At 40.2% G+C, this 138,697-nt stretch overlaps 13 protein-coding genes and 2 long non-coding RNA genes across 43 annotated transcripts in view; 6 read left to right on the top strand and 9 right to left on the bottom strand.

The window, feature by feature from the left end:
• Positions 1-947, top strand: part of pycard (PYD and CARD domain containing) — a 1,659-nt gene extending 712 nt beyond the window's left edge. The window contains exons 3-4 of the mRNA XM_011618200.2: positions 105-137; positions 477-947. Of these exons, the coding sequence (XP_011616502.1) occupies positions 105-137; positions 477-739 (296 nt within the window). The 3' untranslated portion in view covers positions 740-947. The remainder of the gene's footprint in view (positions 1-104; positions 138-476) is intronic.
• Positions 948-2,021: 1,074 nt separating this feature from the next.
• Positions 2,022-16,547, bottom strand: LOC101076002 (beta-1,4-galactosyltransferase 3). Of its 4 annotated transcripts, none has more exons than XM_029838409.1 (8): positions 16,367-16,547; positions 9,448-9,848; positions 8,299-8,498; positions 7,147-7,352; positions 5,502-5,689; positions 5,294-5,416; positions 4,901-5,005; positions 2,022-4,217 (listed from the first exon to the last, which is right to left on the bottom strand). In XM_029838409.1, the coding sequence occupies exons 3-8, from the start codon at positions 8,462-8,464 to the stop codon at positions 3,986-3,988; spliced, it is 1,020 nt and encodes a 339-aa protein (XP_029694269.1). In that variant the 5' UTR covers positions 8,465-8,498; positions 9,448-9,848; positions 16,367-16,547; the 3' UTR covers positions 2,022-3,985. The 4 variants fall into 4 exon arrangements, with proteins under 4 accessions (XP_029694269.1, XP_003977161.2, XP_029694268.1 ...); XM_003977112.3 differs by having other exon boundaries at positions 7,147-7,382; positions 8,197-8,498; positions 16,367-16,545; XM_029838408.1 differs by lacking the exon at positions 16,367-16,547 and adding an exon at positions 15,812-16,237 and having other exon boundaries at positions 7,147-7,382; positions 8,197-8,498.
• A 1,769-nt stretch (positions 16,548-18,316) lies between these two features.
• Positions 18,317-30,672, bottom strand: psmc4 (proteasome 26S subunit, ATPase 4). Of its 2 annotated transcripts, none has more exons than XM_003977097.3 (11): positions 30,522-30,672; positions 29,951-30,049; positions 29,040-29,226; positions 28,515-28,661; positions 22,278-22,387; positions 21,523-21,616; positions 21,036-21,203; positions 20,633-20,709; positions 19,974-20,142; positions 18,868-18,923; positions 18,317-18,754 (listed from the first exon to the last, which is right to left on the bottom strand). In XM_003977097.3, exons 1-11 carry the CDS (start codon positions 30,552-30,554, stop codon positions 18,641-18,643), a joined length of 1,254 nt encoding a protein of 417 aa, XP_003977146.1. In that variant the 5' UTR covers positions 30,555-30,672; the 3' UTR covers positions 18,317-18,640. The 2 variants fall into 2 exon arrangements, with proteins under 2 accessions (XP_003977146.1, XP_011616501.1); XM_011618199.2 differs by having other exon boundaries at positions 30,494-30,559.
• Positions 30,673-43,682: 13,010 nt separating this feature from the next.
• themis2 (thymocyte selection associated family member 2) lies at positions 43,683-47,341 on the top strand. 2 transcript variants are annotated; one of them, XM_011618198.2, is made up of 6 exons: positions 43,683-43,825; positions 44,137-44,277; positions 44,350-44,769; positions 45,356-46,524; positions 46,783-46,882; positions 47,005-47,341. In XM_011618198.2, exons 1-6 carry the CDS (start codon positions 43,723-43,725, stop codon positions 47,079-47,081), a joined length of 2,010 nt encoding a protein of 669 aa, XP_011616500.1. In that variant the 5' UTR covers positions 43,683-43,722; the 3' UTR covers positions 47,082-47,341. The 2 variants fall into 2 exon arrangements, with proteins under 2 accessions (XP_011616500.1, XP_011616499.1); XM_011618197.2 differs by having other exon boundaries at positions 46,765-46,882.
• Positions 47,342-47,773: 432 nt separating this feature from the next.
• rpa2 (replication protein A2) lies at positions 47,774-50,817 on the bottom strand. The gene is made up of 9 exons (XM_003977096.3): positions 50,656-50,817; positions 50,361-50,452; positions 50,093-50,194; positions 49,867-49,980; positions 49,370-49,444; positions 49,037-49,153; positions 48,663-48,791; positions 48,255-48,349; positions 47,774-48,075 (listed from the first exon to the last, which is right to left on the bottom strand). Exons 1-9 carry the CDS (start codon positions 50,681-50,683, stop codon positions 47,988-47,990), a joined length of 840 nt encoding a protein of 279 aa, XP_003977145.2. The 5' UTR covers positions 50,684-50,817; the 3' UTR covers positions 47,774-47,987.
• Positions 50,818-50,933: 116 nt separating this feature from the next.
• On the top strand, positions 50,934-53,258 carry smpdl3b (sphingomyelin phosphodiesterase acid like 3B). 2 transcript variants are annotated; one of them, XM_003977110.3, is made up of 8 exons: positions 50,934-51,159; positions 51,242-51,455; positions 51,591-51,688; positions 51,796-51,939; positions 52,021-52,190; positions 52,323-52,503; positions 52,628-52,761; positions 52,860-53,258. In XM_003977110.3, exons 1-8 carry the CDS (start codon positions 51,099-51,101, stop codon positions 53,217-53,219), a joined length of 1,362 nt encoding a protein of 453 aa, XP_003977159.1. In that variant the 5' UTR covers positions 50,934-51,098; the 3' UTR covers positions 53,220-53,258. The 2 variants fall into 2 exon arrangements, with proteins under 2 accessions (XP_003977159.1, XP_029694633.1); XM_029838773.1 differs by having other exon boundaries at positions 52,857-53,258.
• An 89-nt stretch (positions 53,259-53,347) lies between these two features.
• Positions 53,348-58,995, bottom strand: mecr (mitochondrial trans-2-enoyl-CoA reductase). The gene is made up of 10 exons (XM_011618196.2): positions 58,685-58,995; positions 56,134-56,231; positions 55,902-56,033; positions 55,659-55,802; positions 55,309-55,411; positions 55,125-55,227; positions 54,970-55,043; positions 54,827-54,887; positions 54,679-54,751; positions 53,348-54,613 (listed from the first exon to the last, which is right to left on the bottom strand). Exons 1-10 carry the CDS (start codon positions 58,867-58,869, stop codon positions 54,450-54,452), a joined length of 1,137 nt encoding a protein of 378 aa, XP_011616498.1. The 5' UTR covers positions 58,870-58,995; the 3' UTR covers positions 53,348-54,449.
• A 7,450-nt stretch (positions 58,996-66,445) lies between these two features.
• On the bottom strand, positions 66,446-74,746 carry lin28aa (lin-28 homolog Aa). Its single transcript, XM_011618233.2, has 4 exons — positions 74,607-74,746; positions 74,046-74,218; positions 71,060-71,244; positions 66,446-69,321 (listed from the first exon to the last, which is right to left on the bottom strand). The coding sequence occupies exons 1-4, from the start codon at positions 74,635-74,637 to the stop codon at positions 69,102-69,104; spliced, it is 609 nt and encodes a 202-aa protein (XP_011616535.1). The 5' UTR covers positions 74,638-74,746; the 3' UTR covers positions 66,446-69,101.
• A 1,295-nt stretch (positions 74,747-76,041) lies between these two features.
• On the top strand, positions 76,042-82,510 carry LOC115250478 (glycoprotein endo-alpha-1,2-mannosidase-like). 3 transcript variants are annotated; one of them, XM_029839138.1, is made up of 3 exons: positions 76,042-76,426; positions 78,408-78,567; positions 82,437-82,510. In XM_029839138.1, the coding sequence occupies exons 1-3, from the start codon at positions 76,331-76,333 to the stop codon at positions 82,445-82,447; spliced, it is 267 nt and encodes an 88-aa protein (XP_029694998.1). In that variant the 5' UTR covers positions 76,042-76,330; the 3' UTR covers positions 82,448-82,510. The 3 variants fall into 3 exon arrangements, 1 of the variants encoding a protein (XP_029694998.1); XR_003889034.1 differs by lacking the exon at positions 82,437-82,510 and having other exon boundaries at positions 76,042-77,222; positions 78,408-80,621; XR_003889033.1 differs by lacking the exon at positions 82,437-82,510 and having other exon boundaries at positions 76,042-77,357; positions 78,408-80,621.
• A 213-nt stretch (positions 82,511-82,723) lies between these two features.
• yrdc (yrdC N(6)-threonylcarbamoyltransferase domain containing) lies at positions 82,724-89,331 on the bottom strand. Of its 2 annotated transcripts, XM_011618195.2 has the most exons (6): positions 89,080-89,328; positions 84,731-84,941; positions 84,347-84,461; positions 84,154-84,273; positions 83,923-84,053; positions 82,724-83,176 (listed from the first exon to the last, which is right to left on the bottom strand). In XM_011618195.2, the coding sequence occupies exons 1-6, from the start codon at positions 89,246-89,248 to the stop codon at positions 83,110-83,112; spliced, it is 813 nt and encodes a 270-aa protein (XP_011616497.1). In that variant the 5' UTR covers positions 89,249-89,328; the 3' UTR covers positions 82,724-83,109. The 2 variants fall into 2 exon arrangements, with proteins under 2 accessions (XP_011616497.1, XP_029694997.1); XM_029839137.1 differs by lacking the exon at positions 82,724-83,176 and having other exon boundaries at positions 83,945-84,084; positions 89,080-89,331.
• A 6,147-nt stretch (positions 89,332-95,478) lies between these two features.
• On the top strand, positions 95,479-96,264 carry LOC105418522 (uncharacterized). The gene is made up of 5 exons (XR_965704.2): positions 95,479-95,627; positions 95,720-95,772; positions 95,851-95,912; positions 95,982-96,074; positions 96,147-96,264. It is a non-coding gene; the product is annotated as an uncharacterized lncRNA (long non-coding RNA).
• mtf1 (metal-regulatory transcription factor 1) lies at positions 96,262-106,313 on the bottom strand. 9 transcript variants are annotated; one of them, XM_029838175.1, is made up of 14 exons: positions 106,095-106,313; positions 104,613-105,144; positions 102,761-102,999; positions 101,250-101,381; positions 101,064-101,137; positions 100,601-100,734; positions 100,442-100,519; positions 100,197-100,299; positions 100,020-100,130; positions 99,490-99,944; positions 99,333-99,399; positions 99,204-99,258; positions 98,885-99,154; positions 96,262-98,746 (listed from the first exon to the last, which is right to left on the bottom strand). In XM_029838175.1, exons 2-14 carry the CDS (start codon positions 105,081-105,083, stop codon positions 98,584-98,586), a joined length of 2,352 nt encoding a protein of 783 aa, XP_029694035.1. In that variant the 5' UTR covers positions 105,084-105,144; positions 106,095-106,313; the 3' UTR covers positions 96,262-98,583.
• A 100-nt stretch (positions 106,314-106,413) lies between these two features.
• On the bottom strand, positions 106,414-121,728 carry inpp5b (inositol polyphosphate-5-phosphatase B). Of its 5 annotated transcripts, XM_011618232.2 has the most exons (23): positions 121,273-121,728; positions 120,614-120,693; positions 120,328-120,425; positions 120,184-120,213; positions 119,980-120,090; positions 119,175-119,318; positions 114,933-115,023; positions 114,126-114,296; positions 113,608-113,709; positions 113,267-113,381; positions 112,230-112,346; positions 110,015-110,202; positions 109,818-109,929; positions 109,609-109,718; positions 109,177-109,312; positions 108,900-109,010; positions 108,625-108,790; positions 108,258-108,493; positions 107,691-107,798; positions 107,506-107,590; positions 107,211-107,338; positions 107,005-107,116; positions 106,414-106,797 (listed from the first exon to the last, which is right to left on the bottom strand). In XM_011618232.2, exons 1-23 carry the CDS (start codon positions 121,327-121,329, stop codon positions 106,670-106,672), a joined length of 2,736 nt encoding a protein of 911 aa, XP_011616534.2. In that variant the 5' UTR covers positions 121,330-121,728; the 3' UTR covers positions 106,414-106,669. The 5 variants fall into 5 exon arrangements, with proteins under 5 accessions (XP_011616534.2, XP_029694259.1, XP_029694260.1 ...); XM_029838399.1 differs by lacking the exons at positions 120,614-120,693; positions 121,273-121,728 and having other exon boundaries at positions 119,980-120,112; positions 120,328-120,347; XM_029838400.1 differs by lacking the exons at positions 120,184-120,213; positions 120,328-120,425; positions 120,614-120,693; positions 121,273-121,728 and having other exon boundaries at positions 119,442-120,099.
• Positions 121,729-127,301: 5,573 nt separating this feature from the next.
• On the top strand, positions 127,302-129,085 carry LOC105418520 (uncharacterized). The gene is made up of 3 exons (XR_003888971.1): positions 127,302-128,204; positions 128,329-128,366; positions 128,479-129,085. It is a non-coding gene; the product is annotated as an uncharacterized lncRNA (long non-coding RNA).
• Positions 129,086-130,346: 1,261 nt separating this feature from the next.
• LOC105418519 (cell wall protein DAN4) overlaps positions 130,347-138,697 on the bottom strand; it is a 9,591-nt gene continuing 1,240 nt past the window's right edge. The window contains exons 1-11 of one of the 8 annotated variants that reach the window (XM_029839421.1): positions 135,612-138,697; positions 134,867-134,989; positions 134,435-134,527; positions 133,238-133,873; positions 132,984-133,085; positions 132,825-132,901; positions 132,641-132,736; positions 132,303-132,459; positions 132,120-132,187; positions 131,840-131,935; positions 130,347-131,290 (exon numbers count right to left, since the gene is read on the bottom strand). The exon at positions 135,612-138,697 is cut by the window's right edge and continues 1,240 nt beyond it. In XM_029839421.1, the coding sequence (XP_029695281.1) occupies positions 131,048-131,290; positions 131,840-131,935; positions 132,120-132,187; positions 132,303-132,459; positions 132,641-132,736; positions 132,825-132,901; positions 132,984-133,085; positions 133,238-133,873; positions 134,435-134,471 (1,512 nt within the window). In that variant the 5' untranslated portion in view covers positions 134,472-134,527; positions 134,867-134,989; positions 135,612-138,697 and the 3' untranslated portion in view covers positions 130,347-131,047. Of the gene's footprint in view, positions 131,291-131,839; positions 131,936-132,119; positions 132,188-132,302; positions 132,460-132,640; positions 132,737-132,824; positions 132,902-132,983; positions 133,086-133,237; positions 133,874-134,434; positions 134,528-134,866 lie in introns of all 8 variants that reach the window. The other 7 variants (XM_029839422.1, XM_011618193.2, XM_029839425.1 and 4 more) reach the window with 7 other exon arrangements.

Genomic DNA, 138,697 nt, shown 5'->3' with positions numbered 1-138,697 from the left:
AATGAGAAAATAAAGAAGAGCATAAAAACCAGGCAAAACATTTAGTTTTGTGTGCGGGGAATAGTTAAACTAACCCAGATTAACCAACTTTAATTTTGTTTTAGCTGGAAGACCTTCAGCATCAGTTAAAGTGGACGGTAAGTATGTCTCAAAGCAATAAAAAAATCATCTCCACCAGGTTACTTTTTTCAGGCAGTTTAGCACCTTTATATCATGTGTAACACATAATTCATCCCCTTCAGAAAGTTTTATGTAGTGTTTTTGAACTGTCATCTACTATGAAAAGATCAAAAATAAGAATTATTTTTATAAATACAATTATTAGTAATTTTCTATCCAGGTTCATGATAAAACTTGCTAAATAACTCAAACACAACAGCTCAGGGAAGTGTAGAAACCAGCAATCCTATATCTCTGAACTTTACATTTAGGTAATTGGATTATTAAATATTTACTGTGTGTCTTTTTTTCCCCAGATGAGCACTTTGTGGATAAATATCGTTGTGCTCTGATCAACAGGGTGAGCAACATTGCTCCGATTTTAGATGAGCTTCTAAACAAGAAGGTCATAGACCAAGAGACTTATGAAAGAATCAGAGGTCTGCCAACATGTCAAGAGAAGATCAGGGAGCTCTACTGCAGTGGCCTGAAAGGTGGAAAAGCCTGCAAAGATGCCTTCTTAAAAAGTCTTGAAAAAAATGAGCGATTTCTCATTGATCACCTCAGGACAAACCAGTAAATGTCTAGTGCCTATTTGAAGCCAAATGTTTTTATACCAAAAGTGGACCAATAATGTTTTATCGAAGTAGAGCTAAGAATTTAACCTCCATAATATACATTAGGTGATCTCATGTTTTCATCAGATTCAGTTGCATACTTAAATCAAGTTTTTTGTGATTCAGCCTTAAAAGGCCTCTCAGCTTTAAATTAAATAATAGGTAAATTAATATGTGTTGTATGTTTCATTCATTTTAATCAGCAATATTAGATTCATTGTGAAAATACACAGCCTGTCAAAAAAATCCACTAATATTTTGTTGGTCTAACTTTAGCCTTGGTTATGGTACACATTTGCTATTTTTTGCCAAGATCCTGTATTGATGATGGTAAAGTCAGACCACCGCGCAAAGCCTTCCATCCAAAAGATTCTCAGTGGGGTTAAGGTCTGGACTCTGATGGCCAATCCATGTCTGAATATGACCTCTTGTGCTTCCTGAACTGCTCTTTTACAGTTCAAATCTACTAGATCACAGCATTGTCATCTTGGAATGTGCCTGAGCCATTAGGGAAGGAGAAAAAAATGCTTATAAGGATTAACCTGGTCATTCAGTATATTCAGGTTGTCCCCTGACCTCATCTTTTGGGTCCCAAATCTAGACCTGACCATCTCCAACAAACTCAGATAACAGACTTGTAAGGTAGGTGCATCATTTCACCCACTTTGCTTTTTACCACCTCTATCACACTAGAGGCCAAGCTTTAAGGTCCTTCACAAATTGAAGCCCTTTTTCTGATTTGTGTGTGTGTGTGTGTAGATATTTTTAGCTTTACTTTCAAAATATAGCCACAAGATCCACTGTTCACCACATGGTTAGTTTGTGGCTCTCGTCCCCTTTTGAGATGAGACTAATCACTGGTAGTGTGCAAATTTTGTTTTATAATTAAAATGATGGTAGTTAAAAGGTGGGTGACGGTGATGAGTCTAATGAAGCTATCAAGACATATTTAATAACGTCATTCTGACTGCAGTGTTAGGATCTTCTGATTTTTGGTATGTGGTGCAAAGCAAGGGCTAGAAAGGTGGGGTGTGATTAGTTTTGCATTGAAGAACCTGACCTCAATGCCACCAAATACTTTTAATTTCACTGTAGATTATGGCCTCCTGGTCCATGATTACCCCCAAATGTGTGCCCCTTTGTTCTGTAAATTTCCAGTGAAAGTCTCCAAAGGATTCTGGAAAACTTTTAAAAAGAGCAACAGTCACAACAGCAAAGTCAGAAAGAACAATCAGAAAATGACAATTATTTTTGCATACTTTTTAATGAATTTAAGGCCACTCTGGCAGGAAAGCTCACAAACTTCCCATACTTGCTTCGTTATTACCCTGTGGTGAGTGTTGAGTTCATTCCCATTAGAAATGATTTAAAGCGAAAACACAAGGTGACACGTATCTGAAATATAATTATTGTAACTACCAGAATATAATTCTCTATGCCACTGCTTCCTCATTTGCTGATAGCCTCTCCAACACCTAGTCTCAATAAAAGATGCCATTAGTGGTAAAATGCTGCTATTATGTGTATAAGGCTTTAGGGGCTGAAAATGCAATCTCATGTAAACCCTACCAAAAACCATTTTTATATGAAAATCAAAGGCAAACACTCTCAAAGATAATCTTGGCAAGCATACAGGTAACAGAAAGATAAAAGTTTTCATAACAGCACTTCTATAATTAAACTGGTTATCATGAAAACCTGGTGGTTTAACATGTTTAGAACCCCAGTGTTTATAAAATATTTACAAAATGGATCTCACACCAATAATAAATTTCTTTAATGTTTATATCCCTAATTCACTATGTCAAAATTATGTTAAAGGCTGTGCTGGCTAACCAGTGTGTGAGAAACATTCGTTCATAATTTAAACCTGATGTATTCTAACATTGTCACCTTGGAATAGGACCATATAATAAAGCAAGAGGAGAAATATCGGTAGAAAAAAACATGTAAATAGAAACGAGGAGCTTTAAGTGGAATTATACTGTGTATACAGTAGTGATAGAAGAAAAATAATCTATTATCAACTTATTTAGTGCAGTCATCTTAGGTTCCAGCCTGCCACAAAAGACAAGTCAATGCATAAAGGATGTGTTTCTGTGTGTAAAAACAAACAAATCTGAGTGTACAGAGGGGGACGACACACATGCAGTACATGGGCACTAGTTGAAAGATATGGCATCAACACAGTCACAATGCAACGATTGATATGACATGTTCAACTGACTGCTCTCCAAGCCAGGTTAGTCTCAACTTGTCCTAAAAACTCCAATAAAGTTAAGTAGTAGACAAAGGTAAATTTGGCCGACTTTAGGTTGGTACCAATTACTAATATTCTGCTGAAGTGTTCCGAGACGCTGCAAATCATTTCCCAATAATGTGAATAAATACAAAATGGGCCACAGGTGAATAACAAAAAAATACAGTATATGAATGTGTTCTGAATGAAGTGTAAATTCAAATGCATATGATGTAAAGTTTTAGTTTGATAATTATGTTTTTTTATTGTAAAAATCTCTTGTATTTAAAACAATATTGTTTTTTTAAGATGATGAGGTCCTAATTTGCGTCTACTTGAACCTACAGCAGCACAAAATGGTCAACCTAAACAAGAACTTGCAATTAATTTTCTCTGTCACAAGACTCAAAGCACCAGCTACTAAATGTTGCATGTGTGCCAGCTTGTAAGATCACCATTTCTGTGAAGGAGCAATTATATTAATGGAACATGTTTTAAAATGACTAAAGCAGAAATATCAACAAAAAATTACATCCTCCAAATGACATCATTGTAAACTTCACACACGGAAAATCTTCACTTCAGTGTTCATTTAGAATTAAAAAATAACTGTTGAAACACTCTTTTGGGACGTCATGACTGTGGACACCAAAACCTCTAAATAATGTAACCCAATATAGGTCACAATATTAAAAAATTAAATTCTAAGGCATCACAAGGTTTACCAGCGACAACAGCGCTGTAGATATATAAACTCAAGAGTCCGACTTCTCCAGCTCCATCCATGGAAGAATATTTGTTGATATCACAGGAATCAAGGCGGAGCAACTTTACCACAGGCTCAAGGAATTCAGCTCTGCTGTCAGAAGCTTCAATAAACAAGCTGAACCACAGTGTACACAGGCTGATCCTAAAAACAAATTTAATCTAGCAAAAAATCCACATCATTCAAAAGGGAAGGACCAGTGGACTACTCTCGGCTGTCGTCTTTGAGCTTGGCTGAGGTTTTCATCGCAACATGCATATTTGCTGCAGGTTTTTCAGGAGCAGGTACTGTAGCTGGATGTAGCCCTGCCTCTGTGCCAATGTCAACAGTAATGTTAGTGTAAAGCGGTAGGTATTCCCGGGAGATTGTCTTGTATTCAAGGGTGTTCATTCCATCCAACTTCCAGGTTTGACGCGTTTTTGCAAGCATGTTGAACCTTTAAGAGAGAACATACATTTATTCCTTTATGGTCAGGCATACTCATTGTTTCCTTGGTGGATAAATAACCCAAACCAACCCTAGTTTTGTCTTCCTATTTACACAATATGGACAACAAAAAAAGCTTCGAGAGATTGTAGACCTCCTCCATGTAGGTCATTTCCCCACATATTGTGACTTAAACTCTTACTATCGTACATATACAGCACTAATGGAAGGTTTTATAACATAGAAAATTCCTTTACAATCTAAGCCAAGGGGCTTTAGGAGATCCAATATCCCTCAGAAAATCTCTAAAATGTAATCAGGTGTTTCTTGGCTGATCATCAACAATTCCTGAAACTTTCATTTAAATCACATGACTGTCTTGGCAGCGGTAATAACATTTTTGTACTTTGTGTAAAAACCTGTATACCGTCTTCCACAACAATAGCCTTTCCTTTGAGAACTAACTGGCAGACCCTACCTATCACTCTCATAACAAGTACTCTATACAGACTAACCTTTTGTATCAAAAAGACAAAATACAGAAAGTTATGTGAACATATTGTTTCTTAAACTGCTTTTGAACAAAAAGCTCAATTTTACAGCCAACTAACAAAGCAAACGGCATTAGGTTCACCAATCACTAAAACCAACACATTCTTGTCTGAATTCAAGTTCAGGTGCATTTGGGTGTACCTTTTTGGATTCACATCATTGCCTTTATCCAGTTTGTGTTTAATCATCTTGTAACGGCCGATTTTCAATGATGGTCGTGTGATGTACATTCCTGCCAGAGACACTCTGAATAGATGAGAAGCAAATATCAGTCCTGTTGAAATGGCCAAGTTCTCTTGTAAAAGTAGTCATTAATAAAGTCTATACATTGACTGGTAATAACATATGCCTTTAACATATTTACTGACAATGTGATTATATGAGGGATGTTCATGGGGTCAGTTAAACGACAATATTTTTAATTGGAATAGAGGAATGCTGTTTAACACAGAATCAAAGTGTCGTGTTCAGATTATTTTTCGCAGTTTGCTTAAGGTTTGTTATCCTTTACAAATTAGACGAGGATATTCTCACCTGACTCCAATATCATCATCCTCACCTCCCCAACCCCAGTAGTTGTTAGGAAAGCCATTCATTTTCAGATAATGTGTTGGTGTAAGAGCCGAAACACCTCCAAAATACATCTTGTATGGAAGTCTGAACAAAAAAGCAACATGTTTCAGAAAATCTTGTTTTGAGGTTGGTCTGTTAGATGTCTTCAATTCACTAATGTAGGACATACTTGTATCCAAACTTGTCTATGCCAATGGCTGCATGCTTAGGGTTGGAGTCACAGATATAGGTGTTTCGGTCATCCTCTGGAATGAGGTCAACATCATGAAAAAAGAGGCAGTCCCAGTCTTCTTCCCTCATTGCCTCTCGAAACCCTGCATTCATCAGCTTGGCCCTGTTAAATGTGTAGTTTCCAGCCTGAAGAATGAAAACACAGAAGAATCTTGTGATCTCTCTCCATCCTCCATACTCATGTTGGAAGAAATCATTCTTCTACCTCCAATGACATGACAGACAGTGATGATGTTATTTCTTGTGTAGTCTCCCCCCCCGTATCAATCTACAGGTATCGCTGCCTTTATAGCTGTATGCTGACCCACTCTACTCTTATACCAGCACTTTGTTATAATTAATGTATTTCTCTAATCTCTGCCTTTTTCTCTACCCAGCTGGCCATCAGCAGGAGGGTCCCCCTACATGAGCCCAGTCATGCTCAAGGTTTCTTCCTGTTAAAGTGGAGTTTTTCCTTGCCACTGTTGCTTGTTGGGGGTCAGGCCCTGGGATTCTGTAAAACGCCTAGAAACAATTTTGATTGTAACAGACGCTATATAAACAAGGAAATGATTGATTTATTGACAGACAAATTATATATACACACCCACACACTGTAATTTCCGGTGTAGCCACTACTTTTTTCCACCAGGTGTTGAACCATGTGGCCTATATAGCAACGTAGCTTATTTATATATTTTTTCCCCACTGACAAGCTTCATGCCGCCATGGTATACACACAAACATGTTTTGACTTGAATATAAAAGAAATCTAAAGCCCATTTATGATCACAGATACAAGATCTGCCATGTACTGTAAAATAATGAAAAATACATTAATATAACCATGGTTATTGATATCAAAGGATTATCATGCAACTCCAGATGTCCGGCGACCATCTAACGAGGCCCTATCTCATGTTAGAAACAGAGATAGAACCTATAATCACATAGTAATTGTGAATGAGTTGAATAAAGTTTGACTTATCTGACTTATATTTTGCTTACCGTGCCTTATGATTCGGTTAGGGAATTAAAATAGACCCGTTCATTAATATTGCACCCTATAACCCGAAAATACTGTAATCACTCCTCTACTAGACTGCACGCTCATTAAAGAATACAATAAAGACCCAACAACCCATAACAATGTTACCATAACAAAAACCTATAGACTACAATGCAACAGCTCTTAATTAAAACAATATATAAAAGTGTGTTCTCAAACCTCAAAAATATATTTTATAGATTCAGCTGTCGGAACTAGCTCCACGGGGAGTGTTCATTGTGAAAGCAAGATGTCTTCTTATATAATTGTTTTTTGATCTAAAGAAATTGCTTGATTTGGATATATAACAAAGCACATGTTCAAACCTTTTTCTATAGCAAGTACATTTCTGTTCTATTTTTAGGATAATTGTTGGGTTAGTGTGTCATGGAGAAATTCCTCAGTTTCAATAAGTCATTTGCTCAAAACAATTCAAGAAAGGAAATTTCTCAGACTCAATACTGTGTTATAATAATGACAGACGTAACTGTATGTTACTTGAATAATTTAACATTTTCTGTTAATGCTGATGGTGAGTTTGGTTGTTTTTTATTACCTGTTGAATGATATAAATGCCATATTGGAGCTGTTGTCGCTGGAGAAAAGGATGCAGGTAGTATAGCAGAAACTTGAAATGATGTTCTCTGTGTCTGTGGGGGATGACAATAGCTGTTCGGTGTCTGGCCTCACAGTCAGGTGGTCTGTAACGTCCACCACGCACCACCAGTGGATTCTTCCTCTGAACCTCTTTTAGAGTGAGGCCTGAAGGACAGGTGACATGTATCGGCCCACCTGCGAACACAAAGTTGTGAGTACTTATTGCTGTGAGTTGTGAGTACTTATGATGCTTCAAACAATCTCACTATTGCACTACTCGTTACAACACCGAATCTTTCAGGCCAAAAAAATTACATTTGAGAAAGGACCGTCTGTGCCAGATTAATTCAGATTTCTGAAGTTCATTCAACTTAAGTAGAAGACAGCAAATAAATTAAACTTGAAACTATCTTTGTTTTCTTTTAAAAGTATGTGCAAAGGAATAACTACTACTTCTCTTTAATTCCTAAATTATCCTATAGATTGACCTTTACTCTCAATTGGTATCCTAAAGGAGCTTCTGAGCTCTGAGTGACCACATCTTGTTTTCCATTCTTTCCAGAGACAAAGCAATGCTGGAGAGACAAACAGGCTTGATGATTCACTTGTCTTCAAGGTTAGCTTTTTCTCTTTGCGATAGTGAGAGACAGACGGGCTCGTACCGGACATGGTTGACGCTAACCAATGACCTTCCATTTTTCTTATAAACTTCTCAGTACGAATGTCTCATTGGATTGACGCTGGCATTGCATATTTCAACTGTTGCTGTGTTGATGTCACATATCCTAATCACTAAACTTCATTTCAGTTGTTCCACAACAGTATGTCTCTAATGTTGTAATTTAAGGGGCACCAACAAACATGAAAGCAACCAAGTCAAATGAGGAAGCACAATTAATGTTAACAGCAAAATCAAATATAATTTTAGTGAAATATTACTCATAGTCAAAGTAAATAGCGACAATTTTAAAATGGAATCTTATCACTCACAAGGGAATAGAAAACTCACTTATTAAAGGAGATGTCTTGGGACAGTAAGGCATGTCATCTCCATGGCTTGGAGATTTGGATAGATGCGAGAGGTCTGCATAAACGTCCCCTCCAGGGATACCTGGTATTGTGTCATTTCGGCCTAACAAAATGTCCGGCTTGCGGAAGATGCGGATGAAGTAAGAAACCCTCTTCTGGTACCCGTCTCGGGAGAGCAGTGCCATCACAACCAGCTGAATGCCCAGAAACATGAATAGGTAGCGCCATTTGGAATGGATGCTGACCATGATGATGATGATGTTGGTGGTGGCCCTGTTTTCTCTGGCAACGGAGGTATGAAGATGGCAATGCAAAAAACAAAACAAAAAACACTTTCATGTAAAAGTACCTGCCAGTACCTTATCAATAATGAGTATACAAGTTAAAACCAATGAAAAATAAAATCCAGGAGGTGATGGCTCTTCTAATAGATTTGGACTGGAACACCAAATATGAGTTTTGTTGAGAGTTGATGCAAATTATCTACCTGTTGTAATGGAAATTTAGAGCAAAAGAAAGGAAAAGAAATGGAAATTAGGAAGGGTGTGGTGGAGATTGGGTGAGCACATGAGCCTGTCTGGCACCTCATGCATTCACAGGAAACAAAGGCGCCCTAGTGTTTAATGGAGACCTGCGTCGAACAACTGGAGAGGGGGGGATGTCTTCAGCTATTCAACTTCTGGCATCAGCCAGATAGGTGCAAGCACATGCTGTGTAGGAGACCTGCATCGAATGACTGGGGTGGGGGATGTTCTCAGCCATTCAACTTCTGGCGCCAGCCAGATAGGTGCGAGCACATGCTGTGCAGGCGCCCTGTATCCGCGCCTTGGAGGTGGGCCTTCAGCTATATAAGATCAGAACTGTGTACGCATAGGCAGAGATCTCTCTGCCAGGTATCCTGACCGACTGACTGAATAAACCATCTCCTACGCAGTAACTTACTCATCGTTTACTTCTCAAAACGGCTAAATTACACAACAGTGTCACAGGTAATAAAGATATTCAGAGCAAAATGTGTAAAAATTATTGTATTTCTAATAGGTCAAAGTTAAGCAAAGTTGGTCGCTTTGTTCACTTTTCTTTTTCATTACAGTCCGCATTCCCGCTGCACAGTGATTAGGTAAAGCCATTTCCACATCATGTGGTTTCACCCTCATTCAATTCCATCCATTGCATCATGAAAATCATTCTCCTCCAGTAAGAATAAAAAGGCTCAGTCAGTGTCTCTCACCCTCACACTCTCTCTCTTGCTTGTCCTCCCTTTGTGAGCTTTATGCTGCCTTCTGTTCAGCCTCATAGTCTGGAACAATAACAGCTGCCATGACAAAGGGGAATATAAGTGGCCGCATGTACCCTACACTCTACAGAGGGTTTGATGTTGGATGCAACCCTCACTGCCTGACTGGCTCTCTAAACAGTGAGGGAGGAGCAGTCACAGGGTTGTCGAACATGTATGTTGTGGTGACTGTTTACTTTTTGGGGAAGGGATATAATTGGACACTCGAGCTTCAAGAATGGACAGTATATATGAAGGAAAAGTGACAAAAGGAGGAGACAGTGATTAATCCCACTGCTTCTAATGAGGAACTCTGACGTGTCAGATGATTGAGGGTTGATCACTCCAGCATGACTCTGAAGAGAAAACACAGAAAAAAGAGGAAAGTTATAATTGGGTTGCAAAAACAATTCACCAATGAATCATAGTGACTCAGCTCCAGATCAACAGACATCTAACAAACTCTTGGTCAGTGAACTGTAGCACCAAGATATTTCATGCTCTGCTTGACACCTATGTGTACTTCTTCCAGCTGCTTGAACGGAGGGAAGACTGATTGCACTCATTTACCTTGGTCTCTATATAAATGTCCATAGATGGATATATTCTAAAGATTGACCTTTGCAGGCTGTGGTTGATACTACAGTAGGGAAACATAACTGCACGACCTGGTACTGTGACACCAGATCCATTGCTCATTCTGCTGGATCACAGTCTCAAAGCATTGTCATGTAATACAACTTCATATTACTTTGTACAAAGAAAGTCATCTTGTGTAAATTATGCACGGTAATTGAATGTCAAGTGCAGTTCAATCTCAATGCACATGTAAATGTTGACTAGCATAGTCAATCACTGTACATCATTTCAGTTGTCAAAAAAAATGTAAATCATTTGCAACTTGAGAACAGTTTTTACCATTCAATTTATATAACCAAGATGAACTTGTAAAATGATTACTTTTATTGTTTTTCCAACATGTTTCCTTTCATTTCATTTATATTGTATAGGTTTTATTTTAAAAGCTTGTTACCTATTATTTGAAAAGCCACTATGAGCACCATGTTAACTGGGCTCACACATATACATCTGGTTTATGGAGGATCCAGCAATTTGCCAAGCAACTTTAAAAAAAAAAAAAAATCCCCATTTCAGGTTTTGCAATTATCCCTGGACTGGGAAATATTGAGCTTTTTAAAGACAAATAAGCATAGTCGTGGGTGCCATGTATCTACAAATAATACTTGGCCAATGGCCATGGTAGGTTACTACCTGTTTATAAAGCTCCTGCTTCCAGGTCAGTGAAATATAAGCACTTGTGGAGATTACATAGGCCAGCTCACCACCCAGATGCTCTGGTAAATCAACGTACACTGAGCTATATGGGGGTGGTAGTCCAGCTACCTTCAGACTACTCGGCCAATGTTAGTGGAGCAAACTACCTCAGAATTTCTGTTGCCTTGTTCGTATGTGAACAGAAGTATGGTCCATGCTTCACAGACCGTTATCCTTTCAAAGCTAAAATCTTTCCGTGGTAGGGTTGGCGAGATTACAGCGCAACATGGCCAACCATTTCCCATCTCTCTTTTGAATGAGTCTATTATCAAGTTTCAGTGATTTTGGAATAAGTAAAATTGAAATTGAAAACAAAAATAGACCGCAAGAAAAGATATAAGCTTTGTTCAACCTCTGTTTCTGAGAACAGCTGCCCCCACACCATCTTCTTACACCTTCAACAGATACTTCAGCCCAAGAAAATTTAACTACTTCCGCAATTCTGTCTTTTTGTTATCGGTTATGCCTGGGGACTGGGCTAGCTACTCCAAAACGTTAATCTGGTTAGTCTGGAACAAACACACCCAGTTACTTACTGAAATTTTGAAGCATTTCAAATCGTTTGACTAGCATGTACAAATGCTGCCTTCGTTGTGCAATATGGGCCATCTTATTCTTCAAAATAATAGCGGGCATTGATTCTGTGAACAATTGCTATTATTTTAGAAACAATTATGGAGCATTGATAATGCGCATTATGCATGACTTTCAAAGCCAATATGAAGATTTTAGGCCTTATTCACTTTTTTTGCATATACTATACTACAGGTGTAGTTCACAATACGTAGGTAAATGAGCTGCTTATTTTCTTAGAAATGTTTGAGCTTACAGCTTAAATATACATCTTTTGGTTAATAAGAATCTCTTTCTCAATAATGGTACACATAATATACCGTAATTTCCGGACTATAAGCCGCTACTTTTTTCCTACACTTTAAACACTGCGGCTTATTCTACGGTGTGGCTTATTTATGTATTCTTTCTATTGGCCGCTAGGGGCGCCCGAGCAGAAAAGGTAAGAGAGACAGGTGGAATATATGTGTCGAGGAAGACGCAAGTTTAACGTAACTTTGCGCTTTGTGTATGAATAAAATTAGCGTAAACAGACCCTCATCATGGAAAATGCAAGAAGAAATTTTACCGGTATGTTTTTTTAACCAGCCCTGTTGGTGCTGTGCTACCGTGTTGTTGTTATGTTATGTTACTGCCGCGTCTGAGTGACTTTTATCAGTATGTTTTTTTTTTTTAAATCAGCCGTTAGTGCTGTGCTACCGTGTTGCTGTTACGTTACTGCCGAGTCTGAGTGACTTTTATCGGTATGTTTTTTTTTTTTTTAATCAGCCCTGTTAGTGCTGTGTTACTGCCGTATTGCTGCTGTGTTACTGCCGCGTCACAGGCACTGTTTGAAAAGAAAAGCAAAGGTAGTGTAGTGTGTTGGGGAGGGTCAGTGTGGGAATTTCCCAGCATGCTTTGTGGCAGTGTGTCTGTGGGTTAAGGTTGGTGTTAACCCTGTTTTTGTTCGTTGTAAATGTTATCTTTTGCAACTTTCAATGTTAGTGTTCTATTTATTGAGTTCTGGTTGTTGATGTATTTAATTACTGTTTTAATTACTGTTTGCACCTGCACACCATAAGCCAGGTTATGTGTGTGATTGAAGACCTCCCTTCGTTGACGTGTCTTCAGTTCACTGTTTAATAAAGTAGCTGGCAGAAGTCTGCGTCTGAGTTCTTCCATGACCTATGTTTCAATGCGGCTTATAGACAGGTGCGGCTTGTATAACTACAAAATTGAAATTTTCTTTCTAAAATTAGATTATGCAGCTTTTAATCAGGTGCGCTCTATAGTCCGTAATCTTTTTTACAAGTAAGGTCCCACAACAGACAGGAAGAAGTTGCCTAAACCAGGTGTACTGTAAAAAGACAGACCATAACTCCCATCTTAAGAAGTCTCCATAGTCAGCAGCAAACATGCAAATAACCCACATTTCCTCTGCACAAACTAATTTCTATGTTATCCAAGCGAATTCGAGGTCCAGCTGGTTCATATCAAATTAGCTATGTAGAGCAGTAATGTGGTGTTTCTCTTTTTAACTGGAATTCAAAACTGAAAATTGACTACAAGTGCTGGTGCTTTCTTCTAGGTTATGTTGACCACAAACTCTAGGTAAAACATGAACATATAAACAGGTAGTATTTATAACACAAATAGTAAAATGGCTAAGCACTGTATCTTAACAGCTGCATCTTCTACTGCTCTTAGAACATTGAGAAAAAACTAAATTAAAAACAGTTTGGAAGATAAAGTGAATCATTTTCCTTAGGAAGTCTGGGAAAAAAATCCCATACTACAGATGCCATTTTGTAGTCTGCCAGTTATTACATTGGTAAATCACAGGACAAAAACAGCACTTGATTTAAAAAAGAAATAAAAAATCCTTCTCACTTCATTGAGATCACTCTACTGACAAAACAGGCAGAGCAGAGAATTTAAAAAATGCTCCTAACATATAGTATTTAATATCAGAGCCATTTAAAATGTTGAATTTACTGGGTTGATGTCATAGATCCTAGTTATCAGGCCAGTAATTACTGGTCCAGTAAATATCATGCACCTCTGAACAAACCTATTTTCTGAATAAGCTACTATAATTTGTAACATGTTTTGAGAAAATATGCATCCACAATGCTGGCCACTATGGAAAAATCAGCCTGAACCTGACCGGTACACATCCCTTTAGTTGTTCCCTCAAGGGCCAAACAATTGCTGAGAAGCAGGGAAAAAATACACAGCAATCAATTACTCACAGTCTATCCTTTCTTTGTGCCTCTGATTTGTTCACTACATTAAAATGTATGTCTTCATCTTCAAGCAATCCACGAGGGACACTGAGCTTCAAACACAGGACTGGTAACCCCCTACCCTCCATGGTGACTGAAACTCACAACAAACCTGGAGGAACACATTTACTCAAGAAAGCAGAGACATGACAGCTGTCATCAAACTACTTTTAGTCATTGAACTAGACAATTTTACAAATCTCAAATTAACAATATTAACAATTTATTTAGTCATATCAACTGCAAAAAAAAAAGTAAAAATACAATTTTCACTGCGAGTTTCCTCATGCAAATTTACATTTGTGTAGACTATGCAATACACTGAGCTCATATACTGAGTTATTTTATATCCAAATTCTGATATAAGATAACGCTGACCCAAAAGAGTCACTGGAGTTCATGTTGTAGCATAAAGGACTTATATGTCTGAGTGTATAACAAATTGTTTCAAGTCATATAGTAGCGCAAGTGGTAATAAACTTAACTATTTGGGTGATACTGAAGTATCACCACAGGCTATCAAAAGTAAACACAGTGGAAAATGGTAGCATATCACCTGCTTCATAATAGCCAATGTTGATAAGAAGTTAACTTTTAAGCTTCTTTACAGGAGAGAAAAACCTCATCAGTCTAAGACATAAAACAAATATTGATTTTGCAGAACAAGAACCAAATGAGATAATTTTCTCTCACACAGCCCTGGCTTGAGAGTTTGACACATCAGCCGGGCAGAACCTTTTTTGCCTGGAGTCTGACAACTGTTGTGTCATTGGTCAGAAACACAGAGTTTGCAGTTAATGCAGAAAGCCAAAAAATTCCTATTTGCTGAGGCAAAACACTGAATGGAGACATGCGTCTGAATTCACAGCAACTGAATTGTAAAGCAGGACAGCACCACGTTGTTTTAAGATGAATCAATCATTTGTATTATTAAAAATGTAATACATGATTGAGAATGCAATCCATAAAGCTGATGGACAGGGACTGTAGAAAAATAATGCTTCCTGCATTAAAAACAAAGGCTAGCTTGCTACTTGGGAAAACATTTTCCCACTGAACCATCTGAGGTTCATCCATCATCAGGTTCCAAGGTTACTTAAAAAAAAAAAAAAAAAAAATACAGTACAAAATGTATACAAATATGTCAGCAGTGTGGAATTTGCAGTATATTTATTACATAAAATTTACTAATCACATTAAAGCAATTTAACTATAGTTGTGGCAATTATTTCTGTCTCATGTTGTTTCAGTTTGTCCTGAACTTTGAACTTACTTTTGGCCAGTTTTGAATGTCTGGTCATTGATAACCAACCTTTTCATCTACTTTTAGGACAAACATTTTCAACCGATGGCAAAAAGGGCATGGGAAGACCTTTTCATACTCAGTAAACAGAACACAAGTGTGTACAGTAAATTACCATTAACCTATTTGAGTGGGTGAGCAATAGGTTAACGTTTAAACTCAGGAAGAAGTGAACAGCCCCAAAAATCCTGATTTATTAAAGCCTATTTGTGATGGGTTTATAAAACAACTTGCATAATAAAACAATTTTAAAAAAAAATCAACATTAAAAATGACACATGGTCTTACAACTTACCTTTACAACCTATAGGTTGTAAAGATGGGTTGTGTATACTGCTACTTTGTACCACCCTGCTGTTGTGTAACACTATAATACAACACTAATACAACTATAGAACTCCAACATGAACACAAAATGTTAGAATTCAAGCCCAATCAAAGCCCATCATTATAAACCAAACTGAACCATTCTGTGTGACAAAAATAGTAATATTTTGCAATTATGAGCTTTGGAAACTTCAACGTCTCAACCTCAAGGAAACACTTCAAAAACAAGACTTGAATTCTGAAAATCTGTTTCTCTCCAGCATTTGGCCCCATTACCCAAGTAAACATTCAAACAGTGGGACCCTCGGAGGGGGAGGGGAGCATAATGTAGACCTCTTTGTTTGGTTTACACGGAAAATATACCGGTACTAATAATATAACCGAAACCAACGGTTTCAAGTCATTAACATGATCAAACGTGTAGATTTAACTAATTACAACTCCCTCCTATCATCGGCTCTGGCTGACTCAAGCCTCTCAAAAGGCTGATGGTTAAGAAAATACAGGTAATTCCTACCTAAGCGCTCAATATCACCGACCCAAACGTCTTGTGTTGTTCTGTCGCTACCTAATATACGTTAAAGTTCAGAGGAAATCGTGCACGTGGTTCCTTAAGCGTCAAAAGTTGGCCAAGCGAAGTCATTGTTGCTCAAATAAAGTTACCTAATTTGGTCATCAGTCAATAACAAAACAAACCTTCCGTATTTTAGCTACCGCAGAGCTAATTTGGTTTATTGTAAATCGTAGTAATGCGACTTGTGTACCGTTGTAAATGTGTCAATTCCTACTTTTAAACGGTGTCATCCCATTTAGTACCGTTAACTCTTTTTCCTGTCCGGAAATACTCATATGCGCTTAACATAACAAACATTCGACAAAGATTACACTTTTAAAACCCAGTAAAAGGAAACAAGACTCCGTTTTTAACCGACTCCAAAAACGCAACCAGCTGTTTTAAGTAAATGAGCCCAGCCGAGCCAGCCGCTGCGGATCACTGCTGGCTAACTAGCTAGCAGTGGCACACTGCGTTAATGTCGATGTCGAGACCCGTAAATTACGGAGTAGATCTTACCGCCGGGACCACACCATATCCTGGACTCGTTTGTTGGCTTCTGCCTTGAGATTCCACAGCAATATCTCGGGTGCTGCTAGGTTTTCGTGGCGGTATGAAGTTGATGCCGTTGGGGTGTTGCGGGAGTGTTACTCTCTCTGGGTGAGAGAAGGGACGAGTGTCGTAGTTCCCCCTCCCATTTTACCTCCACCACAAATGAAAACTCAAACACACGGTTATATGCAACGGATGCAGAAACTTACCAATATCCCATACAATCCGAATGTATTTTAATCAAATCCCAGCAATAAGCAACAGGAAACCCCTTTGAAAAAACATTCCATTCAGGATATAACAACTTGGTAAAAAATAAATTATGCAACATATTTACACAATCTCCGTTATCTGTATGCCAACAGAAATGCGTTGTTCATCATTTTATTGTAGTTATGGTCTTTGATCAATAAATCTTTATTCATATAGCGTCTTTTACAATCAAAATTGTTTCTAGGCACTTTACAGAATCCCACCAGGGCCTAACCCCAGACAAGCAACAGTGGCAAGGAAAAACTCCCCTTTAACAGGAAGAAACCTTGAGCAGGACCAGGCTCATGTAGGGGGACCCTCCTGCTGATGGCTGGCTGGGTAAAGTTAGAGGAGAAGGGGGGAGGACAGGTAGAGGATAGAATAGGTAGGAGAGGAGAGGAGAGGAGAGGAGAGGAGAGGAGAGGAGAGGAGAGGAGAGGAGAGGAGAGGAGAGGAGAGTGGGTTGGCGGGGTTGGAGGTCAGTATGCAGCTCTGAAGGCGGCGATACCTGTAGATGAATAGGGGGGGGGGCAGAAAAACTACACAAGAAATAACATCATTAGTCTACTTGATGAGGAGAGGAGAGGAGAGGAGAGGAGAGGAGAGGAGAGGAGAGGAGAGGAGAGGAGAGGAGAGGAGAGGAGAGGAGAGGAGAGGAGAGGAACCATGACCCACTGGGGTGACAGAGGCCTGTCAGGTGATCATGTTTCTGGACCCCGGCAGCCTCGGCCTATAGCAGCATAGCCAAGATGTTAACCTAATGATTAGACGACCCCCTAAGTATGATAATTTGTCTGTCTATGATAGTAACTTGAACTACAGAATTAGTAACAATAAGCTTTTTCAAAGAGGTAGGTTTTAAGTCTGATCTTTAAAGTAGCGATGGAGTCAGCCTCCCATACCTGGACAGGGAGCTGGTTCCATAGCAGGGGGGCCTGGTAGCTAAATGCTCGGCCCCCCATTCTACTAGAAACTCTAGGAACCACAAGTAGACCAGCATTCTGAGAACGGAGCGGTCTATTGGGCTGATAAGGTATCACTAGCTCCTCCAGGTAGGATGGAGCTAGGCTTCTGAGGACCTTGTAGGTCAGAAGAAGGATTTTAAAAATTATTCTAAATTTAACGGGCAGCCAATGAAGAGACGCCATTACAGGAGTAATGTGATCTCTTTTGTCAATACCTGTCAGAACTCTAGCTGCAGCATTTTGGATCAGCTGGAGGCTTCTTAAAGAGTTGTTTGGACACCCTGATAATAAAGAATTACAATAGTCCAGCCTGGAAGTAACAAATGCATGGACTAACTTTTCAGCATCATGCCGCATCAGTAGTTTCCTGATCCTTGTGATGTTCCTCAGGTGAAAAAAAGAGACTTCTAGAGACTGTTTCATCAACACAACAGTTCCAGGGAAATCTCAGTGAACCTGTTTGCCGTGAGAACAATAACTCCTGCACCAGTTTGATGTAAGCCACAAATAATAGTACCACTAAATTATTTTAAGCGCTAAACAGAAACACTCAGGTATATCTGAACACACTTCATTGAATCAGCTCTCACACTATCATTACCTGCAGGAAACTACTGTACATATTGCACTTAAAATAAAATTGTTTTAGAAAGAAACATTGAATAAAATTACACTATAAATTCAGGAATGACAAGCAGAATTTGTTTTAATGGAAAAGATATTTAATGGTTTTTAAAGTTATGTCTTAAGTGAGTACATAGATTCAAAAGATGTCTCAACACAACAGTCAGATCTATTTTTATTAACCAGAATTGCTGTAAAAAAACAAACAAAACCAGATAAGCACTGGGTAGTGGAGCTTCTCAAGGGTGGCCATTGTGCTGCAGTGATAAAATTAAAAACAACTTTTCCAAAGTTTTACAACAACTTATGCATGTCAAAATCTGAAGATCTGAGAGACCATTTTAATAGACACACATAAATCAGTGACAAAATTGTGCATCTAGACATCTTTTCTTGTAATTTACTTGTAGAATTCATGCTCTTGCTCATCTTTTTTGATGACAGTCTTGTAAGCTTTTTCAAAGTCTTTTGCCAAGACAATGTATCTATTTTCACGTACTGCCAACATTCCAGCCTGGGGAAAAAAAACAACAGATAAAATCATTAACATGCATTAAAAATAGTTCTTTCCTTTCCTATTTCTCTATGTGAAGATAGCATAAAATCTACATTACACATTCATCTTACCTCCTGACAGATGGAATTAATGTCAGCTCCAGAGATCTTGTCTGGTCTAGCTACATCTGTGTATCAATTAAGGATGACTGACCATTTGAGAAACGCAGAAAGAGCTTCTTTCATAGCAATGTGAAAACACCCATCTACAAAGTAATGTCAATTAAAAAGTATATGGTAACAAAACAATAGGGTGTGAAACAATTAAATATTCAGCCCCTTTAAAGTGACAGAAGTCAGCAGCAGTGTCAGCCAAATTCCACTGGATGTGGATCCCTTGTGGCTCTGCTGATACGTCTTCATTCAATGTGTGTGCTTCCAACACTGTCACCAAATTAAAAAAAAAAAAACCAAAATAAAAAAACACCGCTTTTATTTATGCCCGATTCAGTGCAAGGTGCATGAATGTGGGATCGTGATCTTGTGAGATCCTCATTCCTGCTGTCTGGCAGGGCCACAGTGCGTCACAGACGGAGCTGGACGGTATTGATGGATGGTGGGGCACGGGGTGAAGCTCTTATGCAGCCAGAGGAATTCCACGGTCACAGTTAATGAAATGGAGATGACTTGACAGCAGTTGCAACAGTGACACTAAAAAGCATCAAGCACCTCAGAGAAAAAGAGAATCAAAAGCTATAAGTCAGGAGACGGCAACAAAAGACTAGATAAGATAACCCACCCACAGGGTGCATTTAAATCCATCAGTAAGAAAGGGAACAGAGTATGGTGCTACTTCTTAAGGTTGCTGACAGTAAGCTGTCCTCAACGCAGAGACTGGGCAAGAAGATGCAGATAAGGGAGGCCATGAAGACACCCACAACCACTGTTTCAGGGGCTCAGAAGGAAGAGACCATGCATACAACTGCTGCCTGGGTCCTTCAGTCAAAACTGCACAACATGGGGAAAATAAAAACACTAGTCTCCAGGGTGAAGCCATTGAGAATTTGTGGCTTAACTGTTCACACCCGATCCTAAATCAGCCTAAGAGTTCATAGATGAAAGGCTGTGATTCAAGCCAAAGGTACCTGAAAGGGGTTAATATTTACAGGACATCTTTTTACTTGATTACAACAATACAAACAACAATTCAAAACCTAGTCATTGAAACACAAGGATACAATCCTCCAAATCAACCTCCTCAGAGAGGTTCATTTTACTGGTGATGGTGGAGAAAATAAGACGTTTCTGTCTGCGGTCTGGCAGGGGGAATTCGATCTTTCTGTCCAAACGACCAGGACGTAGCAGTGCAGGGTCCAAAGTATCAGCTCTGTTCGTGGCCATGATCACCTGAAGAAAGTGTCAGGTGATTTATTTTAGGTGTGGTAGTAAACCATAATGATACTGTGATATGAAATGATTTATCGCACCACGTGTACCATCTACTTGTTATTCAGAGGATCAATAAGTACCTAGTGTTAATCAGAAGGAATCATCTTGAGTTAATACCAAATCAGCCACTGAAGCTATGATTTACAAAATAATCCATTTATTACTGAAGTTCTTTGAGCTCAAATGGATTTAGAATTACTGCATCACAAATCCACAAAAACCCTATATTGCAAAATAGGGCTAAAACAAAGCTGTAGGTATTAAATAAATACATAGCTACCCAGTTTAAACACCCATTGCATTGCAGTATTTGTTAGCCTTAACTTCAATTAGCAGTTGATTGCAGATGTAGACTGTAGATGTGTTATACAAATGCCAAAAGTGGTGCCATTCATGACACATGGAGTCAAAAGAAAGGAAAGTTCTTACAGAACCTGAAATATCTTACCTTGACATTAACATTTTGATCGAAACCATCCATTTGATTGAGCAGTTCAAGTAGGATTCTTTGCACCTCCCTATCAGCTGCCAAAAAAAGGCCACAATCATTTAACACAATAGTACTGTTTTATAAAGAAATAGAACTATACATTATTACAATAAGAATAACAATTTACATCAACATGTTAAGGTAAATAGAACAGAATATGTAAATGTTACTAGGTCACAGCACACCCCTGCTAAAATCTTTTTTTTTCTTTAAATGTTTCTGTGCAAATTATGGGTTACCTTAAAGGATAAAAAGTTCTGTAATCAATTATCTTGGTGTCACAAAAACTTGTTATTGTAACAGGGGTGTGTAGACTTTTCCATATAAACTGTAATTAATTATGTTGGTCTGATGTTTATACCTCCAGTCTGTGCATCGAAACGCTTAGTGGCGATGGCATCAATCTCATCAATAAATATAATTGCCGGTGCGTTTTCCTTCGCCAACCGAAAGACATCACGGACCATACGAGGACCTTCACCCAAATATTTCTGAACAAATTCAGAACCCACAACTCGGATGAAAGCCGCTGGGAAGACATGATGCAACATTAATACATACATACATACATACCTACATATATATACCTACACACACACACACACACACATATATATATACATATATATACACATATATATATATATACACACACACACACATATATATATATATACACACACACACACACACACACATATATATATATATATATATATAGGAAATTATAGAAGATAAATCCCAGCAATTCATTTAGCAACAGTATAAAAGCAAAAATGAAAGGGCAGAATATTTCATAGAATACACCTAAGTATATGATGGGATTCTGTGTGATGTCCATGACCAACCTGTGGTGTGATGAGCCACAGCTTTGGCCAGCATAGTTTTTCCACAACCTGGAGGTCCATACATAAGAACACCTCGGGGTGGATCAATGCCAATCTAGAGAAGAGAAAACATTAACAAAGAACAAAAGTCTACAATGTAGAAAAGATCTGCATATTTATAACATAATTTGCAACAGCTGTTTTCTTTATTTTAGACTGCAAAGCTCACGGAGGCTTGAGAATTTTAAAGATACACTGCCTAGCCCAAAAAAGTTGCCATCAAAAACAAGGTCACACACTCATGTTTCCTTGGACCACCTTTAGTTGTGATTATAGCACAGTTGCTGTGGCATTATCTTGATAAGCTTCTGCAACGTTGCAAGACATTCATCCAGTGTTGCATTCATATTTCACCAAGATCTTGTAGTGATGATGGGAAAGTCAGCCCACTGTGCAAAACCTTCTCACAGATTCTCAATGGGTTTATGCCGGCCAATCCATGTGAGCTAATGAACCAATTTCACAGTTTGAGAAAAAGAACCCTGGCTTTTTCATCTAGGAACATGCCTGTACTATCAGAGCAGACAAAATCCAATGACAGAATAATGTGGTCATTCAGTATATTCAGGTAGTCAGCTGACCTCATTCTTTGGACACATGATGTTGCTGAACCTAGACCTGACCAACCGCAGCAACACCACAGGATTGTAAAGTGGGCACAAAGTAGGACTTTGCTTTGGTCAGGCAGTGCATTTCTTAGCATCCATATGTCTCACCTGTTTGTAGAGCTCAAAGTGTGTAAGAGGTAGCTCTACAGCTTCTCTGACTTCCTGCTTCTGGATGTCCATACCACCAATGTCAGCATACATCACATCTGGTTTTTGATCTGAGAAAAAGGAAAAAACAAAGGTTGTTTTATATTTAGGGCCAAATACAGATATATGGAAATATGTTTAACCTGATCTCATTACATCTTCCAAAGCTAGAGGTAAATTACATTTACCGTAATTTCTGGACTACAGAGCGCACCTGATTAAAAGCCGCATAATCTAATTTTAGAAAGAAAATCAATTTTGTACTTATACAAGCCGCAACCCACGTAGTAATATGAAAAATTAGATCGAAAACATTCAGTACCGGTAGATGTTTTTATTACCGTAAGAGACGAGTCACTGATGAGTGACAGACAGGTAAGAAACAACAGCCACTCTTTTTACTTGTATGTTTATACAGAGACATTAAATCCAATTTTCATCACGTCAGGATTTTTTAACTCTTCTTTTAATTTAATCCGCTTAGCAACATAAATATATTGTACCAGTAAATGCTTTTTCCCCCCCCTAACGCTGTCTGTAATGTAGCTACCTTGAAATATACGTTTGTATCAGCTCCACACAAATTACATTGTTCATTGTTTGAGTAAAAAAGCATAAACAATCTAAAACTCCCTGATGGCCCACCTCTAAAATCTTCTATTTTCATCGCGGTGGCAATTACTTTTGCCTTCCGTCTGATTTGTACAGCGGAAACATTGCGGCCGCCTGCTCTCTGTGTGTTGACCCAGTCTTCCAGAACGTTTTCAAGCTCGGGCCACCTGCAATGTTTACGTCTAAAAGCTTTTTGTCGTCTTTTTGCTTTGGATCAGGTCTTCAGGTGGGCGTCTCCACCTTCTCGCCATTGATCCACCTTCTCACCACCGTAATGTTTGCCAAGATTATGCACGGCAGCTCGATTTCCTTCTTCAACCACCAGAGTGATCGCTTTTAACTTAAAAGCCGCATCATATGCTTTTCTTCTAGTATTTTCCATGTTGATGAGGGTTAGTAAAAATGACTGATTCACAATAGTTGTGATAGTGTGCCACAAAAAAAGAAAAAAGAAAACATAAATAAGCCGCACCGTAGAATAAGCCGTGTAGAAAAAAAGTAGCGGCTTATAGTCCGGAAATTACGGTAATGTAGTTATAGACACTTTTATTTGCAGGACAAAAAGAACTAATGGGGGAACATTTTTACCAAATTTACTAAAACTAGGCATTCCAACATGACGCATAACACAGCAGCCGCTGCCTGCTGTTACACATTTTTGAAAAGCTCTTTTTCTTCTTGTCACATCCAAATTGTTCCCTATTGGGCTGAGATTCCAGATTGAGTTACAAACAGTGCGGCAATTGTGATTTACCGTGGATACTTCTAAATTATGGAACAGTTTACCTGTTCCATAATTTAATTCCATAAATTGCCTGGAAAGACTGTCTATTAGTTTATAAAAAGGCTCTCCGTAAGGCTAGAACAGCTTATTTTTCTTTATTGGAGGAAAATAAGAGCAACCCCAGGTTTCTTTTCAGCACTGTGGCCAAATTAACTAAGAGTCAGTGTTTTAGATCCGCGTATCCCTTCTTCCCTTAGTGGTGAAGACTTCATGACCTTCTTCACTGATAAAGTTCTAGCTATCAGAGAGAAAGCTAACCAGGCCATCCCTACAACTGGACCATCACCAGATGTGCTGACTGTGGGAACATACAGGTTCTCCAACGAGCCCTTAAACTCCTTCACCCCTATGTATTTTTCTGAGGCGTCTTTGCTAATTCAGAAATCCAAGACGTGTCTTTTAGATCCCATCCCAACACACCTGTTGAAGGATGTTTTACCATTGACAGGCTGCTCTATCCTGGACCAGATCAATGGTTCTTTAGTGTCAGGTTATGTACCCCGGTCCTACAAGGTGGCAGTGATTAAGCCGTTGCTTAAAAAACCATGGATCCTGACGTATTAGCAAATTATAGGCCAATATCCAACCTTCCTTTTATCTCTAAAGTTCTTGAGAAGGTGGTGGTGACTCAGTTACTGGAGCACCTGCAGAGGAACAGCCTGTTTGAGATGTTTCAGTCAGGCTTTAGAGCTCATCACAGCACAGAAACGGCACTTCTTAAAGTTACCAATGATCTTCTCATAGCTTCAGATCATGGACTGGTCTCTATGCTGGTTCTGCTGGACCTCAGTGCTGCTTTTGATACAGTTGATCACAGCATCCTGTTACATAGACTGGAACATGTGATTGGGATTAAAGGGACAGCACTAGACTGGTTTAGGTCATATTTATCTGACAGATACCAGTTTGCTCATGTCAATGGTGTTCCCTCCTTATACAGTAGGGTTAGCCATGGAGTTCCTTAAGGTTCTGTACTTAGACCAATCCTCTTCACCTTGTACATGCTTCCCTTAGGGAACATTATTCGGCAGCATGGGATAAATTTTCATTGTTATGCTGATGACACCCAGCTTTATTTATCCATGAAACCAGAGGAGACAGAAGTTAGTGAAGCTTCAGGCCTGTCTTAAAGACATAAAGTCCTGGATGTCTTCAAATTTCCTCCTCCTTAACTCAGGAAAAACTGAGGTCATGGTGTTTGGTAGGAAAAACTGAGGTCATGGTGTTTGGTCCTGAACCTCTCAGGGATAGATTAGATCATATGATCACTCTAGATGGTATATCATTAACATCTAGTCTCTCTGTGAGGAATCTAGGAGTAACTTTTGATCAAAATCTCTCCTTCAACTCACACATTAAATTACTCTCTAGAAGTGCCTTTTTTCACCTGAGGAACATCACAAAGATCAGGAAGCTACTGACACGGCATGATGCTGAAAAGTTAATTCAGGCTTTTGTTACTTCCAAGCTGGACTATTGTAATTCTTTATTATTAGGGTGTCCAAACAACTCTTTAAGAAGCCTCCAGTTGATCCAAAATGCTGCAGCCAGAGTTCTGACAGGTATTGACAAAAGAGATCACATAACTCCTGTAATGGCGTCGCTTCATTGGCTGCCCGTTAAATTTAGAATTATTTTTAAAACCCTTCTTTTGACCTACAAGGTCCTCAGAGGCCTAGCTCCATCCTACCTGGAGGAGGTAGTGATACCTTATCAGCCGAATAGACCGCTCCGCTCTCAGAATGCTGGTCTACTTGTGGTTCCCAGAGTTTCTAGGAGTAGAATGGGGGGCCGAGCATTTAGCTACCAGGCCCCCCTGCTATGGAACCAGCTCCCTGTCCAGGTACGGGAGGCTGACTCCATCGCTACTTTTAAGATCAAACTTAAAACCTACCTCTTTGAAAAAGCTTATTGTTGTTAATTCTGTAGTTCCAGTTACTATCATAGACAGACAAATTATCATACTTAGGGGGTTGTCTAATCGTTAGGTCACATCTTAGCTACGCTGTTATAGGCCAAGGCTGCCGGGGTCCGGAAACATGATCACCTGACATACCTCTGTCACCCCACTGGGTCATGGTTTCCTCTCCTCTCCTTTCCTCCTCCTCATCAAGCAGACTAGTTATGATGATTTCTGTGTAGTTTTTCTGCGTCTCCCCTCTCTATTTATTTACAGGTATCGCCGCCTTCGGAGCTGCATGACGACCTCCACCCCCGCTGACCCATTGTATAGTGTATTTTTGCGTGTGTTTCTGTGCTCTGTGCTCTGTGCTCTCCTCTCCTCTCCTCTCCTCTCCTCTCCTCTCCTCTCCTCTCCTCTCCTCTCCTCTCCTCTCCTCTCCTCTCCTCTCTCTTTACCCAGCCAGCCATCAGCAGGAGGGTCCCCCTACATGAGCCTGGTCCTGCTCAAGGTTTCTTCCTGTTAAAGGGGAGTTTTTTCTTGCCACTGTTGCTTGTCTGGGGTTAGGCCCTGGGATTCTGGAAAGCGCCTTGAAACAATTTTGATTGTATAAGACGCTATATAAATAAAGATTGATTTGATTTGACCTCTGAAATAACATATGGTTTAGCTGAGTGCATACTAAATAAAAAATGTAAGTAAAATATGACATAATATTGATCCTTACATGTGGCATTTTAAACATGGCAACATGCATAGAGTACCGTATTTTCACGACCATAAGGCGCACCTAAAAGCCTAGAATTTTCTAAAAAATCGACGGTGCGCCTTTTAGCCCGGAGCGCCTTTTGTATGGATTACGGTAATCGCGGCTAACGTAGTCAGTGGGCGTGGCCGAAGTAACAGCAGTAAGAGCGATAAATAGGAGTTCCAGTCGGGTCCCAAACCATTTCTGTCTGTAAAGACCCCAAAATGGCTCCTTCCAAGAGACACGCTTACGACGCAGAGTTCAAACTGAAGGCTATCAGTCACGCGGTCGAACATGGAAATAGAGCAGCGGCAAGAGAATTCAACGTTAACGAGTCAATGGTGCGGAAGTGGAGGAAGCAACAGGACGACCTGCGCCAGGTAAAGAAAACTCAACGGAGCTTCCGGGGAAACAAAGCGAGATGGCCACAGTTGGAGGACAAACTCGAACAGTGGGTTGTTGAACAGAGAGCAGCAAGTAGAAGTGTCTCTACAGTCACTATTCGAATGAAGGCAACAGCGCTAGCAGACGAACTGAAGATAAGTGATTTTAGAGGCGGTCCTTCTTGGTGCTTTCGGTTTATGAAAAGACGTCACCTCTCCATCCGCACACGAACGAGTGTTTCGCAGCAACTGCCCGACGACTACCAAGAAAAGCTGGCCACTTTCCGCACATACTGCAGAAACAACATCGCTGGAAAAAAGATCCGACCAGAACACATCATCAACATGGACGAGGTTCCGCTCACCTTTGATATTCCTGTTAACCGCACTGTGGACAAAACGGGAGCACATACGGTAAATGTTCGCACCACAGGGAATGAGAAAGCATCCTTCACCGTAGTTCTCGCCTGCCAGGCTAATGGACAGAAACTTCCACCCATGGTTATTTTCAAAAGGAAGACTGTGCCAAAAGAAAACTTTCCAGCCGGCGTAACCATCAAAGCTAACTCAAAGGGATGGATGGATGAAGAAAAGATGAGTGAGTGGCTGAGAGAAATTTACGTCAAGAGACCGGGTGGCTTTTTTTCACACAGCTCCGTCCCTATTGATCTGCGACTCCATGCGCGCCCATATCACCGATGGTGTAAAAAAACAAGTTAAGCACACTAATTCAGTTCTTGCCGTCATTCCGGGTGGATTAACAAAGGAACTGCAGCCGCTAGACATTGGTGTCAACAGGGCATTCAAAGCTAGACTGAGAACTGCGTGGGAGCGGTGGATGACAGAAGGCGAACACACGTTCACCAAGACGGGGAGACAGCGCCGAGCGTCGTACGCCACTATCTGCCAGTGGATCGTAAACGCCTGGGCTGATATATCAGTCTCAACCGTGGTCCGAGCTTTCAGGAAGGCAGGGATTGTCACGGAAATCCCAGACAACACCAGCGACACCGACCCTGATGACGACTTTGGCGAGACGGAGCCGGCCATGTTGGACGCCGTATTAGCACAGCTGTTCAATTCGGACACCGAGGAAGAAGAATTCGAGGGATTCCTGGATGAGGAATGAACTGATAAAGTGAGCATTAAGTGTTGCTTTTGTGTGCGTGTTTACAACTGAACAAGGTTGGTCATACTGTGAATATGTACATTACCATTTGAACAACGTTGTTGCTATTGTTATTGTATTGCTATTGTTATATTGCTATTGCTATCGCTTTGCACTACCGGTACTTCGAGAGTTCGAGTTACCGTATATTGTTTGCACTAACGTTTGATTTACCCCAACGGTACTACCTCATAGAAATGTTGCACTAAATCGAAGATTTATTAAACTCCACACTGCCTGTTATAACTCGCTGTTATTAAACGAACTGTGTTACGCGAAAACACTATGTCACTCGGGAAAAATAATAAAACAGCTGTTTATTCATTTTGGGAGTGAATAGAGTTGTGAGAACGCCGGTTTGTATTCTATTAATAAAGTTTGACTGACTTATCTGGCTGTTTTATTGACATTCCTTTTAGCACAGCTCGAGCTAGTGAACGCGTCATGAAACCACAGGTGCTACGCAGTTTCTATGCTATGCGCCTTATAACACGGCGCGCCCTGTGTATGAAAATATTTCTAAAATAGGCTGTTAATTGAAGGTGCGCCCTATAATACGGCGCGCCTTATGGTTGTGAAAATACGGTAATGCTGAGTGTTTACCTGATGTCAGCATCATAATGCTGCTGTCAGCTTCAGGAGGGAGCACATCCACGAGGGCATTGCTGTGCTTATGCAAAGCAACTGAGGCATTGGGCTTCAACAGCTCTCTGTCAATGGTGCTCAGAATACGTACATAGTAGTTGGATCCTAGGAAGACAAATTTATTAAATAAAAAGACAAAACCACAACCGAGCAGATTACATATTCAAAGCAGCTTTGAACTAAATAACACAAATGCAGAAGCATCTGTTATCACATTTAAGTCGAATCATGCCTTGTTAACATCATGCAAATTAGGTCTGGTCTTGCAATTATTCAAACATGAATAGGGATAAGCCACGATGATGTTTACCATAATTGTCACAGGGATCTGTTATTAATAATAAATTAAATGTATACAAATTTTACATTAGGACATATTGAACTAAAACTAAACTAAACTAAACTAAAACTTTATGAGACTCAATCGATACAACAAAATAATAGTTAAGTTGGGTTTTAAATCAATTTAATTGCCCGTAATACCTGTTGTGGAGCCAACAATTGCTGTGTTCTGGTCAACGGCCTCCAGGAACTGGCCAATAACAAGGGGGATACTCTGAATCCTTTTAACCTCTTCCTGAGCATGGAGGAACTCCTTCTTTAGGTTCTTTTGTTCATCTTTAATGTACTCCTCCTGAACCTCCAGGAACTCTAATTCTTGTTGCAGCTTCTAAAAACCCAACAAGGGATGAAATATTCACAATGAATAAATGTGATATTTTCAGCAAAGAAAAAAATGTTTTTCCCCACTCACAATATCTTCTTGACATACTATCCAGACAAAAAGGGTTTCTTTTCTAGTGTCTGAGAACTATTGTGCGATTGGTAAGAATTTTGCAGTGGACCTGGTTATTAAAGAGAAAAGAACCTCTGAGAAAAGAGGTAGGCTGAACATAGTACAAGTGAGGAGCATGTGGATGAATGTTCTCAGCCATTCCGATTAAAAAAAAAATCTTACTTTAAACAATTCAACAGTTCAATTGCCTTAAGCAAAAATGAGAAGCAGGTGTTAGTGTTCAATATACAGCTTGGGGCAGGTGTTCGGCACTCAATTTCTAGGGAAGTTTGACCTGGCCAATACGAACTTTGTCCTTGTGACTTCATGAAAATCAAAAAAAAGGTGCGTTTTAGGTTTGTAGTAGATCAGTGCGGGTGAGTTATGGGCTATATTAATTTGGTAAACTCTTAAACAATAATGACAGAATAAAGATTGTGTAAGATGGGTTGAACTAACCTCATAACAATTAACAGAGTCCACATATTAGTAAATTCCTTTAACTGGGCAGATAAAAAGTCAATAGTCTTTGTGGGAATTTTTATGTTACTCAAAATAAAATATTATAAGTCTTCTTGAGCAATTTTTAGTAACATAATTGTAGATTAAGGCATCAGACCTTGTATCTGCTGTAAAGGTCTTCAACATCTTCAGGCTCTGGAGCAAGGAAGGCCAGACCGGCATGAGGTTTGCATGTAATTATAGCTGGCATGTCGTCCTTTAATATTTAATAGAACACAAAGACATCAATAAAATGTATGTATTTAACAATACAAAATACAAGTATTATTTTGTATGCTGTATGGAACAACACGGAACATTAGCTCCCCAATCAGCTTAACACACGATGACTTTTGCCTTAACGACGAAAATAAATTATAAGAACAGTTAATTGTTAACACCGTTGCAAAAACTCAGTAACATAAATATTGATTAAAAACTAAAACAAAAACAAAAAAACAGTGGCGTTCTACAATGCTAACCGTAGCAGCTAACTTGCATGACATAGCATTGAATCGAGAATGAATAAGCAGGTTTAGCTAAGGTGAAGCAGAGCGAACCTACGAAGAAATTGTAAATATAACGACCAACATTGACAGGAAACGGCGCTCTACATGTAGTTACAGAAAGCTATACATGAAATCAAATGTTCTTAACGTACATTAGGATACAATGCCAGATAGCCTTACCGGACTCTTTTCAACAGCCAGAATATCCTCCATGTTGAAATGTCTACAAATGACGTAACAACGTTTGGCGTATGTAAATGGTTTTATGGGTAATGTAGTTCATTCATTTCTTGATTTTTATTTTTCTTTATATTTCTTTATTTATTTTACGGTCCTTGTGTCATTTTTAATAATATATTTAAGTGAGTCCGATCCGTGTAGGAATTAGAATTCAAATTGCGTTATTTTATTCATATCATGCAACACAATTTGGCGAACCAAACTGTGTTGTTCCTTTTTCCTACTTGAACAAGGAAATTGAACAAGAAAGTGGAGTGCTGGAGGTGGTTTTGCTACAGCAGTCAATTATGGTCACACGTTGAGAGACCTAGACAAGGGTCATTGTTTGACCATGAAATATACGTATACTGCCAACCAATGTTCCATCTAAACTGCGCGCTTGCGCAATCGCGCACTGCTTGCACATACTCAGCGCACAAGAAAAACTATGCAGCGCACAAAATAAAATTCAACAGAAACGTATCAATTAATATCTAATTTTAGAACCGATATGATCCAGTAATATTGTTTTCTGTACCATTTCGCAACGTAACTCAATGAGCGACAGGTGTCCGGCCAATAATCCGATACAGTTCACTTATGCTACGCAGCCAATCAGCATTGACAGTGTTTGCGTATGTGCCCTGCCTTTACTCGCCGTGCACGTTAGCTAGCTAACAACAGTGCAGCGGAGTTAAGAGACGCAAATGCTAATCCCTTATCATGGCGAAACGAACGGGCAGAGACACATCCACTCATCAAGTCAAAGTAAAAAAGAAATGCGGTTCTTTTAAGATGGAATGGCTGTCGGAGTATGTGCAAATAGAAGAACAAGCAGTGAAACTGAGTGACTCTTCATATGGTTAAAGCATGACTCTCACATATAACATAGTACACATCTCATGAACAACAAGATTTTTGTCTATTTTGGTTTTGAACAAGCGTGACACTGGTGTGTGGCCACAGCGTACCCATCTGATGTTGCTCACAGTGGTCCTCAGTGTGCTCAGGGAACTTGTGTGTCTGCTCAGACACACGAATAATTAGAGGGAACATTGCTGCCAACCAATGCAAAATATAAGTATGCAATTTGTTTCATTAAAAGACAAGAGAATTACATGAGACCTGATACCTTTGCAAGCCAGTTAAACCATAATAATCTGAATAGGCCTTAATAATCCCTTTAACAGGAAGAAACCTTTTTTTGTGTTTAGTGTTTTATTCCTAAAAAAAAAAGAGTATTTCTGAAGAGTAATTTCATGATAGTCAGAGTTCTGGACAGGAAATTAGATTTTAAGCATCGTCAAGGCTCTAACCAGTCTGAAGAGGAGCCGCCTCAGACATTCATCCAGGTTTATAAAATGCTGGTGAGATAGATTATATGAAATAAATTAACTTTTCTTGGGGGCTCCCCAATTTTATCCAGGCTATATGCGAGATCACCTTAAATGTTTTGAAGGGAAACGTCACCTTATCAACCGCTCAATACAGAAAATTAGAAGCTTGAAAGGAAAATCATTGTTACTGCCTGCTCTTCTGCTCTCATGCCGAGGTGGAAAATTCCACTCACTATGCCATGCCCCCTCTTCCACACCCATCTGATTTGTCTTTGCCATTTTCACCTGTTGCTCCTTCCTAGGCTGTATATAAGACATGGCATTGCATTCCTGCTTTGCCAGATTGTTATTGCTCAATCCCTGACTCTCCAGCACTTTCTTCATTTGGATTTACTGGTTTTGACCCTGCCTGCCTTGGACTTAGAATCAATCTCCAAGTGTTGGATTGCAATACCTCTCGTGTGTCACTGCTAATCCGCGTGTTCTTTGAATGAAGACTTCAAGAAGAAAAATGCCAATTTCAAAATGTATTTAGCAATAGAACCAATTCAAGATACAAATATTACAGAGCTCTGGGCCAGTTCATAACCCTACAATAACAAAATCAATTGCCAGGGCATGAAGTCTGACAACCTTGACCCAATCTTTTATAGAAACACAAATGTAAATTATTGATGCTAATTCAGTCCAATCCAGTCCTTCTTCTTGGATGACCTCGTCTTCTTCTTCCAGTCCCATTGGATGCTGACACAGTCCTTGTTCTCCGGTGTTTCCCAAATGGCCAGTTCAAAGTTCACCTTATTGCAGAGGAACTTATCAACACCAGTAAACTATGCTGTCACGTTTTATGATGGGGGTTCAACACTTTCCGTCTGAGTGTCTCCTGCTAATTACAACTACGTAAACAACAATTGTGTCAAGGAAGAGTCAACTGACCTTTATTACACTTACTAAAGATTCGACCATTCCTAACTTCTAAAGTACACCTAAGAGAAAACAGAAGCATATGGTACAACACATGATAACAAGATAAACACAAATTCTCTTCACAAGATAGAAACATAACAGGAGTATACAATGATCATGACTATGTTGGGCAGGGGTTGTTTGAAACTCATCTCCAATCTGGAAACTGGAGACAGAGCGGTTCAATATCCTCTTTGGGGTAAAGACAAACAGTGATGCCTATGCTCAGAGGTAGATCTTTCAGATGTCTTCCTGTGGTGATGAACATGTAAAACTCTTTGACACAAATTCTCTTTAAACTGAGGCTGGAGAACTGTGGACAGCACTTGTCTGCCATTATGATGTAGAGCTCACAGCTCTGGTGGAAGTTGAAAAGTACCAGGTTCTGCCACCCTGTGAAGGTTTCATGATTCACCACACTCAAAACAATGAATTTTGCCATTGTTCCCAAAAAGAGATTTTTGTCCTTAGCAAAGCCACATCGTGTTCCAATCACCCTCCTCCAGAAGCAGAAATGTCAGGCTGGTACTCTACCTGGAGGCACAGACTGGTTTTGATCCCATCTCAGGATCTGGCATAATGACTACATGGGGCTGAAAAGAAAAGAGATGCTAAAATGCATGTTGCAGGCCTGGGCAGACAGCTACCATCACCAAGGCCTTACCACTACATGGGTGGGCCTTGAGAAAAGCAAATGTTATTGGATTAAATATTAATACCTGTCCATGGCATAGCCAAGAGAACAGACCATCAAAGCGACTCGAAGGAGCAGCATGGAACTATATCCCACCCCCTATATGAACTGCAATTGACACCAAACCACCTGGATTGAGGCCTTCGCTCAGGGAAATTGTGGAATCGTAAAGGGGGATGGAAAACTAGAGTAAGGAATACTATGAAACTTACAAATTATTTACCATGCGGCATAAAATGATGTGGAAGAGAAGTGGATTTAGATAGTTTCCCATTTGTGTACGAACCCCTAAAGGAGATCCCTTTGTATTAGGCCTGTGTACAATCAATCAATCTTTATTTATATAGCGTCTTATACAATCAAAATTGTTTCAAGGCGCTTTCCAGAATCCCAGGGCCTGACCCCAGACAAGCAACAGTGGCAAGGAAAAACTCCCCTTTAACAGGAAGAAACCTTGAGCAGGACCAGGCTCATGTAGGGGGACCCTCCTGCTGATGGCCAGCTGGGTAAAGAGAGAGGAGAAGGGGGAGGACAGGTAGAGGATAGGTAGGAGAGGAGAGGAGAGGGGTAGAGGAGAGGAGAAGTAGAGTGAAGGGGAGGTAGAGGAGAGGAGAAGGCGAAGGAGGAGGAGAGGAAAAGGAGAGGGAGAGGAGAGGGAGAGGAGAGGCACAGAGCACAGAAACACACACAAAAAATATGATATACAATCACTTCAGCGGGGCTGGAGGTCATTATGCAGCTCCGAGGGCGGCGATACCTGTAAATAAATAGAAGGGGGGGGGGGGAAGCAGAAAAACTACACAAGAATCAGCATAACTAGTCTGCTTGATGAGGAGAGGAAAGGAGAGGAGAGGAGAGGAAACCATGACCCAGTGGAGTGACAGAGGCCTTTCAGGTGATCATGTTTCCGGACCCCGGCAGCCTTGGCCTATAACAGCATAACTAAGATGTGAACTAACGATTAGACGACCCCCTAAGTGTGATAATTTGTCTGTCTATGACAGTAACTGGAACTACTGCATTAGTAACAATAAGCTTTTTCAAAGAGGTAGGTTTTGAGTCTGATCTTAAAAGTAGCGATGGAGTCAGCCTCCCGTACCTGGACAGGGAGCTGGTTGCATAGCAGGGGGGCCTGGTAGCTAAATGCCCGGCCCCCCATTCTACTCCTGGAAACTCTGGGAACCACAAGTAGACCAGCATTCTGAGAGCGGAGCGGTCTATTGGGCTGATAAGGTATCACTAGCTCCTCCAGGTAGGATGGAGCTAGGCCTCTGAGGACCTTGTAGGTCAAAAGAAGGGTTTTAAAAATTATTCTAAATTTAACGGGCAGCCAATGAAGCAACGCCAGTACAGGAGTTATGTGATCTTTTGTCAATACCTGTCAGAACTCTGGCTGCAGCATTTTGGATCAACTGGAGGCTTCTTAAAGAGGAGTTTGGACACCCTGATAATAAAGAGTTACAGTAGTCCAGCCTGGAAGTAACAAATGCATGGACTAACTTTTCAGCATTATGCCGCGTCAGCAGTTTCCTAATCTTTGTGATGTTCCTCAGGTGAAAAGCCCTCTATCTACAACAAAGTAGATAGAGGGCTGGCTATGAATGGTTTGGGCCTAATAGAATCTATGACAAACCTGCCACTCACCAGAACAACATGGATGCAATGTAGAACTGATGAGAATGCCTATGATTACTGTTGGCATGAAAAAGCCAGTGTTCTGCTCCAGAATGGAGTGGCCAAAATGATATAGAAGACTGTCAAGATTAAAACACCTGTGGTTAATGAGGGGGTCATCATCTATGCCTTGTTGTAAATTGGGGTACCACAATGCAGTTTATGATTTTAAAAGGCATGTCAAAGAAAAAATCAGCAGAGCCCCTCCTTGGGAGGAAGGATAAGACTCAAGATACATAAAGTAACTGTTTTGGTCGGGTTGTTTTCTGTTTGTGGGCAGGTTTTTGTTTCACTGATTGCTGTATTTTCTGGCATGCTTCAATGAAAGCTAAACCTTTAGCAGATGAAAAATCAAGAAGCCTCCTTAGGCTGGTATCTCCTGTTCACCAGGGTCAGAGCATTCTGTCAGCCCTGGAAAAATCATTAATCCTAAGCACTAGAACATCATTACGGTCTATTAATCGGTTCCTCCCCACCCCCCCAACTAGTCTCCTTGACTGGATTTCAGTTTGCACATATCCTGGGCACACCCTTCCTGCCCTGCCAACTCCCTACTTCCGGTCTGCATTTTGGGATCCAAACAAAAACTAAACTTATCAGCCTCTATTTGCCTTCCTTGCTAGGGAACATGTACATTGTCCAAGCTAACTGTTGCCTCCCTGCAGAAAGACACCTTAGGTCAATGAAGAATGAGTCATAATGGCAGTGATGTGCCTCCGAAGGTCTTCCTCACTAAGGAAGCCTACTGAAGTGCAGTAAAGGATTGTGCTAGATCCGTCATCTATGGAGAGCCCTTGGAAGCTGCTGGTGTGACCGCTGTCATTGCCACAGCTTTAGATTTTAGTATGCATTTAATATTCTACTCTACAAGGCAAGGCAAGCTTGTAGCTCAGTCTCAAGAGGAACTGGACTGAGAAGCAGAGGTTTCTTGGTTCAAGCCCTGGTATGAACAAAACATGTCCCCCTATTCCCAGAGCACAGGAAATGAACCGAACCCCCAAATACTCACATAGGCCCCTGCGATGAGCTATGTAACTAGGACAGGCTCGAGCACTATTGACTGATAAAGCAGTCAAGAAAATGCAATGGAACATAAAAATAGAGATACATTGGAATAAAGCAAATAAAATAACAAGAAAAAAAGGGCTGATTTAAAAGAATCTAGCGTTAGAGCAGTCCTCAAGGAGTTTGTTCCACACAAGCACGCCTTCCAATGAGGAAGCAGGGCCTGGGGACCTGGGGATAGGCTCTCATATCTCCGGGGCTGAAGTTGCCGAGGTAGTCAAAAAACTCCTCGGTGGCAAGGCCCCGGGGGTGGATGAGATCCGCCCAGAGTTCCTTAAGGCTCTGGATGTTGTAGGGCTGTCGTGGCTGACTCGACATTGCGTGGACATCGGGGGCGGTGCCCCTGGATTGGCAGACCGGGGTTGTAGTCCCTCTTTTTAAGAAGGGGGACCGAAGGGTGTGTTCCAACTATAGGGGGATCACACTCCTCAGCCTCCCTGGTAAGGTCTATTCAGGGGTACTGGAGAGGAGGGTCCGCCAGATAGTCGAACCTCGGATTCAGGAGGAGCAATGTGGTTTTCGTCCTGGGCGTGGAACAGTGGACCAGCTCTACACCCTCAGCAGGGTCTTCGAGGGTGCATGGGAGTTTGCCCAACCAGTCCATATGTGTTTTGTGGACTTTGAGAAAGCATTCGACCGTGTTCCTCGGGGGGTCCTGTGGGGGGTTCTCCGAGAGTATAGGGTGTTGGGCCCGCTGATATGGGCCGTCCGCTCCCTGTACGATCAGTGTCAGAGTTTGGTCCGCAGTGCTGGCAGTAAGTCGAACTTGTTTCCAGTGAGGGTTGGTCTCCGCCAGGGCTGCCCTTTGTCACCGATTCTGTTCATAATTTTTATGGACAGAATTTCTAGGTGCAGTCATGGTGTTGAGGGGGTCCAGTTTGGTGACCTCAGGATCGGGTCTCTGCTTTTTGCAGATAATGTGGTCCTGTTGGCGTCATCAGCCTGTGACCTCCAACGATCACTGGATCGGTTCGCCGCCGCATGTGAAGCGGCTGGGATGAAAATCAGCACCTCCAAATCCGAGGCCATGGTTCTCAACCGGAAAAAGATGGAGTGCCTTCTCCGGGTCAAGGAGGAGATCCTGCCCCAAGTGGAGGAGTTCAATGGGTACAAGCGGCCAGATCATGGGTACAAGCGGCCGAAATGAGCTTCCTCCGTAGGGTGGCTGGGCTCTCCCTTAGAGATAGGGTGAGAAGCTCTGCCATCCGGGAGGAGCTCGGAGTAGAGCCGCTGCTCCTCCGCGTTGAGAGGAGCCAGATGAGGTGCCTTGGGCACCTAGTCAGGATGCCCCTTGGGCGCCTCCCTGGTGAGGTGTTCAGGGCACGTCCCTCCGGTAGGAGACCCCCGGGAAGACCCAGGACACGTTGGAGAGACTATGTCTCTCGACTGGCCTGGGGATCCCCCCGGATGAGCTGGAAGAAGTAGCTGGGGAGAGGGAAGTCTGGGCTTCTCTTCTTAGGCTGCTGCCCCCTTGACCCGACCCCAGATAAGCAGTAGAGGATGGATGGATGGATAGGTTACTTAGTATTTTACAACATAATTTTGCTATCTCCTGGCTGCAATGTTGACCCAACGTGTGCATTTTGTAGACATGAAGAACACCACAAAACAATAACACAATCCCAGACCAGCCACGAGACCACAAACCCTGTTCAATAACCCCAGGATGCCCATTGTTCCGGTTTGCCTGAGGTCAGCCACACTGGTAGGTTAGGAAGTGTGTATGCGTAATGTTAATAATACGGACCATGTGTGCACCCATGGTCTTCCTAGCGTTAGAGCAGATCTGGAAGGGAAAAAGGGGTTGACCAGATTCTTCTTATAGCTTCAGATCATGGACTGGTCTCTATGCTGGTTCTGCTGGATCTCAGTGCTGCTTTTGATACAGTTGATCACAGTTACAGAGACTGGAACATGTGATTGGGATTAAAGGGACAGCACTAGACTGGTTTAGATCATATTTATCTGATAGATACCAGTTTGCTCATGTCCATGGTGTTCCCTCCTCATACAGTAGGGTTAGCCATGGAGTTTCTCAAGGTTCTGTACTTGGACCAATCCTCTTCACCTTGTACATGCTTCCCTTAGGGAACATTATTCGGCAGCATGGGATAAATTTTCATTGTTATGCTGATGACACTCAGCTTTATTTATCCATGAAACCAGAGGAGACAGAGAAGTTAGTGAAGCTCCAGACCTGTCTTAAAGAAATAAAGTCCTGGATGTCTTCAAATTTCCTCTTCCTCAACCCGGGAAAAACTGAGGTCATGGTGTTTGGTCCTGAACCTCTCAGGGATAGATTAGATCACATGATCACTCTAGATGGTATATCATTAACATCTAGTCTCTCTGTGAGGAATCTAGGAGTAACTTTTGATCAAAATCTCTCCTTCAACTCACACATTAAATTACTCTCTCGAAGTGCCTTTTTTCACCTGAGGAACATCACAAAGATTAGGAAGCTACTGACGCGGCATGATGCTGAAAAGTTAATTCAGGCTTTTGTTACTTCCAGGCTGGACTATTGTAATTCTTTATTATCAGGGTGTCCAAACAACTCTTTAAGAAGCCTCCAGTTGATCCAAAATGTTGCAGCCAGAGTTCTGACAGGTATTGACAAAAGAGATCACATAACTCCTGTAATGGCGTCGCTTCATTGGCTGCCCGTTAAATTTAGAATTATTTTTAAAACCCTTCTTTTGACCTACAAGGTCCTCAGAGGCCTAGCTCCAACCTACCTGGAGGAGCTAGTGATACCTTATCAGCCCAATAGACCGCTCCGCTCTCAGAATGCTGGTCTACTTGTGGTTCCCAGAGTTTCTAGGAGTAGAATGGGGGGCCGAGCATTTAGCTATCAGGCCCCCCTGCTATGGAACCAGCTCCCTGTCCAGGTATGGGAGGCTGACTCCATCGCTACTTTTAAGATCAGACTTAAAACCTACCTCTTTGAAAAAGCTTATTGTTACTAATTCTGTAGTTCCAGTTACTATCATAGATAGACAAATTGCCATACTTAGAGGGTCGTCTAATCGTTAGGTCACATCTTAGCTATGCTGCTATAGGCCAAGGCTGCCGGGGTCCAGAAACATGATTACCTGACAGGCCTCTGTCACCCCACTGGGTCATGGTTTCCTCTCCTCTCCTCTCCTCCTCCTCATCAAGCAGACTAGTTATGCTGATTCCTGTGTAGTTTTTCTGCTCCCCCCCCCCTATTCATTTACAGGTATCGCCGCCTTCGGAGCTGCTTGATGACCTCCGGCCCCGCTGACCCGCTGTATAGTGTATTTTTGTGTGTGTTTCTGTGCTCTGTGCCTCTCCTCTCCTCTCCTCTCCTCTCCTCTCCTCTCCTCTCCTCTCCTCTCCTCTCCTCTCCTCTCCTCTCCTCTCCTCTCTCCTTCTCCTCTCCTCTTCCTCCTTCTCCTCTCTCTTTACCCAGCCGGCCATCAGCAGGAGGGTCCCCCTACATGAGCCTGGTCTTGCTCAAGGTTTCTTCCTGTTAAAGGGGAGTTTTTCCTTGCCACTGTTGCTTGTCTGGGATTAGGTCCTGGGATTCTGGAAAGCGCCTTGAAACAATTTTGATTGTAAAAGACGCTATATAAATAAAGACTGATTTGATTTGAGAATGGGAGAAGAATGAGAAAGGACAGGTAGATGAGAGAACAGGCATAGATCATGCAAGTACATTAATTATAACAAGCTATTAGTAGAAGAGTTGAATGCATCAGAGGTCAGCACAGCTATGAAGTCAGTGATACCTGTGGATACAGAGAGAGTGTGTGTGTGGGGGCGGGGGGGCAGAAAAACTACATAAGAAAATGTGTTCATGACATTTCTGAATGGGTGATAGAAGCCCGTCAGGTGATCATATTTCTGTAGCCATGTGTCTTCTAGGGATGTTTTACAAAACTGTTTCTGGTTGGTTGTCTTGTCTCCCAGTGGGCATTCCTCGTTACATACACTGCATTACTTTTTGTCTTGGTATTTTGTCCTTGGGTGGACAAGCTTCTGCCTCAGGGTGTTGGAGGGCTTGAGATGCACAGGGATGTCATGTTTGCTGAAAATCCTCCTGAGCTTCTCAGAAAGCCCTGCAACATATGGAATGACAATGTTGTTCCATTTCTTGGCCAGTTCTTCTGTCTCCTCGGCGTTTTCTAGAGGATTTGAGGGAGGACCAGCCAGGGTAGCGGTAGGTTTTAGGTGTTCTTAAAAAGGACTTGTTTGTATAGAATTGGGCATCATTATATGCGGATAAAGACGATAATGATAAGGCATACAACAAATTCTTGCAAATTTTTAAAAAGTCATGACAAAAACTGTCCACTTAAAATTCTCTAGAAAACCAAAGTATGATTATAAACAGTGAATTGCAATTTATTTATGGAGAGAAAATCACTAAGATCATCGAAAACCAAGTCAACCACCCAAAAGATTTTGCCGTTAATATGGAGATCAATAACATGGAGGAGTCAGTGAATAAATTTAATTCTATTTTTGTGAATGTTGAACTAATCCTAGCTAAGAATCTCAGCTCCAGCAACAGCACCCAACGTAACTAAAACTCAGAAATAAATCCTAATTCAATTTATATTAAATAGTTAAGGAGGAAGAAATTATTAATTAATTGTCCAGAGCTAAAAAGTGAGATATCCAAAATGCTTAAATTACATTTTCAATCTTTTTTACCGGCAAGAAAATAGCAGTCATTCCATTATACAAAATTGCAGATAAACACTAAACTTCAAAGATTACAGACCTATTTCAAGGATTACTGTGACCTTTCGGTTTTTTCCAGGACCTCAAAGCAGGCAAAAACGCAGTGGGACAATATCCAAAAAGCGAGTCTTTATTAAAAGATCAATTTGGCAGTCGACTTGGACCGCAGGGAAGCACTCGTCCAGTCTTCCGGGGCGCACAGAGAGCTCCAGCGCGGAGCCAACACGGGAGTCAGGTCCTGCGCGTTCGCCAGTCCAGCAGGGCAGCGTGGAGACCTCGAACGAGCAGGGAGAAGCGTTTAATCGAGTTTTTAAAAAAAAAAAACAATGATGAGGAAACAGGAGTCAGATTTACCATTCAGATACGATAACTCGCCGACGCTGGTAGACAGGCGCCCCGACCTTAAATAGGTGGGACCCTGGATCCCAACAATTAGTGCCTAGTCCAAAACTATTCCTATACATCAATGATACAGGCAAGATGTCTGTGTAGATTCTCTTCCATCCAGGTCATAGTTATCCAAGGTAAGATTTCTGTGCCAACTGGCCTCTTTTTTCCCCAAAATAATGAGTCCAGTTGACAAGGCATCACACTTATTAGAATTCCTATTTGCAGATGACACAAATATCCTAGGGTGTGGTGAGAATTTAAAACAACTTTTGAAGAAAATCACACGAGAAATTAATTAAATGCAATCTTGTACTGATATCCAATTGAAAAAAAATGCTGGAAATCATATTCATGCTAAACTATCCAAAAGTAGTTTTGTCATATCCAAAGCAGAACACTTTCTAAACTATAGATCACTCCACACCCTTGACTGTTCATTATTATTAACCTTCTATTGCATAGCGGTGTGGGGTAACACATACATCAGTTCTTTACAAATGTTCTTCATTCTAATGAAATAAGCCTCATTTTATCTCGTCTCATCTCCTTAACTACTTTATTATTAACCTTCTATTGCATAGCGGTGTGGGGTAACACATACATCAGTTCTTTACAAATGTTCTTCATTCTAATGAAATAAGCCTCATTTTATCTCGTCTCATCTCCTTAACTACTTTATCCCTTTCAGGGTCACGGCGAGGGTACACAATGGGCAAAGGTAGGGTCCACCCCTGGATAAGTCACCGGTTCATCACACATATGAGCAATTGTGGGTTCGGTACTTTGCTCAAGGGTACCTTGGCAATGCTCTAAAATTGTTCTGGCACCTTCCCCTACTACCAGAACACCTTCCATGTTTTGGCGCTTGAACCAAAAACCCTCTGCTTCCCAGCCAACAGAATGAGCGGCCACTATCAGAACAATTCACAACACTGTCATTCGAGAACACACAAATCTATTCTTTATGAAACCAAAACTACTTAAACTTCATGAACTTGTAAACCTCAAACAACAATATTTATGTACAAAGCAAGAAATGACCTTTAAAACTCAAAAAACTAAGAAACAGTTCTCTATTTCAGTTTGCTGGAGTGAAAATCTGAAACAGTCTCACTACATAGCTTAAACAATGCCCGAACATGTATCACTTCAAACACAAGTATAAAGATTCTATCTTCACTAGATATACAGAGAAACAATCTTAATATTTATAATTTACCATTCATTTGCCATGCTATTACTGCTGTTGTTGTTGCTGCTATTGGTGCTTCTGCTTTTACAGTTTATTTTTTCACTGTAGATGTCATTGCCAATCAATGTGATTACAACACATGTTGACATTTTGCTAATGCTAATAAAGTTCTCTGTAAATGTGACATCTATTGCATGTCTGTTTGTCTCAGAGAGGGATCCCTCATCTCTGGTTCTCCATCAGGTTTTTTTTTAATACGTGACGTGAGTCAACCATTAAGGGGTAGGACCCTATAAATATTTACTTCTTCCTTCTTGAACATGTATATTACATACAAAAGTGCATGTGAAACAATTTGTCTATTCTTACTTATTATCTATCTCTCACATTTATTTATTTGTCTTTATTTGTATTTGCATGATGTTCATAGGATTTTTCCAGCCTTCTCTTCAGTGCCTCAATGTGGAAAGAGGAGGCAGAAAGGCCTTTCTGTCCAGAAGGCCCCTGTCTAAAAACTGTGAAACAGAAAACCAGAAGCTTGTTCTTTTCAAAAGGCCACCCAGCATTTATTCAAAATCAAAAAGGAGTCAGGACAGTCCACCAAGCAGGTCTTACTTTTTAATCCTAAAACTACACCTTGCACCATTTCATCTCTTTACTTTGAGTAATATGAATCTAATTTGGACTACTCAGATATTGTAGCTATTAGACTATGTACTATGTTATTAGATATTACATTTTATTCCAAACTTCATAATTATAGTAGTTTAGTTAGTAATTAATCATTAGTTTAACCCTTTCTATATTAATTATTATATATAATATACAATTTTTCTCAATAAAATGTCTGAAGGATATCTTACTGAGCAGGTATATTGTAATGAAAAGGTTTTCGTATTTTCTCACTTCATTTTTGTTGCAGGATCAGTGTAATATGCTGCCAACTCGCCATCACATGACTTCACAAGGCTTCTGAGAAAGCATACATTTAGCGAGAAAGCTTTTTTCACTTCCTTATTCACTTTTGTGGTTTTTCTTTGCTAGAACAACCCTTTTCTCCCCCCACCCCCACCCCCCTTTCTAATCAGCCGGCCTTCATTTTGAGTCATAGTGCATTGTGATACAGCAGTGATGGCAGTGTCGGTCGTTTTGCCGCTGCAGGATCTCATTGCCTCCTTGGACAAAAAATGTTTGCCAAGAATTCTTCAAGTTTATTCTGGAGTTTATTTCCAAGGTAATCAATTCTATGATTTTACTTGTGGGTGAATTGTAAGAAATCTCACTTTAGATTGTTTCTATTTTGTATGTGCATTTCTTTGCTTCTACACCACAATTTAAAGGTCAATGTCGCACACTAACATATAGAGTTAGAGTAAAAGTTGTAGAAAAATTGATCATAATGTATATAAAATAATATACATAATGTAAATTAAAACCATACACTATGTAAGATTGTGGAGTTACATAAGAACAGATGAATAGACTTATTGCTGCAAGTTGAAAGTGTCTGCTTGCTCTTTTTATACTCCATTTCTTTTTTAACAGGGTCTGTATATGACGTTTCTGGTTATGAAGTGTCCTTTTCTACTGGAGATTTAATAAAAGTAATTGACACTGAGCTTGTGTCCGTTTGCTGCGAGGACATCAGCATGAATGAGAAATTTGAGCTCCCTATTAACTACACAGGTCCGTTTGAAGATTCTCCCCAAAACTGCAAATCAATTGTTTTTCCCAAACTGACCACTGCTGTTTTCTTAGGCTTGTTTAAGATGGTTCCAGAGATGATACCATACAGTTCAGTAGAAGAGATGGTGACTCTTATGCCTGTCACGCTGGAATCCAGCTCCTCCTTCACCTTCACCAGCTGCTCCAAGATAGCATTCGAAAATCTCACAGTGGGGGCTGGAACAGTTTTGACAGTGCTCTCTATTGAGCGGAAAGAGGGCAAAGAAGATAAACTGCGCTGTAAGGTCCAGGGTCACCATGAGGCAGCTGAAGTTGCCATCCCTCTTTCTGTCCGTGGGCAATTTGCGGAGTGTGAGCAGGAGGAGTGCTTCACCCTCCAGCAGATTTTATCATCACCATTGCTGAATAGTCGAAGGTTTCGCTTCATTGGCAAGAAGTGCGATCGACCACTAGTTCTCACACCAGTGTACCAGGTCCACGCTCTCATGAACTGTAAGAGGAACATACTGCTGCTGTGAATTCATGTAGAGAAAAGGAAGGGGAGAAAACATCATAGTGGATCTGTATTTTATAAAACTAGTTTATGTCATTTTCCAAGAACCGGTACACAGTTCTAATCTTTGGAAACTCCATGACTACCTAGAAATAGCTTCCACACCCATAAATACCACAGTGCCTTGGTAAGCAAATTTACCCAGCAATGCACTTGACAGCTTCTCTTTTTTTGGAATAAATGGTTTCCCCATAACAAACAAATCAGCACCTAACTATTTTTATGATCACAAAAATTAAAGTACATCCCATGAAGTGAGGCTGTATTATTCAGGGTGTTCAGGGTACATTATTATATGATTTAACCTGAACTCAAGAAACACCCTAGAGGTCCTTGAGGAATTTGAGGCTTACAAATTACTTTTTGAAAAGATCAGATTTAGCGGGGAAATTGCAATGGTAAAGTTACCACTTAAACTAAATGGTATTCAATTTCAAGAATTATGTTTTGTGTTCTTTTTTCATATACAATTAGCATTTTATACTGAGTTACTTCACTAATGTTTTTTTAATTGATTTCTTACAGTAAGAAAGGAAATCCTGAAGTTTCCCTCCAGCCTTGAGGTTGATGTGGTCGATGTCACAGAGGATTGTAAGGATGTGACTTTCGAAAAGCCACTCAGTCTGACAGAGGTCTTGTCTGAACCAAAAGAATCTTTCCCTGTGGTAGTAAACATACTGGAACCGCCTAAAAGTTTTTCTCTGCTGAAGTGCAACTGGATGCCACAACTTAGCCTGCACCAACACCTGGTTTTCCACAAAGCAGGAACCACGGGTATGGTTATATTATCCAGTATGAAAAATCGAAAAACACAGAAGTACTTCTTGGTTTCTGACATATATGGCGGACGATTTCGGAGGCAGCCAAGAGAATTTAATTCAGTGTACGAGCTCTATGTTGCATCACTGCAGGCACCTGGTCTGAGAGTCAGTGTGACAAAAAACAGCAAGGAGGTGGAGGGAGAAGGTCTGCCTGTCCTCAGTGTGGGTGAACAGCTGGAGGTTGTCTGCTGTAAATGGATGAAGTTGCCTCATCCAGGCCACGCTGGGAAGTCTGAATCTGTTGAGGCTTTGCTGTGTCAGCGTCTCCCGGAACCAGGTTACCTGGATGATGATAATGATGACGAGGAATGCTTGGAGGATGGGAAACAAGAAGTTATTCTTCCCCTGTATATGCAGAATCACTTTGTGGAGGTGCTGACTGAAAACAGAAAGTACAGCCTTAAAGATTTGGGAAAGAAGTTTAGTTTACCCCTGGACATTAAAGTGGTAAGCCTTGATCCTAAACTGCAGAATGACCCTCTGGCTGGGCTCCCATGCCTCAGAATCGAGAGTACTCTGTTCGAACCAACCATCCTGGCAAGCTTCCCGCACAGTCCAGAGTACTGCTTTGAGATCCCAGCTCAGTGGATTTCGATGCATGTGTCTTTCACCACAGAACCCCTTCCATGGCATGACAATCAACCACCTACGTGTCATGTGGAAAGTGTGACAGAAGTGACAAATACATTCTTTTATGAATTTTGCAAAAGGGACAACACAGATGCTCCACCTCCACCTCGACCACCAAAGTCTTACAATGATACATGCAAACAGAAACCGCGCGAACATCAATCGCAAAGGGGCAGTCCAACAGAATCGTTAGCCAATTTGACTTTAAATGTCAAAAAAAGGCCCCAAGCTATGCTACCTGAAGTGAGTATGGATTTTATTCAGTAGTTTGTATATAATATATACAGTAGTTTGTATATAATATATATATATATATATATATGAGAAATGATTATTTTGCAGGATATACTGACTCTCATATACCTGTATATAAAATATACTGCATATGTGTGTGTGTGTGTGTATATATCTATATAGATATATATATCTATATATATACTTACTGGTTATAGACCTACTGGTTCCTCTTTTATAATCATGCAGATTATCTCTGATGAACAGGCTCAACCTGTAACGCTTCGAAAGCAGCCTGCAGTGGAAATGACAATCTGCCAGGCTCAGGCAGACATGCTTTTAAGAATGAATGACATGAAGAAAAATGGTAAGACCTGTTTCTGGCAAGTTTTGACCATGAGAGTACCACTGATGATACCGGTATGTACCACTTTTAAAAAGTGGGCAAAAAAATGTAGTAGTAACTGGAAGAATATCATCTCTCCCCAGTGCCACCACAAGTCCCCGAAGAATCCTCTGATAGCGACCATGAATACGAAATTGTGGAGGAAAAAGAAAAATACTGAAAAAGAAATGCTGGTTATAAGAAAGATTTTTTCAATATGCATTTATTTTGACAATTTCCTTTTCATAATCCACATAGCTTTTATAACAGATGCTATATAAATACAGATGAGTTGAATATGAAGTGTCTTCCAAATCTTTCATTCAAACATTGGTTCTATACTAGTTGCAGCTTTGGAACTCTTTGAATGTGTAACAATGACAATTCTTTAATTTTTGCATATTTAGAAATTAAAAAAATATATATTAGTGATTCAGATTATTTTTGTAGTTTTTTTTATTTTGTTACCACCATACAAGTTACATTTTGTTTTGCTTTACTCTTCTAAGCTTATATGCAGTTTAAATGTCCTTTATAACCAAAGATTTTACTATTAAAATCGACTTAAATGAATCGGTAAGAACATTAATATTTTATACATTTTTATATTTTATACAGTATTTTAGCATGTAATATATGACTTCAATGTGCCATGCTGGAAATAAGACCTAAAACCAAATTAATTAAACATGCATAACTACAAGCAGTAATGCAAATGCACTTTTTGAAGTACCGGTACTAATTCAACATCACCAAGCAGATGTCAAACCAAGGATAATTGCAGAATTCAGTTCATCTAAAGTAGTGGAGTAAAAATAAATAGAAAATAAATGTGCTTCTACTGAGGTGAATTTAAAGGCAAGAAACATAAGGTCCTTTTGAATCTTTTAATTTTGCTAGATGCTGTAGAGAAAAGTGTCATGGATTAAAAATATAAATGCTCTGACAGCAGAGAAAAGCCAATACAGGTGGTTGAAAACAAGTTTATATCAGGAGCAAAATTAAGAAATGAAGGAATCTCAGAAGCATCCGAAAGAACATGGAACTATAAAGATGATTTGTGTTCACTACTGAGAAGGAACTGGTTTTATTCATCATTGTCTGTGGATTTGTAGTGGTCTTCATCGATTGTAGAAAAGATGTGTCCTTCATTGCTTAGGAATTCCACCACTTGTCTGTTAGACAACAAAGATGAACACTAGTTTAGAACACTTTTTGAATTTTTACAAAATTAAGCAAACATTTTTTAAAGAGGAAATAATACAAAATTAAATTATGATAGGTTATGAACATTTGTTCTCTTCAACATTTTAAGAAGTCCAGTGAAGTGAGACCAAGCCTCTTTGGCTCTTACTTTATGACTGACAGGCCTATTCCACTGAGTCTCTGTTTCAGTTCCTGAATGCTGATCCCCTGGGGGTATGGGCAGCTTCGTATCAAACTCAGCACCTGAAAAATTAACAAGCAAATAAATACATGACACGTGGGGCCAAACTCAAAAAGCAAATGTAAATCAATTCCTTATTTAGCTCAGAAAATACATTTCAGACGCAAAATAAGATGCAATGCAATTTGATTGTCTGGCTCAAAGTTCAGAGACATAACATCATCACAATTGTCTATTGAAAGCTTCAGATCAAATCCTAAAACTATACCTAGTTCAAAAAAGGTGAAAACTATACTCAGCTAAATTTATTTAGCTGGCTGATGGCCTTGGACCTACTGCTCTTATGGATAATCAAAAACGATCATGGACAATAACCTGATTCTGGTTTGCACTTAATCCATTGTTGGCCATCATGTCCACTCCTGTGTAGCTCCCTCCTAGGGTTTCTGTGTTTGTTCGCGGCATCTGAGTGGAGTTACTGTTCACTCGTCCTCCACCGCTACCCTGAAATGACCCAATTAACACAATTTTCAAGTAAATGCAGTAAATTAATTTGCAATGAAGGCCATATTAATTTTTATTTTGTAGTAACATATTCAATAAGAAAGCAGACATGTTCTCAGCTACACAGTAACTGTAACACCATATTAATTTCCCCAAAACCAGCTAATATTTAATTAATCTAACTGGCCCCCCAAAAAAACCTCTTAACGTCACATTTTTGTATAATTATACTCATTATTTCTTGCCATGCTCTTAGGTGTCCCAAGGATCATGTGTGCCTGGACAACTTCCAGCATGTGTGAGGTGATTTCATTCATGTCCTCTAGGGGTCTGACACTGAATGCCACAACAGATCTATGGTTCTAGCACAGCAAAAACAGAAATCAGTCAAAAAAGAGAAGAGAGAAAGTACAGACACTTCTTCATATTATATATAGACAAGATGATGTATGATGCCATTTAAATGTATTGCAAAGAAAAGCATCTTTATATAAAGAAGCATATTCCTCTTATGCTAGCGAATGGAAAGATCAAATATTTCTGGTAATACTGGACAAGATTTAAGAGAGAACCCTCACTTGAAATGAACGAAGATTGCCAGAAACTTTCACATATGTGTCAGGAGGTAGGACAGTGCTATCCACATTAGGGTCCTATAGAGAGAAAAAACATGATTTAATGGGTTAAACAGTCTAAGATATTATATTGTATTGGTCTTTGGCATTCTTCCAACTCCTTTAAATCAGTTAATCAGGACCTGAGTGTAAAGTTCATAAAATCCTATGTGAAAATGAGTGAAAATGGAAGGTTTAGATGACTCTGCTTGTCTCTGTATGTCTTTTTAATCTGTGTATTATTGTGTTATTCTAATAACACAATAATACACAATCTATTCATATAATTCAAGAACAAGTGTCTTAGACACAAACTGCCAATGTAATCTTAGGCACATTTATGAAATGCACAAGTATACAAATGCCTCTGTTCTGGATGGCTATAGATCAACTGTAAGGAAGTTATGAGCAGCGCTGCAATAAAAGTAGTAAAAATAGCATTTGTAAAGTTCCTCACTGACCTCTGTGTCCACCCATTGCTTCACATCCATGGGAGCAGCCGTCATGTCATCTACCTTGTACTGGATGTTGGTCATAGATTTGTCTGTGCTTCTAATGACACCCACAAGCGTAATCTATGAGTGAACAATCAATTTTTAACAAATACACTTGTAAAATTTTGCCAGTAAAATAGTAAGTTTCATTTGCATGGTTCATTTTTACTATGACTTAATTGCTTTATATTACCTGGACAACTTCTACATCTCCTACTTTAAAGGCTTCGTCGGCCTGGGAGGCTGACATGAGCTGCGACACGGTGCAGGGGATTATCTGTGTAGCACGGGATCTCTGCAAAACCAACCAGAAACATAAACGCACATTAACGCACTGCCTCTAAAAATGCGGTCATTAGGCTCTACACGAGGTCATGCTAAAATGTGGCAGGAATGTGGTAGATATAAGGCTGTAATCCACGGTTATTTGATTAATTATGATGAAAAGTGCGGTAGGATACCCCTTTCTTCTCTCCTCCCTGGGATAACGCAGGTGATGCGAAGCCTCCCGGAGATTGTGTGTAACCACCGGCCATATTAGATTCATTGTAACCTGTCACAAACAAAAAAGCAGAGAACGACAATGTCCTCAGACAATGTCCGCTATGTTTGTCATTTCTCCGAGTCAGTCAACTAGTTTTATTCAAGCTGTCGTTATCAATAGATGCACACTAGCAGAAAAGGGAAAAACTTTAGCTAACTTTAGCAAGTACCATAAACAACATTCTACGTCGGGTTATTCAAAATTACACTCACCCTGATTCCACATGTTGCCAAATTGCATTAACTAAATGTGCCCAAATTGAGACAGTGAGGGTCACAAAGAATAGATAACAACACACAAACGACGAGACACTTGTGTCGTCCCGCGCATAATATTGGTCTAGAGCGCATGCGTGGAATAGAAGTGCCGCCAAGGCTGATGGGGGATATTTCGCTCCTCGTTTTGCCTGTCAGGCATTTGTGTGTGTGTGTGTGTGTGTGTGTGTGTGTGTGTGTGTGTGTGTGTGTGTGTGTGTGTGTGTGTGTGTGTGTGTGTGTGTGTGTGTGTGTGTTATAGCCCTTTGTCATGGTAGCATTCTTAATGATCCCGTGTTCCAATAGAAAATATGACACGTCACCGTTATCTTATCTTGTTTCACCCTTTGAAGACCTAACTCTTGGAGCGTTACTTCATTGGCACTTCCCGATTGTTCAGGATGTTTAGTGTGAAACTGTTTCTGTTTGGTCTGTGTTTCAAAGAGGTTTTCTTACTGTCTGGTAACTATCCAATGAGTCAGATTGTATTTTATGCTGTTATTTGTTGGGTTATTTTAACCATGTATATGGCATATTTTATCAGGAACCTTCTGGCACATAACAGATCTGCACTGGGACCCAACATACAAACTCAATGATAATCCTGAGCTGGTGTGTGCATCAAGTGGTAAACAACCTGCAGTTAATGCTGGGGAGTTTGGAGACTATGTCTGCGATTCACCGTGGAGCCTTATTAATTCCTCTGTATATGCCATGAAGGATATTTTACCTGATCCGGATTTCATCATATGGACAGGGTATGCCTCTGACTGTTGCGTTTTTCACCTTAATGTAATTCAAGCAGCATGCAAATGCTTCAGTTCTGAGGTCTATAATTGTGGAGCCCCCTGGCCAAAATCATGATGTTGTTTTGTTTGTTTGTTACTTCTCAGTGATGATACCCCACACGTGCCCAATGAGGATCTAGGAGAAGAAGCAGTGCTATCCATTATTAGCAATCTTACACACATTATCCGTCAAGTGTTTCCATGTAAGTACCGGTATAGATTTTTTTTCTTCAAAAAACTAGTAATGAATGTCTAATGGGCTAAAATATTAATTCATGGGGCATAAATATTGAAATTGTGTTTTCTTTAGACACAAAAGTTTATTCTGCATTGGGCAACCATGACTACCACCCCAAAAGCCAGCTACCTGCAGAACCAAACTACATTTATGACCAAATAGCAAAAATGTGGCAGGACTGGATGAATTCAGACTCACAACGATCATTTAAGAAAGGTGGAGAAAATCTCTTCTGGCAGAACAACAGTTACTGAAAGCATACTGTATCTAATTGTGTCTGTTGTTTTCATTGCTCAGGTGGATATTACACAGAAAATCTGTTGAATCGGACAGGTTTTAGGATGTTGGTCCTCAATACTAACCTCTATTATGACCAGAACAAGCTGATTCTGAACACAGAAGACCCTGCAGGGCAGTTCGCCTGGTCAGATCACGTTCTCACAGAGGCCGCCAATAGCAATGAAAAGGCAAAATTACTTTCTTTATTTTGTTGAACCATCTAATGCTTAAATTAGCCTAGAGAGCAAGAAAATAAATGGTGCATGTCTCATAAATTACATCTGTAAAATTACAATATTCTTTTGTCTCTTCTCTACCAGGTCTACATTATCGGACACGTCCCTCCAGGCTTCTTTGAGAAGAAAAGGGGCAAGCCATGGTACACACCTAAGTTCAACAAGTTGTACTTGGATTTAATTCAAAAGCATCAATCTGTCATTATTGGACAGTTCTTTGGTCATCATCACACTGATAGCTTCCGAATGTTCTACAATTCAGAGGGTAAAGTCTCTTTGCAAGATAACAACTCTTAAATGCCCTTTTTCATGATTCCTTAATGCAGAGTAACTGATTAAATCCTCAGATGTTGGAATTCCATTTTGATGAAAGTTAATTTGTTTGACAGGATTACCCATAAGCACAATGTTTCTCAGCCCTGGGGTGACACCATGGAAAACAACGCTTCCCGGAGTCGTGGATGGCGCCAACAATCCTGGCATCCGCATCTTTGAATATGATACTCAAACCCTTCTGGTTAAAGTGAGTCAAGTCTAACATTTATAAACTGTTTGTATACAGCATATATAACCTCAGTGAACACATACGTACTTGTATCGTTTTATTCTTTTAAACTGCAGGATGTGGTGACTTATTACTTGAACCTGACCTATGCTAATGCAGCTGGCAGTCGTTGGGAAAAAGAGTATCGCCTTACAGAAAGTTTCAGAGTACCTGACGCCTCTCCGACCTCCATGCATCAGGTTCTGGAGCGCATTGCAAGTGAGCCATGCTACCTACAAAAGTACTACGACTTCAACTCGGTCAGCTATGACCTGAAGGAGTGTGATGGCTACTGCCGTGTTGACCATGTGTGTGCAGCCAGAGAGATTGACTTTGATAGGTATGAACATTGTTTGGAAAAAGAAGGAGCAACTGCTATTTATGCTGGCCTGCTTCAAGTTGTTTCTTTTGCCATAACCTTTGCATTCTGGAACTGATCACTTAAATGCAAAATTTATGACCAGTATGATTATTTACAGGCAACTCATGGAGTTGTTTTAGAGTTCTGCACTTTATACTGTGGGAACAATAACCTTTGACCACACCAATAATCAGTACAGTCTCATTGCTCATTGATATAGTTTATTGATATAGTTTAAACGTGTCATTTCCAGTCACTAAAGATTAAAGGTAGAAGTTTGTAAAGAACATTGCATTCAGCTAATTATCATACATTCTATTCCAATGCTATTTATTTAAAGCTCTTTATGAACTAACCAAATGGTTAATCAACACTTGAATGTAATTTTGACATTGAAAATTAACCAAAGTAAATGGTCCATCAGTGCAGGCTAATCAATGGGTCATCGAGGCCAATTAAAAGATAACTACACCCTATATTGTCCAGTATCAATATACGTATATTGATTAAATGTGAGTGTAATGACATCAGAGGGGGGAGGATTTTTTTTTTTTAACTTGATCAGGGAACACTCCATCAACAATTTCAGTCTGGATGGGTAATCATGTTATTAGTTACAGTATGTAGTGCTAAAACTGCATTTGCTACATTATCTTTCAAAACCCATCAGGTAATTAAGAATGAATAGCAATAAGCACTTTTCAATCTTTATCTGAAATTGTCATTCATTAATTCATTAAATAATTAAGCAATTAATGAATGTTGGGAGAGCAGGATAGTGTTTGATGTGGTTGCATCTAGTTTTTACATCAACAAATATCAGTTCTTTATTTCCAGTAGTATCTCTTGCATAATATTATTTTTCAGCAATCTATTACAGGGTTGAAATTTTGGGTCGTTTTGTGTGGATGAACAATCAAATCATACATTAAATGTTCTATTGAATGCACATTGACAGAGCTTGAGGAATTAAACATAGCTTCACAATGATAAAATATTTTGCAGTACACCTCCCTGTGGTTTACAGACGTAATAATAGAGAGGACGACACAGCGGACATGTCATCTGCACTTTTTCAAAAGGATGTTTTCACCCCCTGCAGTTTTTACCATCCAAAAACAATGTTATTCTATAGTAAACAGAGACATGTCAAGCACTACGACCAGGTGGAAAATGGCCTCTCAAGCAGAAGCTTGTTTCCCTTGGTTTAGACCAGCCACTCGCTCCTCGAACGTCTCTATGGCGTCTTGTGTGATTGTAGTTTGACTGACTTTTACTGTGACATCACAGTGATGCTGGTAAGTTCTCACATGATCAGGACTTGTTTAGCTGAAGTGAAAGGCTGTAGCGCTGCATTCAAAGCCTTTCTGTAGTCTTGGAGGCCCAACTCTGCACAAACTGGAGCTGTCAACTTCCCTTTTCGGATCAGACCACACAGCTCATCCAGCATGGTTCTAAATGCTCTTACATCTACGGAAAATTTGTCGATGGAAAATGTCAATACGTTGGAGAAGTCTGAAGTCTTTATGACTCACCATTTGAATGATTTTTCTTCCATTGTGTGATCCAAAATCCCTTAACTTTCACATCTTTGAAAATAAGTGCGCTCTGCAGAGAACAATGTTACTACTTAGACGAACCATGCATTTGTAAACTCTATACTTGTGAGATCATTCATCTCACCACAGGAACTATAACGGGCTGCTTGGCCATCCCACCATATGTCACCATAGATCCTCCATACCTGAAATAAATAGAACATAAACCATTTTGTAATCAGTCTTCTCACTGTCAGATACTTTGTGATACCAAAAGATGATTCTCACTGCAGATGACGTAACAGCTCTGTAGCACTTTTGCCTCCAACTCCATTCAGGGCCAGTTTAGGTTTTTGGCAGGTCTTTTAAAACATAAAAGAAAATGTAGTAACCTCAGCCCAATCACACTCACATGTCTGCAGACTGCATTCAGACAAACAGACCTTAAACAGTTCCTTCATCTCGGGCCTCCTTAGCTCCTCTTCTCTGATCACGTGAGTTGCTCCAATGGCCTTTAATCTGTCACTGAGCTGTGTGAACTCTGGTCTTCAGGATAGAAAACAAGGCCATCAAATTGCAGTCATAAATTCAAACAAGCTAGGCTTCAAATAGTATTGGTGTTTTCACCTGTCTCTGATGACATTGATTGTCTTTATTCCTCTTGAAGCAGCAATCTGTATTACAGCTTGGCCTACTCCACTGTTGGCTGCATTCTGGATCACAGAATCCCCTGCACAGGAAACAGAGTAAGGAGACTATCACATTAAGCCAACAAGACTATTCTAGTTTTTTGGACTATTTCTTAAAGTAAGACAGACTCCATCCTCAAAATCTCTGCATGTTGTTCCCATCATCTATCCACCTGTAGCTTCCTTGTTTTTGGTGCACATAAATTGTGTAGGACTTCTCCAGTGTAAGCTCAATTTCATTCACATGATCAATCCTGACCTTTGGAGGCAGATTATTTTGAAACTCACCTGGTTTGAGCTCTTCAAAGTCCGATAGCATCCTCCAGGCAGTGCAGGGATTCACACCAAGTGTCGCCGCACACAACAAAGGTATGTCTTTGGCCAAAGAGATAACAGCATCTTCAGCTACCACAGCCTCTGTCCTCCATGTGCCTGTATATGTTAAACAAGCACAGTATCTTCTCAAAGTCCCATTTGGGAATACAACCATGGCCCAATTGACTCATGAACGTTGGTCAAACTGAATTTTACCAAGACCAGCATCTTTTGGAAGGATCCAGTCTCCCAGTTTGAGTGATTTCACCTTGCTGCCAATTTCCATAATCTGGCCTACTCCCTCATTGCCCCCCACAGCTGGAAGATCAGGCAGGATCGCGTAAGTACCTGTAAACACACAGCCCATTAAAAATCTCCTATTGAAATCTTAATTAAATAAATTGAAAGGAAGCAAAACAAGCAAACATACAAGAAAAAACCTAAATACCCTGAATCATGTTGATGTCAGATGGGTTGATTGGAGCTGCCAGTATTTTAACCAGGACATCGTGTTCACCTACAGTTGGTAAATCTACTTGCTCTAGCCTGTCAAACAAAAATAATTCTGTAAATTAACATATTATTGATCCCATCGCTCCACAGGTTCTAGTGACAGTAAAAACACACATTTCAGCTAGTCTCAACAAAAGTAGTTTTATTTAGTTGCTATTAGTAAAACATTCAAATGAGATAATTATTTGTCATCTAACATTATACCTTATATTCCCTGAACATAATTACACCAGCTTGGGAGGCTGCCATGGATGGCCATGACTAGAATAAAATGGTTCTTCCCGTTAAAGGAAGCCAACACATTTGTGTGAATACTAGAGAAAGTAGTTTTAACTAGAGAGGAACAAAAAAAAACATTTAAGGATTGAAAACTGTGAAACCTTTATGCTCAGTTTGCCCCTCTGGTCACGGGATGATTAATAAGTAGCAATTTATTATGTAATTATTTCCTTTCAAACAAAATCGGAAAAAAAGGAACAAAGCAGAATTACAGAGAAAACAAAAGATGCTTTTCTGTTTTGGAAGTGATCATAATTTATAATAAGAATGCAGGATTTATTTATTTATTTATTGTGTAGGGATGTACCACAGGGGACACAGTGAGGTCATGCATTCGGTATCATTAATTGCATAATCCAATTATACTCTAAACTTCAACTGAAAATTTAACACAAATTATAGCACATAGATATATATGAGCATTTCAATTCTCCGAACAGATATAGTTTTCATATAAGGTTTTATAGTGCATTCTTTAGCGTTTCTAAAATTCAAAGTGTTTATTGTCGTATGTACAGAAGAAAGTTTCCTTGTACAGTGAAATTCTTACATTGCTGCCCACGAGGAATGCCAGAACAAATATTAAAAAAGTAGTATAAAAATAGTACAAAAAATAATGCGAAAAAAAAAGTGCAACAGAGGATTGTGTGCAAATCTATTTTGTGAGGTGCTCCATGGTTGTAAATCCTGTCAACTGTTCATGAGTCTGATGGCAGTTGGATAGAGGGAGTTCTTCAGCCTCCAAGTCTGTGCAATTCACACTTCTGTGCCTTTGGCCTGATGGCAGACGTGTGATCAGTCTATGCTGGGGGTGGGTGGGGTCCTTCTTTATGATAGACATCATAAACAATTTCTTCCCTGGGTTTAAAATTTTTGTTATGTCACTCCTAAAGATGTCATTTCATGTTTCACTGGGATCCTATGAAAGTCAATTGGTTGAGGATCAGAGTTTTGATATGAGAAATGGTTCGTCGAGGCCCCCAGTCATCACTGCCACCCAAACCACGTTGCACCGGCCCCTAATGGATCTTCCTGCGGGTGGAGAGCCTACCCATCTCGCCATTTTGGGTTGAGCCTGGCCATGTCCTGTTGGCCTACTGGGGGCATATTAGCTCCGGACACTTTGGCTCCCAGGATCATCTGGGGGCGCAAAACTCTCCACCATAGTAAAGTGGTGGTTCAAGGAGGGGGGAAAGGTGTGTTGGTGGAAAGATGGAACGTGAGATTAGCAGGCGGATCGATACAGCCTCTACAGTTATGCAGCCAGTGTACTGGACCGTTATAGTAAACAGAGAGCTTAGTTGCAAGGCAAAGCTCTCGATTTATTGGTCAGTCTACGCTCCTACTCTCACCTATGGTCATGAACTTTGGGTAATGACCGGGGAGGAGCTCAGATTGAAGCTGCTGCTCCTCCGTGTTGAGAGGACTCAGCAAAGGTGGCTCGGGCATCTGTTTTGGATGGACGCCTCCCTAGGGAGGTTCCAGGAATATCCCAGGAGGAGGCCCCTGAGATGCTGGAGAGACTAGGTCTCTCAGCTGGCCCCGGAGCCTCTTAGAATACTCCCGGGTGAGTTGGAGGAAAGTATGGACATCAATTCTTAAGCTGCTGGACCCCGTGACCCAGTCCAAATAAGCAGAAGATGACGAGAGACGGGATGAGGTTGAGGATCATGTATTAAAATTAACTCACATTTTCAAAAATGTAAATATAAACCCGATTAATTAATCATGCTACTCATTACTTTGGTAAACATCACACCAAAAAAATACTAAACATTTGAATATAAACTGTTGACCACACCCTTATAAGATGGAAGGCCTTATAAGGGTTTGTTTAAAAATCTAAAAATAAGACGAAGCCTCTATCGTAAAATAATTATAGGCTTCAAAATCATGTTGCAAAAGAATTGGGAGTAGTTTAAGCGACTCTCCTTGCTACTATACACCCTGCATATACAGGTCTATGGTAAAGCGACTGTCTTAGATAGTTTACGCTAGGTGATGTTACTTTATCATTTTTATTCCTCAATTTTTATTTCCAAAACAAAAATAAACAAAGTAATTTTCTGATTTTGTTTTGAAAAGGAATCATGAAAGAACCAGACAGCGATTTTAAAATCTAGTCAAAATAGCCTAAGCGTTTTTAGCACGGCCAGTTATTTGGGATTAAAAATGAAAACTACGGTAGTTGATTTAGCGTCTCTTACTTCACTACTTCAGGGGGTTCTCCGTGTTTTCTGTACCGAAGAGCCTGGCATGTCCGTGCCCCAAGTGCAGCTGAAAGACTAAAGAGAGAAACATGAGAACGACTTTCAAAAAATGCACCTGCGGATCTACGTCTACACATGGACTGGATATAATGTAAACCCGATTTATAACAAGGCAGCCACATTGCAATATATTTAACAATTAACGGAAAATCCTATGTACAACAAGTGTATTTGATCTTTGATTAAGTTCAGCCTACAGCGCAGCCATATTGCTGTTTTTTTTCTTCTGTTTTATTTTTTTTAATGGCGGTCGGCGGTAGATGCATTACCGCCACCTACCGTCTGTTGAGCAGCATACCGCATTGTCTAAATCCTACTAAACCCCTTTGAAAATCTGAAAATCGCCCTCCCATATTATATCTTGTCTGGCCTCTGATTGTTTATGCCCGATGCCAATCAATGCATTACTGGAATCTGATGCTATGAGTACTTTACTTTGTCTAATGTCTTGTATCCAGACTGATACCATATAAATGGCCAATAGCTCACCTGTGTATTCTGCTGTTATCATTATTATTATTCCTTAATCTAATGAAGAAGCCTTCTGGATAGAAGGTGAAACGTCTTCAAAAGAGATAAATGTTTGCTTCAATCACACTTTTCCCTTGATCTTTTTCCAATAAACTCAAACCAATACTTACCTCTTCCAGTTTCAATCGATCAATCTTTATTTATATAGCGTCTATTACGATCAAAATTGTTTCTAGGCGCTTTACATAATTCCAGGGCCTGACCCCCAACAAGCAACAGTGGCAAGGAAGGACAGGGGGAAGGACAGGTAGAGGATAGAATAGGTAGGAGAGGAGAGGAGAGGAGAGGAGAGGAGAGGAGAGGAGAGGAGAGGAGAGGAGAGGAGAGGAGAGGAGAGGAGAGGAGAGGAGAGGAGAGGAGAGGAGAGGAGAGGAGCCATGACCCAGTGGGGTCACAGAGGCCTGTCACGTGATCATGTTTCTGGACCCCGGCAGCCGCGGCCTATAGCAGCATAACTAAGATGTTAACCTAATGATTAGATAACCCCCTAAGGGGGGTATATAATAGTAACTGGGACTACAGAATGAGTGACAATAAGCTTTTTCAAAGAGGTAGGTTTTAAGTTTGATCTTAAAAGTAGAGATGGAGTCAGCCTCCCGTACCTGGACAGAGAGCTGGTTCCACAGCAGGGGGGCCTGGTAGCTAAATGCACGGCCCCCCATTCTACTTCTAGAGACTCTGGGGACCACAAGTAGACCAGCATTCTGAAAGCGTAGCGGTCTATTGGGCTGGTAAGGTGTCAATAGCTCCTCCAGGTAGGATGGAGCTAGGCCTCTGAGGACCTTGTAGGTCAGAAGAAGGATTTTAAAAATTATTCTAAATTTAACAGGCAGCCAATGAAGAGATGCCAGTACAGGAGTTATGTGATCTCTTTTGTCAATACCTGTCAGCATTTTGGATCCCCTGGAGACTTCTTAATGTGTTGTTTGGACACCCTGATAATAAAGAATTACAATAGTCCAGCCTGGAAGTAACAAATGCATGGACTAACTTTTCAGCATCATGCCGCATCAGTAGTTTCCTGATCCTTTTGATGTTCCTCAGGTGAAAAAGGGCACTTCTAGAGACTGTTTCATCAACACAACAGGTCCAGGGAAATCTCAGTTAACCTGTTTGCCGTGAGAACAATAACTCCTGCACCAGTTTGATATAAGCCTCAAATAATAGTACCACTAAGTTATTTTAAGAGCTAAACAGAAACACTCGTGTGTATCTGAAAACACTTCACTGAATCATCTGTCTCACACTATCATTACCTGCAGGAAACTACATATTGCGCCTAAAGTAAACTTGTTTTAGAATGAAACATTGAATAAAATTACACTATAAAGTCAGGAAAGACAAGCAACTAAAATGTTTCCAAGGTGGGATGGCACAGAGCAGGACTGTTTTACTCACCCTTATGTTAGCAATTCTATTTTCTGTAACCCGGCCTTTAACTGTCCATCCAAAACTGTGTACCTTTTTTTTTTCCTTCTCTTGGCATGATTTTAATATACTCTGAGCTGAAGGGTTTTCTCCATATCCCCTTGAATTTCACCCCACCTACATTAAGGATGACAGGTTTGGTTTTCTTTGCACAGCACACTCTTATTGTCTGATATTCATATTTCATATTCATATATTCTATTCATATACCATTCACCTTTAATCTAACACCAAACTGATTAAACCTAAATACTATTCTTAAGGATGCTCCATGTGCTCCGAAATCTCCTTTTATACACCCATTAATATTTAAAGTCTTTTTACATTTACACTTCCTATCACCCACGTACAATGCAGTCCTCCACTCCTTCCAACAACAAACCAAACATTCACACCATTCCAGGAGATCTGGTGTCTCACCACCATGTGAGCCAGCAGACAAAGGGGAGACACCTCAACTGAAACTAGGTGAACGACCCTACCAATGATCCTGCCAACGACTCTCAGGTGACCACCCAGATGATTAGCATGCTAATGGACTACAAGGGCTATATTTTAAAGCTCGGTCCCTAGTGAGTTCAGAACTGAAGAAGCCTTCTGGATAGAAGGCGAAACGTCTTCAAAAGAGAAGAAAAACAGTCCAGTTGACAAAGAAAACTACCTTGGATAACGATGACCTGGATGATTGAGAATCTCCACAGACATCTTTTTACATTCCCCCTTTAACTTCTAAATATGTAGTTTATAATAAATCCTTATGTCGAACCAAATCCTTAAATACTTAAAACAATCCACTACTTTTACACTGATAGTCTATAATTTTCATTATTTATTTATGAGGCATTAATGATTTATTGATTGATTGTGTAATGATCTTCAAGACTATTTCTGATTTGTAACTTGCTCTTATTGAACAATGTCATTGCAATTGATAAGATTAATTCTGTGAGACTCCTGAGACTCTGTGAGACTCCTCTACCGCTTTCGTTTAGTTGTATTCATTTTACTTAAAAGGGTAAGGTTGTTAGTGTTGATCTCTCCATTAGAAAGGAGGGATTTGTGAGGGGGATCACATCTTGTTTTCCATTCTCTCCAGAGACAAGCAATGTCGAGAGGTAAACAGGCTCGTTTGGATAGTGAGGGACCAACAGGCTGGTACCAGACACAGTTGACTTTAACCAATGACCTTCCATTTGCCTTATAAACCTCTTGGTATGACTGTCTCATCAGAATTGATGCTGGTGCTACATGTGTGAACTGTTGCTGCGTTAGTGTCACTTCTCCTGACCAGTAAACTTCCTTTCAACACGTCATCCGAGTCTCCTGTGTATCAGTTCCGCAATCTCCAGAATTTTCACAACATATAACTTCCCCATTAACTTCTAACTATGTACTTTATAATGAATCCTTTTCTCAAATCGAATCTCTAAATACTGAAAAAAAACACACTTCTAAGGGTTGCTCATATAATTTATGGTTGATTTGACATTTTTTCTTATTTGTAAAGACAACCATTTTTCTTTGCTAACTATAATATGATGTGGCCCATCCACTAAAATCATATCATATGCTTTTTCTTTCAAAAACACACACCACTACACTTTTACTCTTCTTATCTAATGTTCAAAACAAAAAGTAGGACCCATCATGCTTATTCCTTTCCTAAAGCCACTTTTATAGATCGTTAATTCTTCCCTGGTTTCTAAGTAATAGTTCAACCTTTCATTAATCATTTTTCCATAGTTTTGCCTTCACGAGAGGAGTGATTGGTCTGTAGCTCTCAGGTAATCGTGGGTCCTTATCTGACAACTTCTTTCCACAGATCAGGCAACTCCCCTTATTCCCATATTGTTATATAATTTCAAAAATACCTATTTACTTTGAACACTAAGGTTATCTAACATGTATAAGTTTATTTGGTCTTTTCCTGGAGTTGTTTTTCCAGCTTTCCTTTATGAAATGTTCAGTTCTGTCATTGAAAACTCAATTTTAATTACATTTCCATATTCTTCCTCAACTTGCATCACTTCAGTACTGTTATGCACTGCAGACAGGAATCAAGACCCCCAAATGCAGACACACACGACTGGTTGAGAATGGAATTAAGAGTTACTGAAAGCTGGTTCAGGGCAAAACCAAGTGGTGCTGGAAGCACAAAAACACAGTCAAACTGGAGCAGGATGGGCGGTGCAAACAGATGTCTGAAAGGCGATCTGCAAGGGAGACTTACAATCAGTTCAGAACTGGAAACAGGAATCATGAAACAAACTTGCGTTCAGAGTTTCAGGAACCAGGCTGTAACACAGAGGTTAAACAACAAACTGGCAATAATTGGAAAGTGGACCAGGCTTTTAAAGCAGGAGGTAGGTGTGGGTGATTAGCTGGAGATGAGTTCCAGGTGTGTATATCGCCTGACAGGAGAGAACCTGGAAGCAGCCCTGCCCAGGCTGGAAGTAAACAGACAAAGGAGCACAGACAAGAAACAGAAGGGGAGGGGGAGAGGGAAACACAAGTACCTACTAATATTGTTTTTCTCCTGCCTTCTTTCTCTTGATTACTCAAATTTTCCATGCTCTGTATTTTAGCAAATGTCTAAGCCATTAGTACTGTTTTTTCCTGTTATTTTAGTTTCACATTTTTCTAATGGTGACTCAAAGCTGCATAATTGCAGTTCAATCAAGGCTTTTTTTCAATATGTTGAATGTCTTGTTTTGGGCTTTTTCTGCCTCGGTGCATTCATTTTTCCACTATAGTACTTTTCCCCCTTTTATTTCTTTTGCTTCTTGGAACAGTGGAATTTGCTGCTTCAACTATACTTTTACATTAATTACCTGGTTTACATTTAGCATTTAGCACTCTCAATTTACCCTCAGCCAATATTCTCAGCATATCCCATCTTCCTCCTCCCTTGTTCTAATCCTGTACATATTGGATAATGATCCCTACCCACCGTGGGACACCCTCTTAACATTTCCCAGTTATTTTTCCCTGGTAAAGCTTGTGCTCTGTCCTTTCGAATGCTAGAATATCCAGTAATAATAAAGTCTAAATTCTCTTGTACACAAATATTAGGCTGTTCCTGTAATTCAGTGATATATTTTTTAAACTCTTGCCCATTCGCCATGAGACTTCTAGCACTCCATTGGAGTATGGACATTATGGTATGCATGAGCTTCTGAATACTGATGTCGTTTCTTCCTGACTAAAATCTAAGAAGACAAGTCCTTCAAATTCAGAAATTTTGCTGCAGCCTTCACAATTATTTAGATTTTCTTCTGTTCTTGTCACATGTTTTTTCACAGGTCATTTCTTTCTTCACCATCAGTAAGATAGCATGTATAAGATGGCATTCTTATACCACTACTCTTCCTCTGCCTCTGAAGTGCTTTCAATGTCCCCATAACTTCCTCATTAGACCCTCCACCACTATTTCTTGCCATTCTACTCCAATCACGGTCCAGATTATTCCACAAACCACTGGTAATCACTTAACCATCCTTCCACTTTCTCCTTCATGATCAGCGTTCCGAAAATAAGGTTTTACAGAGTTACAGCCAAAAAGTTTGTTCTCCCACCAGTCCCGACCCACCCAAAATCTAGCTCATCAGCAACTCTATTGGAGATGACGCATAACTTCTGTCTTTTTATGGTGACAGGATTCAGCTTGTCGATGCATTACTGCCACTTTCTGGACAGGGTTGAGGAGCAAACTAAATTCTATTACTAAGCCCTGTTAATTTCCTGTTTAATGATTCGGTATTATAAAAAGTGTAATTTACAGTTAACAAATGACAACAGTGCCCATTCAAACAGGAAACAGTGCCCCTGGCAGATCACACCTGGATGCAAACGAATACCAAGTAAAGAAAATACGCTGTTCTGCATAGGCCTAAACCCCCTTAGCCAGATCATCACCAAGAGTGCCTATGGGTACCAGTTCCGAAGTGGAACAACCATCAGCCACCTCCTCTACATGGATGACATCAAGCTGTATGCCAAGAACGAGCATGACATTGACTCCCTGATTCACCTCACTAGGATCTACAGCAAAGACATCAGGATGTCATTAGGACTAGATAAATTTGGGAAAATGATATCTAGAGGCGGAAAGGTGATCGCAACTGATGGAGTTGAACTACCTGAAGGGAACATCACAGATGTGCAGGACAGCTAAAAATACCTGGGGATTCCACAGGCAAATGGTAACCATCTAGGAGGCAGCTAGAAGGTCAGCCACAGCTTAATACCTACAGAGGTTAAGGCAGATTCTGAAAAGTCAGCTGAATGGTAAGAATAAGATCCTGGCCATAAACACCTACGCCCTGCCAGTAATCAGATACCCTGCTGGCATAATACCCTGGCCACTGGAAGACATACAAGTCACTGACATCAAGACAAGGAAAGCCAGCATCCTGAAGCTGTACACGGAGTGAAAGGAAGGGGGCCGACGACTAGTAAGTATCCGAACTACTGTCCAGGAGGAAACAACAAGCCTCCGAGAGTACATCAAGAAGATAGCCCCCACTGACCAACTGCTGAGTGAATGCCTCAGGCAACAAAAGCCTAGCAAGGAGGAGGAGCCTGAGGGGCTATCATGGAAGGATAAGCCCCTGCATGGTACGTACCACCAACAAATTGAGGGTGTGGCTGATATCGAGAAAACATACCAGTGGCTGGAAAAGGCTGGACTGAAAGACAGCACAGAGGCACTACTCATGGTTTCACAAGATCAGGTCCTGAACCCCAGAGCAATAGAGGCCAGGGTCTACCATACCAGATAAGATCCCAGGTGTAGGCTGTGTGGAGACGGTCCAGCAGGATGTTGGCAGGCAAGGTATACACGGAGCGGCATAACCAGGTGGCTGGCATAGTGTACAGGAACATCTGCACTGAGTATGGGCTGAAGGAGGAGAGAGAATGTGGGGCATGAAGGCAACAGTGGTCCCAGTAGTGATTGGGACAATAGGGGAGGTAACACCCAAGCTGAGTAGATGGCTCCAACAGATACCAGGAACCACATCAGAGATCTCTGTCCAAGAGTGCAGTACTAGGAACAGCTAAGATCCTGCGCAGAACCCTCAGACTCCCAGGCCTCTGGACACCAGCCCAGGAGGGCAAGCAATTGATTTTTGTAAAAAACTTATATTGTTTATTTATTTCTTTGTTTATTTTAGAAAAGTGCATTAGAATAAATAAATAAACAAACAAATCCTGCATTTTAAGAAGTCTTCCAATTGTGTCAAAACTGTGATTGATTGATTGATTGATTGATTGATTGATTGATTGATTGATTGATTGATTGATTGATTGATTGATTTGTTCACTGTGGTCATTGCTTCAGCCTATCCCAACAAGAACAAGAGAAGAAGATTTTTTTTTTTTTACAATTTAAGAATTTGGAAGCAAATGACACGAATAAAGTGTGGTGAAATAATTAATAATTCCCCTCCTTTACCATGACATTTCTTTAATATGACATCAAACTCAAACTGTATTGGTCATAGAGCACAGAAATAATTTTTTAACTGCAACTCTCAGGACAAAACTAATTTTTAAAAGAAACATTTCATTTTCTATGTATGTCATTATTGTTTTTTTCTTTTGTTGGTTTTTTCAACCAGAAAATGCATTTAAGCAGTTTCTATCTTTTAAGAAGCATCTGGTCAGAGACTCAGTGCTTCTGAAGGTTATTTTAAGATGTGGTAGTTGCTAAGAAACAAACGTGAGAGAGAAAGTTAATGTCACATATTTAATAGCAAAATGAGAGGAAAGAATCACAGAAACAATTAGAAAAGCATTCATGCTTCTCTGACAACTGACAATCTCCGAATCAAGATAGGTCAATTCATGGCAGGCAATTTTGATACGTTCATCATAAATGCACATATTTTTAAGGTAGTTCTGCCTGCCGACATTACAAAATAGGATATTGACAATCAAAGAAGACATATCTGATAAAGCAAAATGAACACTGCTGCAAATGTTACCCTGAGCGTGTACTTTTACTAAATTTTGCATGGTTATATTTGGTATTTAAACAATAGTCATCAATCACAACTCTGAAGGGGGTGGGGTGTGGGAGGTTGTGATTAGTGACCTTAATTTCCAAAAGAAAGTACAGCACAATAATACAAACATTACAAATCCACACATACTGTAGTCAACCTTTTTCTAAATGGTGTTGTTGATCTAAACATTCACTCAAACCAGTATTATGGTTCCAGGAAATTTTAAAAAATGTTTTAATTCATAAAGGGGAAAAATGGCATATTCATCAAATCACATAAACACAAAGACTAAATGATCAGAACATTTAAACAACATCCTATCATAACCTGAGTGGACTCAAACAGTGTTTGCTATTGCATCTTTTTGCAACAGTGCATCAGACGGGAGGAAAAAAGTCATCAGTGACACATTCTTTTTGTCAGAATTGATCGTCTGAAACACCAAGTATTGGCTGTGTGTTGAGATGAGACACCTCCAGATTCTATGTGCCCCAGTCACTTTAACTATATACTAGTACATCCTTATCTATAATGATTATAGAAGAGATATACAATAATACTGAAACACTTTCTCCACATATATCATTTAGCAAGCAATGTCAGAATATCACAATCATCATGACACTTAGCAGAACTCAAAAACTTGTGAATCTCTACCAAAACTGTTCACATAATGCATCACCTAATGTGATGATAATTGTTACTCACGAACCCTTTCCAATCAATCTGAAAAAGTCCCTGAGCTCTTTGATTGGTAAATCCTGAGGTTAAACATATGTAAGAAAAAGATGGAAAGCAAACACATTAAAAGAGAATAAACTCAATATAAAAAAGTAAATGATGCATCTTACACATGATTAGTGCAGAAAACATTTGCATTTGTGTTTTGGTAAACACCGAATAGAAACCTACTGAGAAAAAAAAAACATAAAATAAAATAGAAAAATATAATTCAAAACAAAAAAGAAAGCCCACTCATATAATATGGACAATGACTGGTTCATCCAGAATACATGTACAAATTGATATAAGGGACATAGCTATATTCTCAATTTGGACCCTGGAATGCTAATTTTATGATGTCCTGCATTTGTTGCTGAGAGGCAGGGGAGCACAATGGGGTGGAAATAAATAAGTGTTTGTTTTTTGTTTTTTTAAAGGCTTTAGTATAATTTTACTTATATATTAATTGGGTGTTAAAGTCTCATCAGCTTCCCCTGTAAAACTGGAGTAAATGCTGATCAGCTACCTAGTTCTACATGCTTCTCTATGCACGCTTGGTGTTTCTGGACTCTTTACCCGACTAAGGCTTATAGTTAGGTGATACATTAAATAACTACCTAAAAAATGATCACAATGATTCCAAAGAAAAACACCAGCTTTAAAACTGGTGAAATGAGGAAAGCTAGCTGGACCCCTCAGTACCCCAGTCCATGCATCTGATTAGCAGTGAATGTGTAGATGTATTGGCAGTAATATTACACTGGTATGAATTTGATCCTTATTGAAGGAATTTTACAGCAGCAGAATTTCTCACAGCACTCAAAAATAAAACGCTGTAGTGGAGCAATGTGGTATGAAAACAGTTTAAAATGTACCTGTAATAAAGCTGTTTGCACATACATGATACAGCACATACACCATAATAAAAATGATAGAATACACCCTGACCACACCCTGATTCTAAAACTGCAGAACAAAAATTATTTAAAGTAATCCCAGTTTGATTCAAAATCCAAATAGATGTAAGCAGAGAATATTTGGTTTACCGACATGATTGATTTTTACAGCTGAATGCAATAATGAGCTAGACCATGCATGTTTAGACACATGAAAGTAATAAGAAAGGAAAATTATAAAAGACCAAATGGTGGTCTGACATTCATTTGTCCGAGGATTGTGGGATGGTCAGTTGCAATATTGGCAGATGCCAGTCCATTGCCTATAGGTACACCCTACATCAGAAGGTTACAACCCTCAGCAGTTACACCTTCAAGGCCGAAAGGGAATGCATCAAATGTGCGGTTCTATAATAAATGCAGTGAGTATTCAGCAAAAAAAAAGATTGCAAGGAACAGGTTTAAGAGTGACACAAAATTCAAATAGCAAAACAGTGAAGGATAATCTGTTACATGGCTTATTACACTACAGTCCTAAAACCCTCAAAGACCAGCAGCGATTCAAACATTAAGAAAGCATCCTGAGTGCAATTATACAGTTTCTCTGAGTGTTATACAAAATGATTAAAAACAAAGCATTTTTTTTAACCTGAGGTAGTTTCAAAAGTAGCTTCAAAAGACAAAAGTAGATCATATGTCCCACCTTGGTATCAAAGCAGTTTGATTGGCCTTTGTGCGTCCCCTGGCAACTATTTCGTGATTCTCTGTTTAATTGGCACATTTGCGAGGTACCACCAAGTGAGGGTGCTGCTCTTCCTCCCCTTTTAATGGAGACGGTTTTCCTTGAGAACCTGGTGATGATTGCTGTGGTTTGACTGGGCAGCTGGCAACCATGTGTTCGATGCTCTGACAAAAGTGGCACTTTTTGGGCTGGGGTGGTAACTTGCACTCTTTGGCATGGTGATCCAGGCCTCCACAGTTGTAACATCTATAAGAAAAGGATGTTTAGTTTGATGTCACAGGTTGAACAATGAATTTTTATGTCACTCAGGAGTGGTGAATATAAAGAAGTTATACTGTATGAAAAACAGTTGATGATTTACTCAAAGTTTTTCCTGGACCTGATATGTTAACTTTCTAGTCACCATTCAAGTCAGAGAAGAATTTTAAAGGTAGGTAAAGACAAAACTCCAACTTAAAGAAGGTTAGTGTGGTTGGTGCTATTCGTTTAAGTGTCAAAGACAGATGTATTCAATGATTGTTCAATATCACAACCCTCACATGTAACATTTGGCCATGTCAAGATAATATTCTAACACTCGGGTGGACTACACAGTATCAGCAACAGGGTTTCCCTTTGGCCATCAGCTTGGCCGCAACATTATTTCTGCATTGCTGTGTTTGTTGGTTATGCTATTGAATCAGAGCAAGTCAATCTTTTCCATTAGCATCTACCTTTAGAGTTAAACTGCACAAAGCGTAACCTCCAGTTATTTCTATGCAATTTCCCCTCATATGAGAAGGGGAGGTAGGTGATTGGTGGGCAAGGGTCAGCCAGTTTGTGCCACTGTAGACTCCCAACCACCATTGTGGTGACAGACAAGGTAGAATTGCCTGCCGATGAGTCAGTTTGTAGCTTTGTGGCACTTTCCATTTGCCTAGTGTCCAGATCTTACCAACAGAAGAGTGAAGTCTGCTATCTCATCATCAGGAGGAAAGAGAAGGAAAATGGAAGTAGTCTCTTTGTGTAAAAAACTGGAATAATGACCTTTGATCCCTGTCTCCCTCCTCTGTTCTCTAACCTCCAATCATATCGCAGCCCCCAACCAATTTGCATTTACTCATACATTGTTTCCATGACAACAGTGACCTCTCACCCCCCTCGCCTAGGTCCTTACATCTGTTATCAATTAAATGGACAGGAACATTTTTTCCTCTCTCAATCATTCATTCATACATACTCATGTCCATGCAGTCTGTTTTTTATAATATCTCGGTAACATGCAACAAACTGACAGAAATGCAACCTCGTGCAATAATAATAATCATAATCATCATAATAGAGCATCAGGATGCATGTATGTTCAATCAAATCAAACACTAAACAACAAAATGTTACTGCACTGCAGCAGACCACCCAGGACTCTTTGAAGCCATAATGATCTCTATTCTCACTTATAACTCACTAGCTCTAATCAGCACTGGCAGCAGATGATATTTCTCTAAGATTGAGTTGTATCCCTATTTAAAAATCCTGTTTTTGTTTGGAGATATTTCACGGATTATAAGGTGTCAACCCTTGTGTGACCAACTCAGCCTAGTTATGTGTTTGTTGAATATTGCCTTGATATATCTTAGATTTTTTTTTTGATGACAGAGTTGCAAAAAACCACATAGAGGTTTAGGGAGTTAGCCAGAATCCATTTTGGAAGAGTAGATTTAAATGTTATTGATTCAGGTCACTCATCAGATCCCCTCCTCTGACCCTTGATAAGGTTAAATGTGGGGGTTGGGATTAAGGAAAAGGGAAAGAAAATTTTAAAAAAACAAAAAAACAATAGTGTCCAAACTGAACATGACGACATTACAGGCAGTGAAGTAACATATACAAAAACTAAATGGTTTATAAATCTGAAAAATATAAATGATGATATGAAAAAAGCAGTGGCATTTGTTGACACAATTTGTTAGTGTACAAGTTCTCAGCAAGAAAGTTTCCACTTTACCTGTCCCCCTTTGAGCGTCGTTTCTGGACCTTCTTGCCTTTCGGTCTCCTTTCACTGCCCATACAGTGAATGCCTCCTGGACCAGTAACTCGCTGCGACTCCAAACCCTTTGATGACTTCTTGAATGTAAACTCGACTGCTTCACCTTCTTTCAGGCTTCGAAAACCTTCCATGTGCAACTTGCTCTGAAAAACAACATAAGAAGTGGATCAACACTAAAAACGCAGGCTTTGGTTTTTAGAAAAATTGGTTAAATTGGACTCAAATTAACAACAAGCACTACTTGCCATTGTAGTGCGCATATTGGCTTACAGAGAATCAACACCTCCTACTAAAAGAAAAAACAGTTTGGTACAAAATGCCAAGAAGAGGAAATATTGGCTGTTTTCTATTGTCACCATTGGTTTACCATGTTGTGTTCTTTTATTTTTAATACAATAGCGGACAGCACGCTTAATTGCTATTTGCTATGATATCAGGCCAGCTTACTGTAGCTTCCACTGTGAAACAACCAAGACCTACAATGTGTGCAGACACTATCCAGTCGGGATCAATGCCCAAACCATGCTTGTCTGTTGGCTCATGTTTGAGGAGTAAATCTGATGAGGGTAACCTTTAACCCATCCCCCCCAACAGAGGAACAGCATTCCACACTGCTGCCCCCACTCCATCATCTCTCTTCCCACCCACATTACAAAGCTCCACTGACCACTGCCACTAACCCTAAACTGCAGGATGCTGGGGTTACTACTATATGGTTGGGGGTGGGGTGAGAAGACAGGGTGGGTTCTCTGTGAGGCTGGGGGGGTCAGGATGACATTCCAGAGATACTTTTGTGGCAGGAAGATGTAGAAGATAAAACTAAAGAGCAAACAAAAATGAAGGTTCAATCTGTGTCATTAATAAAAGACACACCAAAGTTTGTTAATTTTATTAAACATAGACAGCAGTTTGGCTGTTGGACAACATATAAAGATCACAAAGAATTAACCTTAAAGAAGTTTTTTTTTCTTATACCATCATCACAAGTTGATTTTCAGGAAGCAATAGCATAATGAGTTTTTGAACTTAAAATCAAGTTTTTTACATGAGATACTTGTTCAAAAATCCCATTGTGGCTTTAACTTGTAGTAGCATATATTTTTTATAGATGTTAATCTAATTTCTTTCCAAAGTATTTCTTTGACTTAAGATCCAATAATTAAATATGAACAGATGGGTCCAAAACCCACTGGAGTGCAATGGATCTTATCAAAGGCACGATTTAAGAAACTCTAGACGTATCCTTAATAATAGGCTATTAATGTACTCCAAAGCATCACATTTAAGACCAAGTAAATTCCTTTTGACAACCTGCTGCAAAACTGCAAGGCAAATGTAACAGACACTAGGTCATGCTAACATCTGACAAGGGTTTCCAAATTAGCAGCTTCCACAAGGACTTAAGAGATAAATGATTGCTCATAATATTTCTGTTTCAATGTGTCTGGAGAGCCACAACCCTTCCAGGCCTCCCTGCTCTCGTGCCCATAAAAGCTCACTTCTTTATTGTGACCTTGCTCACCCTCCCATACCCCCTACAGATCATCCCCAGTGTATGCATACCCAGCATCAGCTTATCCACAAACACAGATAAAGATTTGGGTAGAGCTATAAACTCCAAGGGAATGTTACTTGGGGTGTCTGCTCCAAAGTGTCTAAAATGTGTTTGAATGCACCAAGTAAGAAATCCATCAGAGTAGGCTTGGGGCAATCACAGGACCACCGCTGGGAAAAAGATTGGTTTGGTCACGGCCAAGGGGTGCTTTATTCTAATATATGACCCTATTGTTGTCCTGCACAAAGACCAAAGGATCCTGGAAGTTATTTATCCTTGATGCCTGACTACCAATTTAAGAGATAGGGTCTTTATAGTTGCCATGACCCCTTCACATATATCATTGCTGCACGCGTGCCTACTTTTTGTCATTAATACAACAAAGTAACTGACTGCACATTAATTTGGAATTAGATTCTTTTTGAACAAAATGTACGGGGCTGTTTTTTCACACAAATTTGATGTAAACCACATGTCGAACTCAAGTTTTCAAAAATAATGAATCATCCACTCCCGACCAATGTGAAATTATAACCTGAGATAAGACCTGAAAAAAGTCAACAAAGTAAATGTGGAACATGCAAGCAAGACCTGCATACAGACAATCCTTCAACTTTTCAGATAAAGATGCATTGGACTGAATGATACCTTTGTGTGTGCTGGCACAGTGCAGACAAATAAGCGTATCTAAAATAAACCTTGAGGACTTTGTTCTCTGTCAAAGCAAATTTAACACAGCACCACACACACACCCCACAGACAGAGAAGAGCCCTTAATCACTTTATGACAGGAACCTCTAGTGAAATAGGATGTAAGTGGAGACTCCTCTCATTCACATGCTAAGTCTTTATTTTATCAGACTGCGGTGGAGGTGCATACCCACATGTGAAGAAGGAAAAGAGGCACATGCAACACCCCACTGCTTCTTCAGCTGTATTTGAAAAGGTGAATCTCTTGAAAAGCTAAGCTTCTTACTGAAATATATATGCTTTTGTCTCCCACAAAAAAGCCTTCTTTAAAATAAATATTCAAAGAAAATCAATGTTTCATACTCATTCTATTCAAAATTCAATTGGTTGTGTAGCCTTTAATTCATCAAAGTGTATCAGTGGTGTTTCTCTCCAAAAACCACGAGGAAGGCAGCAACACGTGCTCTGCACCCATCGCGTTTACGCGCGACAAACGCCTCGACCGAACCTTAACTCAAAACTATTTGAGTTAAGGTTCGGTCTAAATGAAATAACGTTGCTAAAGTGATAAGTAAAATAAAGAGATTTGGTGCCGCTTTCAAATCTCTTTATTTTACTTATCTGATTTGGGCGTTTGAAGGTGTTTTGTTTTGTTTTATCAATCTTGTTTAAGACTGTGGTATCCTTTTGGTATCCTACCTGATGGACAAAGACATCAACCGGTTCGTCCAGCGGGAGTCCCTCACGATTCGTCATTGACAGGAAGCCGAAGCCCATACGCACGTTAAACCATTTGCACACGCCTTCGCCATAAGAACACTGCAACTCTTTCTCGGTGCTTGGACCATCATCTTCCTCTGTCTTACATACTCCTGCATTGAAAAGTAAATTACAGTTTAGAAGAATGTATATGCGCTTATAAGGGGATGCATGCACACAATTCAAATAAAGTAGAGAAAATAACTTTCCCTTTTTTGTCGACATAGAAAAATCAAATCAAACGAAAACAACACAAAACGATGCAGTTTGGTTTTTTTCGGATAACATCACCACTTTACAAATAAATCCGAGATTTTATTTAAATATCTATACAGAATGAAAATATACGTTGTATGGTGTCAAGATTTTTTTTAAATGTACTAAATTCGCATAATGTGTGCACAATGTTTTTAGATGATTAATTATAGAGAAAGTTAGCCATAAGACAGCTCAATTAAAACATATGTAGTAGAACTCTAGTTCGGTTTATTTTATAACAACCTGGAAATTCCTGGTTAGAAACGGAGCCCATGTCTTCAGTTCTGCCTTGAGTCAAAATTAGCACCCAAGCTACAGTATCCTGGTTCAGCCCCAGAGCTCGGTAAAATCCTTTAGGATTGCCACTTTCATGCAAAATGAGGTGAAACTGAGCTGCAAGGGGGAAAGCAGAGAGGTAAATAAAAGGGGGCTGGTATCCTATCCCCTAAACAATAGGAGGAGGGGGGGTTGCTGACTTTTTGCTGAACACCCTCTCCCTCTCTCTCTCTCTCTCTCTCTCTCTCTCTCTCTCTCTCTCTCTCTCACACACACACACACACACACACACACACAAACAATTTAATAAAGGAGCCAGTTCAACCGTTCCCAGAGGTAACTGTCCCGATGTTGGAGAGCCACTCACTTTAATTGGGCAGGATTTCCCTGTTTTCTTTGTTTTTCTGTCCTCCTGTACACCTCTCCAGCGGTGGTCAGTTGGAAATTGAATAGATTGCGTGACGGAAGTGTCCAAAGTGTCCAATCATCAAATTCTTACACTCTGTGTGTATTTCCATTGATGTGCCCGTTTTGATCCTTCAATGGCGCGTCGTGGATGCATTATCTTGAGAGAACTGGATATACGGATTTATGTTCAAAACGCCCATGATAGAGCGACAGTCGGGATGGACAATCATCTCCCAGAGGGCCAACGAAATGATCAAAATTGATTAATCACATAACACTCACTTGGCTCACGTCCTCGTGAACTGATTAACTGATGGATGCATCAAAGGGGAAGAAAATAGTTTTGAACAAGAGTAATAATAATAATACATTAGCCAAACTCATTGATGCATTTTTTTGCACAAAGAACAACTTTCATATTTAGTGAATGCATAAAAAATGAGTATATAAAAAATGCATTTCTTGTATTGGTAACAGTTGCAGATAAACCTCACTTAACAGGACGACCCCTTGTGGAACTGTATTTGTGATAATTATAAATAAACTTATTCTGGCATCGTTAATAAAACAAACAGATTCGACACAAGCAACTGTTTTTTTCAAGAACTTGAATGGATGTTGTGATTAGAATAAGTCGGCCAAATCAATTTGAAGAAATAATTTTAAAATTAACATGGTAAAGCAGAATTTAACACTGAAAATATGTGAATATTTGGACCACTAATATGGTTAATATAAATAACATAATCTAAATTAAATTAAAATTTTATTTAAAATAGGATGACATTGCGACATCACGTGCAAAATAAAATTAAATTTGACATTGTTCAAGAAGAACAAGAATGAAAAAAAAAAAACCTTTTAATCATTAGCCCTGCCTTGGAGCAAACCTTAAAAATATATTATATCGCGGGCATACTTTTTTAGATGTCCATTTATCTTTGATCCCCATTATATTCTTTGATTTTTTTCTTTATACTTTAGGCTACATTTTGTATATTAAGTAGGCTATAGCTATTAACCCGGTCAACTAAAGCTTAGGTTCGTAAAAATGTCATGGCGAAGGGCTCTTGTAATTCACAGACTGTCCACTAGATACCAGCAAATGGCTGAATTCACTGTGCAAGAGGAACCACAAACGGAGATCCTCCCAATTTGGAGTTTCGCTTTAACCCCCTAACTAACAACATTGTGACACTTTATGTGAAACATAGAAACACAAAAGAAACAATACTAGAGTCTGTCCGTGAACTCACCAGAGAACTAAAGTGCGATTTGCCAAAATGAGTTGCTGCTGGTGCCGTGTTCACTTTCCGGAGGACGAATACATTCTTGATCGGGACGCGGAAAACAGCGGGAGATCAACGGCGTCAGACACAGTAGGTTCGGAGAACAGCACCGTTATCGATGGGGGTCCAGTCGAGAAATGCCACAGTTCTCGGGACTTAAGGGGAGCACTGGGTGACTGTGGTTCGGAAACCGAGCAGCTGAAAATCTACAACTGAAACTCTGAGGAACATGTAAAATGGAGATCTACACTGCTGGGAAAGTTAGACGCCAGCAAAACAAACAGGTTTCGCGGTCTGCGCCGCATTGCAAGTATATGTAGGTTTTACCTTCTTCCATTTAGTCAAAGTTCATAAAGGCTGTGAGACGGACTAAAACAGTTCGACTATGATGGCCAAAATACTAAGAAATTCGCGCGTCTTGCTCTTCGCACTCCGGATCTTCTGGACAATATTAGGACTGAGGGCTCTCTTCGGAATCTGGTTTAGAGCGAATGGCGGACGTCGCTCCAGGAGGAACTTTCGCGTTTCCAGTTCGTGCTTGTTCTTTTGGCAGCAACACCAAGGTGGTTTTGTCGAACGCTAGTCTCGACGGGGATGATTTTACAATATTCTTACAATACACTATATTGTAACCCTCTCACGGACAGGAAATACTTTCACTGGGACCACATCCTAATTCCACACTAGGACCCCCAAGTATCCAGCTTTTTAAGAGGAAAACACATGCCGCCTGAGGATATCGGCTCAAGTTTTTACCCAAAACTCAGTCTGTACAGTTGGAGGGGCCCGAGCGTGCGGGAGGTGCACATGAAACAGATTGCAGGGTCTGCAGCAGGTCATTCAAAAAAACATTATGGGAGAAAACGTTTTTGCGGTCTAACGCAAGGTTTGTTTTATGGCTTCAACTGAAGGCTAAACATTTTCAGCACCGGACAGCTCCCAACATGACGCAGTAGTGCAGAGATGTGTTATTCTCTATTTGAAGGCTGCCTATTCGAGTATTTTCCAACTGTGCGCCATGGTATGATAAATTAATGAAAATAGATTTCTCTCACAAACCTGGATAATTCTTTTTCAATATTACTGTGTAATTTTAGATGAAGTATTGTACTAAGACTAGAGTCCTGTATGCTAGTATCAGTGACATTCTGAGGGGGTATTGCACAAAACCAGGCTAAGTGCTTAAAAGTGGAAATTTTGGCTATCCTGATTAAATTTAGCCTCAAGCACAAAGGTAGTCAAGTTTATCCCGGACAAGTGATTTAGTCTCTGCACTTAGCCTACTAAGAGCATTTCTATGTTTTTTCTGTACGTTGTACATCACTTAATCATCCTGTATCCAAATTCTATAACTGTCATTTCATTTTCCAGTAATCATTTTCTAGTATTATTTATTTCCACAGATTATATAAAGACAAAATCACAAAAAAGACTAAATATTTGAGCAATAAAATCCTTTAATTAATTTTGTTTTAATAATGAAAGGATTCATTATTATTCACCTACCTGTCTGCTGGGGTTAGGTCCTGGTCCTGACCCCCACTGCTGAAAACATACTGAAATTCATTATCAGCACACAATAAACCTATCACTTCATTTGGTAATTGCTATTTAGGCTACACTAAAGTAACTTGCCTACAAAATATTTTTATATTTCTTTTCCCCTGCTGCCAGGTCCTTATCTGGCCAGACATGTTCATTCTTTACGAAGGATGATGGATTCTATGTTCACAGTGGAAGTATGTCTGTGTGTTTTTCTGTTAATTGTGCACCCATTGACAATTGTGTTGATGAAAGGTCAACCTTGAAATCTGTTCTTCAAATAATTGTAACCATATGAATGTAGCCTAAATGGCCTACAATGCAATTATGATTATTGTATGTTTCAAATATTTACAGCAATTATAATAATGGACATAGAATGATTTTGAACATTCAATAAGACAGCAACTGACTGCTAATTGGGTCAAATGGGTAAACAACATGTGAAGGTTGGATGAGTTTTTGGATGTTGGATTTCAAATTTTATTGTGGAGGTAATCAGATGTGTCTTTCTGTGTCTTTCTCCAAGGTCCTGGTCCTGTCATGGTATCCCCCAGGTCTTGCAGAGGACAACAGGGAAATCAGTGAGGATTTGGTATCAAGTATATTGGATGCTGCATACAGACACAACCTTAAAGTAAACCTCAGATGCAGAAGCACACTGTCAGGCTGGAACTCTAAGCAGATTGGTCAGTGGTTTCAATCAATTTTATTCATCGAACCAAATTGCAATTTGGCAGAGTGAAAACAATAACAGGTTGTAAGATCTAACCTATGTTTACTTAACCTCAAAAATTGCTAGTTGTGCTGTGGTTAAGACACAGTGCTAGCTGCATTTATTTTCATTTTCAGGGGAAAAACTGACTGTGCTTGTTGGGGATTTTGACTACACTTGACTATTTCAGCTAAAGAAAAAGCAAATGGTCAAAGCACCTCTGCCATTGCATCTGAATGGAGTTAGCAACTAATGTATCGTTGTTACCTAAATCTGAGGGGCCAATTTTGTCCATCATCCCAATGGAAAGGTTGGAGTGTTCGTAAAAACCATTTCTCAGATTAAGTTGATGAAAGCATGTAGAATTAAATAATTACTTGTGTTAGTTCATTTGAATTGTATCAGCATATCTGGGCTTAATTTTACATACTGTTCTGTAGTCCAATACTATTAGTGTCATTATGTCGAAGGCGTACTGAAGGAAAGAGAAATTCGATTTAGTTTCTGTTATTTGGATTAGAAAAATTAGGCTCAGAAGACTTTTTCTGTGTCCAAGCAGATGTCATATCACAATGCACCAAAATACATTATTCCAAAGAAAGGAATTCAACATTTGGGCCAGTCTTCTCTGGATAACCCAATGCCAGAAGATACATCGATCAAACCACTGTCATTTGTTTATAATTACATGAACCAGTAAGACCATAACCTTATGAATCAAAATACACTAATACATGTACATGTATATTCATGGTTTTGCTGGGAGGAAGCTAATAGACTGTTTGTAATGTTTTCCTGTCAAGAAAATGCTTGTAACATGACATGTTTATTTTTAAGAATATAAAAGCAATATTTACAGGAAAAACAAGTCAGGAGAGTTTTATACAAACACACAGAACATTGCAGTATCTGCCAGTAAAAATAGTGCAGAAAAAGCTACAGAATCCACTTCTACAGGTTTTCCCCTTGACTTGTTTTGATGGAAAGTTCCCTCCCCACCCTCACTGCCTTTCCACAGGGACATTCATCTTTAGAGCGGTACTTATTGCATAATTTCAAAACAATGTTGACAAGGTAGAGAACTTGAAATCATTTAGAAAGATTTTTTTTGTGTTTTCTTCCTACTAAAGCAGCTAACCTAAAAATGTGTCATAAGCAGAGGAAAAACCTAAAAATATATCAGTTTTCAATCAAGACAAGAAACCTATTTTTCAGTTTTTCTGTTTCAGCATGACCCCCATAAGCAGCCATTCAATTGAGCGCTTCAGTATGGCAGAGATGGAGAGCTCCTTGATCTTCCACACCCATGCTGCTACTCGATGTCACAAAGAACAAATAATAGTTACTCCCCAGTGGAGGGTGACAGTGTGCTGGGCATGGGTAGAAGGGCAAAGCTAGAAGCAAGGGAGCAAATAGTGAATGTACATGATGGACTCCATGAGTTAAACTCTCATGCCCGATACACATGGAAATAAGGCTGGTGGATTCTAATACCATCAGCTGTATTTTGTTTAAAGATGTATCATGTGGCTGAAGTCAGTCTGTTAGTGTTGAAACACGACAAAGTTGTAGACAAGGTCTGAACCTTAAATCATTGTGCTAGCTCACATCACCACTTCTTTGCTCATGAATGATGTGGCATTAAATTAGACTGCGATGCAGCGAAAGGGTACGGATGCTCAATGAAAGCCAGTCCCATGACAGTGAAAGCATTAGAAAGCATCAATCACCTCTCCAAAGTCCGTAGTTGCTACAAGACCTCCAAGAATTACGCTATAACTTTAAGTGACTTAACACGCTGGTGCATTGTCTGAAGAGGGAGGATCTCTGGGCAGCAAACAAGGTTGAGTTGTTTCACAATCTGGGGAAGCATGATGCTCTTTTCTGAACCACAAGCAGTGTAGATCTCCATCTACCAGTCACCACTGTGAATAGGGACATTGACCACCTTTAACATCGGCCTTTGGGAGCTGTTTGGCCGGTCAAGGTACATTGTAACAGGGAGACTGACCACATAGTCCCACGGATTGGCCTCCTGTGCATCTCCTTTACAAGTTTTGCAAGGTCGCTTGAGGCAACGGTCCATGGCATGCTGGTGACCACATTTCCGGTACGGTGCGCCTTCCTGAGCCACAGGCACCGCTGCTCCTCCTCCTGGAACCACGGCTCCTTCCAGAGCCAATCATCCAAATGTATGGACTCCTTATCAAACCTGGGATTCCTCCTTGGCTTTCCTCCAATTGCACATGTCCTCCAGTTCCATCTGCTTTACCCTCTCCTCCAGGGCCGCTGCCTCTGTGGGTGAGAGGCCCTTAGTGGAATACGTGCCATCGGAGAAAGCTGTCCACCTACAAGACCAGCCATGGGCATATGTTTTCCTGTGGGATGACCTGCTAGGGTTGCTACAGTGATGGAAACCAGTAGTGAGAGGCACAGGGCATACAGGGAACTGGAGGTCAACCAGGTAATCCTCCAAATGAGCAGGCAGGGGTGCTCCCACTGAAGTGTTGGAAGCTGCTGTGCTGTCCATGATTTTCTGAGGTGCACTCAATCAAGCTCGATGGACCAATGTTTGAGAGTAACACTCAAGTGATTGCTGCACCTTTCTCCAGAACCTTCACACTCCTTAACAGTAGATGGCAATAATGCCCTATAATGCAAGTTGCCAACCACCATTTCAGACCATAGAAAAAGACCTGCAAAGTTTGTTGAGCCTGGATTCAATTAAAAATATGTGGAATTTGGATTTCCTTACCTTGAAGACAAAGGACAAAAACCTCAATGCGTTTTGTGCAGGGAGGCAAATGGATGAATCTACTGACATAACAAACAAAGCAGTTTTACTTGTTTACATGAGACGTGTGGGACGGGGACCTATAGGAACAATTTTTCTGCAGAAGACAGCTCCTTATTACTGACTGCAGAAGATATTTTCAGCTCCTTAGACTTGTACCTGTATTTGAGTTCAGTAGGCCTAAGCTGGGACATGTGCGTCAGTATTTTTTGAACATTTTTGAACAATATGACAAACTGGAAATATCTCCATATGTGCAAGTCATGTTTCTAAAACCTGGCTCGACATGATCCCCAATGCCTGTCATGCGAAACAGCAACTGGACGTGGCAGGAAAAATGTAAGGAAGAAAATGATCACGACACAATAAGAAACAGAAGGGTGACGAATGGATACATGACCCCTTTGGATTTGACATTGAAAGCGTCCGTTGCCAAGCAACTAAGAGAGTATGCCTCTCCCATTGCTGGTGCAGCATTGTGATGATCAAGTATCCCTCCCTTGCCACTCGACGAGTAAAGATCCTCTTGCCATTCAGCACTACCTCTCTGCGAGTGTGGCTTCTCAGCTCTGGTTCAGCTGAAGACAAAGCACATAAACAGACTGGACATTGAGTTTGACCTCAGAGTTGCTCCAGACTTTGGGACTCCTGTCAGGCTTGAATAATTGACTTGATAGTTTTAATAGGAAATTGTTATATACGGTATGCAGTATGTGGGTACTAAGCTACATATATGAGTACTTCTTGAAATTACTGCTCAGTGGTGGCATTTTCATGTTTGGGCATGTTGAGTCTTAAAAAAGGCTGAAGTTACTGAAGTGAAGCTTTTTGGATTTAATTAAAATGCAGTTAACTGAGCATTAAAGGGAATATTTCCCTCTCTGTTATCACCACTTGCAGTCGTTATGGTTTTTTTGGTCCTTTTAATTCATCAATGAACTTGTTTTTTTTTGTGTTGGCATTATGTGATATTCTATTCTACCATCTCCAGTTCAAACTGCACATTTGAAATTTGAGAAGTTGAAAATTTTCCTTGATTTGTGTTGCAGCTTGTCATTAAGGTTGATGGTGGGTTCTGACGCCAAACCAGTTGATAACCACTGCTCTGAAGCATCTTCAGGTACATGTGATCAAGCCAAAAGATAATCACCCATTTTTTCTCCCCCCAATCTGAAACCCAAGTGTGCACTTCATTAGGACTTTTTCTGTTCCTTGCCTCTGCATTCTGAGGTGTGAAACTGAACTAACAAAAGATAAATATTTCGTGGTGGTGCCTAGGTTGTGCAATCCATCAATGCTCCACAGAGTAAATATTTTACAAAATCTGTATTTTACATAGGTTGAAGAATATAATGCTGCTTACATGCCAAGCATATTTCTTTATTCAAAGAGTTTCTAGTTCCATAGAGCCTGTGCATACATTGACAACTGAAGACACACTAAATGCTATAAGTACACAGTAACTTCTCAAACAGAGTTGCTGTAAAAGAAATTCTACGAGCCAATATCAACTCAATAGAATACCCAAACATTACATTCTTAAAACAAAAAAAGTACAAAAAGATGTTCTTGTTTTTATAGAGCACTGTTAATATGTTCTCAAGGATAAAAAAAAATTTGGAAACCAAAACCACCCTTTCATTTTAAGTCATTCTCAGAAAGATTTTATAAGAGTTGGAGTAAAACAAGTTGTAAGTCTTTGTGTGGTGGAGCTTTAGCTCTCTATCTCCCAGAGTTCTGCAACAGTCCATGTTTGTGCTCCAACACATCAATAGTAGAAGTAAGGGCACTGTTGAGAAAATTCAGAATTAATACTTAATATGGCCTTGTGAGAAATATGGACATGTTAATGTTTATGTTGTTTGAATGGATTGCAGAAGCGACACAGCAACTTCTGCTCTTGGGCTTAATGCCGGGTTCACACTGGACATACGCTACGAAGCAAAGGCATTTTCATTTTGGCACCAATGTTAAGATGTGACGCGATTAGCTGCGACCACCCCACATTGTGAAGCAATCGTTTCGGTGTCTGCTCTATTTTGTGTGCGAGCCACGACCAATTGCATCGATCTGGCAGAAAGACTAACAAAGAAAAAGCAAAGGAATCGGGCAATTTTCATAATAAAGCAAATTTTCAAAATAAAACCTCGCAATTTCATTTTGTGTTTGCATTTATATATTTGTCAGCATGCACAAACAGCGTCTCTCACACACACAAACATTAATGGGAGACTGCACTGGAAAACAGGAAGCTAAATAGATAACAGAGATAAACATTTGTTTAAGATTTCAGTATTTTAGCTCTAAATCTACAGACCATAACTACAACTACGCAACACCGGTATGAGTAGGAGCAAATCGCTTGTCGACTGGAACAGAGAAATTTGGATCTGGTCTGAAAGAGAATGCTCTGGAACAAAGGTGATTTTCTTTGCACCGCGCTTCCACTTCCAGTGTGACCCTGACATTACAGCTAATAATGATAATAATAATAATATTACGACCAATATTACATCACTTATAGCCTGAACTCACCAGCCCTGTCTAATGATGCGGTATTTGCCACGCACTGATAGGTCAACCACTGTTGACCCGAGGCGGCTTTGGCCTCCGACTGGTCCACCATCCACCACCACTGCAAGATTTGGCCAGAGCTCCTGAAATTCCTTCAGCGGAAAAACAAAAAGTGAGCAGAGGCTATTTTATCAATATGAAAAAGCAATTACAGCAAACATTTTGTTTTACTGTCACATGTTCGGAACTCACATGTACAGCCACTGTGCTGGTGTGCGAGCTGATGTTTGCACTGGTAAGTGCAAGTGGCTCCCCGCACATCTGGCACAGACGTCTCATGAAATCGTGTTGTGGGATACGTACACCTACAAGCTGGAGGTGAAATAGATTTGTTAAAAAGTTTGATTTGATATTTTGTCAACTATCTAATTTAGAGAAGGCATACTGAAGTAAAAGGGTTGAGGTCTGTGTTGAGTACGTCTGATCTTTCAAATACAAGAGTGACGGGACCAGGCAGCAGGTCATGTAACAGCGACTTCTGCACCAATACGTTACAGTAGCTGCACATAAACACAAGACATGTTAATGTTGAGGAACAGTTTAAAATGGATGTGTCATTGTAATATGCCTTGTATTTTGATCAATATGCAAAATAAATTATATTAACTGTATCTCAAAACATAACAGGTACTTATTGTGTTTTGAATTGGCACAAAGCTGTGTGAAATAACCCCCTCACTTCTTTTTTTTTTTACTGGTTCTCATGAAAGTTAAAATAAATAAATAAATCCTACTACAAAATCCAGCATATAGATGGACAAATACCCACTTGTAGACATCTTGAATTTGCCCAACACAAATGGCCAGTGGTTTCTGTTGATTTCGTCCTTTGATGTCATATATTTTCCTGATGGCTTCAGAGTTTTGGGCCAAGCAGGCCAGGCCGTAGATGGTGTCTGTGGGCAAGGCGACTACATGGCCCTCCTTCAGACATTTCTTGGTCCAACTCAGGATTTTGTCATCATTGTCATCATCAACATCTTCAATTCACAAAAACAAGGAACATAGATAACTTATTTTATTGTCACACCTTGCATGCAAAAAGAAAAACATTTTGTAACTTTGGCTGTGTGTGACATTCACGATGTGAGCCAGTGAGAAAAAGAGTAAAAATATGATGGAACGTGTGACCAGAAGCTCGAAAAGGAATTTAGGCAACAGTGGAGGTCCCGACGGTGTTTTTTTTTCTTATTGTTGTTCGTTTTGCATGTTTTGCTTATGTTCTGGTTTATTGATGATATTTCTATAATTTATAATGCATACATTTGCAATTATTCATAAGACCCATCATGGAACAGCGAAGAGAGAAGCCGTATACCCGGCCCAGAGGGTTACCAGGGCCCCACCCTGGAGTCAGGCCTGGGGCTGGGGCTCGATTGCCAGTGCCTGGTGTCCCCAGTGGACCCACCACCTGCAGGAGGAGCATGAAGGGTCCGGTGCAGTGTGGATTGGGCGGTGGACCAAGGCGGGGGCCTTGGCGCTCCGATCCTCGGTTATGGAAATTGGTTTTCGGAACAAGGAACGTCACCTCTCTGGCGGGGAAAGAGCTGGAGCTTGTGGGGGAGGTTAAGCACTACTGACTATATATGGTCGGCCTCACCTCCACACATAGCGTTGGCTCAGGAACCCAAGTCCTTGAGGAGGGTTGGACAATCTTCTACGCTGGAGTTGCTCGTGGTGAGAGATGGAGAGCTGGGGTGGGCTTTTTGGTTGCCCCGAGACTCTCTAGTTTGACGTTGGGGTTCTCGTGGTCGAGCGAAAGGGTCGCTTCCCTGCGCCTTCGGGTCGGGGAACAGGTTCTGACTGTTCTTTGTGCTTATGCACTGAAAAATTTTTCAGAGTACCCGCCCTTTTTGGTGGACCTAGGACGGACGCTGGACAGTGTCCCGACTGGGGACTCCATCGTTCTGCTGGGAGACTTCAACGCTCATGCGGGTAACGTGGGACATGTGGGACTTGGAAAGGCGTGATCTGCCCGATCAGAACCAGAGTGGTGTGCAGTTATTGGACTTCTGTGCTAGTCGCAGTTTGGCCATAACTAACACCATGTTCGAGCATAAGGTTGTTCATCGGTGCTCTTGGCACCATGACGGCCTGGGCCGTAGGTCAATGATTGACTTCATAGTCGTGTCAGCTGATAAGGACACTCGGGTGAAGAGAGGAGCAGAGCTGTCAACTGATCACTACCTGGTGGTGAGTTGGATCAGGAGGGGGAGGGAAGCCACCGCGCGGACCTGGCAGGCCCAAACGTTGAGTGAGGGTTGTAAAGGAAATTATTTTTTTTGTTGTTTTGTTTAGCATAGATCATTTAAACCAGTAAGGTCAAGCAAGTTCATTTGATGATGCTTGTGCAGGTGTACGAGGTGTCACGAGTTGTAGAACAAAGACTCCTTAGAAAATGATGAAGATGTGCGAGTCAGCAACCTTCAAAATGCTACCGTTTATCATGCTAACCTTGTGATGATGAAGTAAGTAGATGGAAAAGTACTGAGAGAAAGGCGTAGTCGCTAAGCATTATAAAAGGGACATGTTCTTATTAAACTCTTAAAAGCAGCATTTTGACTTTGTGTTAACTGAAGAAAATCCTCGACAGGGTCTGTTAGGAACGCTTGGTGGCCTTCAACTCCCACCTCCGACAGAGCTTTGATCGCATTCCGGGGGTGGTAGGGGACATTGAGTCTGAGTGGGCCATGTTCCGCTCCACCATTGTCAAGGCGGCTGACACAAGTTGCGGCTGCAAGGCCGCTGGTGCTGGTTGTAGGGGTAATCCCCGTACCCAATGGTGGACACCAGAGGTGAGTGTCTCTGGGCCGGCCATGTGGTCTGTGTGTCTCCAGAAGCAGCTGACCGGTACAGGTTGGCTAAGCGGGCTGTGGCTGAGATGGTCGCGGAGGCAAAAACTCGGCTGTGAGAGGAGTTTGGTGAGGCTATGGAGGAAGACTTTCAGTCGGCTCCAAGAAGATTCTGGCAAACTGTCCGGTGCCTTAGGGGCGGCAGGCAACAACTTGCTCACACCGTGCTAGGTGTGCGTGGGGAGCTGCTGGCGTCTCCTGGGGAAATTATCCGGCAGTGGAAGGAATACTTCCGGGAGCTCCTCAATCCTACCAACACAAGTTGCCGAGGTAGTGAAACAGCTGCCTGGCGGCGGAGCTCCTTGAGCGGATGAGATCTGCCCAGGGTACCTTAAGGCTCTGGATGTTGGAAACCAAAACTGGGCGTGTCCTGGTTGACACGCCTATGCAACATTGCATGGACATCGGGGGCAGTGCCCTTGCACTGGCAGACTGGGGTGGTGTTCACCATTTTCAAGAGTGGGGACCAGAGGGTGTGTTCCAACTACAGGGGGGGTCACACTCCTCAGCCCCCCTGGGAAAGTCTATGCCAGGGTGCTGGAAAAGAGGATTAGATTGATAGTTGAACCTCTGATCGAGGAGGAACAATGCGGGTTTCGCCCCGGTCGTGGAACCACGGATGAGCTCTTTACCCTTGCTGGGGTGCTTGAGGGGAGTTGGGAGTTTGCCCAACCAGTCCACATGTGCTTTGTGGACTTGGAAAAGGCCTATGACCGGGTCCCCAGGAGCATCCTGTGGGGGGTGCTCTGGGGGTATGGGGTGGATGGTCCCTTGATAAGGGCCGTCCAGTCCCTGTACCAAAGGAGCAGGAGCTTGGTCCGCATAGCCAGTTGTAAGACGGACTCGTTCCCAGTGAGGGTTGGACAGTGCCAGGGCTGCCCTTTTTCAGCCGGGGAGTGGAGGGTGTCGAGTTAGGTGGGCAGAAGATCTCGTCGCTGCTTTTTGCAGATGACGTGGTTCTTCTGGCGCCATTGAGCAGGGACCTCCAACAAATGCTGGGTCGGTTCGCAACCGAGTGTGAAGCGGCAGGGATGCGGATCAGCACCTCCAAGTCATAGTCCATGGTCCTTGCTGGGAAAAAGGTAGAGTGCCTTCTCTGGGTCGGAGAGGAGGTCCTGCCCCAGGTGGAGGAGTTCAAGTATCTCGGGATCTTGTTCACGAGTGAAGGTAGGATGGAACGTGAGATTGACAGGCGGATCGGAACGGTGTCAGCAGTGATGCGGGCGCTTAACCGATCTGTCATGGTGAAGAAGGACGGCTCAGCTCTTGATTAACCGGTCGATCTACATCCCAATCCTCACCTATGGCCATCAATGTTGGGTGATGACCGACAGAACGAGGTCGCGGATACAAGCAGCTGAAATGAGTTTCCTCTGCAGGGTGGCCGGGCTCAGCCTTAGAGATAGGGTGAGAAGCTCGGACATCCGGGAGGAGCTCGGAGTAGAACCGCTGCTTCTCCACATCGAAAGGAGTCAGCTGGGGTGGCTCGGGCATCTGGCCAGTTTGCCTTCCGGACGCCTCCCTTTCGAGGTGTTCCGGACATGTCCCACCGGCAGGAGGCCTCGTGGCAGGCCCAGGACTAGGTGGAGGGATTACATATCTCGCCTGGCTTGGGGTCACCCAGGAGGACTGATGGAAGTGGCCGGGGAGAGGGCTGTTTGGGCATCCCTCCTGAAGCTGCTGCCCCCGCGAAACGGATTCGGATGGGAAGTGGGAGAAAACGAGACGAGACTTGCAATATTTCAGTGGTGCTGTTTATGTTATTCATATTGTAGAAAGTTGTATTGTATTGAACAAATAAAAAAATATATAATAGGAAAATAATTTTTGAGATTGATGAAAAACCTTAACCCTTTAAAATCTTTCAAAACAGATATGGGTCATTATGAGCAAATACAAACGGAGGTTCCTTTGACAGCTTCCAAAAGCTTTCTGTTGTCTGCTGGTTAATTTGAGTCTTATGACACTATTTCATCTTCATCTGTGTCTCAAGCTATCGATTGTCGGGTCTATGAATTTGATGTTGTGATGTTTGATGAATGTGTAAAAAAACCTGATTGTTGGTCATATTTATTATGTTACAAAAGTAGAGATATAATCTTGGCCCTTAGGGGCCGTTTTGTTTCTCCCAAGGCTATTAAATATATATGATTATTTTATAGAGACAAACATTAAACATTAAAGGGCAACTTTATATATATATATATATTTTTTTTTTAATTATTATTATTTGCCTAAAATAGTCTTTCCGATCCGCCGAACCTACCGGTAAGGCCCTGCCGGCAGAGAGACGGTCCGTTGGCATTAGTCGATGACAGACGCAGAACTTTTGTCTTGATTTCTTTACACATGTCCGTTCCGAGTCGAAACGCCGTGGTTAAAATGTGTCGGTCTCTACAACAATGAAAACTCCGACGATAAATAAAATAGTTCATTCACTTGACAAATAACCCATGCCACTGGGCTGGATCATGTTGTTGCTGATGAAACCACTTCCGAGATCCGGTCCTTAAACAAGACACGCCCAGACGTAGAAGAAGAACAGTGGATGACTTCAGTCGCACGCTGACTTTTCCGGTGGTCACTCGCGGTACTGCAGCTACAAATCCTATACCAGTTTGTTGCCGCATTGAAAAAGAGATGTCTCTAAAACGGTTCATAGGACACCTCCAGCTACAAACATGATCTACTGTTACTACTGCCTAGAGTCTGTTTTTAAGTCACAGACTTGAAAAACCTTTCCAAATCTCAGCAAAATACATTTAATTTCGCGTGACGTCAGCGCTCTGTACGATTACGTCGTGATGTCGAAAAAGCGAGTATGCTTATCGACGGATGAATGGCAGCATGGAGCTTAATAAAATACATAATAAGATGAATACGTGAGACAAAGACTATTGTATTTTTATACACTTCAAGATACTATGATTTTGTGAGTTTGCGTCATATTTATTGGGGACTTCTTTAATCCTCGGTCCCCAGCGAGTTCAGAACTGAAGAAGCTTTCTGGATAGAAGGCAAAACGTCTTCAAAGAGAAGAAACACAGTCCAGTTGAGAAAACTACCTTGGACAACGATGACCTGGATGATTGAGAATCTACACAGACAGTTTTCTTTAATGTTGCATGAATGGGTTTACATACATACAACAGAAAGTCCAGCTATATTAGCCATCGTCGTGGTTATGAAACTTGGCAGTTTCAATTAATAATTAAGGAGCTTCTTGATGTATTTTCTATTCATTATTAATGATAATAACATTAAATATGCAATAAACTATTTGTACAGCACCTTTCATCCAAATAATTCTGTCCACATTGTACATCGTGTTACATAAAAACAAACTGAACTGAGCACAAAAAATGAAAATAAAAGATACGAATAAAAGTTTTAAGATAAAAATGACTGAATTTATGCTTACTGTATTTATCTTGTGTTATAGATAGATGATCTATAACACAAGATAAATTAATCTGTCACAGATGACATTTCACAATAAATGACTTCCATTATGAAAACATCAGCGATTTTAATGCTTCATGCTTTTCGCAATATAACCTTTGCTGTGGTTAGCATGTGCAAATGTATTTGTGGTTTTCGTGATTCATTTTCCTGACAATATTAGGGTTATCACATTAATAGGAAATTTTTGTCTGTTTTTTAAATTACGGTCGTTATTGGTCAAAATATAGAATTTCAAATCACAGTGTAAATTAACTATTGCATTAAATGTATTAATTTATTGGTTTTTAGGACAGTGACGGGTGATTGATTTTGTTTGTTTGTTCGTTTTCTCCCGCTTATCCGGATCCGGGTGGCAGAGGCAGCAGCTTCAGGAGGGATGCCCAGACCGCCCTCTCCCCGGCCACTTCAATCAGCTCCTCCGGGGGGACCCCCAGTTGCTCCCAAGCCAGGCGAGAGATGTAATCCCTCCACCTAGTCCTGGGCCGGCAATGAGGTCTCCTCCCGGTGGGACATGTCCGGAACACCTCGAGAGGGAGGCGTCCGGAAGGCAAACTGGCCAGATGCCCGAGCCACCCCAGCTGACTCCTTTCGATGTGGAGAAGCAACGGTTCTACTCCGAGCTCCTCCTGGATGTCCGAGCTTCTCACCCTATCTCTAAGGCTGAGCCCGGCCACCCTGCAGAGGAAACTCATTTCAGCTGCTTGTATCCGCGATCTCGTTCTGTCGGTCATCACCCAACATTGATGGCCATAGGTGAGGATTGGGATGTAGATCGACCGGTTAATCAAGAGCTGTGCCTTACGGCTCAGCTCCTTCTTCACCATGACAGATCGGTTAAGCGCAGAGGTACTAACCTCTGTCTGAGAGTGTAACTCTCAGACAGAGGTTAGTACACCCAAAGGACAAGACACCAAGACCCAAACAAAGTAATGTTGTTTATGCTATACAGTGCCAGGAGAAATGCAAGGAACTGTACATTGGGGAAACCAAACAACCTCTCCACAGAAGAATGGCACAACACAGACTCTTCGGGTCAAGATTCAGCAGTCCACTTACACTTAAAGGAAAGTGGGCACTCCTTCGAGGACAGCCAAGTAAGGATACTGGCCAGAGAAGACCGCTGGTTTGAAAGGGGTGTCAAGGAAGCTATCCTTGTCAAATTGGAAAAACCATCCTTAAACAGAGGTGGTGGCCTGAGGCACTTCCTATCACCCACATACAATGCAGTCCTCCACTCCTTCCAACAGCAAAACAAACATCCACACCATTCCAGGAGACCCAGTGACTCACCACCATGTGATCCAGCAGACAAAGGGGAGACACCTCAACAGAAACTAGGTGAACGACCCAACCAACGACCCTGCTAACGACTCTCAGGTGACCACCCAGATCATTAGCATGCAAATGGTCCACAGGGGCTATATATTTTCAAGCTCTCTCCCCAGCGATTTCAGAACTGAAGAAGCCTTCTGGATAGAAGGCGAAACGTCTTCAAGAGAAGAAACCCAGTCCAGTTGACAGAAAAAACTACCTTGGATATCAATCTAATCCTCTTTTCCAGCACCCTGGCATAGACTTTCCCAGGGAGGCTGAGGAAAGTGTGGAGGAAGGAGGAAGTGTGATCACCCTGTAGTTGGAACACACCCTCTGGTACCCACTCTTGAAAATGGTGACCACCACTCCGGTCTGCCAGTGCAAAGGCACTGCCCACTATGTCCATGCAATGTTGCAGAGGCGTGTCAACCAGGACAGCCCTACAACATCCAGAGCCTTAAGATACCGGGCAGATCTCAATCAATCAATCAATCAATCCATCAATTCAATCAATTCTTATGTATATAGCGTCTTTTACAATCAAAATTGTTTCTAGGCGCTTTACAGAATCCCAGGGCCTAACCCCAAACAAGCAACAGTGGCATGGGAAAACTCCCCTTTAACAGGAAGAAACCTTGAGCAGGACCAGACTCATGTAGGGAGACCCTCCTGCTGATGGCCGGCTGGGTAGAGAGAGGAGAGGAGAGGAGAGGAGAGGAGAGGAGAGGAGAGGAGAGGAGAGGAGAGGAGAGGAGAAGAGAGGAGAGGAGAGGAGAGCATTTCCCAGTGGGGTGACAGAGGCCTGTCAGGTGATCATGTTTCTGGACCCTGGCAGCCTTGGCCTATAGCAGCATAACTAAGATGTCAACCTAATGATTAGACGACCCCCTAAGTATGATAATTTGTCTGTCTATGATAGTAACTGCAACTACAGAATTAGTGATAATAAGCTTTTTCAAAGAGGTAGGTTTTAAGCCTAATCTTAAAAGTAGAGATGGAGTCAGCCTCCCTGACTCCATCTGGACAGGGAGCTGGTTCCACAGCAGAGGGGCCTGGTAGCTAAATGCTCGGCCCCCCATTCTACCTCTAGAGACTCTAGGGACCACAAGTAGACCAGCATTCTGAGAGCAGAGCGGTCTATTGGGCTCGTAAGGTGTCACTAGCTCCTCCAGGTAGGATGGAGCTAGGCCTCTGAGGATCTTGTAGGTCAGAAGAAGGGTTTTAAAAGTTTTTCTAAATTTAATGGTCAGCCAATGAAGAGACACCAGTACAGGAGTTATGTGATCTCTTTTGTCAATACCTGTCAGAACTCTGGCTGCAGCATTTTGCATCACCTGAAGGCTTCTTAAAGAGACTGAAACACCTCAAACAGGCTGTTTCTCTGCAAGTGCTCCAGTAACTGAGTCACCACCACCTTCTCTAGAATTTTAGAGATAAAAGGAAAGTTGGATATCGGCCTATAATTTGCTATTACGTCCGGATCCAGTGATGGTTTTTTAAGCAACGGCACATACATAATCTGTCACTAAAGAACAATTGATCTGGTCCAGGATAGATCTGCCTATCGTTGGTAAAACATCCTTCAACGGGTGTGTTGGGATGGGATCTAAAAGACACGTGGTGGTCTTGGATTTCTGAATAAGCGATGACGCCTCAGAAAAATATATAGGACTGAAGGAGTTTAAGGGCTCGTTGGAGACCCTGTATGTTCCCACAGTCAGCATATCTGTTGATGGTCCAGTTGTTGGGATGGCCTGGTTAGCTTTTTCTCCTGATAGCTAGAACTTTATCAGTGAAGAAGCTCATGAAGTCTTCACTAACGGAAGAAGGGATATGTGGATGTAAGACATTGTGACTCTTGGTCAGTTTGGCCAGAGTGCTGAGAAGAAACCTGGGGTTATTCTGATTTTCTTCAATTAAAGAAGAAAAATAAGCTGTTCTAGCCTTACGGAGGGCCTTTTTGTAAACTGCCAGACAGTCTTTCCAGGCTAAATGGTAGCAATCTATTTTACAAGAATACCATTTCCTTTCTAGTCTTCGCACTTTCTGCTTGAGGGTCCTAATGTGTGAATTATACCAGGGGGCGCACCTCCTCTGATGTACTATTTTCTTTTTCAGGGGGCAACAGAATCAAGCGTGATTCTCAGTGAGGCTACTGCACCTTCAGCAACAGAGTCGACCTCTGCAGGACCAAGATTATAATGATTGATTCCTGGGAAACACACAGTGGTCCTGGGATCAACGCAGGGATCACTTCCTTAAACTTAGCTACAGCATTATCTGAAAGACATCTGCTATAGTAAGACTTTGTTCTGAACATAGATGAACCCTTAATCATAAATGTAAAAGTGATCAAAAATGATCTGACAGGAGTGGGTTCTGAGGAATCACTGACACATGGTTTACCTCAACACCATAAGTCAGAACTAGATCTAGGGTGTGGTTGAAGCTATGAGTTGGTTGGTTTATCTGCTGGAGGAAACCAACTGACTCAAGTAATGAAATGAAGCCATTTCTAAAGCTGTCATTTATAACATCTATATGGATGTTAAAGTCTCCAATGATAATGACTTTGTCCGTTCTAAGGACCAAGTCAGATAAGAAATCAGAGAACTCAGACAGGAACTCTGAATGTGGCCCAGCAGGGGGCCGATATACAACTACAAACAGAAGTGGCTTTTCTGTCCTCCAGTTCAGATGAGTGATGCCAAGAGTCAGGCTTTCAAATGAACTGGAGCCATATTTTGGTCTAGGATTAATTAATAACTTGGAGTGATAGATTGCTGCCACTCCCCCTCCTCGACCAGTAACACGAGGAATATGATAATTAAGATGGGTAGGAGTAGATTCATTTAAGCTAACATACTCCTCCTCCTGAAGCCAGGTCTCAGTAAGACAAAATAAATCAATGTGATGATCCGCTATCAGGTCATGCACTAACAGGGATTTACACAAAAGAGATCTAATATTTAACAGTCCACACTTAATTATGATATTAATTTCTCCAACTTGTGCTTTAGTTAAATAAGATTCTGATGATGACCGCTCCCCTGTTCTGTGCTTGGTGAACTTTTAACCGTGGAACAGAGACTACCTCTATAGTGTTAAATATGTTATTGTTGGCAGATGAGGTTTCTATGGAAGCAGCAGAGAGGTGTGTAAGACTACAACTCTGCATCCTGGTCTGGACCCTGGATTGTCAGGTCACTTTGGGTCTAATAAAATTAGCCAAATTACTAGAAATGAGAGAGGCACCATACACCGTCTCTCCTAATCAGACCATGTTTTCCCCAAAAAGTGCTCCAAATGTCTATAAAGGCCACCTGGTTTTCGGGGCACCACCGTGACAGCCAGCGACGAAGCGACGACATGCGGCTAAACATCTCATCGCTGGCCAGATTGGGGAGGGGACCAGAGAATGCTACGGAGTCCGACATCGTTTTTTCGTAGTTACACACCGACTCCAAGTTAATTTTGGTGACCTCTGACTGACGAAGCCAGGTGTCGTTGGCTCCGACGTGAATAATAACTTTACCAAATTTACGTTTACGTCTCGCCAGCAGCCGTAAGTTTGCTTCTATGTCGCCCGCTCTGGCCCCCGGAATGCACTTGACTATGGACGCTGGAGTCGGCTTCACGTAGCGCAAAACAGAGTGGTAGATGCGGTTTTTCCACTACCTTCCAGGCTAAAAAAAATCACTGTGCAGACTTGGATTCCGCATGTTTGCAAATTTATACAGCTCAACTAACGTTGATAAAATAATGCCCCATGTTGTTCCTGGTGCTGAATATTGAATGCTTTAAAAATGATGTTAAATTATGTAAATTAGATTTAGAGTCCTTTTTATTGTCATTTAGTAATTAACATTACAGATGGTGCCACAGAATGAAATGTGATAGGACAGCTCTTAAGTGGCATTGGGGAGTTGAACCCACACACCAGCAAGTGCAGATGTCTATTAAGTCAAGCTGCGTTCTATTGAGTGCAGTGAGACACTGACGTTACCAGAGGACACAGGTGTTCTAAATACGCAGGTCAGACAACAGGTTTCTATTTCATGTTGGTTAATGTGCAAGTTCTATGTTTTACGTTATGTATTAGTCAACATTATGTTTATTGACTGTAGTTGAAAACAGCTGAAGAGATCCAGCCAAAGTCTTTCTATGGCCTCAGACACAGGTAAGAAAGACCCATACTTAACCCGATAGCCTGCCATGTTTTAAAATAGATATTGTTTTAATTGTGATTGTGGAACAGTTTCAGAGTTTGCAGAGAAAACAGGGAGCCTGCTAGCTGAAGACTTGTCCCAAGATGAACAGGTAACGTCTAGCTTCTGTTTACTGTGTGTCTGTTTCCAAGGAGCTCTGATAATTTTTGATCCCACACAGATATCTGAGACCAAAGTGGACAGCTTGTCAGAAAAGATAACACTGTGTAACACAATTTTAAAGGATTTAAATGAGCTGAATGGCATTTTAGTGGTGAGCAAATTTCTTTCTCCTTTTTAATTGTGAATTACTGAATTTGAAATCAATACTGGTTGTGTTCCACAGAAGAAATCTCTCCAGGATGTGTCCTTACCAAAACTCAAATGAAAAGTACTGCAACACATTTGTCATTTTTATGTGATGTATATTTAAATAAATGAGAAACTGTAATTGTAAAACATTACTTTTGCAATGTTTTAATTATATATTGCTCTCATTTCAGAGTTACATCATTTATATGAAACAAGCATAAGAAAATGCTTATAAATTCTTAAATAAAAACAAACATACTTTTGAATAATTCCTCACTCTTAGGGTGTAAAGACATTCCTTTGGAAGCATATTTCACTCTATTGAAATCAAAACTTACATTTGAAAAATCTCAGTTTCCAACATCATTCTGCCTTTAGATTCATGATCAAACCATGTGCTTCCAAACAAATGTCTTGGATCTGTTGACATTCAATCTGGGAAAGTAAGGAAAAGTATTGAATCTTGCTGTTTTTACTGATGATCCACATGTCAACTTATAAAGCGTGAAAGGCAAAAATTGCAAAGTAAACAGTGTGGAGAAAAAAAATGAAATATTTCACACAAAGCACAATGTATAAACCACAAAAAGCTGTATGTATTTGACCAAAACTAATTCTTAAAACAGAATTGCTCACTTGCTTCAAACTGCAGTTGATTTGTTTTGAAGAAAATCTGTGTTGCAATGTTTCAGAGAAATAATCCTTAGACAGGCATAAATCTAGATTCACACCAAACAGACAAAAGGTTTCATAGATGGCCACTAAAAAGTGACCTTTGCCTCTACGTTTGCATACAAGGTTCTAGCAGGAACTATTTTCATGGAGATGAAAACTATCTTGAAGTTGATACTTCAAATATAATGCCACACTTAAATTGCGTAGTTCCATAGGATGCATGTTTGAGACTATATATCATTAAACTATCTTCTGGCAGTAACTGAGCCTTCACGGGGATTTCTATTAGATGTAACATACCAGAGCCTAGATAAAGTGATTTGCATATGGGAATACTACAGAAATTTTTGCTCTTGTACACAAATAATTTTCATGTGTCTATAGGTAAGTTTTCTGATTTTGGTGTCAATCTTTCTTTTGAAAGTGAGCTTAAGGCTCAACCAACATGAAGGCAGGATGGCTCACAGACCAATTGGTCTGTGAAGCCAAGATGTTCTATGGATTAGACCATAATACCAGTCCTGTGTAAAACACTTGAATTTTTAAAGTTTGAGTGCACAAATGCCCAGCTGCAATAAGTTTCCAATTTAAAAAACAAAACACAAAGGAAATTGTGGATTCATTGAGTTATTGAAAAGTCTATAAAAATACAAATTCTATTACAATCTACAACTCTTTTAAATGCTACTTTACAGCAGTTGTATTGAAAAGTGTATGACGATGCTGTACCTCTGCCAAGTCAGTGGACTTAATTAACATGGTAGTGTGCAATAAAGTGGGGAAAAGTGCAGCGAAACAGGGCTATGGCCAGAATGGGATCTCTTTGTTTTGTTTAAAAAAAAAAAAGACAACTTAGTTTTACAATCACAACCAGGATCAGCTATGACTTGATGCATTCCTGAGAGGGTCACAACTCTATATGTTGTTAAAAGTAGTAGCTTTCTTGTTAAATCGTTGCAGGACAAAAGTAGAATTTCCTTTGCTGTGCAGTGTGCCTCTTTTCACGCATGCTTTTAGCAATACTCAAATTTGGGAGAAAAAAATTAAATCAGTAACATAACTTTAAAATATAGTGATTGAAATATATTATAGATTTGTTTGGAAAAAAACAAGACTCAAGCATTAAAATAAATTAATGTGCAGTTTTAAAAGTGAAGTCTCAGGCAACTTAATGATGTATTAATTTCACTTAAACCAGGCCAAAGTGGTCAAAGGTTGTTTTTTCGGAATTAGACAAATTAAACAAAACCCAAAACTCACATTTTGTGGACTGTACTACTAGTAAATGCTGACGAAATCACTTCATATTGTATTACATCTTCACGAGGAGCCAAGTAGAATCACTTGAAAATTACATCTTAAACTAATGTTTGACGATGGTATACGGGCAAATCCTCTAGTAGTCGTTTCATTCCAATAATTTGCAGAGAAACTTTACATACATGAGAACCTGTATTACAGTAGAAGCATACAGCCAGGTTTAGTTCTCCTGCTAAGGCATTTGGCCTTCGATCCAGGAAAACAGAACTCTTGAGTCATCGGGGTTTGGGCACCACCTAATTGTGTTTACAATATCATAGTGGATATTAGGGGTTTCATACACGAGTTGGTTAAGAACAAACAATGCATTTTTCCCTGCAATACAGTATTAACTATGCAAACTCTTTTCTTTTCCCCACATACAACAAAATTTGACAAAAAATGTGTTCCAATGCCAACTTGAACGGAAATAACTGCAGTTTCAGAAGATCAGTGCCCCCGCAGTATCGAGAGAGAAAAGCATTGCTGAAGAATGACTACAGGTGTGGAATAGATCGATGCTTATGGGAGAGTAGGTTCAATAAACTAACACAAAACGCCAAACTCAGATCAGCTTTTGTAAGCGTTGCAATTGGTGGCCATGTTGATGTCTTCGGCAACCAGTAATAGAGCCTCAATGTTGGCAGCTGCTTCTGGATTCTGCAGGGAGAGGAAGTCTGACACGTCCACATTGGCTAAACCATCAGATGAAGGAAAGATGGTGGCAGTGCTGCCCACCACTGTGGAGAAAGTCTGAGCAGACGAAGAAGAGTGCGCCCCTGGTCTCATCTCACCCACCTTAGCGGAAGATGCAGGGAAGCAGCATGACGGTGAGTTGGCTGGGTTATGTTGAGGCTCTGGGAGCTGTGACAGAGGGGAAGGAAGTGGCTTTGATGTATATGGCTCCTTTTGGGCTGACATGCTGGAGGAGGAACTCTTTGAGTTCTTTTCTTTAGCAGAATCCCTGCAGGCACACTGGCACTGACAAGATTCCTCTTGCTTGATGATGATGACAGGCAGACTAAGGCCAATCTGTTGGACCGAGTTACCTGAAGACAAAAACAAAATCTATTTTAAAGTTAATGTAGTACTCAACAGCTTACAGTGAAGGACTAACTTTTGGCCAGGATGCAATGGTGGAGGGGGTGTTTGTTCCTCCGTAAACATTAGATCTATAAAAACAGTTCTTTAAAATGACAAATTGAGTTTAACTTCTTTGTACCAGATTAAATTCTCATTAATTTACCAGCATTTCCTCCCATTGGTATGGCTGTCGTAAAAAAAACCTTTTCAACTTTCGGAGCACCTTGTTGCTGTGAGCAAAAAAGAGGACAGATTGGTTGAATAAAAAGAAGATATCCCTTCACGTTGTAAAATTTTCTATAAAGGAACGCATTACTCACTGCTTGTTCTGCATTCTGCTGGCTATTGGCAGCAGTGCTGAGGATCCACTGGAGATTCTGGTCAGACATGACCAGGTTGGGCTGTAAGAGATTGTGAGTGGGAGTAACAGTGTAGGTGGCAGATGTGGTAGGGAAACTGGCACCAGATTCAGGAACAGGGTGGTTGACCAAAGGCACAGGTTGAGCCACAGCTGCCAGAGTATCTGTTGTTGCTGCAGCAACCAGAGACACTGCATCAGTGCTTGCTGTTGTGGCGGTCAGCACACTGGCCACTGGAGGAGGAGCAGGAATGGGTGGTTGTAGAGAGGTGGTCCGGATAGTACTCTCTTTATGCTGGAATGTGGGCGAAAGCGACACATAGTGCTGGGGGCTGATGTGGTTTGGTGCTTGGACAGAGGGCTGTTGAGGTCCAGTTAGTTGCATGAAAGGAAGAGCTGGTGTGGAGTTGACAGTAGCTGTGACAGAGGCAGAAATGGAGGCCTGAGAAGAAGGATTCTTACTCGGCTGGGAAGGACCCTCCATGCCCTTACTTGTGTGGGTAGATGAGGCGGTAGGATTGAGAGAGAAAGAGATAAGAGATGAGGCATCGGTCGCAATAGGCTTGGTAGAGTTCTTGAGGCTGAAGGTTTCAGCAAGGCTCTCTGAGGAAGAAAATAATCAGTCACCAAAAATATTTAATATAATTTAGAGTTTCAAGGTGTACTGACCTTTTGGATGAGCATCATCTTGGCTGAGACTATTTTCAGGACTCTGAAACATGCGCTCAAAAATTTTCACAGGTGTCATGTTGTTAAGGTCCAGATCTTGAGCCTGTGGTCAAAACATAAATAAATTGCCGGTATTCTTTTGTTACACATTTAAAGAGAAAACCTTCCCAAAGGACCTGACACCTTATTCACTCCACTTTTTCCGAAAGTAGTTTTTTAAACGCTGTAGTTTCTAAAAAACTTACATTATTAAGATTCTCTCGTAGCTCTGAGTCTGTAGAGATGAGACTTAAATCACTGAGGCATAGTGAATGATTTGCATCCTGAAATTCATAAACAAGGAAATCAGAAAATATCTGAGCAAAAAACAAAGAATATGATGCAGAAAGGGTGAAATTACTAACTTCAGAAATGGGATGGGTCAGGGTAACAGTAAAGGGCTGTACTTTATCATGGCCCCGTATGTGACTTTTCAGACTGTTCTGACTGCTAAAGGTCTTCTCACAACCATCACTGGGGCAGTTGAATGGCTTCTCCCCTACAGAAAGTGTATATACACATTAAAATGAGAATACAAAGAAATTGTACACAAGGGTTATGAAAGGGTAAAACACTGAATTAAATATAATTTAGATTAAATTTTGGACTTTTGGAATATTATTCACTTACTCCAACTAAAAAAAACACAGACACTGCAGACCTCCAAGGAGCTCATTTCCCCACATTTGGTGACATATACCCATATTATGGTCTATAAGCAGTAGTAATACAAGGTTACTTAATATAGTAGATTGCAACCCCCAGGCTTTTAATACCACCTTTACCTATACCTTTGGAAGATATAAGGTCAAAGTCCCTATTTTTTACCTGTGTGTGTCCGTACATGTGTTTTTAGGTGATGACTTGCAGCAAAGGCTTTGCCGCAACCGTCATGGTCACACCTAATTCCAAAGACAAACAACAGAAAAAGTTATTTGCAGATGCACTCAGGCGATGCATTTTAAAGACAAAGGACTTAAGTCCTCAAAAATAAAGCCACAAGTGTGATCGTACCGGAATGGCTTCTCCCCAGTATGGGTGCGAATGTGCTTTCTCAGGTCGCTGAGTGTAGTAAAGTACTTGGTGCATCCCTCTGATTCACAGTTGAATGTCTTGCCTGTGTGAAGCCTCTGGTGTGCTTTCAGTCTACAGACAAGCAATTGATCATTAAAGACTAAGCTTGTTTTTGATGGAATTAACTGTTTAATGGAAGACAACATTTTCCAACCACACAAAGCACCCACAAGAAGCAGTTTTTCAACTTAGAAATGACATGAGTCTATTAACTTAAAAAAAAACCCTAGAGATTATGTTGGTGGTCAAGATGCGGATGGCAGTGGTAGCAGAGCTAGTGAGCTGGAGATGCTCAGACAGCTGACTCTGTAGGTATATGAACAATCCCTGAACAGTGGGATTTCCTATGTGTCACATACTTGGCAGATGGGTTTCCATGAAAGATCACGTAGCTACATCTTTGATTTACTTGAATGAATAAAGTGTGGAAAATCTCTGCCGTTCAGAGTTCCATCTCTGGGAGATCTGTAGGAGTGTTACGGGAGTGGACAAAAACTTGGCTCTGTTTTATGCACATGCAGCCCTGAAGCTTCCACAATGGCAGCCTGTTAACAAGCTGTCAGTGACAAAATCATGCCAGAACATGAAAGGCAAGGTACATCAATATCACCGACTAATTTAGCAGGACGACACAGGATACCTTTCGTATTACAGGCAAGGTTGGGTTGCTGAAAAGACCCTTTTCAATCTGGGACATCGGACAAGGGCGACATGAATTTCTTGCACGGTGAAAGTAGCTCAACAGATGTCTAGTCCTGGAACTGTATTCAACTGGTCGTTTACGGACTTGCACCACTTTTGCTGCGCTGATGTTTAGAACAGATGAGGTCCGATAGTGGAGATGAATGATTTTAACCAGGTACCATTTGTTGACCTTTTCTAATTGGTTAATTTTTTGGGGGGTGGGGGGGAAGCAGGGCTCCTGGAGGGGCTAATATGTCTGATGGAGACAGATTCTCCAATTGCCATATCCTTGAGGCCCTGCCCAGTTGAGCACAGGTTGCTTTTTATAGAGGCATGCTCCTCTTCATTTTTGTAGCAAGGGTTGTCAATTTGTATGGCTCGCTTCACCTCTATGAACGTCTCCTCCTTTTCAGTTTCTGAGTGAGGAAAATTCTTTTTCTTGGTTTAGTGAGACAGTCAGACATTGAAGAGTGTTGTTTCTTCCAAACTTTTTCCATTTTCAGAATGATGGATGTTAGTGTGCTCTTGAAAACCTTCAGTGGGCCAGAATGTTTCCATAGCCTTCCCCAGGTCCAAGGCCACCTGACACTGATACCTCTGGTTATTTTTTTTTTTAAAGTATCCTACCCTTTGGTTTATCTAAAATAAATGATATATATTTTCATTCCACTAGGTGAAGAATTGCAAAACAATGCCAACATTTGACGTTCATTTGTTTCACACAACATCCCACCTTTTATAAATTAGAAAAAAAAAGAAATTCTAACCTGTATAAAGTGTTGAAGGCCTTCTCACAGCCTTGCACATCACACTCAAAGGGCTTCTCCTTGGTGTGAACGCGAACATGAATCTTGAGGCTGTATGAAGTGAGGAAAGCCTTTCCACAGCCCTGTTGATTGCATACAAATGTGTATTCGCCCCTGTGTGTCTTCTGGTGGGTACGCAGGTTCCCTGCCGTGCTGTAGGTCCTGGTGCAGCCTTCAAACATACACTTGTAGCGATTAACCTAATGGAGGAACACGAGGAGGAATGAGAACCTTAACATGCTTAAAATGACCTCTACTGGACATTACCTGGAACAGGACTCCAGACTAACACCTTTCCCTCATCTCAGGAACATAAAAATATGTATTTGGGACAATAAATATCCCCTGGGATGCAGTCAGAGCAAAAAGTTGTTGTTTTTTCAGGATGAAACTTCTTGCAGCACAAGGTCCATACACTAACAATAGACCCACAAAATCAACAATAAAGAGAGGAACACAGAACTGTGTCACACTATTTTACCAGACTTCAGTTTTTAAAAGGAAAAGCACCTGGGGGGAATGATGTGGCAAGAAATTAAATCATAAGGCTATGATTAAATCACTATTCCCCTGCCAGTTTAGCTACGGGGGGGGGGGGGCTTTTCTGCCCTTTAGCTACAAGACAGCCTGACTGACAGCTCTGACATCTCTTTGGGTGTCTCCCAGTCTCTCTCTCTCTCACACACACACACACACACACTACAGTCCACAAGACCTCTCAAAGTCCACGATTGCCATTTTAAAGAAAGATTTATTTCTGTTAGTGTTCTCAAAGACTTGAAGGGGGTTGAAGGGGGTCAAAGGTTGAAGCCTGGGCCCAACATGCGAGCTCACAAGCAATAGTTCTCAGCCAGACCATAAAGGGGAAATAAAAAGGCTGTGGACTGGCCCGATCCAAGTTATTAAATGTTCTCAACTAGAATATGTTCTTACACACACTGATTCTTTATGTTTAATTGTTTTTCTTGTATACTGTTTAAAATGTATTAATGTAAATATAAATACAATTTTTTAATTCCTGATCCCGATTAGTATTTTTATGGCAATAACAATAACAAAGCCAAAATTAAATCAGGACACAATATTTTTGCGGATAACATACATTAAATTTGGGAGTTTGTTTTTATTTGTGATACAATTTTTTTCTAAACTAAAGAAATGAAAATGCTAAAGCTAATAAGCCAAACTTTAAAGCAGATTTAAAGCAGTTATTTGGTAGCTAAACCTCTGTGCTTAGTCACCATGTAGCACTGCACAGCACTCTGACCGTATCAGTGTGACACAGTGAGTGTGTGAAAGCATTAAAAGAACTCTTTGTTACAAACTGTGCTCATCTACAAAACTTACTTGCAGTTTGACGCTGTCTATCATTATTTTTTAGCCTGGTACTTCGCTAAACGGTCTATATTTGTATGAATAAACATAAGTCACAACAACCTTCAGGTCCACAGTTTGTTTAAAATTGATCATTATTAGGATGAAGCTTGAAAAATACAATGTACATTCATTCCGACTCCTCTTCAACTGAAAGTTTTAAATATGAAGGTGGAAATGTTCTTTACACACATCACAGTCAGTGTATAGACAGCACGAGTGTCTTAGTCAACTTGGATTATCAGCCTTTTTTCAAAACCATAAGCTGAAGCATTTACAAACTGGACAGTAACAGTGATCCCGCACATAAAGTAATTACTTCCCCAAAACAGAGCCCATATTGACATCACATTCTTCTCTGACAATTAAAAACAAACCAAACCAAACTCCTAACCATCTGCATTCTCACTTAAGAGTCGTAGTAAAATTGGGAACTTGCCTCTCTTTGCTTGGTCTCTGGGCACTCAGAGTGTAGGGTGAGGGTTGCTCCCTCAATATTACGAGGCATGGGAGTGGAACCTGGATTGATTGTAAATTGGATCTGGTCTGCAGAAATGGTATGGTGTACGTAACCCTGTGACATGCCATCAGGGTCATTGATAAAGGTGAGGGTACCCTCTTCCTCATCTCCATCCCCTTCACCTTCGGTAAGGAAAGTGACGCCATCGTCCTCCCCTCCACAGTGACCTTCCTCTTCACCCTCCTCATCCAGGCGGATTGGATCCCTTTCAATGAGCACGGTGGTGCGGTCGTACAACCGTCCAGAAGGTGATGAAGTCTCAGGGATCAGGTCATCACCTTTGCTAAAATGGATCTTGTCATCTTCTTCTTCCTCATCCTCCTGGTCCAAGTGACCCACCTCCACCTCAAAGTACATGGGCACCTCTGAGTGAGGGCCATTCCCACTCATGGTCCCTGTTGCCTCCTTCCTTTCCAAGCAGGAGTGCACACACTCTTGTTACTGGTTAAGGCTGGACAATAATAAAGGGTTATTGTTACAGTCCATCAGTTATCTTAACCCTTCTGCTTGAAATAAACAAATTTGCTTGATAAGGAAATTCTAAAAACAAATTTAAAAATTAAAGCTCTAAAAATTGGCTGCAGTGTCACATTATTTTGGACGTAATACGTGTGGGATATATATTCTTGGCTCTTGCTTCAGATTATTGACTTTTGCTTTTGAGGATTCTCATTCCCTGAGAATCTGACCCTCAGTCTTTAACAAAGCAGTGAACGAACAGGTAATACGTCACATATAAAAATAAGAGTGGGAGTAACAGCTAAAAATCAGCATTTTGCTTTTCCCATTGATTAAAAATTCGAAAGATTAGCATTTCAATCATGAGCTAACGTGTCTACAAATGACCACTCCACACTTGCCACCGCTAGCTAATGTTCTTGGAGTGGCCCGACACTGTTCAACCCCTTGACATATAAAGAATTAACATTTAGTTATTTATCTCACGTCATAATGAAATAATGCATCACGCACGTAAACTGCATGTTTGATAATGCGTTCTATTACCCGCTAGCGTTAAATACATTAACACATCATTACTAGCCTTAAACATGATGCTAGCATGTCGCTTATATAGTCAGTGTTAATACCCCAAAGCTCAACCCATATACAAAATTGTTGCACGGAAGCTAGGGTCAAACCTAAGTTTCTTTTCTTCTCATCTTTAAGGGCTCCACTATACGAACCTTCGTTCATGACAGAGAGCAATAACTTCGTCGTATCCCCATTTTGCTAGCCGCAATTTAGCTTTCCCATAATCTAGGCAGCTAGCTATTTAATGTCGACAATTGCCACCGTCTCTTCGGGTCAAATATAACCAGTTTTTATAATACGCAATAACAAACCGGGTTTGTAGTGATCAAACTTAGCGACTGAAAAATAAAAAAGTCAAATCATATTTACCTGTCCTAAAGTGAAATTGCTTTATGTTAACCACTTAGTCGGTCTCCAATTCTGGATACAAGACGTCATAGGCTCGTAATGAATTATGGGAAATGAAGCTAATCTTGCATTTGATTTATTCAATGTCCTTTTCATCCGTATTATTCATACGAACAGGGAAACCTCGATTTATAACAATGTAGCACATTTGATAAAGTACTAGCATGACTATTGGGAGGGATACTGAAATCTCTGTTCTGTGTATAATAGATGCAGACACATGTAATTCAGTGCTTATTTCTTAAATAAAGAATTATGATAAAAATCACCAGGACGCCTTGTTTCCAGCTGTTTTATGTAAAAAAACAAAACAAAAAAACAACAACTATTAAGACAAGAAAAAAACAACTTACAAATGACTGTTTTTAAATGAAAGTGACATTAAAAATTCTACATTAAATATAACTGTAGAGTAACTCACTAATGTACAATCACCAAATTACATTTGTAACTGTTACTAAACTGTTATTTACAACAATAATAGTCTATATCTTTACAAATCACAATGTAAAAACACTACAGATCAAGAATGTTCTTTAAACACTGGTTTGTGCAGTACTGGACTCTGGATTCAGAAAGTAATAAAAGAACTCTTGGGTCTTCCTCTTTTCTGCAAAGTCCTGTTTTGTTGGTGGTTTCAATATCAACGAGGCAAAAATTGTGGCTGTAGAAAGAAAATAGGATATTTATATTCCATAGACCATAACTTTTGTACATTTTTTATTCAATAGAAAAGGCAAAAAAAAAACCAAAACATTTGACTTTGGAACAAACACCTAAATTAGGTTCTCTTAATTAAACCAGCACAATGAGAACTGCAATAAGTAACAGGAGATTCATAAATAAAAGAGTGAAGTGCCTTTAGCCTTACACAGTATGTTGACATCCAGTCGATTGTTAGCAGTATGCTTCAATAGTTCCCGGAGGAAAGCAGTTAAATAGTTGAACACATTTTGATGGCACTGAGGTAGCATGGAAATAACCTGTGGAGAAAAAGAAATACAATAACATTTTCAATAGTGTAACAAACCTTGACGTCAATAACTGGTGATGAATAAATAGTCAAAGTCCCCCTACTTTCTCACAATGACTTGCATTTGAGCAGCAGTCTAGGCACTGTTGGTAAAAAGAGTAGGGAACCACAGGCTCTGGCAGGGCATCCAGGAAGAGAAGCAAGGCTTCTGCAACCGAGTGGTTACTGCCCGCTGCAGGTCAACTTTTTGTCAACGACATAATCTTCAAGCAGAAGGATATACACATATGCAAAAAATATACGCATATGAACAAAGCTATTACTAGTACTTTTCATTCCAGGCAAACAGTTATTAAACAGGGGGAAATGGCATGTCATGGCAACATTTCTTAAGGATACGGAGAGAGTCGGGCATGCCGGTGTCAAGACAATCCCTTATTTCTGCAAAATCACTACGAAGTCCTGGTTGTTGAAATATGTCCTCCTGCCAGATTAAGAAAATGGATAAAGTCTATTCTGTTTTCAGCTCAGAAATCATAGGAAAGCAACCCCCCCCCCCCCAAACAATCTGCATATGTGCTGACCTGTTTGATTGCATGGCGAAACAAATGATCCACCATCATCCAAAGTTCTTTTGGAATGGCTAGAGGATTTTCAGCATTCATATCATTCCCATTGGTCAATGTTTCTGCCTAGCATTGAAAGCAAACAAAAGAAAGAATTGAAACACATCGCTCTGACACTGACACACATGGCATCAAGGCTGCGGAACTCTACCTAACAGAATCAGATCACTTTATCCCACCAGAGCAAATGCTTCTGCCACATTTGAGCATTTTTTTCCCCCCACATTCACTCTACAACAGAGTACATGCGTAAGAAAACTACTACATGATTGATGCCACTAACCCACACACATCCCTCAGTACCAAACATATTTCAAGGACATTCTTGATGGTTGTTACCACCCTGCACAAAACAGCACAGTTGGCATGGTAGCCCCTCATGATTTACAGCTTTTTGACTCCCCTTTGGTGAGGAACAGTGTAAGCAAATAACTCAATTATTAATGTCACCAAGTTCCCCTTACACTTCAGCTATTTCCCTCTTAAGGCAGTGCCCCTTGATTAAATAGTGACAGTCACACTCACAAGTTTGCCAATTGTCCCTGGCGGCATGTCATGAATCGGTTCCCTCATAAGACACAATAAACGAAGGGAGGTGCCATAGCAGCTTGGTAGGTAGTTTCCTGAAACCGAAATGAAGTAATCTTTGCCACGTTCAAGGTGAAGCACCAAGATGTCTTCAATCTGCTCCTTGCCAGAGTTGAGATTAGGTGCCGTCATGTGGTTTACAAAGACCTCAAGCTCAATGTCCACAGAACCACCTAGATACACCGACACAAACAGCCAGGCAGGGGGTGAAATTTCATAATTAGTGGATAAATAAATGTCAAATATTCTGCTCAGCAACAAAACTGTGATGGAAAAATTAAAGTGACTTTAATGTGATACAAACCCTGAGCAATGAAACCTTTGTGGGGGTTGGCTGTGAGCCAAGACTTGCAGTATGTGGACTCGTTTGGCTTTTGGATGAACTCAAACTGACAAGGAACCTGCCCATCATTGTAGAGGGTCAGTGTCTCTGCCTGATGCTGCATGTATTTCACATCCTTAAAGTGGAACTGGAGGAAAAAACGTGGGAAAGTTTTTTGAGCCATGATTAAAATATTTGACTTTTTCATTCATATTGTCAACATTCTAATAATACATGATAGGAGAAAAAAAAGTCACCTCTTGTTTAGACAATGTTACAGATGGAATACATTCATTCTCCAGTTTGTCTATATTGCGGACAATCTCTTCAAATGTCTTCTTATACGTCTCACTGTTTATTCTCTTTATCTGTAGGAACAAGTGAGCACAGCACACATTACGCAATGTCCCATACTAAACCGTAGGCATATGTATCCACTGACATTAGGTCAGCTGACTGTTAAATTTAAATGTACTCTCTTAATGAACTTTTCTCTGCTTTTTAACCAATGCCGAAGAAAATAAAATTCTTTACCCCAGTGACGAGCAGGGAACTGACTGGTTTGTGGTCACTGATCTTCAGAGCCATGTGACTCTGATAATGCTGCTGAGTGATGTTCTTTCCTTTCCACAAGATACGGTCACACCATGCAGGAACACGGCATTTCTCACTAGTTTAATAGAGGTCAGAAGTCAAAACTCACCTCTGTATCATACATGCAAGAATTGTGAGGTTCTTGAAATTGTCTCATTTGCTATTGTCTCAACAGCTAATACAAATGAACATACAACACTGCAATTTGAATTTACGGCAGGATTAACAAACGCTAAACTAAAAATGTAATTTCTCTGACATGTATAGATTGAAAATAGATTGAAATTATTTTTCTCCTTTCTTATTAGTCTGCGAAAAGGAAAAAGAACCAAAACAAGATCATAAGCACTTGTCCCTGTATTAGCGAATTACCTTGTGTCCCATGTGTCTGAGCCTGTATCATATTTATATGTGGGCTGGAAATTGATCTCTCCCTCCACAAATCCAACAAAAACAGCCTCTTCATCAATCTGCCTCTTGAGCTGAGGATCACATGCAAGTGGTAAGCATCTGGCTGTATTCCCAAAAATGAAGAGCAGGACTTTCAATGAAGAGAATGAGGAAACCATCTGTGTTGTTACCTGATCATAATTGTGCAGTGCTTCAAAGTCTTTCTTGCTAATGAGCTCTTTCACATCTTTAACATCAAGGTTGCTGATCCTGTAATTGAGGTCTCCGATCCAAAAAACCACACTAGGACACAGAAAATAGAAATAAAAATATTTCAAACATATCACAATAATCTACACTTGAAAAATAAGAATATTTATTTTCATACTCATGCTTTATGATAGTAAATGGTGGCCTGGAATTGTCCAATTGGTGGAACTCCATACGAGCGCAAATATCTTTAAAGTCTTGATTGCGCCTCTCATATTCTTCAATATGTGCAGCTAAGTGAGAGTTGACCACGCAGATATTAGAGTTGTGGAAGTGAAAACGGATTGCAACAGCACCTTTATTTCCCTGAAAATTGAGAGAAAATTCTTAAGACCAGTCCTGGACAAACTGTAAAGAGAACACCACTGTTGCATATAGTATAATCGTATTACATATAACATTGTTCAGAAAAAGCACTCTCGACAAACTTTAATAAAAACACAAAGGAACATACACTCACCGGCCACTTTATTAGGTACACCTATCCAACTGCTGGTTAACACTTAATTTCTAATCAGCCAATCACATGGCGGCAACTCAGTGCATTTAGGCATGTAGACATGGTCAAGACAATCTCCTGCAGTTCAAACCGAGCATCAGTATGGGGAAGAAAGGTGATTTGAGTGACTTTGAACGTGGCATGGTGGTTGGTGCCAGAAGGGCTGGTCTGAGTATTTCAGAAACTGCTGATCTACTGGGATTTTCACGCACAACCATCTCTAGGGTTTACAGAGAATGGTCCGAAAAAGAAAAAATATCCAGTGAGCGGCAGTTCTGTGGGCGGAAATGCCTTGTTGATGCCAGAGGTCACAGGAGAATGGCCAGACTGGTTCGAGCTGATAGAAAGGCAACAGTGACTCAAATAACCACCCGTTACAACCAAGGTAGGCAGAAGAGCATCTCTGAACGCACAGTACGTCGAACTTTGAGGCAGATGGGCTACAGCAGCAGAAGACCACACCGGGTGCCACTCCTTTCAGCTAAGAACAGGAAACTGAGGCTACAATTTGCACAAGCTCATCGAAATTGGACAATAGAAGATTGGAAAAACGTTGCCTGGTCTGATGAGTCTCGATTTCTGCTGCGACATTCGGATGGTAGGGTCAGAATTTGGCGTCTACAACATGAAAGCATGGGTCCATCCTGCCTTGTATCAACGGTTCAGGCTGGTGGTGGTGGTGTAATGGTGTGGGGAATATTTTCTTGGCACTCTTTGGGTCCCTTGGTACCAATTGAGCATCGTTGCAACGCCACAGCCTACCTGAGCATTGTTGCTGACCATGTCCATGCCTTTATGACCACAATGTACCCAACTTCTGATGGCTACTTTCAGCAGGATAATGCGCCATGTCATAAAGCTGGAATCATCTCAGACTGGTTTCTTGAACATGACAATGAGTTCACTGTACTCAAATGGCCTCCACAGTCACCAGATCTCAATCCAATAGAGCATCTTTGGGATGTGGTGGAACGGGAGATTCGCATCATGGATGTGCAGCCGACAAATCTGCGGCAACTGTGTGATGCCATCATGTCAGTATGGACCAAACTCTCTGAGGAATGCTTCCAGCACCTTGTTGAATCTATGCCACGAAGAATTGAGGCAGTTCTGAAGGCAAAAGGGGGTCCAACCCGTTACTAGCATGGTGTACCTAATAAAGTGGCCGGTGAGTGTATATTGTATACACAATGTGGGAGACTATGTTGGTTGATTGGCCAACTGGTGTTGTCACACTGCCAAGCCTTGCTATGTGCAACAACAGATCTGTTACAACTGACCACAGTGCCTCACTATCATGTAATAGCTTAACTAAACTACTGCTCAACCAAGGAATTGAACTACAAACATGGCAAATGAATTAAAATCTCAGTGAATAAGTGAAAACTCCAGCTATTGTAGAAAAGAGGGAACAAACCTTTACTAATCAGCAGCCATTTGAGCTAATGTCACCTGCAGAAATAGCTACCGGTATATAAGTCAGTCTGCATGGGAAAACAGTGCAGTAAACCTGGGAAGTGGGCTGCACATTTCCTTCCGAGGAAATGTGTGTTTGCAGGACTACGTCCTCTCACAGTTTGTTTATATGTTGTTAAATTTGAAAGGTCAAATCAGAAGTTTCAGAATCTTTGCACTCTACAACCAACAAGAATGTCAAAAGCAATGTTTAGTTCAGTATCCAGACAGTTATCCATGGAGGGCATGTGATGAGTCCAAAAATGTATATGAAAACATCAATATAAACTTTTCTGGAACTTTTGCCTGGAGCCTTAAAGTGTGAAGGGATGAAAATCAATCCCATAACAGCAAGACAGTGGCATGAATGAGCGCTTACCATCCGTCCCATGATGCCAGTGCCCACACTTTCAGCCTCCACATCAGAGATGAATTCGGCATGTTCCTTTTTCACATATAAGATCAACATGATGCCCACCAAACGCACCAACTTCACCTACAGCAGAACACAAGTACAATGTCATTTCACTAGGACCATTTCTGTTTCATTGCTGAACAATAGCTTGTATCTTATCTGGGGAGTTTGGGTGGTATATCTGTTCTTTTAATGGACCTTTACTGCCATCTGCTGTATATAAGGCTGCATACATTTGATCTACAAAGCCTAAAAGGCTGATTCTGAAATTGAAGAAAGTTTGTCAGAAGAGAATGTCACTTTTAACAGAACAAATAAAAGGCCAGTTCTTCATAAGTAATTACAATTTAAGCAGAGTTGGTTCAGCCCGCTTTGTGTAAGTCCAAGGACAGGCATGTTGATATAAAACAGCATTTTGCCAAAATAAAATGAAATACTTGGTGAGATAAGAAATGATAAACCTTCTGATGAGATCAGTGTTTCCAGGTGTAAAATGTTATAGAAAACCAGCATGGAGAAGTACTGCATTTTAGCCTAGTTTCATCTTTCCGCCTCTTTATGAGGCATATATGCTCTCCTTGTCAAAGTGGAAACTACTGACAAATGTGCTAGTGTGGAGAGTATTAAAACAAGGGCCCTTCAGGCCTCTAATCAGTCTCACACAAGACTTGTAGAAGAGTTTGACTGGAAATCATAAAAACTGCATTTAGCATTGGTACACCTCAATAAAACAGTTCAGCCAAAAAGGAAGGAAGCAAATAAGCAGGTGTCAGCATTCTGAGAAATTATAAGTAGATGAAAACAGTAAAAGGTGAAGTGACTATGCTCATCACATATGGACTTTTTCTTAGAACTATTTAGGAGAACATTCAAATAAATGTGGTGAGAGAGTGTTATAGCTAAAAACTCATCCACACTAGAAACACTTGCCTTGATGTTGAACATCTTATAGGTATTTGACTTCATGTGGAATAGAAAAACAAGATGAACTTCTTCCTTACTAAGGCATACGTGGCATCTGGATGCAAGGCTTCAGATACAGCCTTCGTCCACTCTGGCTCTTTTGGGGTGTCATTGAAGAAGAAAGCCTCTTTGCTGAGATCAAGTTCCTGAAAACTAAAGAAAAATTAGGTGTTTATCCAAGTCTGGTTCTTTTATTGAGCTTTTCCTGTGAAAAAGCACCCCCCCCCAATCCCTCAAAACCATTGCAACAGCATTTTAAAGACAGTGTTGTTTTACTTCAGGATAATTGTGTCATGCAGCATATGTCAGAGGTTTGCATGGGATATGTTGAGTTGTATGGATGACAAAGCTATTCTGTTGCAGAGAAATGGTCACCTACCCCACACAGTACACATCAGGAGGGTTGAGAGTGCAGCTCAGCCAAGGACGAAGGCTTTCCTTTGGTGTCTGCCCATTGACATTATAGGTACCAAGAAAGAAGCTGAAATAAAATATGGTGAATTATGAACTTTCAGAATAGTAGTAAACCAATATAATTTAAAACAAAAGGACCCAGCTGTTTCACCATTCTTCCCCTAGGTGTCCCCAGAAATAATCAGATATTGACACTTTCTAAAACACGAAAGTGCATTTTGCAAAGATTCTCAGTCATCAGGGTCACAGTTATTCAGTAAAGTGAGAAGACTAATGATGGTCAATTAAAGATGCATGACTTTTTCTTACCCTACCAATTGCATGTTATCTTACCAGCTGATACTACTGAAGCAAAAATATTTAGGGCAGCGATGGAAAACTAAATTATGACCGTTTTTTTCTTGCAGGTAACTTCAAACATCAAACAAAGGTAAATATTTGAAATAAGATTTTAAGCTGCCAGAAAGTGTGGTTGTAAAATACCTGAAGTCCTCTAAGTAAGTGTATTGTTCTTCATTCTTCAGCAGCTCACACCGGATCAGGTTGTCTCGCAGTCCAAACTGTGGCATGGCCAGTATCTGGGCTTTGTTAGAGGGGGTGTGGCTGGAAGAGCGGACCAGCTCATCCCGGTCCTCTCGACTTGTTATTCCCTGACTGAATTGATGGACACAAGTAGTCATTTCAGGAATGAAGAACCTCATAAAAGTGTCCTTTCAACATGTGTCAAAAGGGCAGACTTCAAACTATATGCCAGTTTGTGTTCATAACAGTGTTCATAAACCAAGTAAAAACAGACTTGCAATGAATTGTAAAAATAATTATTCTATATTTTTTCCTGAATATTATGATCATGTTGGGTGCATTGTTAGGACAGAAAAAGTGAACAGCCTTATAATAAGGTGACTGCTGTGTAATGTGAAGCTATTCACACAACTGGGAACAAAGGAATTCAGAGTCTATCATCCCCAATAACAATGCCCAAGGTATTGCCTTTATAAAAGTTATTCATAAATATGACATGCTCATTTGTAATTCAAATTTTTGATTTACATTCCAAGTTTAAAAAAGTGGTTAAAGTTGTTTGTGGTTATTGCAGTTTTTTTTAAGTGCAAATTTTTTTTAGGTCTGATGTGTTAATCTAATCCTAACTCAAAAAAAGCAGTCAAAAATGGAAAAACCAAAAACCATCACTTGTACACCAACAACATTGGGGGGGAAAAGGGTATAAAAAAAAGTCTATATGTGCAGATTTTACTAGACACCAGTAAAAGGCAGCATGCCAGGTCTTACCTCTCAGGACTGGAGAGTTTAAACCTCTGTGGCCCACTATTAGAACCCCTTTCCCTTTCCAAATTTTCCTTTTTGCCCAAGGATTTCTCTGCTGTGGGGGAAAATGGGGAAAAAAAGTATAAGGATCATCAATCATATAAAAAACCTGCTGTACCTGCTTCATCTACCTACTTTGAATGACAGATGTGTACATTTTGCATAATAAAACTTTTGGTTACCGTCTCACTACACAAACATTAGCTTGAAAACTTCTGCAGGTATTGACACTGCCTGACAATTCACTGTAATAAGAACCAAACCCTTAATAAATAGAAGTCAATTCTTAACCCAGAACAGAACTACAATTTTATAAATTACATTTTTAACAGAAACAATAACAGTATCAATGCCAGAGGTATACAATAATAAAAGGCTATTCCAAGTATTGACACACTATACAGGAAGGCAGGCTAATCTTAAATTAACCCATATTTGAAGAACAGTTTTAAAATATAGGCCAGGGCTGATGTGTCAACTTTGGATTGCTTTGTGGATGGTTGTGGTTGATACTGCATGTAAAGTGGCCTGTTTTAATGCCTCTGAAACAGCATGGCCCCTGTCTCCTGCAGCTCGGTGGGGAACACAGCTGCTCTCTGAAAGGGGAAGATCAACTTCTTCCAATGGGAGTTAGGCACATTGCCGACAGCACAAAATAAAAATAAGTCAAATTGGTTTATAATATAGAGGTTATTTTAAAATTACCAGAAATTTCAAGAGCAAATTATTACCCAGATATTAGCTTCAGAAGATAGCTACACATATTTGCACAGTAATGCCATTATAAACTTTAGTTAATGTTTTTTGAGGTACTATCAAAACACCACGTGTTCATGTTCTATGATAATAAATGGACAATGTAGATTGACATACAAATTTTAGTAAAAGTGACACTGTATTACACTGTGTTTTTAAATTGACGTTTTATGCATGCGACAGACAGACAGACAAAATTCCGCTATTTGTCACTAACTGTCCGAGTCCTCTCCAGTCTGTCAATTCTGACAGTCGTCTGAAGAAAATATGTAATCTTTTAATGTAACTATGTGTTGCTACATTTTAACATGAGAAGAAAAAAAACAAAAAAATCCAGTTTGAGCATAGCAGAATACACTGGATAGTACAGTTGAGCACCTTATTTGACTAAGGAAGATGTAAAAATTTGGAATTCTTCAATTAATACAAGATTCAAACAAGACCTCGAATTCCATTTACCAATTCCAAGCATCACTGATTCTAAACAAGTCTAAAAATGTCAAGGTGGTAAAATACTGCTTCATATAATTAAAAAAAAAAAGGTACAACAATTTCAAAAGATTGATCTGCCCCTGCGACCCGACCCCGGATAAGCGGTAGAGGATGGATGGATGGATGATCTTACTGCAGCCATGTTACTAAACAAGCAACATATATCAGTCTTTATGTTACCAGTTTATATAATCATTACATAAACAGTACCATATTTATTAGCACTATTCCAGCGTCCTTATCTTTCTGAAAGTTATTAGATATATGTGGTTGTAAAATTCAAAACGTTATAAAAGACAAAACGTAATGCAAACTTGCACATACTGCACGAAGGTTAATAATGCCCAGAGTTCCATTGATATCATCTTTAAATTGAAGTCATGCCATAAAGGTAAGTTTTTCTTCTTATTATTTACTCAACTAGATGTGTGTAGATGTAAATGTCTGCCCATTCCTCCATCGTTTGCATTATTTGTTCCTTCACAACAGAACATTTTTTGGCACCTATAGTATCCAAAGATGAGCTCTCACCAACTTCAGCTGTCAGACTAAATAGGCCAACAACACGAGCAGAATATAAAGCCAGTAAACCAGCACAGGGGCTGCACAGTTTTCTGATCACTACCGAAATTCTTTACAATCATCGTAGTTATGGTATTTTCTGTCTCATTGCGATCCCCAAGGAGAATGATAAAGCCAAATCTAGCGAAAGCCGACACTTTTCGAGCCGCTAAACTGATTACGGTTTACAGTAGCTTCGTGACATATTGACAAGATAAAACTAACATGATCTCGCAGTACTTTATAGTCCGTTTAGACTATAACCAACATAGCTTAAGTTAGTTTTATAGAAAGATAAAATACACGTTAGCATTAGCTACACTGGTAGCATATTATGATTGGCTTAATGGAAAACGCTGAAGTGGCTCTTTGTTTCTCCACCTGGAAAATAAGTAAATGCATGAATAGTTATCATACCCGAGTCTCTCATTGCCCGAGACATTTCCATGCAAGAAAATCTGACATCCTGTGCTTAAGAGCGAAGTCCTGGGAGCTTGAGACCTGCCCATGCTAATGGTCACAGCACTGTAGGAGGAGTTGAGGCCTGGCAGCAGGCAGGAAGCAGCCATGGAGGTACGGACCCAGCTCACCTACTGCATAGATAACGACCAATTATTTGATATTTTAAGAAAAAGCTAACAGGAACTCTGAACGCAGCAATAATATCTTTAAAAAAAATTAAAAATCTTATTCCTGCAGTGAGCACCTATTAGCGTTTTCTTTAATCATTCGTCGTCTCTGTAAATAACGCAAGAACTCGTTCTTACAGTCTAGGTCTAACGAATCCATTTATTAATACATTTTGTTTAACGATGTGTATTTGCTTGAATTTCTGGCGCCAACATGTAGAAGTTAGTGTGAAAAACTAACGGTCAGATATGAAGTCTTTACTGACTGCGTCTAAAACGGAACACTCAAAACCAGAATTGTCATACCTGCATCTTGGTTTGTGTAAAAGTGTATAAGTGTTGTTTCTTTGGTCTGTTGTGCATGTCTTTACAGCTACTTACTTTTTCTTTGTGTTACTCATTTTTGCAAAAAAAAAACTTTACACTATTATTCCATTATTTTTTATAATAACGTGTTTTTGATTAATGTTCTCAGTTATTAAGAAATCTTGGCTTAAGACAATTCGACTGGACTGTCCTTATCCCCCCCAAAAAAAAAACACAACAAAAAATAAAGGAAGTCCAGTTGAATTTTATTAAGGCAAAAATGCACTTTTGTTATTTGTTGTTTTTTGTCTCTGTTTGTTTGGCTAGGTTATTTGTTTTGCTCTGTTTTGCTTGGATGTTTTCCCAGTTCCTTCTTCTCCCAACAGGTCTGATGTTTGATAATTTGCTATCCACCAAATGACGCTACTTTGTAGTTTTGCACTTGTATATTGAAAATTCTCTTTTACTGCACTTTTAACCCTTAAACATGTACATATAAGGTTATGCATACATATTTATTTAGTACTTGGTACTTCAGATAACTTTAAAGTCTCTTTTTATGTGGTGGAATGGAAATATGTTTTTTGCTGCACATAGGTTTAATGTAAAAAGTGTCATTATGGAAATTGCTAAGGTCCTTTAGTGTAAAGGTCAGTAATGTAAAATTCATTGTTCCATGTATAATATGACAGGTGTGATCTTAACAGAATGAGTTAAGATTTCACAGTCCAAAATCACTTTAAACCTATTGTGATGTTGCTTGGCAGGTGTAGTACAATATGTGCACTCAGTGAGCTCATCTCAAATTTATATAATATTATAAGAACAGCTCCAAATTACTGCAAGTTGAAATCCAAGTGTAGCCAAAGTAATGTGTAAATGTAAATTTGTAATTTCTATTCTGTAAGTAAAGATGCTCTAAACATGTTTCCATTAAACTTGCAGTGGTAATAATAAATGAAATAACAAATATGACACAAAATAAGTCGAGCAAAAATGAAAGATCATTTTAAGGGTTGTTGTCACTCAGATCCTTATATTACTTGCCAAGTTGCTGACAAGGCAGATTTAAAGAAAGAAGACCTGTGTATGTGCTTTTACATTTAAATTAATTTAGTATTTCCGATCTGCCAGGTCTATTGCATTATTGTATATGCTTTAGCATTTTTCATGGATTACTACAAAACAGCAGCTATGATACATGCAGTCAAACAGGGCTACCATGTTCATTCATGACAATAGAAATAAAGAAATTGTCTTTGAAGTGCATTGAAAGGAAGTGCTGCTTACAACCACACAGTTTTAACAGCACAAAAATGTGAGACCACAAGGTGCACAAGCCTCTTCTGAATGAATATTGAATGAAGGTGAAGCTTTACTGATTTTTTTTGTTGTAATTACAACTTTAGCTTAACTGGCAATTAAGGTCATTGCTATGAGCAGGAAAAAAAAGATCACAAACCTGTTTTCCTTTGCTGACTAAGTTTATTTAGTGGTGTCCCCAGGGGTGCTGGCACCTGTTTGCCAACTCCCAGGCTTTTGCTGTTTTTCTGGTATTTGTTGATCCATTCAAAATTTGGCACCACAGCAGGAGACTTACAAACTTCTGGAATAAAGGGAGAACATAGAAATGAGTGGTCACATTATTTTTGAGTGCAGGCCAAAACATTTGTTCAAAGATGCTGAAGTCACACTTGATAGTAAGAAACTTCATAATTTCTCTGCTTACCTGCAGTGGGAGTCTGGTTCTTTGATAGATCCATGACCAGTATCCCTACTGACTTAAATCCCTAATACAACTTGCAGAAGTGTGCTCTGATGGTATTGAAGCAGCCCATCCCCCACACAACCGTAAAACAATTAGCCTTCAGAAGCTATGCTGTCTGGTTTAAATGGCTTTCATATCATCTCTGCAGATCCCTGTGAGTGAAGTCCTAGAAAAGAAATCCAAACTCCACCCCTGTCCCTGCCCCCCCATCCCGTCCGGTCTACTACTTTGCAGTTCTAAAATTGATTTAATATTTACATAAATAATAGAAATTATTTTTAGATGAATGTTAGTCCTGATCTGTTCTTGATGTGTTTAGCATATACAAGGATGAGAATAAGCCCCTCCAATTCTGAGACTACAGTCTCACAAGTACCCTCTCCAGGTCGGGGATGCATAGCTTAACAGTTAAGCTGTTAAACTGACACGTTAGCCTGATCTATACTGAGTCTTCTGCTAGATTGTTGAATTTAGCTTTTGATATTGTTGTATGACTTACCACTCCATGCCCTGTTCAGCTCACTGAGGAAGAGTCGTGAGTGGGACCCAAAGGGAAGCTTGAAGTTTAATTCCTCTTGCTGGTAACTCATTCTGACTGTGATATCACTACCTTTAATCACAAGTATGTCAACCTTATATTGTTTTGGTTTTAATTATTTCAGTCTTTTATCTGAATGGGGCAAAAATAAAAATGGCAGCTTACCCACGACTGCAAGCTCCTCTGGTGAGGACACTGAATAAAGCAAAGAATAGCAGAATGTGCTAAAATGCTTTCATTTAATAAAGTCAATTAATTCCAACAAACAATACTCTCTTTACTGTTGCAAACCACATGAAAGCAGCTCACCTTCTGCAACTGCAAAGTCAAATGAGATAGGTATTATGTCCTCCAGTGACACGTCCTCTGCAGTAATGGCCATTCTTCTGTTTTTATAAATGAAGATCCTGCATTTAGACGTAGTTGTTTAATTTTAGAATTCAAACTGTGGCTTGCATTTGTTGTAAATTAATATAACATTTAGCAAAATGACATAGTCTCTCAAAAAGACATAGACTCTCAATGCACAACTCTACTCTCAAATTTTGCACACAAACCAGTTTGTAGTCAATTAGTACTTTAATTTGAAACTCACGCATGTTCTTTGGCAGATTCCACCAATCCCAGCAACCTGCTCTCTATAATGTCTTCAAAGAAAACATCACATTGGACAGCATGTTAACAGTTAAGGACAAAATTTTACATATGGTAGGGAGGGTTCCCATGTGTTCCTCTGCCTGATGCTTTTATTGAACAATGACATTAATTTATGATGCAAGATGTGTAGATTCTCAAGGTCATAGTTATCCAAGGTAGTTTTCTTTGTCAACTGGACTGTTTTTCTTCTCTTTTGAAGACGTTTTGCCTTCTATCCAGAAGGCTTTTTAAGTTTTGAACTCGTTGGGGACAGAGCTTGAAAATATAGCCCTTGTGGTCCATTAGCATGCTAACCATCCGGGTGGTCACCTGAGAGTCTTTGCTAGGTAAGTTAATTTAATGAGCGCCTGTAAGGGGAGATCCTCGAGGTAATACTGCCGTCACGTGGATAGAAACGATCGTTACAATTTGGGTCAGCTCAACAGGACGCCATACCCTGAATATCTAAGTCATGTCTTGATTTAAGTCAGTTGTGCTGCATGTGCACGTTAACTATTTTAACGTTAACCGTACATTCTTGTGCCCATTTGCTTACTTTACTTCAACTTGTGAAGTAACTAATCTGAAAACAAACAAAAAAACAAGAATGAAGGATACAATAGTGCAGTTTTCTTCATTTTCCAAAGTTTTAGAAATCGCAGCGGACTGATCCATTGTCAAGTCGGTTCTTCACTCTACCCGAGATAGCTTTGGTGAAGTTCGTCTATCTGTGCCCCGAGGAAACGTCAATTGTAAAATCGAAGAAAAGATGGAGTTCACAGTTATGCAACATTATTCCCCTCCGATTTCAGTACTTCTGATAATCCGCCTTAAGTCTGCCACGCATTTTACGCCAATGCCGCGCTAATGTAATGCCCTGACGTCATCAATACTGCGGCGAACGCATAAAAACGCTTACAATGAATGTTTAAAAGTTCGAGCTTTTCTCTCGCATTTCTTTTAATTCTGAAACGATTCACGGGATATAAGATACGGAAGTTTTAAAGAGACAATTTTGGGGATAATTAAAACATTTTGGTGAAATTCCGAATCAACACTCTTTGATTCCACTTCAGGCTGGTAGTACTGCGACTGAGGAGACCCTTCAAGAAACGTCAGAAAGTTCTGATGTAGCATTTCAAAATAAAGGTCCTTCAAAGAGTGTGATGTTTTAATGTACTTGAATTCAGATTCATATTTTCGGAAAATTCCTAATCATCACTTAATGATTTATGACTCAATTACACTTCAAGATTGACACGACACAACCATGGGAGTCAACACCGTCCAAAAATTGGGAATAAAATCTCGTCTTAATCTATAAATTTAGTAAACTGCTTCTTGGCCGAATATCGATTCTGTGACATCTGCGCAAATCACTTCTTTGAACTCCAGAAATGTACTATTTTTGGAGTAACCTTTATACAGAGTCGACACATCAAAAAGTTTAGAACATATTCCAAAAGTTTAAGGCATCAAATAAATAAATGGCAAAGGGGAGGGGAAATATGGCACATTTTGAAAGCATCGGATTTATAGAGACTTTATGTTGAAGAACTGTGCTGAAAGGCAGATAAGGTAGCTCAAAATAGAAACGAAGAAATCAAGTGAAGCACACAAATAGAGTGTGCTACAACAAAAGCATCCACAGTAGAAAGAAATGAAGTCGTTTCATCCCAAGGGTTAACAAATCATTTGCAATTCCATAAAATATAGCATATGTACTGTAATTATATTAAAGTCCTGAAAATATGGGATGTCTGTATATTTCAATACCATATTCAAGTGTTTGACACATCAGCAAACTGCCATGCCTGTTCCTAGATAAGCCTAATTTTCTAATTTTATGGTGAGGTAAGGAATTTGTTCTCATATTTTATTTCATAGGTGGAGAATAAAGTTTTTTTTAAATGATTATCGACAAACCAATGTTTACCTCAATATACTAAGTAAACTGAAATGAACCTAACTGTGAAAGCACACTGATTTTCTCTCATTGTCGTATTATTTCAGATCCAATTGGAATCATGTGAAAGGCAGTCCCATGAGGAGGGCTTGGAAATGGCGACACAAAGGCATTCAACAGGTCTTTGGCATTTGGTGTAAATAACTCAAATCAAATCAAATCAATCTTTATTTATATGGCGTCTTTTACAATCAAAATTGTTTCAAGGCGCTTTCCAGAATCCCAGGGCCTAACCCCAGACAAGCAACAGTGGCAAGGATAAACTCCCCTTTAACAGGAAGAAACCTTGAGCAGGACCAGGCTCATGTAAGGGGGGCCCTCCTGCTGATGGCCGGCTGGGTAGAGGGAGAGGAGAGGAGAGGAGAGGAGAGGAGAGGAGAGGAGAGGAGAGGAGAGGAGAGGAGAGGAGAGGAGAGGAGAGGAGAGGAGAGGAGAGGAGAGGAGAGGAGAGGAGAGGAGAGGACGGGCACAGAGCACAGAAACACATAAAAAATACACTATTTATACAGCGGGTCAGCGGGGCCGGAGGTCATCATGCAGCTCCGAAGGCGGCGATACCTGTAAATGAATACAGAAGGGGGATGGGGGGAGCAGAAAAACTACACAAGAATCAGCATAACTAGTCTGCTTGATAAGGAGGAGGAAAGGAGAGGAAAGGAGAGGAAACCATGACCCAGTGGGGTGACAGAGGCCTGTCAGGTGATCATGTTTCCGGACCCCGGCAGCCTTGGCCTTATTGTTACAGAATTAGTAACAATAAGCTTTTTCAAAGAGGTAGGTTTTAAGCCTAAAGTAGAGATGGAGTCAGCCTCCCGTACCTGGACAGGGAGCTGGTTCCATAGCAGGGGGGCCTGGTAGCTAAATGCTCGGCCCCCCATTCTACTCCGAGAGACTCTCGGGACCACAAGTAGACCAGCATTCTGAGAGCGGAGCGGTCTATTGTCCTGGTAAGGTGTCATTAGCTCCTCCAGGTAGGATGGAGCTAGGCCTCTGAGGACCTTGTAGGTCAAAAGAAGGGTTTCAAAAATGATTCTAAATTTAACGGGCGGCCAATGAGGAGACGCCATTACTGGAGTTATGTGATCTCTTTTGTCAGTACCTGTCAGAACTCTGGCTGCAGCATTTTGGATCAATTTGAGGCTTCTTAAAGAGTTGTTTGGACACCCTGATATTAAATAATTACAATAGTCCAGCCTGGAAGTAACAAAAGCATGAATTAACTTTTAGGCATCATGCCGCATCAGTAGCTTCCTAATCTTTGTGATGTTCCTCAGGTGAAAAAAGGCACTTCTAGAGACTAATTTAATGTGTGAGTTGAAGGAGAGATTTTGATCAAAAGTTACTCCTAGATTCCTCACAGAGAGACTAGATGTTAATGAGATATCATCTAGAGTGATCATATGATCTAATCTATCCCTGAGAGGTTCAGGACCAAACACCACGACCTCAGTTTTTCCTGGGTTAAGGAGGAGGAAATTTGAAGACATCCACGACTTTATGTCTTTAAGACAGGTCTGGAGCTTCACTAACTTCTCTGTCTCCTCTGGTTTCATGGATAAATAAAGCTGGGTGTCATCAGCATAACAATGAAAATGTATCCCATGCTGCCGAATAATCTTCCCTAAGGGAAGCATGTCCAAGGTGAAGAGGATTGGTCCAAGTACAGAACCTTGAGGAACTCCATGGCTAACCCTACTGTATGAGGAGGGAACACCATGGACATGAGCAAACTGGTATCTATCAGATAAATATGATCTAAAACAGTCGAGTGCTGTCCCTTTAATCCCAATCACATGTTCCAGTCTCCGTAACAGGATGCTGCGATCAACTGTATCAAAAGCAGCACTGAGGTCCAGCAGACCAGTCCATGATCTGAAGGTATAAGAAGATCATTAGTAACTTTAAGAAGTGCTGTTTCTGTGCTGTGATGAGCCCTAAAGCCTGACTGAAACATCTCAAACAGGCTGTTTCTCTGCAGGTGCTCCAGTAACTGAGTCACCACCACCTTCTCAAGAATTTTAGAGATAAAAGGAAGGTTGGATATCGGCCTATAGTTTGCTAATACGTCAGGATCCAGTGATGGTTTTTTAAGCAACGGCTTAATCACTGCCACCTTGTAGGACCGGGGTACAAAACCTGACACTAAAGAACCATTGATCTGGTCCAGGATAGAACTGCCTATCACTGGTAAAACATCCTTCAACAGGTGTGTTGGGATGGGATCTAAAAGACACGTGGTGGTCTTGGATTTCTGAATTAGCGAAGACGCCTCAGAAAAATATCTAGGGCTGAAGGAGTTTAAGGGCTCGTTGGAGAACCTGTATGTTCCCACAGTCAGCACATCTGGTGATGGTCCAGTTGTTGGGATGGCCTGGTTAGCTTTTTCTCTGATAGCTAGAACTTTATCAGTGAAGAAGCTCATGAAGTCTTCATCACTAAGGGAAGACGGGATACGTGGATCTAAAACACTGTGACTCTTAGTTAATTTGGCCACAGTGCTGAAAAGAAACCTGGCGTTGTTCTTATTTTCCTCAATTAAAGAAGAAAAATAAGCTGTTCTAGCCTTGCGGAGGGCCCTTTTGTAAACTAATAGACAGTCTTTCCAGGCTACACGATAACTGTCTATTTTAGAAGAATGCCATTTCCTTTCTAGTCTTCACACTTTCTGATTGAGGGTCCTGATATGTGAATTATACCACGGGGCACGCCTACTCTGATTTACTATTTTCTTTTTCAGGGGGGCAACAGAATCAAGCGTGATTCTCAGTGAGGTTGCTGCACCTTCAGCAATAGAGTCAACCTCAGCAGGGCTAAGATTGTAATGATTGATCCCTGGGGAAACACACAGTGGTCCTGGGATTAGCACAGGGATCGCTTCCTTAAACTTAGCTACAGCATTATCTGAAAGACATCTGCTATAGTAAGACTGTGCTCTGAGCATAGAAGAATCCTTAATCATAAATGTAAAAGTGATCAAAGAATGGTCTGACAGGAGTGGGTTCTGAGGGAACACTGACACATGTTCTACCTCAACACCATAAATCAGAACTAGATCTAGGGTGTGGTTGAAGTTATGAGTTGGTTGGTTTATCTGCTGGAGGAAACCAACTGACTCAAGTAATGAAATGAAGCCATTTCTAAAGCTGTCATTTACAACGTCTACATGGGTATTAAAGTCTCCAATGATAATGACTTTGTCCGTTCTAAGGACCAAGTCAGATAATAAATCAGAGAACTCAGACAGGAACTCTGAATGTGGCACAGCAGGGGGCCGATATACAACTACAAACAGAAGTGGCTTTTCTGCCTTCCAGTTCAGATGGGTGATGCCAAGAGTCAGACTTTCAAATAAACTGGAGCCATGTTTTGGTCTTGGATTAACTATTAACTTGGAGTGATAGATTGCTGCCACTCCCCCTCCTTGACCAGTAACACAAGGAATATTATAATTAAGATGGGTAGGAGGAGTATATTCATTTAAGCTAACATACTCCTCCTCCTGAAGCCAGGTCTCAGTAAGACTCAGTGATATTAAATCGGTAAATTAAATTGGTCGGTAAATCAATGTTGCACTTTGTTTCCAATCTGGATCTTTTGTTACCTTGCAGGGTGTATAGATGATCCTGCAAGTGTCACCATGTAGCGATCCTAGTTGTGTCTGACCTTCTTGCGCATAACAGTATGTGTGATTACCCATAATCTGCACAGGGATTTTGTATTGCTCAATCTTTCCCGCCATTTCTCTCAGGGGTTCATGAGTACAATTTTTACGCATGTACTGTGTTCCATTAATTAATCGAATCCCATTCACTCCCCTTTTGCCCACTCCTCCATGAACAAAACAACGCCCTTCCGGGTCCTTTATTGGTTTGGCGGTTACCCGTGGGGTGTGTACGGAGCGTTGAGCATACATTTAGCATTGAGCATACATAGCAATTTGAATGGTTTTGGTGTGCGCGCCATGAAGTTAGCATAGCGCCACCATGTGTTTAAACTGTAAGTATGTGGCGATTCTATACTGGGATATAACCATGAATGTTCTGTCCCTGGTTACCTCCCTCCTGTTGGAAGTTCCAAAGGCCGAAACTCACAAGTCCTGCTGCCACAGCACTCACCACAACCAGGAAGAACAACTTCATTTCTTTTTCTCCTCTTCTCAGGTTCTGACGGGGTTCAGCCGTTGCTGGACCTATACAGACTGTCAGCCGTTTACGGACAAACCGTCACTGCGGTGTTAATAGTTTTTAATACCAAAATGTAATTTCTCTTGCATTTTTACATCTTTGGGTTTTCGTATCTTATGGTCTACCTGGTCACACAAGTAGCATGTCATTGCTTTTCATGAAGGGTGTTTGCAAACAACATGCCCAGGTAACTAAGAATGTTGTTGAATTTATGACATTAAAATGAATTTGAAATCAAGTAATTTATAAGCAAATCTCAACTTGAAGGAGCTTTATTATTAAATGCTACATATGAATTTTCTGAAACTGAGTAGGGGATTGAAACGCTGCGGCGTTTGTTTCCCTCCTCCTCTCCTTTGCTGGGGTCTCGCTTTCTTGAGGTTTTGGTGAAGGCCCAGTCTGGGTAGCCGCATGTTTTGAGAGTTGTCTTAATGTGGTCCTGTTCCTTCTTTCTGCCTTGGGATGTGGTGGGTATTTCTCTGGCCCGGTGTTGGAGAGTTAAGATGTACTTTATTCATCCCCGTGAGGAAATTGAGTTCTGATCACTCCCAACTTGTGTTCCAGTAGGTGGTGAGAGTCAAACTGAAGGTACTGGGGACAGAAATCTCACCATCAAAGTCTACAGAAAATCTACACATACCGATGTGTAGATTTTCTGTAGACTTCGATGGTGAGATTTCTGTCCTCAGTGAGCTTGACTGCGCAGTCCAGAAAGGCCAGACTGTTTCCTTTTGTATCTTCCCGGGTGAATTTTACATGCTGGTCTGTTTTGTTGAGGTGATAGGAGAACGCTTCCAATTCTTGTGTTTGAATTTTGACCCACATACCTGAACTGGACGACATTTACTGTAATGCCTGTGGTGACAACACAATGCCTGGTATAATATATAATGCCTGGTCAAATCCAAGGCCTTTGATGACCAAGCGTACTGTTTCTGACTGTACCTTACTTTAGTTGCAGCTATATATGCTTACAGTACAGTATATTGACCTACGTCTATGTCATGTACACATAAATAACCTTAGCAACTATAAGTTCATCATCACCTTCCTTCCTTCTGACCGGAATCATAGTCCATAACCTGCCGCCTCACCCAGCAATCCCTCGAGTGCCACTCTAATAAAGGAGCTTCTTCGGGGTGTTTTTAATTCATTATTTATAATAATAATTATCATACACAATGATTAATAATCATTATTCATATCATATAAATGTAGCCTAGTGGAAAATTTAATATTCCTTTAGGTGCCACTAGATAGCGATGGACCCCTGTGCAGTTTCCAAGTTGAGGCGTAGATAACGAGAGGAAGAGCGTGACGTAATAAAAAAAAAACAGGAAGTGGATCACGTTCCTTTTCCATGAACATCTCACCTGTTGCATCTGCTGTTTTCCAGAGAGGTAATTAGACTTGAAATATTATTTCTGTCCAAAATAGTCGAAATATTTACATTACTTTCATTTTACAGAGATATCAAATATATTTTTGCGGCGGATATTGATTGTTTCGGTTTGATATTTACAGATTTTATCATCCGGTTTTCCATGTATAGCATGAATAAGGTATGTTGGAAACATTGCGAGTTTATTTCATAAAGACGTGTTTTGCCGTTGAGAGAAGCTCATACATATGTGTATTCATGGTTTCTGAAATTTGTTTGTCTTCATTGTGTAGTATTGTATGTGATGAATGATGTCCTGCTGCTACAAGTGTTTGACATAACGCTGAGTCTTTAGTGAGTATATGATTTATTTTGCCCAAAATTATTTGATATGAAGATGTCATGTTTTCTTATCTGTAAGAAATTGACTATGTGGTTTTGTTTTATTCCTTTTTTGTGTGTGTCAATAGGAAGCACTACAGTTGTTTATGCACTTTTGTTTTTTTTAATAATAGGTATTTCAGAGCCACATTCCAGTGTTTAAGTTGTTCAGAGAGCTTGGGGAGCTGTCATTTTGGTATTAGTAGTGCCAGATAGTGCTATAATGGAAGCGACCAGGATTTGCCTTAAAATCTGCTGCGAGTCGAATTAGAGCAGCACATTGCAGAGTGAAACTTTGTCCTTTTAAGTTTTTAATTTTGTCTACATGGAAAACTTTTGTTAAATTTAATCCCTACTCCAATTTAACTTCCAAATTATTCACTCACTTTCTACTGCTTGTTCCTCCACTGAGGGTCGCGGGGGGACTGGAGCCTATCCCAGCACAATGGGCAGAGGCAGGGTACACCCTGGACTGGACGCCAGTCAATCGCAGGGCTAACACATATAGACAAACAACCATTCTCTCTCACACTCACACCTACGGGCAATTTTTGAGTTTCCAATTAGCCTAATCCCCAATCATGCATGTCTTTGGACTGTGGGAGGAAGCCGGAGTACCGGGAGAGAACCCACGCAGGCACAGGAAGAACATGCACACTCCACACAGAAAGTCCCCAGCCTCAATCTCAACCAGGGATCGAACCCAGGCCCTTCTTGCTGTGAGGCAACAGTGCTAACCACCACACCACCATGCCGCCTTCATATTATTTTAACTCTGAAATAAAGATCCCTGAATATAGTTTTGTGTCCTGTGTTATTCTGATTTCACTGGGCTACATAAACTTTATTTGTGTAGCACCTTTAAAAGTGCCGCCTACATTGTACATTGTGTTACATAAACATAGAATATAAAATACGTCTTCGGAACTCTTTAATTATGAATTCAAACTTTGCCAAGAGTCATGACAATCCAATCATTCCATGGCTGATATATTTGGTTTTTATGTATGTATGTATGTATGTATGTATGTAACATACATAGAGATAGAGATGGGTGCGAGGCAAACCCCAAATCGTAATATCATGAAGTGTCTAAAAGAACACTTCTTTGTGCCATGTATCTATTTATTTCTTTTCCATCCCTACATGGAAAAGGATGCTCGCTCTTGACGCGATCCTTGAATGCGTACTGCATGTAATCGTATAGAGCACTGATGTCACGCGAAATCAAATAGATCCTGCTGAGCTTTGGAAAAGTTTTTCAAAATATATATGAAAATATAGTATCCAGAGTTGTAATTGATCACGTTTGTAGCTTGAGGCGTCCTATGAACAATTTTAGACATCTTTTTCAATGTAAGTTTATGGGAAAAAAATCCTTTTTCGACAGCATAGGATTTTTATCTGCAGTACGGTGAGTGGCTCCTGGAAAATATGTCTACGGCTGAAGTTATCATCTAGTTCTTCTTTCTTCATTCATGGCGTGCTCTCCCCAGAGTAGAGGAGGAGCCAGTTAGGTTACGTATCTGCAATAGATATGACAACCATCCTGTTACAAATGGTTGTCCATCTTTGTGTGCTCCCCATAGAATAAGCTGGGGCTTGTTTAGGGTGTATGCCACCTCTTGCCCAAAAACAGCCGGGATAGCCTCAAAGCACTATTGCGGGCCGCTTAGGAAAAAACTGTGAGAGAATGGATGGATGGAAAATCTACATAATTAACCACTCATTTATGTTGTTACTTTGATTTTATTTTTGGAAAAAGTCCAGTACATAACACTAGGATGAACATTTTATTTTATTTTTAAATGCACTTTTAAGTCACATTATACCAGAAACCTTTTCCAACACAGTTCAGACATCAATTCCAACAATTAACTAAAGAGGAAAATATATCACATTTCATGATGAGTAAACTACAGAAATTCTTTAACAACTGTTCACAAGATCCTAGAACTGAACGATTGTACTTTTAGTGCATATATGAGTTATAGGCCATGTTATTTGTAATGGCTTATACAGATATTTTTAAAACAAAATAGCCCATCAGTAACTAAACCAATGGTAGAGCAATTGTTGCATTTTAAAGCATGCTCTTATTTCTTTCTCGTCAATTAATTTAACAGTTAATCAATTTTTTAAATGTCCTTTTTTGAGGCAACAAATTACAAGTCATGGATGAAGCAAATTATGGGCGTTTCCAGGTAAAAATGAGGGGATGAGGAGTTGCTACTTTGATCTTTTGTCATACTATTGAAAGCTATTTTCTCAAAACAGATAAAACTATGGCCGTTTTAACCCAAATAAAATCAAAAGTAAAGGAGTCATGCAAAATTCCACATATGGATACAAAAGAATGAGATATTGAATATTCCTTAAAGTGAAAGGGTGTTAATAGGCTGATCTTTTATAATGTTTGGAAGTCATGCAAAGCTTCAATCTATTGACCTGTGCAGCAGAGGAGCATACTGAAACAGTCATTTATATCATAAAGGAGATGACAAGTATACACAGTAAAGAGGCTATCAATTCAGCATTAAAGTGCAAAATTCTCACAGCAGATGAGGGGACATTGAGTGTGCCATTTAACCATAGGCAAGAGGTCAAAGTGCTGTTGCAGCACTCTAGATAACATGGTGGTGGGGTGGTTGCCTTGCAGGTGGTTTTCCCCGAACAGTTGGTGGTGCACCCTGCAGTCCAGGAATTTACGGTTTCCTTCTTCAGCTGTGTGATAAGCAAACCTTTCTTTAAACTTTGTACATATTGAGATTGAAATGGGCAAATACATGCCCATCTATCTAAAGCAATCAGATAAACCCTTCAAAAATTCTGAATAATCTTGTGTATTTACTCAGGGGATTATTTTGAAAACTGGTAGTATTTGTTATAATCGCTTTACCTACAGAAATGGTAGAGGCTATTGAAGATCACTCATAATTTGTAGTCAATCAAATATGAATGTTTTGGGAATGTGAGAGGAAACCACGTCACCTAGACAGAACTAATGCTGAATATAACGGCAGAACATGCAAACTTGGAGTCAAACCAGGAACCTTCTCTGCTGAGGAAACACTACTAAACACTGTACCCCAGTTATGCCGCAGTGTTAGCATATACATGAATGTTGCAGTAAGAAATTTTTTTGCTTGCAATGTGCAAGCGTGACAAGAATCATCTGATGACAACGTAACAACTAGATTTCACCGGGGGCTGTATTCTGTTGGGAATATTTTCAATTGTGTCCAACCACTCTTTGTCTTTTTCAGTTCTTACCTGGCAGTGTGGCTGTGAGGCAGAGCAACTCTGTAGTAGCACAAAATCTGCATAGCAGGTGGCCCCACTACATGTACCAGTATGGCATTTATTTAACTGTAAAAAAAATCCATACAGAATAAGTGATCAAATTTTCATACAATCTATTAGTTAATAGATCTTATAGTTATAAGAGAATAAGAGGAATTAAAAAAAGGATCAAAGTAATGAAATTAATAAAGTCAAATAACAACTCCACTCTCTGGGTGGATCTCACATATTGTGTGAAATCTTTACTTACATTATCTATGATGGGTGTTGTACCGGGGCTAGCGGCTGTAGTGTCTGGAGTTTTTGTTGTTACCGTCACTATAATAATTTAATAGAAAAAAAAGATTAGAAAAACAAATAAAAACACCTGAAGGTATTGTGACAAGTTCAAGACTAAAGTGAGATCCAAGAAATAACTCGAGCATTTGTTCACCTGTGCTTGGTCCCAGCATCATAGATACAAATGTGTCATTGAGACAGCCAGTAGAATTGCAGCAGCTTACAGAACAATTGGCCTGAGAGGTGTTGACGCAGTTGTTAGCACAGGCAGCACTGCAGTTAACTGTGTAGCCCATGTCCAGTCTTATCAGCTGATGTGTTGCAGAATGACACATTAAATTATACTGTGTCATAGAGGCAATGCAATTATGAAGAAATTGGAACATACATGACTCTTAATAATTTATAAGCTAAATGGAATGCAAAAACTTACATATCGGTGCATGCACCTCTATTATTGATTGTCATATATGATGGTCATTTTCCTCCTACCTCACAATAAGCAGCAGCTGTACATGTAGTGGCATTCTCATTGGTGTACATTTTGTAGCAATCTGAGTAATTACAGGTGAATGCAGGACAGGATATCTGTGTTTAAGAGACAGAAATGATGCAAAATGAAGAGGTCAGGCTAGAACAGGTGAGCTAAGAGAAATAAGGAAACACCACCACATACATCTCTGTAATTAGTTACATTTTTCATGCTCGTTGACCCATTTGATGCTGTGGCCGAATTTGTCACCGACAAGACACCTGCAGAAAAAAATCTCATAATCCATAAATGGGAAAAAATTATGAGGAAATAAATCTTCAAAAAAATATAAAAACTTCATACTAGTGGAGTTCTGAGAATTGGTGGACATCATTAATGTTGGAACTGAGGAAGATGAACTATTTCCAACTGAGCCATTGGACATAGATGTGGTGGTGAAACTAACTGTTGAAGGAGACAAGATGTATTATAAATTAGTGATTTAATGAAGTTATTTAATGCTTGGTAGTACTAGTACTGAGGATGTAGTAGTGGACAGTGCAATGGTGCTGAACTTCTAAATCTTGCAGGAGGGTGGGTGGACATGATTTCTGTACCTACAGAGATGGTAGTGCCTGAGGTGGACTGGGATTTAATAGCTGATGATGTGCGTGCTGGATTGGTTGTAGTGGACTGAGTGGTTGCTGTGCTTGCAAAGTTGGTAGAAGCTGCAAAGAACTGGGTGGTGGCTGATGATGGGCCTCCAGAGGCAGTAGTGGTTGTGGGGGTCTGTAGAGCTGCCACACTGGATGAATTAGTCATGGCAGTAGTAGAGTTGGGGGTAGGTGCTGTGCCTGTAGGAGTCAAAGTGGTTGTGAGGGGCAAGGTGGTAGCAGTGGATGATGATCCTCCAGAGGATTTTATGGACGTTAAAGATTGGGTAGTGATGATGGATGCAGCACCTCCAGTCCTGGGTGTGGTTGTGAGTGACTGGTTTGAGCTGCTGGTGGCTGTTGTGTCTGTGAGGGATACTATGTTGCCAGTTGTTGTAGGAGACAGGTCATTGATTGACGCTGTTATTCCAGAGGTGGTTGAAACCAGGGTGACATTGGCCGTACCTGCTGTGGGGGTGACGCCAGCCATTGATTCATTACCCATTGTGTACGAATTGGATGTGGATACAGTCTGGCCCGACACTAATATTGATGTCAGGAGTATTCCCAGTAGGAGTAGGTTCAAGATACCAATGTTGCCTGGAATAATTGTAAAAAAAAAAACAAACCCAAAAAACAAGATTTTAACAGACATGCTAAATTAGGTTGGCTTGCCATCAAATGTTCTCAAAGAAGCTGTTATCTCTTAACTAGTGGTACTTTTTGTAGCATTAATGCAAATTACTTAATAAAGTAAAGGGTTTTTAATAAACAACATTACATCCTGGTTTGTAAGCAACTAAAGCTTTAATAAAAGTTGTTACTATAACCAAGACACACTTTAACTCCCAGTTTGAGGGTTCCAGACACAAGCAACATCTTCAGCAATAACTATTACCAACCCTACCATTGTTGCAGAAGTTTCTAAATACTTCACACTGTATAGTACTGATCACTAAGCTTTGTGTGTACCATCACACTGGATTTTATATCAATAAAGTTATATTAAATATGCCTATAGATGCCAGATTTACTGTGGGTGTGTGACTCCATAACATTTAGAAGGGTTTTTATGAATTTGTACTCTCATGATTGTAAACATTTGACCATTTGCAGTATTTTTAGAGGTGCAAACATGGTGAAAATAAATTTTCATTTTACCTGTATTTTTTATTAAAGTCAGAGAGGCCATTTTCATACAGGTACAAGGGATGATCTTTGTTTAGCCGGCAAAGGAGTTTTGTCCGTGATGGTCTGATGAAGAAAAGAACAAATGGCCTCAGAAAAGATAGGGATGTACACAATTGTTTAGTCACACTACAATGTGTCTAAATTAGAGCTGTGCTCATTCATCATAACCAACTTCTTTTCTTTTTTCTTTTTTTTTTTAGAGCTGTGAGAGCTCATTTTTTCTCCTTTTTACAACCAAATAACTGTTCTGCAAAAGCTGTAGTTAAGGCTTCACTTCCACACATTAATAGCAACTACTTAGAATCACAGCCATTATTTAAATCATTGTTCATGGTCAACACACAGTGAAAGCAGTGCTTCTAAAAGTATCACAAGTGCATCTCTTGTAGTGGTTATATTCACCAAGCATAAATAAAGTGTTTGTTCCTTCTCAAAACCCCATTGGGACAACTTAAGTGTGGAATGGCTTGTTTTCCTACCCTCTCCCTTGGATCTCTTACTCCTTTGGGCACTGCACCCTGGAAACTGAGTGACAACAGTGGCCATTTTGAGTTTTTTCTTGAAAAGGCAGGATTGATTTAGAGAAAACAATGAAAAAATTACTTGTTTTATATGTAGAGTGTGTTTGGGGGCTAAATCCTCAGACAGGATATCATATTTGCTGTCATTCAATTATTTCATCATATTGTATGAATGACTCATGAATAAAGCGTCAAAACCTAAAACTCTCTGCGATGAACACATCAACCTTTCTTCAGAATTAGCATGCAGATGTCAGGCATTTCCCAAATGTTTAATTCCAAGAGATAAATTGGGTAATTTTGCTCATAAGATGACCATGTAAAGCTACTATTAACATGTTTGTACATTTTGACAAATACTTGACAGAAAAATTGACAGCTATGTAACATATAGTTAGGTACACAACTTTAGCCATTGTAAGGTTTTAATAACTTTTGTTCTTGTAACCAGAATGATTAACTTACAGATAAATGTGGCTGGAACATAAACAGGGATTTTTACAATAGCTAATCAGTAAAAGCACATTTTCTACCAACATCCTTTTCAATAAATTAATCAATGTTAATCATAATAATTGATCTTCCAAGATTGCAAACCTCATAGAATCAATTTTGTGTCTACTCACCTTTACTACTCTTTTTCTGTCAGCTGCAGATGAAGTGAATGGTCTCCCTCGCAATGTGGCTTTCTCTTTGTCACTGTGTCACCTCCCCCTGCTGTTGCCTCTTGACAACAGTAGCAGTAGCGGCAGACGTAACAGACTCTCACCTCTACCGCTTTACCAAATCAAGAAGAGAATACCAGCTTCCTGTTACTGGGTGGGTCTAAAGATGCTTCAGAACGAATGTGTTGATTTGAGGAAAAAAAACATTTTATACTAAATTTAATATCATGTCCGTACTGTAGATAATGTCAATACTATCCCACTATTTGACTGGTTATGTCTTCTTAATCCAAACAGGTTAATCTGAATAGTGCAAAAGAACTTTTCAGTGTTTGCAAAACTTCAGTTTAGTCAGTGTTTCAAAATATAATTTTTCAGTAGTTTACTGTGAGTCTTGTTTAAAAAAAACCCCAATATTAGATTATATCCAAGTTACAGCAATTAAAGATTCAGGAAAATAACTCAGTGGATTAAGCTTTTGTTAAGCCTGTAAGAGTACAGGTGAAATTTCAGTCTTCTGAATGGTGATTGTATAGGGAACTTTCTAGTTTCAGTTGAACACAATATGAAATCAGACTCCTGTCGAGGCCATAAAGACCCTGTAGACTACAATTAGCTCTTTGTTGTCAAAAGAAGGTAGAATTTTTGGACACAGAACAAAGGCTCTTCCTCATTTTATTCAGTGCACCTGCAAAAAACACACAGAGGTATTGTCATTCGTGCATGATTTGTTTAAAGGGACTGGAGACTGACGTCATTTCAAAATAATATTTCACAAACAATAAATGAACCAAAAAAGAGGTTATTCGTATATTACTTTGTATGGAATATTCCTTCACAATGTTATTGTTGCTTGTTTTTTGTCCTAAATCATGACAGCTCAAATTATTCATCTGTGAAATTGCCTTGACTTGATTTGCATCTGTACAAGGGGGTACACAGTATGAAGGGCAGAAAATAGATGTACACATGTTAACACACTGTATTGCTTTAGAGATCTCAAAAACCGTGCTGTCTTTTTGCATATTTAGAAATTAGAAAAACCCCTACATAACTTATTTCCATCCATGTGAATAATATTGCATAGTACAATAGGCTACAAACATTGCCACGATACCAAGACTCCATAGTCAAATGTTTGCTGCTGAGATGCTTATATAACTCGCACATCATTGTTTGTCTAAAACTATAAATGTACTTTTTTCTCCTATCGTTATTTTTCTTAAAGCACTGCATATGTGGATATGCCCTGGGCCAGACAGTAGACAAAAGCAGCACATATGATTAATGTTTGTATTGTAAGGCAGATGTGTGCTCATGTTTCCATAAAATGCCCTGCTTGCTTTTAAACTCAATTTATTTTACAGTGCCAGTGTTTTGATTTGGCAAATATTTATTATTTAAGTAGTTTGATTTTTCTATAAAAAAAAAACCTTCAGCTTAAATGGTGCCTGCTGTTGAACCAGCATTTAACATTAGCCACCACTTCTAGTCCAACTGTCTTGTTCATACCACAAACCTCAGAACCAGGAATATATGACTGTGCTAATGATTTGTATGAACTCAACCTTTCTTCAGACACACACATACATGTGTAAATGAAAAACTCACTTCGTCTATCGCAATCTCTTACACTGTGACACTATGGTCCCATATGGGGTAAATGTCCCATGAGTAAATCCTGTAGAATATACAAAATATTTAAATATCCATGATTCCTTCCTTGCTTTTCAGCTTTGCATTGACATGAGAAAAAAAACAACACAATAAACAAACAGGAATACACAGGTTTCGAGTCTTTCACTAAGCAATTGTAAAATTTGCATAAATGCATTTGTTTTTTAGGCATAAAGACCTCTGGCATTAATGTTACTGAATGTTTTTCATAATGGTACATCTGTGACAGCATGTCTGCCTGGTCTGTATATTAGAGTGAAGTCACATTTCTGGCACTCTAAAATCATTCCTTGCAAACTCTTTTTTATTTTTACCTCTTTCAAGGAGGTAATGTGACACGTCTCTAATACGTCTTTGTCTTTCTGTTGGCAAAATCCCTCAAAAAGCTCTGAATAGATTTTTAGTACTACCAAAGGAATTTCCATAAAATGTTCATAACGGGCTAAGAAAGAGCTCATTAAAGCTTTGATCACAAAACAACCTACTATGTTATTAAACATAGTAGATTGGTGTGGTTATTAAGGAGGAGAGAGAGACATGGTGACCTCAGAAAAGAAGATAAAAGGCTGACACAAGAAAATTTTGGGCATATTCGACCCATGACGGGAATGAGGATGGTATGCCTAACACATTACAGAAAAACTTCCAGACCTGGGATGTGAACTGCGGACCTTGATCAGACACAATGTGCCTTGGGAGTCCATGGAGGCAAAAGGCATGCTTGACAGAGGGGAGCAGCGAGGGAGCAGCAGAGTGGGAGCTTAGGGGGAGGGAGGGATGAAATTAACTACTTCCGAGAACCAGTCGATCAAAATCAGGATGGTGGTTTGTCCAGCAGATGGGGGAAGCCCGGTAAGAAAACCCATGGTGATGTGTGATCAGAGACGTCTTGGGATTTAGTGTTCTGGGATATTGAAGGCGACCAGAATCATTGCTGGATTAAACAGAGTGTCCGGACAAGGCTTGGTTGACAGCTGAGCTTGTTGGGGTCTAGGATTCCGGGTCTTGTGCTGTTTGTTTCTTCCTACAGGGGGCATGGAGGAGCCGATAATTTGCTATAGCTGGCGCTGCACATATGTCGGTAATCTATATCAAGCCGCCTATTTAAGTATGGAGCACTTGTTGGCGAGTTATCATGCCTATCATGCTCTCCATGCTACCCTGCTGGAGTGAAGAACGCGCAGGACCTGACTCCCATGTTGGCCCCGTGCTGGAGCTCTCTGTGCGCCCTGGAAGACTGGACGAGTGCTTCCCCTGCGGTCCAGGAGGACTGCCAAATTAATCTTTTAATAAAGACTTACTTTTTGGACATTATTTCACTGCGTTTTTGCCTGCTTTGGGGTACAGGAGAAAACCGAGCCATTCATCAC

The sequence above is a fragment of the Takifugu rubripes genome, chromosome 7 (genome assembly GCF_901000725.2).
Source record: "Takifugu rubripes chromosome 7, fTakRub1.2, whole genome shotgun sequence".
In the NCBI taxonomy this organism is placed as follows: Eukaryota; Metazoa; Chordata; class Actinopteri; order Tetraodontiformes; family Tetraodontidae; genus Takifugu; species Takifugu rubripes.
This window is presented reverse-complemented; position numbering and strand designations above follow the sequence as displayed.

What these genes read in the sequence shown, in the direction of transcription:
- mtf1 (XM_029838172.1), bottom strand. Translation starts at nt 105,083, where the DNA reads ATGAGTGGGAATGGCCCTCACTCAGAGGTGCCCATGTACTTTGAGGTG. An exon ending in ACATGTACGGACACACACAG is followed by an intron (nt 100,735 to 101,063) that starts GTAAAAAATAGG and finishes CACTTTCTGTAG; the next exon opens with GGGAGAAGCCATTCAACTGC. An exon ending in CCATTGCATCCTGGCCAAAA is followed by an intron (nt 99,155 to 99,203) that starts GTTAGTCCTTCA and finishes ACTTTAAAATAG; the next exon opens with ATTTTGTTTTTGTCTTCAGG.
- rpa2 (XM_003977096.3), bottom strand. Translation starts at nt 50,683, where the DNA reads ATGCAATTTGGCAACATGTGGAATCAGG. An exon ending in TGGCAACATGTGGAATCAGG is followed by an intron (nt 50,453 to 50,655) that starts GTGAGTGTAATT and finishes TGTTTGTGACAG; the next exon opens with GTTACAATGAATCTAATATG. An exon ending in AGGGAGGAGAGAAGAAAGGG is followed by an intron (nt 50,195 to 50,360) that starts GTATCCTACCGC and finishes TTGGTTTTGCAG; the next exon opens with AGATCCCGTGCTACACAGAT.
- LOC115250478 (XM_029839138.1), top strand. Translation starts at nt 76,331, where the DNA reads ATGAGTTGCTGCTGGTGCCGTGTTCACTTTCCGGAGGACGAATACATT. An exon ending in GATCAACGGCGTCAGACACA is followed by an intron (nt 76,427 to 78,407) that starts GTAGGTTCGGAG and finishes TCTTTCTCCAAG; the next exon opens with GTCCTGGTCCTGTCATGGTA.
- smpdl3b (XM_029838773.1), top strand. Translation starts at nt 51,099, where the DNA reads ATGTTTAGTGTGAAACTGTTTCTGTTTGGTCTGTGTTTCAAAGAGGTT. An exon ending in TATCCGTCAAGTGTTTCCAT is followed by an intron (nt 51,689 to 51,795) that starts GTAAGTACCGGT and finishes TGTTTTCTTTAG; the next exon opens with ACACAAAAGTTTATTCTGCA. An exon ending in CCGCCAATAGCAATGAAAAG is followed by an intron (nt 52,191 to 52,322) that starts GCAAAATTACTT and finishes CTTCTCTACCAG; the next exon opens with GTCTACATTATCGGACACGT.
- psmc4 (XM_003977097.3), bottom strand. Translation starts at nt 30,554, where the DNA reads ATGGAGGATATTCTGGCTGTTGAAAAGAGTCCG. An exon ending in ACTTTGAGCTCTACAAACAG is followed by an intron (nt 21,617 to 22,277) that starts GTGAGACATATG and finishes TCTCTTCTCTAG; the next exon opens with ATTGGCATTGATCCACCCCG. An exon ending in TTTCGATGCACAGACTGGAG is followed by an intron (nt 20,710 to 21,035) that starts GTATAAACATCA and finishes TTTTTTTGGCAG; the next exon opens with CTGATAGGGAGGTGCAAAGA.
- lin28aa (XM_011618233.2), bottom strand. Translation starts at nt 74,637, where the DNA reads ATGGGCTCCGTTTCTAACCAGGAATTTCCAG. An exon ending in TTCTAACCAGGAATTTCCAG is followed by an intron (nt 74,219 to 74,606) that starts GTTGTTATAAAA and finishes TTTTCAATGCAG; the next exon opens with GAGTATGTAAGACAGAGGAA. An exon ending in TTGATGTCTTTGTCCATCAG is followed by an intron (nt 71,245 to 74,045) that starts GTAGGATACCAA and finishes GTTGTTTTTCAG; the next exon opens with AGCAAGTTGCACATGGAAGG.
- LOC101076002 (XM_029838407.1), bottom strand. Translation starts at nt 8,464, where the DNA reads ATGGTCAGCATCCATTCCAAATGGCGCTACCTATTCATGTTTCTGGGC. An exon ending in GCATTTATATCATTCAACAG is followed by an intron (nt 5,690 to 7,146) that starts GTAATAAAAAAC and finishes TTCATTCTTCAG; the next exon opens with GCTGGAAACTACACATTTAA. An exon ending in AATGATGTGAATCCAAAAAG is followed by an intron (nt 4,218 to 4,900) that starts GTACACCCAAAT and finishes TCTCTCTTAAAG; the next exon opens with GTTCAACATGCTTGCAAAAA.
- yrdc (XM_011618195.2), bottom strand. Translation starts at nt 89,248, where the DNA reads ATGAACTATTTTATTTATCGTCGGAGTTTTCATTGTTGTAGAGACCGA. An exon ending in CAAATTCAAGATGTCTACAA is followed by an intron (nt 84,462 to 84,730) that starts GTGGGTATTTGT and finishes GTTTATGTGCAG; the next exon opens with CTACTGTAACGTATTGGTGC. An exon ending in ACCTCAACCCTTTTACTTCA is followed by an intron (nt 84,274 to 84,346) that starts GTATGCCTTCTC and finishes TTTCACCTCCAG; the next exon opens with CTTGTAGGTGTACGTATCCC.
- inpp5b (XM_011618232.2), bottom strand. Translation starts at nt 121,329, where the DNA reads ATGGATCAGTCCGCTGCGATTTCTAAAACTTTGGAAAATGAAGAAAAC. An exon ending in ACTTACTTAGAGGACTTCAG is followed by an intron (nt 113,710 to 114,125) that starts GTATTTTACAAC and finishes ATTTTATTTCAG; the next exon opens with CTTCTTTCTTGGTACCTATA. An exon ending in TCAGACACATGGGACACAAG is followed by an intron (nt 109,313 to 109,608) that starts GTAATTCGCTAA and finishes CTATTAAACTAG; the next exon opens with TGAGAAATGCCGTGTTCCTG.
- themis2 (XM_011618197.2), top strand. Translation starts at nt 43,723, where the DNA reads ATGGCAGTGTCGGTCGTTTTGCCGCTGCAGGATCTCATTGCCTCCTTG. An exon ending in GCTCCCTATTAACTACACAG is followed by an intron (nt 44,278 to 44,349) that starts GTCCGTTTGAAG and finishes CTGTTTTCTTAG; the next exon opens with GCTTGTTTAAGATGGTTCCA. An exon ending in GGTCCACGCTCTCATGAACT is followed by an intron (nt 44,770 to 45,355) that starts GTAAGAGGAACA and finishes GATTTCTTACAG; the next exon opens with TAAGAAAGGAAATCCTGAAG.
- mecr (XM_011618196.2), bottom strand. Translation starts at nt 58,869, where the DNA reads ATGTGGCTGCCTTGTTATAAATCGGGTTTACATTATATCCAGTCCATG. An exon ending in GAACCCCCTGAAGTAGTGAA is followed by an intron (nt 56,232 to 58,684) that starts GTAAGAGACGCT and finishes TTTGTTTGACAG; the next exon opens with GCTAGAGCAAGTAGATTTAC. An exon ending in TGACATCAACATGATTCAGG is followed by an intron (nt 56,034 to 56,133) that starts GTATTTAGGTTT and finishes GTGTGTTTACAG; the next exon opens with GTACTTACGCGATCCTGCCT.